Here is a 113,876-nt window from a genome sequence, read left to right on the forward strand (position 1 = left end):
TTTTGTTGCTACTGTCCAACTGAACTATCAGTTAATTTAGAGTAGTTACAAATATTAAGGCTGTGTTGAACCAATCACACTGATCATGAGCAGACTGAATCATTATACTATTATGTTGCAGCAGGCATCAATTGTTATGCATCTCTGTGGCCTTTTGGGATTGACAGATATTTGTAATGCGATGCAGATCTGAGAGAGATCAATGTGGATGAGGAGAAGTGGTCACTTTCAATGATGCTACTCTGCTGTCTTTAATAGGGTATAAATCTAATTCAGCAAACCAAATGCAGGCAATGAGTTATTGAATAGGTTAACGCTCACTTTCCCCATGACGGGTACAAATCACACAGCTGGTAATTACAGTATGATGGGCTGCTGTAGCACATGTACACACACTGTACATTCGGAAAACAGCACACCAAATCCAAAGCAGCCTCTCCGTGTTCCATGTTTCCGCCCCGCCTGCTGCTGATGTTTTGATGAATGGCCTGACTAACAGTAGATGACAGGATGGAGACCTGCTGCATCTCTTCATCAGGGGTGACTCTGATGTTTGAAGTGTCTTTGCCATTGTTTACTGTCTGCTGTTTGTTTGCTGTTTCCCGGGAAGCCTGAGGGACGGGCGTCCTGGGCGGAGGAGGGCTGATGGGAGTCAAAAATCAAACTCATTATCTTGCTGCTAGTCCTCTCTTTCTCTCTCTTGCACTAACTGCCGTCACAAAACACACAGTGACAGTTAACGTTTAGCTCTTCACGCTCTCAGGGAACACATTCATTCCTGCAAATATCTATGTTGTCCTTCTCCTCTTTCAGCTATAATAAGAAACTTATCATATATTAAAGGGATACTCCAATAATTTACTACAGCACTTCTCTATGGTTGGAAGACTTGCAAGATTAAAATGGTTAAAATTAGTGCAGCACAGGCCAAGACATCTTGACTTATGTCACTTTTACACCTGCAGCTTGGTTCAGTTTGGTTGTTAAGAAATTGAAAAAAAATCTATCTGTTTAGATCTGTTTATCTGAAGTTTATTGATGTCAAATATGTTTAACAACTCCATGGTTTGAAATAATGGGGCAGTATGAGCAATCCAGCTAGAGTTAGTGACCATTGTAACAATTTTTTTGCAATAAAAAGATGGAATAGAGACTGATTTTATATCTGCTTGCCCATACTATATTGCCATAAGAAATTAAAGCATAAATAGAATAATATAGATCCAGAGAGTTTTTTCTGGACAAAATATGTCTTACTCTCTGTAAAATACCAACAATTTTTGCAGCTTTATTGAACACATAAGAGATGGGGTTTTTTCCAATTAAGCTGATCATCGATGATTACACATAAGAACTTAACATGGGAAACATATTCAAGTGCATTATTAGCTATGAGAATGGGGCAAAGATGATCTGATAGTATTCTATTTTTAGCTTGAAGATCATATACTCTTTTTCAACATTAAGGGAAAGTTTATTGCCTTTGAACAAGGATATTCATCCTATCTAGAACAATATTTATATGTGTTATCAACCTACATTCATCTTTATCTTTAAAAAAAATATTGGTACCGTCAGCATATAAAATGATGCCAAATCATTAATGTATATATGAAATAAAAGAGGACCCAGTATGGAACCATGTGGAACACCACTCTGTATGTGGCTATATGATGAGTTAGTTCCTTTCCAAATGACACATTATTTCCTGTTAAGCAGGTGGCATTTAAACCAATTAAGCTCTGCACCAATAACACCATGATTTTGTAGCTTATTTAATAATATATTATGATCTACAGTGTCAAAAGCTTTTGACAAATCAATAAATCAATAAATAGCTGTTCTCTCAGCTAATTGGGCCAAGGCCATAGAAGTAGAATGCTTTTCACAAAATCCAGATTGATAGTCATGCAGTAATTTATTATCCTTTTATGTATGTGACTAATCTATTGTACGTAATTTTTTCAAGTATTTTGGAGAAACGTGGTAATAAAGAAATTGGTCTATCATTTGAAAATAATAATGGATTGTCAGCTTTAAATAATGGTAAAACCTTGGCCCATTTCTGTAGGTGTGGTACAACACCTGTTCGAAGGGAATAATTGAAGATGTGACACAGTGGTTGTTGAATAGCAGGGAGGCACTGTTTCAGTAACTTCATTATAAGATCATCATGACCAGCACCTGTTAGCTACAAACATGATACAATATTACTAGTTAGTTTTCATATCATTTTTAAATGCAGTGTAGAATATGTAGAAAATATTGTCTTTTTTTTATTTTCTCAGCTATGATTAAGTTTATTTCTGTATTTGGAATAATTATTACAATTTAAGGGAGAAGGATTGGTTAGATAGTCTTTATATAGTTTGTGTTTCCTAGATATACATTTTTTCAACTCTTTAGTCAACCAAGATTTAAAAACTTTAGGTTTGATGGCTTGATTTTCACATGGAGAGGATTCATTGAAAGAGCCAAAGAATTCATCACTAGAAATATTACACACCTTAGATGCATCATTTGTTGTCACCATTTTGTCCCATTTAACACCAGAGAGTTTACCAACAAAACTTTTGTAGATGTCCTTTTCACATTGGACATCTTGAAATTTCTTGAGAAAGCATTTGCAACAATTTGCTTAATCTCAATAGAATGGTAAGCAACAAAAATAGGAAGGTGGTCTGATATATCAGTAGAGTATACCAGACACTCCACGTTTCCAGTTATTAATAATATTGTCTATCAGTGACTTACTGGATGAAGTGATTCTGTGGTGTGTGATATAATTTAGACTTTTATTTAGATTTAGACTTTTTACGTGACTTCATGAGTCTGTTATGAATTGAATAGAAGGTTCCACCTTTCAGACTTTATAATAGCACCAATCTGGTGTCACTCCTCTTTTACGCCTCTTTCTTCTCAATAATCACCTGACAAACGTCTGATCTATAAGGCTCTACTTGTGCTCTGAACCTCACATCTCAAGTCTTTTAAATCCTATCATTTTACACAGAGCTGGTATGGTTTTAATAAAGCCTCTAAATTACTGATCTTGGTGAGTGTGCTTTCTGTTTGTGCCTTAAAATGAAGCATACTGCTGTAAAAAAAAAGAAGAAATTCTTTTTCCCATTTTCCCAAGGGTAGCATTTCTTTAGTCTTCTGCTTCTTTTATTGTAAACAGTATATTGCTGACTGCCTGCTGGAATGTGTAAGTAAGTAATTGTGTTTTTAAGTCTCTCCTGAAAAACAGATTTTGATCTCACTGAGACAAACAGATTAAATAAGGGATAAATGAAAAAAGAAAGATACAAGTATTACATATAGATTGTGGGAGATTGCAACAAGGTGGGGAAGTTGTTATTACTCCTTAGCTGTCTGCAAAACAAAGTTAAATCCTCTCTCTGAGTATCCTCCCATCCCACAGCTTCTGGTCACTTTTTGTCCGTCTTTGTCCGTCTCCTCTGCCCCTGTATGACTGCATTACGCCAAGGGACAACCAGAGGGGATGCTGGCAGTGACCGCATGCCTTAAATATCTACACGTGATATGAGAGTCAGCTCTAATGAAACATCAGACAGATGTCTTCATAAACTCTCTCTCATCGCAGTCTGCCTCACTGTTAGAGATGGGGGTGACTTTGAGCCATGTCGGATGTTCCTGGTGTGTGTTTGTGTGTGCGTGTATGTGTGTGTCTTTAGACTGATGATGATCAGAGTGACAGCTAGTTGTCTATCCCATGCTGAGCAGTGTGAAGGGTGACAGCTCCTTAATATCCTTGTTCATTAGAGAACTCACTGGGAGGGTGTGTCCATGCATGTGTGTGTGTGTGAAACTGTATACAGTAAAAGAGAGGAAGCCAAGTCTCCCAACACATGTTGTCAACACACACACACACACACATATCGAACAGTCTTGGTCCATAAAGCCTATGATTATTTATTGAACTGTTGTTTCATTTCATCAGATGTGCAATGTGTTATTTTTTATGCTGATGCTTAAGTTTCCTCAATGGTCTCTACTGAATTAATTTACTTGCCAGAAATCATTTTGTAAAAGTAAAAAAAGCAATAAAAAAACATTTACTCCTGGTATTAACATCTGGTCGACTACAATATCACAGTTTGGTCATATTCTTAAAGTCCCTCTCCATTCATGAATATGTTTTACTTCATCTACTTCACTTGAATGTTTGAGCTTCTCTGCACGGAATGATGTATGTGCAGAGTTTGACACTAGAAATCTGTTTTCACATTCATCTGCTGAAGGAGGAAAGTTTCTACATGCTCACCTTAAATCTGAGTTTAAGGCACTGTACCTAGGACCATGATTTGTGACATCACAACTAGATTGGGGCCATATGTCATCCAGTATACAATCTACACAAGTGTGATGTGGAAACTTGAAACCTCTATTGCACACATACTTAGAGTGGTCTTTGCAGTCCAGCAGTTAAACTTTTGAAATGAAAAATATTATCATATTCATGGATTTTTAATGAGGGAAAAGGAGCAGATGTCATTTTAAGAATTTCTGACCAGGTAATTTAACTTTTTTTTTTTTTAAATTAAAAACCATATTAGACACAAATGATATTATTTAAAAGATCACCTAGCTCTATTTGTTGACAGCCAGCTCTGTCTTCTCAATATGCTTAATGAGATTTGATCATAATGTGAGCAGACTTGAGATAACATGATTAATATCAGGTGTAAATGCAAAGATCAGATGTCCTGATCCAGATAATGTATCCAGATACATAGAATGTAAATACCAGGCATAAATGGTGTGAGGACAGATTAACTCACTGGGAGGCCTGGACAAGATTGAATTGACCCCTGGTTCCTACCGCTCTCTTTGCACTGCATATGTATCCTATTGCCTTTAAGTCTCCACATAGCAGCTTTCTTAAATAGCCCCAGAAACCAAACAGTGGAGCACCATGAAGGCGTAATATCAACTGAAATAATAAATGTAGCGAAACTAGTTTTTGACACAAGGCCCCTTGACAAGATTAGGCCTAAAGATTGTCCCACATTGGGTCAAGGTCAGTATGACACCCTGGTAGACAGCAGAGGCTTTGAGAATGAGAGATCATGAAAGCTAGCAGGGTGGTGTTCCACTTTCCATCTGCCCCTGTGGGGAAATATTACTGATTTGTACCACGTTATTATAGCTCTACAATCCTTAGAAATGCATTCCTCAAAGTCAGGCCCCTGGGCTGGTTCTGCTCCCCAGGATGCTAATGTCACTAGGCGTGTAAACTAACATGAAAACCGCCTGTTAGCTACATCATATCCTGCTGTTACTTGGCATTTTAGGGGCAAGCACAGGCCTTGGGTGTTTGTTACACCCTGTTCTTTTCTTCGAATCACTTTGTGGATCACTGTGCTGCTGCTAATTCGTATTTAGCAACTCAAACCACTTTAGCTCATTTCACAGCTTATAGTAAGCAAACAGTCACTTTGTATGAAGGGTGTAATAACCAGCAGGTGGGCGTGAATATCAAAGCAGTGTGCTGTTGAAGGAACACTTTGGAAAGGGAAAGAGATAAAACTTTGTGCCGCAGCCATAAGCGGGAGACCACGGGGGAATTAGCAGCTATGAATTAGCACATGTTGATTAACGTGGTGCTGCAGCTAACGGCAGTGCTGGGGGAATTACAATTGCTTGCTGCTTGTTTCCACCACTAACATGTTATTGAGTCTCGAAGCTGTGTGTGCTGCGGTCTCGCTGTGCTCTCGGGGGTTAGAGTATCCAGCTGGCAGGGACGCCGGCTCCCCTCATTCATACTTAATGTGCCATGATAGAGCCATCAGGATTTTGTGCTGATCTGGAGTTTGCCCTTGCATATGTCAGAGGAGACCTTGGCACGTGGTCTTGTCCTTGTGGATGCATGCACACACATACACACATACACACACACACATACAAAAGTTAGGAGGATCACAGTGTGACACTCTGGAGAGGCGGCAAACACGAGGCGTTAATGTGTCTCATTTAGAAGCTAAAGCATCTGCTGAATAATTTAGAGGTGCTATCTAACACATGTGCACTCATCGCAGTCACACTGTAAAACTGTCATGTTTCATAATTGATTGCCCCATAATGCCTTTTTCATCAGGGACTGCCCACCCAGCAAACCTTGTTCGGACAGTGACATCATGTCCCCAGCCAACAGTGGTTCAGTTTGGACACCAAAAACAGCAACATGCACATGAAGCTTAAATTCAAAACTCAAGTCAAATCGCTTTTGAGAGGACATGTTCACATTTTTGGAATATAGATATGCATGTGTAAGTGTCAATTTCTTCTTCTAATGAATATTAGGTCTGGTTCAATTTTGGTTTAAAAACTGTTGTGAGCAGACGGTCACAGGATGTGTTCCTTTCCACGTTCAATAAAGGTCCACCTGGGCCTGATTTCACTTTCATTAAGTTGGACGAATAGGATGTATGAAGCTGCAGAATACACACTGTGTATTTAAACTTTAGCCTCCATCATGTATGTAAATGGGGTGGACAAAATATTAGGACCACCATTCAATGTAATGCACTCCAGTACACCACCACCACCCACAACGACCTCAATAATAAACATAAAGTAGAATTACCACCTTTCTGTCAAAGTCAACAAAAACTGAAAACGTATAAGCTTCGTAAAAGTGGAATTTATAGCAGAGCTGTTGTATTGGATTGCATTAGATTGCACAGGTAGACCTAATGAAGTGGCCGGTGAGTGTATTTCGATGTTGCTGGGACATGCATGAAGAACGTTCAGCTGGTGGCCAGGTAACGTCCCGGATGTCGACACAACCTTCATTTTGTAACTATTTTTGAACCATAACGGGACATCTTGATGGGACGTTCAGCCAACGGTCATTCAAAGTCTCAATGTTTGCTGTCTACTGTTTCACAGCCGCTCCGCTTATTTTCCATACGACTATTTAAAATGTTACATAAACTATAAAAGAGAGCTCCCCCATGGCTACCCTCTTTTCTTCTTCAAGAGAGACAGAGAGCTCTTGCATCTGTATCCACCGTCTCCTTGTCATAGGAAATCCACCTGATACGTTTCCTGTATTTCTTCCTCTACTCACTTTTGCTTTCAACACCTATTTTTCTGACTGTAACGGACACTTGGTGCTCAAACCTCCCCCCTCACACACTCCTGCGCCGTCTATCTGTTTTGTTCTCCCTTTCTTTTCATCTGTCTGTCTCCTCAACACTCCTCGCTATATTTCTGTGCAGCTACTACACCGGGGCTTTTTGGCAGCTCCTCCATAGCCTGGTGTGTGAAGCTCTCTCTGCCTGTAACTGACACTTCAATGGGAATCTGGGTGCAGAGAGGAGATGGTGGGTGTAAAGGGGAGACGGTAGCCTAGCTGTGACTCACTCATGTACTATTCTACTATTGATTAGCCTCATGCTAGTCACACACTGGCTGGCGATCAGCTGGTTTACAGTGTAGGCAGATGTGCAGCTTATAAAGGGAAGCACTGTTCTGAGGCGGGAATATTACCCGCTTATAGATTTTAATTTTGAATTCATTTAGGATGTCTTTCTTTAGCAGTCACAGAGGGCCTCTTTGTGCGCGTGGGAGGCTGAACGTGTGTGTTTTCTGTACCTGTGCATGTCGAACAGAGCCTCATGTGTTCTTTGTGGTCCACTCTGCCTCTGTACACCACAGCCCGGCGCTGTCAAATAATCACACCTAAGGGTCTTTTTGTCCCTTTGTAGAGAAATGAGTTATTTACTCATAGGAAATGAATTTTCCAACCCCGCTGGCCACGAGAGCGCTGAGGTGGGGAGGAGGGTGGGGTTGCAAAACAGCATCTTTCCCTTTCTTTTCATCAGATGGACACACACACACATACACACACACACACACACACACACACACACACACTTTTCTCTAATTAAATGTCAAAAGGCAGGGTATGAAAATCAATGCAGCATTGTGTCAGAGAGAATGCAAGCCAGCTAATTCAAAAAGGCAAAGGAGTGCCGAGAGGCTGATTATTTGACAAGCCCACTGCTAATGAAATCCACTCTCAAATCCCCCCCCCCCCCTCCATCCGCAGCAACAGTCATATGGGATGGGGCTGATAATGCTACAGGAGCTCACAGCTTGATATAAGGTTATGAATATGATATTAGCCCCTATACACTTTCCACTTTTCTGTCTTTCACTTCACACATACTGTAGCTTCTCTCTGTCTGTCTCTCCCTGTGGAGTATTCCCAGCCCTGCTGTGGACTCGGGCACAGCTGGTAAAATAACGCCTACAGTAGCTGCCCGGGAGGATTGGTGTCACGGGCAGGTGGAGAGGGAGAACAGGAATAATACTCGCTCTCTGATTCTTTCCTTCCCTCTGTGGTTCTATCTCTCCTATTGCCATCAGCATTCTCTGTCTCTCTGGGTTTGTCTTGATCTCTCATGGCTAGTACACTAGCACTTTCTCCCTTCTGCACGCATTCATGTACTCTCCCTCTATCCATCCCTCCCTTCATCTCTCAGTCTCTCTCTGGCAAGTATTCCTGTATGAAAAGCACATACTGTGTGACTGACTACTGGCCCCTGACTGACGATAGAGGCGCCCTACTCAAACCAGGCTTGTAGCTCTGGGCACAGAGATTGATCATGGGAAACTGACTGACAGGCAACCACAAAAGCAAACCTATTTCTTGCAAACATGTACACACACACACACACACACACACGCACGCACGCACACACACACAAAAACACTTGACTTGTCTGTATCAGACACAACTTTTGCAAAACAAGACAAAACTTTTGGAAGAAGAAGCAAAGAGTGCAAGAGAAGAGCAAAAGTGTATGGTAGAGGTAGTGCAGGTAATCTCCTGGGGGCCCAACTTTACTGCAAACTGCTCAAATGTAAAATACACCATCTGGGCTGCTCCACACCCCCCATAAATAAAAGTATTTTTAAACTCTGCTGAGGGGAACCAGAGGAGGTTGAGGAGGAATACAGGACTTAACCCATAATACAAACTCACTCTAATGTATACATATAAATGAGCTTTTGACGCAGAGTACCACACAAAAATCTTTACATCCAAAGCATCGATTCTCTCCAAATGGCAGCTCAGACCCTCTTCCACCTGCACACACTCGGACATGACACTGGACAGACGACAGGCTGCGTCAGCGAGCTGCTGCTGCCACGTCAGTCTTTTGGCATTGCCGTCTCTTTCTCCCACAGGCCCAGGGTCCAGATGATCGCACCAATCTGTCCTCTAATGCCTGTTTCATTCCATTTTCATCAAAAAATCAGCCAGCCTGATGGCACTGTACGAATGTGGGAAAAGAAAACTCCAACTAAATTACATTAAAAACAATTTCTGAGGAAAAAAAAAAGATTTAAATCTAAATTGTTTTCTTTGTGTTTCTTGCTCCTGCTGTTTGGGCTTAATCACAGTTGCCATGAGATCTGAAAGCTTTAGCGCGTGAGCCCTCGCTATCAACCACGAGGCCATCGCTCCATTCATCTGCGCCTCGCTAAGCCATTGGCGAGCTCTCAAAGAAGAACTCAAAAGAGGCTCTTTGAAAAGGAGAAGAAGGTGACAAGGTGGCAGGGGTAAGAGCACCAGCGCTAGTGTGTTGATTCAAACACTCAGTGGTGCAGGCACTTATGTAAGAGAACTTTGAAAGCACACTGTGGAAATGGTTTCTCATGTCAGTTCCTTTAATTCAGCTTGTCAGGTGACAATTAAAATGTGACAAGGAACAAGCTAGATTATGTGGGCAGTACTGACACAGAAACAACAGCAAAGCTATGGGGACCTCTTCCTTTTGTCCTTCCAACAATTCTTTGTTCCAAAAATACACAAAGTTTGGCTAATTATGCTTATAAATTAGTTCTGCCTTTATCTCAAAGCTCATACTGTATTTACAGGCAGATCTACATATATTTGCACATCAAGAATACCTGTATGCATGCAGCTAAAAAACTAACAATAAACATACTGCACACAAGTATAAAATAGTGGATTTGTTTGTTCACAAGAGTAATTGAAGGATAATGTATATGTGTGTGTATAATGTCCTCTGGTTCATCCTCGCTGTGAAAGGGATCAGTGATCTTATCTCTCTTTTTTCTTGTTGTTTTTTTCCCTCTCTCTCATCTTTCTGGTTGTAAAATAAGCAAATGTTGTCAGTGTGGTCACAAAATAGGTTTTTAGCATTGTTACATGAAATTGCAACATGCTGTTTTAAGGTATTTCCCTCACAAAACCCCTATATCTGACACAAGGAAGAACATGCAGTAACTGTTTGAAGAGAAAAGAAAAAACTGCTTTTATAAAAACTTAGAAGCAACAAACAAGATTACAAACAGCTTATAATTACAAACGGCTAATTGTGTGCACACAATTGACTAGACTGAGACTAATGAACAGATAATTACATGCATGCACACCATTCTGTATCCCCCTGCGAGTCTTACATGCATACTGGAGTGTGCGCACTCACACACACACACACACACACACACACACTTCCCATCCTCCCTGTGTCCTGTTAAAGAGCCTATTCAGGGGAAACAGTGATGATTCAGCTCTCCAATCAGGAGGCTGCCCCAGATAGCCAGCAGGTCTAGAGGACACACATTTGAATAAAATCAGGGCAGCAGTGTTGCATTTAGAGGACTGAAAACAGACCACAACATATTCTTGCCGTTTCTGTGAACATGGGCCCTGCACACTATCTGCTTATCCTCCAATACAGGAGTTATTTCATGCATATGGCAAAAACTGCTGTCTGGAAACAATAACATCACCGCCCTGAAGACTGATTTTTTTAATATAATGCAGAATGATACATCTACCAAACAATCCTTAAAGCATAAACAAGTATTTTTAATGTGTGAAATTACTCTGTGTGTGAGTCGCAAAAAAGTGCAGAAAACAAGCCCATCTTATGAAACCACATCAATTTGTGTTCTGGCTTTTTCTGCATTTGTCTGACTGATTGGACGTCTTCTCGGGAATATTCACAAGTCTGTTTCTTGTTTGATGGTAATTTGGCGTGAGAGAGGAGAAGATCGGTGGCTTTTACAAACTTTGGCTTTTACAGCTGAGGCCTATAACTCCTCTCTATGGATGCTAGATGGCTTAGCACTTGACAGATAATATCCTGCACTCACTGAGAATTTATCACCTGGCAGCTCATTGCCAAAACATCCCTAGGTTTTTTTGGAGGTTTTTTTTTGGTTTACAGTACAGTAAAAATAACCTCTGTGCTCTTGAAAGACTCAGCTTTCTGCACTCATTATTATATGCATCTCTAAAACCTTTCCACTGCTTGCGTCAATGTTCAATTTGTTGATTGATTCATTGATTTTCTCTATTTACTGTAAGGGACCATGGAAAATTGCCTGTGAGGATTTATGGACTCATTTAGATGAATGTGTTAGAGAGTCGATTTACATTTTAAATGGAAACATTACCTTTCCTTTCCCAGGATCAACCGACTGTTTATGAGTCACTGTAAATGCAGACACAGTGAAGACGTCACCATAGTGTACATTTTATGGTGCTGTAGTTTGCTCCCACTCACTCCTGCCAGTGCACCTCTGTGCCTCCACATCGATTTGGCCTGGATTTCTTGGTGCAGGTGTCTCACTAAGACTTAAAATGGATCAAAAAACTTGGGTCAAGTTGAATTGTGAATCCAAAAATAACACCTATACTGCTGATCTTTACCTGTTCCCACTATTTAGCTTTTATAAGCAGATATAAACTTTTAATGAATGTTTTATAACACACTCTAATGTTGTCATAAACAGCTATAAGTATTTGTCACAAGCTGAAGCATCCACTGAATGGATTTCCTGCTTTTCTCTGTATTATTATCATTGTAAACTAAATATCTTTGAGTTTTGGACTGTTGGTCAGAGAAAACAAGACATCTGAAGACATCATCTTGGGCTGTGGAATACTATAACATTCATTTTTTTCACTAATTTCTGACATTTTTTGGACATAAAACGATTAATTGAGAAAATAATCTGCAGATTAATTGATCATTAAAATAATCATGAGTTGCAGCCATGGAGTATCTATCATTAAATATGATTACAACTATGTTATTCTGTGTTATCAATCATTCATTAATTGTTTATTTATCAGTTTTGGAGGTCTCATAAGGAGTTACAAATGCTGACAAAGACATTAACAAACACTTGAAAATGTACAAAACTAAATCATTTAAGATTACAATCACCCTTGAGTGTGTTACAGAACCATATGAAACATTTATTGGTGTTTACATACTGCTTATAAATTTTAAATACTAAAATAAACAACCAGTGATGAGCACAAAGGTGTGGAAAATCTTTAAAAAAAAAAAATTGAGGACAGCCTTGCATACTTTATAAATCTGTATTCTTGTCAAGTGCTTCCTCATATTATAGAGCTGATAAAATCAAAAGAAAGCAATATGAGTCCCAGCTTCCATCAAAGACATGCCAATGCCTGTCAGATGAAATGCTGCGTGCTTAAAAGTTTCTGAACATTGCTTTTATAATACAGCCTTTTTACAGTATGAGTCTATAATTCTTCATGTTTGTAAGAGAATGACAAAAGCACACACGACAGAGAGATTGTGCACGTTAATTGTGTTTGCCAGTAAACTGTGTAAGGGTACATGTGTGAGTGTGTGTGTGTGTTTGTAGTGTTCAAGAGAGAGGAGCACAGTGATCCATCATCAGAGGAAAGGTTGAGGAGTGGGAGGATGCCGAGCGAACCAGATGTGCATTTTGATGGCAGGAGTGTGTCAGGAGTGAATTGTGGCTCTCTATCGCAGTGAGTGGTCAAAGTGTGAGTGTGTGTGTGTGTGTGTGTGTGTGTGTGTGTGTGTGTTTATGCGCATTGGGCTCCAAAAGCAAGTTATATAGATCCACACATGTTGGACATCAGCACGCACACACGCACACAGGCACAGCACGCATCAGTGGTGTTTCCATGGATCTACAGTATGTGAGAGTACCACTGTCGCTTCTCAGCAGTCCAGTCGTGTTTCTAGTAGCCAGTGGCAGTTTATTACAGTCACAATTTGGACTCTGGGGATAAAAATGTCTGGTACTGACCAGTAGACAGACAAATCAGCAGCAAATTCTCATACAATATTTATATTTTTTAACCATTGTTACATTGTTAACATATAACTGAGGTAAACATTGAGCGTGAAATGACAGATTAAGGTTGAGGTCCTGTCTCTCTCTCTCTCTCTGTCTGTGTGTGTTTGTGTGTGTGTGCAGCAGTTTATAGTACCTGCCTGAAATGAGATTCAAAGGTCAGCTTGGCTCACATCAAACACACACACACACACACACACACACACACACACACACACACACACACACACACACACACTGCTCTATGAGACAGACAATAGGTCAATTTAGCCCCGCTACTCTTAACCTATCCACATGACAACAATCTGAAGCCATTGTCATTCTTTGTATATGTGTCATATGTCAACACATACCTGCTGAAATCAGCTTGTTTAAGTGGATTGTTTAAACGACGGATCGTAACCCTGCATATGTTTGTTTCAATAGATGACAGCACAGAAATGCCTCTAGTATCCTGCAAACACTGTCAGCCTTTCCACAAACACAACAGCCTACGCAACGTCTCACAACAATACCGGTTCAAATCTACATCCTTGCACAACACAGCTCCGTGTAAACCAGCAGTGTTTCACCCACATGCCGCTGCAATCCCTCCATGGCTCGTTTAATTAGGCAATCAAATATCACTCAGCGAGGGATGCAGCGAGCTCCTGCGCTAAAATTCACGGAGACATCCCTCTAATCGCACATAAACACAAACTTACCCGCTGAGACTCGAGGGACACCGAGACAGCCGAGGACGAGCAGGAAAAATCTCTCCATCTTTCTATCGCTCGGACGACGTGCGGCGGTCCCATTTACTCTGGCCGAGGGTACTGCGTTAACCGCCGAACTGGTGTGCTGTGTTGTGCTGCCGCTGATGCTGCTGCTGCTCGGCATTCACGTCAGTTCATGCGTATCGTCTCGACTGGAAAAGGGACACCGACGGTCTGTCAGCGGCGGTCCGGCAGCCTTTCAGCACCTCGGACAGCGCTTCTTCAGCAACACCTCCGCTCATTCAACAGCCTCGACTGTCACCGAGACACCGGCAGCCTGCAGCCAGCGACCGGCACCCAGCCTGAGAGCATCATTATCGACTGGTGTCGAGCCTGGCGGTGTTGATATGCGTCGTCGGTTCTCCAACTATGCTCCAAAAACCCTCCCCGATTTGCTGCTGCTGCTGCTGCTGCTGGTGGTGATGCTGGAGGTGGTGCTCAGCACCGCTCGGCTGCTGCAGACAGACTGAAACGTGCTGGCTTTGTATATGAGCGCATGGACTGTCCCTGCCTGCCTGCCTGAGGGTTTTACAGTACGAGAGGGAGGCTGCAGGACAGTCAAAACAACGTGGCTAATATGTTCATAAAAACATAAGTTACTAAACCATTGAATATAAAATAAAACTTTCAGGACTTTCTACCATTATAGGCCTCAAACCCTGATCCTATTGTTTTCTGTTGTTCAGCAGTTATGGCCTACTTTTAGACAATCTTACAATACACGCGCCTAAGCCACCAGTCATCAAAGCTGTAATAATTTAGGATGTAGACTTCTTCCGGGCCTCCAGGAGGACAGCACTGTTGATCAAGCGCAAACTTGTCACCAAAGCCCTTCCCTATGATCCAGGATGACTACTGCTCTCCTCCTTCCTCCTGCTCTAGCCCACTTGGTGAGCCAGTACTCTGAATTACTGCTGCCCACTCGTCGATTAAATATGCATACAGTGGCCCACGCAAACAGTCGCCAGTGCAAAGATAAGGTCTCTGTGGTGCTGCTTTCAACTGTTTCATCCACTTCAAAAATAAACACGTGCCTCTTGACTTTACCACTGAGTTGACTCCCTCCTCCCCTCCACCGCGCATTTTTATGACCAACTCACATTGTTTCAGAAGCGCCCAGAGCGCATGATGAAGCGGGTAGAGAAGTGGATAAGTCTGCATATACAGTACCTGCACTTCAGATGGTTTCCCTGCAGCGCGCAGTGGACGCATTCCGATGTGTAAGTGTGTGTGTGTGTGTGTGTGTGTATGTGTGTGGGGGAGTGTCAGTCCCGAGTCAGGAGACTGGCGCCGTCCCCTAGCTGTGTTCCCAAGAAGTGTTTTCTTCACCCCGCTGTGCACCTCGATTCATAGCCTGCTGCCTCTGACGTGCTTGAGAGGAACACTGTTGGTGGTGTGAGGTTATTGTGCTGTTTTTTCTTTTTTTGCATGCTTCACTCTCCTGTAGGCTACTGCTCTCTCCCTCGATCTGTGTGTTTGTGTGTGTGTGTGTGTGTGAGAGAGAGAGAGAGAGAGAGAGAAAGAGAGAGAGAGAGAGAGAGAGAGAGAAGGAGTAGGAGAGTTTGTAAGGATACAGGAAGAGATGCACTAGCCGATACCAAACTCCTCCTGTGCACCTGGGCAGCAGTGGTGGAGGAAGTAATCATATCCTTTATTTAAGTAAAAGTAGCAACACCACACTGTAAAAACACTAAGTACAATAGGTGCAGGTGCAATAAAAAGCACAATATTTGCCTCTGAAATGTAGTGGAGTAGAAATATAACGTGGCATGAAAGGGAAATACTTAAATAAAGCACATGTACCTCAAATTTGTACTTAAGTACAGCAGTACATGGTTACATTCCACCACTGACGAGCAGCATTTTTATATTTATCTGTGTCACACTCGGTGTCTTTTATAGTGACACAATTTGCCGTATTTTTAGTGTTATACAGCAGCCTAACATACTATAATTGCAGAGACTTAAAAAAAAACAAACATATGTGACACTTTGTTAACATATTGCACATAAATCACCCTCTCCAGGAACATTTTTCAAACATTTTAATGGGAGGAGTAAAACACTCTAACGTGAGACGTTATTCAAGCAGCTCCCAGCAGATTTAAGTGAATAGAACAACATTTCAATCTAACAGTGATCTTCATCAGGTATTGTCAAGTAAACACCACACAGCAGAAGAAGCAATATATAGAGACACAAACACACTTGTCACTTAGGTGGTTGTGATCTGCATGATTAAAGAGTCAATCTGCTCCAAGAGTGGACCAGCCAGAGTGGGGCTGGATGATGCTGATGCTCCCTAAATAAGAGAAAAAGCACATGACATATATTTGAAGAACACGTCTATATCAGAAAGATTCAATAAAAGGTAATGCACGAGTCAGTTAAATTATCCATTAAGAAAACAGTTATCATAAAAAAGAGTAAATAGAAAAAAATGAAGGATAGAAAAAGAAAGACATGTTACTGCACATGCCCAAATACTTGCAAGTATGAAAAACATGAGATATTAATACCTAAAACAAGGAAATAAAAAATGTTAAAAAAGAAAGAAAAAAAGGATGCACATACATATATTCCTTCCTAGGAGACACAAGTCAAAAATAATTATCTTAAAACATGAGAGTAAGAATCATTTGAAAATTTGCTTGTTTCAACTATAAACACAAAAGTTTTAAGATCAAAATCTCAATTTCAACCTGTAGATGATAGGGTGTTAAATCTCTAGATACAGACTATGAAAACACTCCTCTCTTGGCTATGCTGTTGAAAGTCACTGCTTGTGCACCGATCAGAAATGCATGTGATCTACAGCGATATGATTTCCTGACTGATAATCAGAGAAAAGGGCTGCAGAATAGAAGAGCAAACACAGCTACGGAAAATTTACTTCATTCATTTCAAGCCCCTGCAGCACAAAGACAGCCCACTGAATTGTCAACAGTTTCCACACCAGGGGGAACTCTTAGAGATCTCTCAAAGTCCTGGGCCCATAGACTGTTAATGGTCTTTAAATTCAGCACTCAGCAAACACATAAAGGACTCAACCCAAGCGAGTAATTTGTTTCTGGAAATTGGCCTCACTGATACCTTACAGTCTACATTAAACGCAGTTCAAGCAGAAAATCAGCAATAAATCTGACGTCTTTATGGACATTCTAGTTCATCTATGTTCCTGTGAGCTTCAACCCAGTGGAGGGAGATGTTGTTTATCTCAGTGTGTGTGTGTGTGTGTGTTTGTGTGCATGTGCATCCATGCACGTGGTAGTGTTTGTGTTTGGCAAGCGAAAAAAGGATTTGTATGGTCCCTGTAATCATTTTTTAAAAGGGGGAGCCGGGAGCCATGAAGTGGAACATGAGTCTAAAGTTATAGAGGTTATGCTCTGCTTATCCAGCTCTTTGAAGTGTCCCTTCTGCTAACACTGACTTTAGGAAGCTCTGACTGTGAGGTTCATTGCTGGCAAAAGGCCTGGGTCACACCTGATAGGTTAGTGACACGCTGAGTAACACTGAAAGCAAACGCATAGGGTGTGAACTGATTTGGTAACACAGTACTTTTCCACATTGATAACGTAATTGGTTGTCATTAGGGGTTTGGATCAAGCAGTATACAAACAGTATAATCTCCTACATTATCAACGTGCACAACTCAGTTTAGAGTAACAGCTGTTGACATTTCAGTGCCAGTGTCTGTTCTGCTATATTGTTAGCAACACACCAGTGACGCTGCTCGATAGGGAATGCATAAGACACCTGGTGTTCCATAGTTTCCTCTTCTTTTCACTCCTCTGCCATCAGGGCTGAAGCCAGGATTTTGAGATGCTGGTGTCATGAGTCCCAGTCCCACCCAATGCATCCCTTCAGGCCTGCTCACACCAGCATTTAAAACAGCAACATTTTATTGCTAAAGTTGCTAAAATCCACAACATGATTTGATTTGCTCACAGGGACGAAGTCAATTTTCAGGTGGAGTTCAATATTGGTGAACTTTGATTTGCAAATTCGTGCCATTGACCGGTAGCAAGCTGTCTCCACAGTGCTGACCTTTGAGGAAACTATTGTAGATTCTTAGCCGAGTTCACTTTAACCCCCTCTGCCAGAGTATAAACAGGTCCACAAAAAATAGTTTAGTTTAGAGACAGTTATGAGACAAAAATACAAATACATTTTTTTTAATAACTAACTATACTATCAGTTAAAAAGCTCATTAGCTTGGACAGCTTTATCTTTTATTGGCAGCTTCAATAAAACTCCTCATTAAATGAATGTACAACTCCGAGAACAGAATGCCAAGGGACAGAAAACAGCCCAGCACAGACAAAAAAGTAAGAAGCTCAAGGAGCTAAAACTGTGACTGATAGTGCTAGCACCTGGCAGGCTAGTGTATTAGTTGTAGTAATTCACCAACTTGCCCTGCGAGTTTTCACTTCAGCAGAAAAATGTGAGCAGACAACAAAGAGAGTCTCTTTTTCTTATTAATATTTAGATTTTTATTTTGTTATTGAGTTCATTGATGATATTGTCTGTAATTTTGATTCCCCACTTGAAAGTATAAATGATGCCTTCTCCAATCTACCAGGAATAAACAGGCAGAGAAAACTGAATTCCTTATATATTTGGGGATCAAAAGTTAGTCCAATTTAAACATCTTTGGCTGCATGTGTACATTTTTAATTGTACAGCACAATGTAAACTCCCCCCATGTTGCTAAAACAATCAAACCCCCTCTCCCCCATACAGAAATACAGAAATACATAACCTCATTGTATGGTAGACAGGCTACAGCCCTGTCTGCAACACAGAAAGTGAAGCATTTTCCATTTTCATTTTGTTTGGGATAAAAATAAACTACAGTTTATAGTTCAGCCCACATAGCTGAGCAGACGCAGATAAAAATGACAACTTTAAAAATTCAAACCTCATGACCAGAAAATCCAGAGAAAAGACATCATAGCTGAGAAGTCACTTTTTGATTGACAGCTGAACTTTGAGAAATGCAGTCCAGAGTGTGATGATAAATACTGAAAAAGCATTTATGGATTGGATCTAAAATTGTATATCCTGAAGTGTTCCCATTCTGCTTGGGAATGCTGTCAGGATAGTCCAGAAGGAGTTGGAGGATGTGGCTGGGAAGAAAAACAGCTGGGCTATTTTGTTTAGTCTGCTGCCTAGACAACCTGCACCTGGATTAGTAGCAGAAAAATATGGTTGGATGGATGGATCTAAAATTATGAGATGGTTTCTCAAAGGTCAGCAAATTGCCTCAATCCTGAATCTCTATTATGGTCTGTGCATCCATTTTTAGTTGATATAAAATACAAAATCCTGTGTATATTGCAGCCTGGGGGCATTAGTCCATGGTTGACTGAGACAATTCAGACATTTTGTTATGCATTCAATTTAAAATTACTGAGGCATGAAGCTGCAGCTATTATCAGTTTTAGTCACAAAGTAAAAAATGCATCTGACCAAGCACCATGGCCATGAAGGATTATAGAAAAGTCAAGACCCCAAAACAGTTTCTAAAATCCACAACCTGATTTAGCAATTTTTAAACAGTTTGAAACAGCGACTGGCACACCCTGGCATGAATATTTTACACGCACCAATATTTCCTGATGCGACACTGGAGCTTACCGGGACTTTTCTGCCTTCAAAATGAGTTTGGATTATGAGCTCCGGCAGGTCGCACAGAGGTGAGGACCACGACCAAGAGGGGATTTTTTAGAGATTGGTGTGGGGTGAAAGCGGGGATGGAGGGAGTATGAAGCGAGGGACAGCGGTCTTTGTTCCTGTTTCAGCCTGATAGGATTGGGACTGTGGCCCAGGGAGAGCAGAGCTGTGACAGCAGGGGAAGGTGTGATTAAACCTGGAAGAGAACAGAAAAGAAGTATGCACATGGAATATGTTCAAAAAACTTCTCTACTTTTTCTCCCCTTCTTTAGTCTTAATTTTAGAGTCAAATTTTTGATTGGCACCCACTTTTGACACTTTAGGAGGAGTGAATGTGTTGGTTCAGCTCACATGTGGAGCAACTGTAGCTCTTGGATGATTGAGTTCCTGCTCATAATCCCATTACAGCTCTGTGGATTGAGAGTTTATTTGTAGCTTTGTGCGAAGACACGCTCCCGTCTGAAATTGGGGAAAATCTGAACTGGCAGCAGCTCACTGACTCAAAGCTTCTTATGGCAGAACACAGAAGATGAAGATTTTTAACTGACCGAAAATTAAACTAAATTAATTTTAACGGTAACAGAAAGCAGTCGGCATGTACCACATGTTGAACCGGTGTGCAAGTAGTAGGAGCAATACTCTGCATTTAAAGTGGCTATAATCAATATTACAATATAACAAAATTTTATAATAACAATCTATCAAATGACAGTATGTAAATGTGAGAAGTGTGGCTCATAGTGATGAACCCACAGAGAATTATCAGCGACTCTGCAGCTCTCCTCGGCTTTATGGAGCTTTATAGCGAGTTTCAGGTCATTGTTTAGCTGTCTGGCCCGAACTTTACTGTTTTGATTCACTCTCACTGCTCCCATAGTGTCATTTTTGGCCTTTTGGCCACAAGAGACAGCTGTTTTCAGCAACAACAAAAAAAGCTCTGAAAACCCACTGCACACTACTTGCTCAGCACCAAATGGCAAACAGAAAAAGTTAGTGACTAGCTGGTGAACTTTATGGAGCATTTAGCACCTAAAGTGCCAAATATTTTCCTCAGGAGTCAGTAGAGAGCAAAAACAGAGCTAAAAGAGAGTGAATATTGGACTTACATTCATCAGGTGGACAGAAACATGACTTCAAATTGAATGATAATGTTGCTCCGTAACAAGTTCACCATATGAACTTAAAAGGTGATCATATGTCTATGTATTGTGTTCACAACTTGGTTCTGCTGCCCCAGGTGGCCAAAAAAATAATTTATTGCAGGTTTAAAGAGTTTGTAAGGGGTAGCCTTTCCAAAAACCAAAAACGCAAGAATGAAAATGTGTGCTAACTGTAACGTTATCTGCTCTAACATAAGCTGCAAACGTTAGCAAGCTTGGCTAACTAGCTTACTACCTAGTAACATGGCGTTACAAAAGTGGAGGAGCATATCATTAGCTAGCTTATTACATAGGTTTACAGACCAGTTCAGACAAATCTACTGTGTGGGATGCAGTTTAGGGTAATGTTTACAGCTTTGTGCTCTGTATTTGATGTGGGTAAGTTTACATTCCAGCAAACGCAGTCAACATTATCTGAGCGTTATGTTTGCTAATCAGTTAGTCCTCATCATAGAAAACGTTTCTCTTGTATAAAGATATAAAGAGGTATAAGGACATTTTAATTATATTTTTATTCATGATACTGTAGGCAGAATAGCTATTCTACAATACTGCTCTTTTATTTCCATGATGTCATCTACAGGGGTTATTAACTGGTGAAGAATAGATGCTGACTTTTAGACTTGAGCTTTAACCTCAGTCTTTTAGCATGTCATGTATGTAGCCATCAGGTGTATATAATATCCTTTTACACAGCTATTGCTTTAAAACAAGTGAGCTGGAAACATTAAAAACTAAGCTGCAGACAGAGTTTTTGTCTCTAACTCACAGAGATAATTAGCTAGCTAGCTACAGCTGATAACATCTACAAGGAACAGGCGTCATTTCTAGCCAACAAAATTGACGGTTGTCAGCTAGAAATGAGAAGCCAGCTTTTGTTTAATTCTGTGTGAAATAAAGAAGCCATTGTTTAAAAAATACTATAAGTACTACAAGTGGTAAATCTTCCACCGTTATTATTGTAAAATGCATATGTGCCATGCAAGAACAGAGAGCTTGATGTAGCAACAGTGACGGGGCAAGTGATTAAGTTAATGTAATTAGAGCCTGACCCATACCCATTTTTGAAGCCATTACTGATAATTGAAAATAATAAAAAATAAAAATCTATTAATTTATTAAATATAAGCATAAAACATAGACACAGATTTATTGAAATGTTGTTGTTACTTTAACAAATGACTAGACTGCATATCTGCCAACATATAGGCTGATACCAATATACTGTATCTGTGATCTCAGCAAATCATATTTGCCCTCCAATGTAAAAATTGTAAATTGTGACTGCTGAAAGTGTACATGCACTTCTTTCCACAGTTTATTTAGTGTATATGTGTGCAACTGTGTGTTTGTGTGCAGCCTTCCTGCACCAGCTGCTGTGTGAATGGCTGGATGAGGGTGAAGCCAGAGGAATGTAAATCAGCGATGGCAGCAGGCAGACCTGACTCCCCTCTCAGGCAAGGAGACCATAACCAGCTCATTCTAGGACAGATAAAAAAGAAGTCAGGTCAGGAAAACAATTACAGTCATCTGCTTCCTCCCTCCTTCCCTCTATCCCTGCTGCCATCTCTGCCTCCACCCTCCCTCTGTCTCATCCTCTATATCCCCCGTAGTCTGATGATTTAGGCTCATTAATGACATTCAGTCTCTTCCCACTCTGTCTTTGACCACAACAGACTTTTGTTTGGTTTTAGTTTTCTTTCAGGTTTGATTTCCTCCTTTCATTCTTTCTTTCAACGTTGTTTCGTCTATTCATTTCCACAGCATCTTCACTTTTCGTTTTGTAATCTTTTTAAAATGGCTTTCTGATACTATCTTGCTGTCTTTAAGCGTTTGCCTATATGAGGCAGTGAGATTTAGAGCAGGTCTCCAGGTCAGGGCTATTCAGCCTGTTCATGCGGGCAATCAGGCCGTCCACCCAAATAATGACTGCCATGAATCAACCCATGAATGAGACAGCCATTGGATTCAGCACCATGGTCAGCACTTCTGCCTTTAACTTACCCTACCAGCATGAGCGTTTCTGCTAAGAGGACAATAAAACTATAGTGGAAGCCGTTTGTGTTGAAACGAGCGTCACAGGCGCCTGCTTTTAGGTTAGCCCGAACTGAATGATTAGATTTGGTGGAATAGTTACAGTGGAGGGCGAACATTTCTTCACTTGGTGAAGCCACATTTTGCATTGCATTGCAAAATTACAGCACTGTTTTTTTTTTTTATGAGAGGCTGCTGCAGTAGCCTTGAGATGGACTCCACCTGGAAAGAGGAAACAAGGGAGGCCAGAAACAACCCGGTGGAGAACTGTGACCTCGGAACTGAAAACGGCTAATCTAACTTGGGGCGAGGCACATGTTGCATAGGATAGAACCAGATGGAAGCAGATAGTCGCAGCCTGATGTTCCAAAGGGAACGAAGGGGATTAAGTAAGTAAATAAGTTGCAGGTCTCATTGGAATAAAGCTTACTGACGCCTGCTGCAGCACCTATTAATCAAGACTGTAATCTTTACTTCAATTGGGAAAAGTTAATGTTTACTATGTGAAGAGAAGGCCTGTTGTGTAGTAGAAAGGAAAAAAGCAAGCCATTCCTCTTTCTGTTTTCTGTGAAATTGTAGAAGTAGTCTGAACTTTTCATTGATTTTATTGCACCATAAGCTCAGATGAGTTAAAGTGGTCTTCATATGCAGAGAAGGTTTTTATTCACCTTTCATTTTAAGATCATTTTTTTGATTTTTACAGCTCTAAGAAGTAGTACTTTGCAGTGCACTCAAATTAAAGTGATAGATGTTCCCTTAAATGATCATTAGAAGAGCAGAAAAAAATAGATGAGCTTAGGTAATTCTCTGTGGGAGTGTGCGTACTGAACTCCCTGATTCATAACCCAATACATAAAACCTCTCACTTTCTGGGATACTCATTCAGGCCAAACGATGTTCTGCTTTTGCTCTGAGATGTTGAAGATCTAACATCCAAACAAAAATTGACATTTGCAGATTCCCCCCACCAGTGTTCATCAAAGCAGCATTGAAATCCACCACTTCTAAAAGCTGAAAGTGTGCACAGATCATCTGAGATGAAACAGCAGAGATTGATTGAGAGAAATCCCCTAAGCTGCTTCTGCATCTGGTTTCTGCCACTCTGACTCTTGATCTGCAATGTCATTGAAGTTCCAGTGCTCCAAGAAAGCACTCAGGAAAACTACTGCGGCGGCTGGAAAAAAAAAGAAAAAAAAGAAGCTGACATCACCTTCCGTTTGGTTTGATGAATATTCATAAAGGCGGAGGAGTGGTGAAGGTGGTGGTTGTGACTGCGTTGTCGGACATGGCATGAGGAACTGGGCGGACAGAACTGTCCTTTATCAAGAGGTGCTATTTGTGGATATATGTGTGTGCATGTGACAGTGTGTGTGTTCGTGTCTGTGTACACAATAAAGAGGAAGACATGATGAAGGTGCACATTTGACAAACGTCTCACTGGTTTGTGATAGGAAAGAGATTAGCTACACACACACACACACACACAGTAAAATGTTTTTTTCCAGCCAATTTGAACACAAGTCCTTTAAGTCGTCAGTATGCTTCAACCAAAGTGCTTGTCTGACAGCTTCAGCGACGCCCTCCCCTCCACGCCTTTCTGATGTCAGAATTGGGCAGGCTCCAAATATTATCCAAAAATGTGTACTGTTATCCCCACATTTGATCGATCACCCTCTGCCTTCGAGTGTGGCCATTTGGAACAGCTATAAACGCTTTTGTCCTCTGATGCGATCAGACAACATGTCATAAGAACTAGGTGCTTTTGAGCATAACTCGGCCTTAACTTTCTAAAACAGACAATCCAATATGTACACCCTCTTCACGCAGCAGCCAGGTGTGCAGAGGTATGAAAGTGATCAGGACTTGAACTTCTTTCTTTTTTTTTTTCATTTTTCACACAACTACTTCTGTAACTGTTCATGTGAACAACCAACTGAACCGAGAAAAGACTGAAAGTATGCACTCTGTTTGAATGATTAATGACACAAAGTTTCCACCTAACTTCCACAATATGACGTGCAAAGGATAGATTCACGGGATTCAGATGTTTTATTTGTCACATACTCATACAGTATGTGCAGTGAGATGGAGGGTGGCACACTTTTGAGGCTGTGCTAAAAAGGGCAGAGAATAAGAAATAGAATGATAATAGAAAAGGACAAGTCTGGTTTATTATAACTTGGGTCTCATTTCAGATCTGGGAACAAGAAAGTCTACAAGGCCAAAAACAGAAGTGGTGAGATGATCCGACAGGTTGTAAACTCATCTTAAGTTATTCAAACTTATTTCGAAGAGAAAATGAAGCCAAAACTTGAAATCATTACCCAGACTGTCATTAGATTTTTGTTTTGCTGTATTGTATTGTAACAGTCACAGACTGCCTGGTTGAGCATATTTATTCCCACACAGAGTTTTCTTTCCTTTTCTTATTTCTTTGATTATTACTGACATCTTGGGTGTGTTCACTTTCAGTTTTACCTCAAAAGTGGTTTGATAATCTGGCTAAACTGCTTCACATAAGCAATTAACAATCACTGCTTACATGCACATTGCAAATAGTAGTAGCATCACGTTTCACAAATAACTGATTATGATGTTATTATTACTGATTGGTGATGAAAAAGAAGAAGAACATTTTTCCTTTAAAGCTCCTGACAGCTCTGCCAAGCACACACATTAGAAGCTGAGGATTAGCAGAGAGGAATGGGGGGGCCCACACAGGAGGAATAAACACAAATTATAGCAACAGGAGAATAGAAATGCACTCTTCATGCTGCACCGTAAGCAGTCACACTGAGCTTGTGTGGGCGGACTGACTGGCTTGAGGAACACAATTACTGACACACTACAGCACTCATTGGCTTCCTGAAACAGTGGATTGGCTGCTCTATTCTGTAATGCCGCTCGTCGTCCTGCTGAGCTGATGGTCCCCCCCCCCAAAAAAACCTGCCCTTTGTGTGTGTGTCTTGCTCTCTGTGCCCTATTGTTGTAAGACGCTGTAAGGATGCTGCTACAGCTGTGCTCTGCTTTGCCCTTTCCACTCTGTCAGCCTTTTCACTTCATCTCATCCTCTTTTCCATCTCGGACATTAATACACAGAGCGGTAGCATTGTTTAGCCTCTCCACACACACACACATGCACACACACACACGCACAATAAACAAATGTCTTGCACTGACGTCATCCCGCTTCCCAGTTCTGCCTCTGTTAGTGTATTGCCTGTCTTCCTGCTCAAATGGATGTGGTGTCAGATGCATGCACGCACACACACACAAACACACACACACACACTACTAGATATTTAACACACTGGGATGTAAAACATGGATTTAACATCACTCAGCAGGCTTAAAGTCATCATGTGCTCAGTTTTCAGTGGCAGTTATTATATTTTAATACTCATTTCCTTGCAACTTGCCATGTGAATTTCACATTTAAGAGATTAAAGATGCTGAAATGTAATATCCTTTGCACGACACACACGCACAGCGCAAATAAGAATTCACTCCACACAGAAACCAAGCTGGAGCAGCAGCCTCTAACTATCTGCTTGCCATTTCTCCTCTGCTCTCTCTCTCGCTGCGTTGTGGCCGTGGCAGGTCAGTAAATTGAGTGCATCTACGCTGAGCAGGATCCCCACACATCCACCTCGCTCCGGTAGCAGCCTCCCCGTCATCCTTTTCACCTGTCACTCAGTGCCTCTCTCAATTAAATGGACCACTAAGCACCACTGTCAATATCCAAGGAGAGATTTCCTTCAAGGCGAGGAGGCTGTGGATTCACAGGGCCCAGCGACAGGGACAGCGACAGAGAGACACGTGTTTGTGTGCGTCTTGCTGCTTGGATCATATGGTTTTGTGTTTGTCTACAACTGTTATCGCACAGGAAACCTGACTTACAAGCTTTAGTGACACTGATCTTTTCACGGTTGTCTAACCATGGAAAATTCCGATCCTGTGTGGGCTCACCCTGTTTAGGCAGACACGAAAGACATCAGATTTGTGCCAATGAATTTAACGTCAGGACTTTGAGCCTGTGTGAAATCGACCAAACAGGCACACTGTTCGAATCTGAAATGAAACTCGTGTCAGATGACATGTCTTGGATGGCTTCTTCACAGTGATTGAACATGATTTGTCTCTTGATATTACTGCCTTCGTCTTTCATCCTCTTCCATTCCTCTCCTCACTTTTTTCTCTTGCTTGCTGTTGCTTCCAGTTGCGTAAACCTGGTGTGCGTCACATACACGGGTTTGTGTTTGTGTGTGTGTGTGTGTGAGAGAGAGAGACATTTGGGTATTCAAGGAAGCCAGCCCACTGGGGAACTGCAGTGGGCAAAGCACCAATGCTCACTTCAAAGTGCGATTTGAACGCTGGCCTCTAATCGAAAGGCTCTCTCCCTGCGAACGCCCCCTCAGTCCGGCCTCTGATGTAACAGGTCACTTTCACACACACCTGGAGTCTTTACACACTGTTGTTCATCCTTCATTGAACTTGGTCACAATCATACAGTACTAGTGGTAGTAGTCTGAGCTATTCGTATGAGAGTGTTTTGGCAACAAAGGCTGATTTTGTGGAGAATTTTAAAGGAAAATATCTCTGAGAATATTTTGACAAGCAGTTTTTTGAAACGACGTCCTGCTGCAGTGCTGGAAACATGTTGAAATAGAGTGGGAAGATGGGAAATTGAAATGACAACTATTGCTGTTTTTTTAGACTGCATGCAGGGATGGACCAAAAAACAGGAACACCTGTATGATATAGTGCAATCCAATTTAATAGCTCTGCAATAAATAATGCCTTTGTGATGCTTGTAATGTTTCCAATATTTGATGAGACTGATTAAATACCATATTGGCCCAAATATAAGATGATCCTGATTATAAAACAATCTCACTTCTTTCCAGGAAAAAAGCTCCGTCTTATATTCAGACCAATACGGTAATAACTCTGGAGATATTCTATGTTTGGTTTTCTCAACAAATCCCATGAAAAGACCAAAATCAACAAGTATCTTGCTAACAAGTATTGTCTGTATAGCTAGAGCCTGATATAGCTTATTCCTCTGTGTCCTGGCCAAGCACCAACTACCACGACTTAAGACTGAGGCCAGTGCAAGAAGTGCAAAGCCACCGACAGCCACTAGATGCTGGCTCCAATAGACTCCTATTCAAAAAGCGCCAACTTCTCTCTAGAAACACTAAGTCAATCATTTTATTCTAAGAGCCATCACAGTCTCAGTCACAAAATTTTGGCCCTCTAATAAGTGTGCTGGTGGTCATTTTTGGAATTATTGCTCCATTAATAAGATCTGAAGACTTATAGTAGCTTTGATGTCTACTGTGTGGGCACTGATTGACAGCTGTGATTGACAGTTCGCTCACCTGTTGTCGGAGTATTGTCGCAATATTTCGGTAATTTTAATGTTACTTGATTATTATACCTGCCGTATTGGCACAATTTAACGAAAGTAGCTAACGTTAGCCCAAGTGTTCCCTGCTAGGTCTTCCAAGTAAGCTAACGTTCACTTTGGTCTGAGGAGGGCGTGTTTCCAGAGGGTGAAATGCAACAATCTGCACTCCTTATTTGGAAGGTTCTGGCTCCAAATGGAAAAGTTGGCACTGACCATAAGCTGCAAACCAATGAGGGATGTCATACCTCGCTACATCCATCTTTATATACAGTCCATGATCCTGGCTACTAAAACAACAGAATATCACCATGTTCTTTAATGCCACAGACTGTCTTGTTGCATTGTAAAGCGTTTCTGTCACTCATTTTGTCTGTTTCTGTAGGTATGCTTCTGATATCAGCTTCAAATATTTGTTATGACACCATTATCACCATATAATTGGTTTTGGGTTACCACTGAGCAAAGCCACCTCCCACATTAAATGCTTGCTGAGAAACAGTGCGATCATCATTAAGACTGCCAACTGATTTTGGTACATTGATGATGAACCATTAGATGAAGAGACACTTTTAGATATGAATTGTTTCCTTGCCAGTGAAAAATGATCTGACCATAATTTCTGTCTCAAAGCTCTTAGGTCAGCAAAAAGATGTCGTCATTCATCATAATGACTAATGGTCTTCCTCGTATTAATGTTAATTAACAGGAAATACTTGCAGGGTTAATCATTCATGTACAATCACAGAATTAATTGTCATTGTGTAAAATCTTTCATTCTGTTTTTGCATGTCTTGTTCTCTTCACTACCCTGCTCTCCCACTTTCTCTCTATGATTATTTTCTGCATTTACAACATAATCTCCGTAAAATAGACTCTATTCTTATTTCTTGATAAACACCTGCTCTTTATGTAAGAAAAAAAAAAAAAAAAACCTATGTAATTATGTTGTGCTAGTTCACCATGAGGCCAAATATGTAAACACTTTCTCCTGCTGCACTATAAACCCAAATCATCCTCCCTTTGTATCTCTCTTTCCTTCTGTCCATCTCTTTCTATCCTTTTCTTTCTCCCTCATTGTCTTTGTGTCTCCCAGGTTATTCCTATTAGACATTATTCAGCATGGGGCTGACAAAGACCTGCCTGCAGCGCGCTGATACAGCCACAGAGCATGGCTCCAGCCTCTCCTCTCTGATGTTATGCCATGCACACACACACATACACACTCCACACAATAAACTCTTTCTATTTGGAGTTGTGTGATGTGTGTATAGAAACTGAGAGAGGCAGAAAGAATTGAAGCATTAACAGCTAAATAATTTTTTTTTTTTTTTTTTTTGCTTGGCCAGAGAACAAAGAAGGGAAGGAGTATCAGTGGACAATGCAGCAAACGCACACGTTTTGATTTGCCAAAAAGAGGATAGCAGTGCATTCAGAAACAGACGAATGGGCCACAGACAGTGATGGATGCACACAGACGGTGGGCGACAGTGAAAAATGAGAGGATGGGAATTGTTCTTGAGGTGACACATACTGATGATAGCGGCCACGGAGCGAGGGATGAAAGACAAGAGGAATAGAAAGGGATGTATAAGATGAGGCTGAGCAGCTGGGTCAGTAGAAGTGAGTTTCATACTGTGCAGCCTATTCATGTGTGTGTGAGACATACATGTGAACACATGACCGTCATGCAGCTTGATCAGTGTGCACTGAAAGCAGCGACACATGCAATGGGGTGGCTACACAATTAGCAACGTGTTTTTGAGGAAAGGATAAAAAAAGGAGAGGAGAGTAGGAGGAGGAGGATGTTTTGTCGGGAACAAATGAAAAACTACAAATGGCAAGAATGAGAAATTACAAGGGCATTGAGTTGTTTTTTGATGAATGCAACGTTGAGCAATCAGATCCAGTTTTATCAAAGTGTTAAAACAAGCTTAAATGGATATTTAAGTCAGCTCAGTTTACTCAGGGAAGTGTGAGAAAAATGATGCAGCTCCCAGCTGCAGTCATTTCATATCAGATGAAAAATGTCACAACATATGCCAGATGTGCATCAATGAGTTCGGGGAGCACCTTGATGCATAAGGTGTTATTGTCAGTGTTTTCTGGGAGTAAAAGGGACAAAGTTTTACTGTTTGTGTTGCCTGTACACAACCAAACCAAACCATTGGGCATATTACATTTTTGACCTGATGATGGCACTATGAAAGTTGAGAGATCACCAAAGCGATTACAATTATCATCCTGAGATGATAATCCTGTGTGGGACATCAATGAGTGTGCTAAATTCCATGGCAATCCATCCAATAGCTGTTGACATGTTATTCAAAGCCACAAATGTCAATCTCATGGTGGTGCTAGAAGAAAAGTCAGGGAATCACAAAAGTCATTATGAGTCATCCTCTGGGAACCGTGAACGTCTGTCGCACATTTTGTGCCAATCCACTTAACAGATGTTGAGATATCTGAAAAATATGGATGATAGAGGACATTAAAGGGGAAAAAATGTATTTCCACAGTAAAATTAAGACTAGACTCCCAAGTGAGGCATGTATAAATATTTGAGTATGTACAAAATATGAAGAGATGTATGTACGAATGTATGTGCAATGATGCATATGTATTTGTGTGATCATATGTGGATATATCATAAATGTGTTTCTTTTTCACCTTGTAAACATTTCCATTTGTCAAACTAAAAATGGAGTAAAAACATGAAACAGATGGTGAAAAAGGGGATGCAGAGTGAGACACCAGCTTTAGCACCACCTCCAACCTGCAAAACACACGATTATTCACAGGCCGAGCTGTGTGTATGTGTGACGCATGGTGTGATATTTGGGTCCAGCAGCAGCTGTTATGTACCCGTCTGCTCCACACAGAGAAACATCACATGTAGCTCAACCTCACCGAGGAGAGAGAACTCAAGAAAAAAAAAAAAGCTCCGATCCTCAGACATTTAAATTATACCTTGCACTTCACCCCAAAACATATTTCACTGATTGGAGTTTCTCTTTGGCAACAGGCCTTTAATCTAATGACCTACAGCACCAATATACTTAAACCCATTGGTGCCATAAACATACATCTCAGCACGCTCTCTCCATTAGGTGAAGAAATGCCCTTCGGAAATATGTAAATATATACGAAAAGTGCTGAAGCAATTAGGAAAGTGAAGTCTCTCAGTCTGATCTGATTGATCAGAGCAGAGATGAAGCACTTCTTATTTAATGTGTCCAAGCTCAATAAAGTACTCATTAGCAAGTGATGGATAACGAGCTGTTCTTAACCATCAGAAGTACATCTCCTTCTAATATGAGTTATAAACAACGTACAGTAGGAATATGTCATGGATCAGGCAAGCGATCAATCCTTCATTCATTTGAACCCACTCAGGAGGACTAAAAAGGTACGTTGCTAAAATAGTGTGATGGGCTGTCAACCTGTCAACGCCACTGTTAAAATATACTGTACTGCACTCTGACTAGAGTGTGAATGATGAGGAAATCAATCACAAAGTGGAATTTGGCAGTAGGATGAGGTTAGCCCCATGTGACCTCCTTTTCCTGGCTCTTAAGTTGAAAGAGAGCACTGCTGGCCAGTGAGAGCACCACTACTGTAATTGAACCAAGTGGAGGCCACATCCAAGAAGCCCTCATTACTTCGCTGAGACTGGAAAAGAGATCATAACCAGGAAATTATCTCCTGCGTGGCATCAGAGCGCTGCTTTGCCACTTTTGTTACGCTGGGTTCGTGCGTCTTTGTTGTCTTTAAAACACAGGGGCGTACCAGAAAGCCGAACTTCAATAGGACGGCGGTGTCATGTAGCTGAGTTTAATGAGGGCGTCTGTCAGAACAAAGGGCTTTTCTTTTGATGTCTGGTGGTCCTCTCTTCTGACAGCTTTATCAAAGCTGCATTAGTTTGTAGTGACTTGACGTTTGGTTTTCCTATTTGATCTAAAGTGATTCATCTTTGCATGAAATCCGTCCGTCAAGAAAAAAATCAAAAGCTCAACTTTAATCTTGATATTGTTCAACGGTGTGCTGCATCAGGAGAAACAAAAGTTCTCTCTTAATCTTGACAAAAAGAGAAACAAGTCCCCCACCCTAAAAAAACAACATCTGCACTAACAAAGTGGAGCTTTGGGTTCGCTTGTGATCGGTCACCTCACATCCCCCGGCTTGGCTGTCCACTGCTCAGCCGCACTGCCATCTGCTTCTATTGTCCTAATGAAGCACATCCTTCTCTGAGATCCTCGGAGATGCCACCTTCACACTGGTATAATCAGCCTCCGAAAGCATCGGCCCCTCTGGCGGCATCCGGTTCGGGCCAGGCCCTTTCTCAGCCCAGAACGGTCATTTCATCAACATCCGGTGCCTAATGAACTAGAGGATGGAGGGCAGCGAGATGAGAGGAAGGAGGGGGAACAAGGGAAAACTATGAGTGTAGGCCCTTTGTACTAATAAAAGAGACTCTCTGCCTTAGGAAAGTAGCACTTTTGTTCCATATTGGGCACACTCAGAGGACGGGACTTAGCGGTCGAGGCGATCTGACCACTTTAACATTCAGCTCTGTGATAAATGGTGAAGCAGTGAATTATTTCTCCCTTTTGGGAGGTCTATCTTCTCATATGCCAGCACTGTATTAAGCTCTCATTTTAACTGATTGGTTCCTTTGTGCTTTGAGGCCTGTGTGCCGCACTGCAATCTCTCATTCTATGCAAAATGTATATTTCTTTGCAGAGGCAGCTCTTTCTCCGCTCTCTGCATCAACTGAGAAAGTCACATTCCTTCAATATCGGGAGAGAGACTGTGAACTCCTGAATTACAGAGGAGTTATCTACATGCAGTATGGTTGATTATTTTTATTCCACAAAGAAATGTCCACACACAGTCATAAAATTAATAGAACCAACTGATGAGTTACTCAGAAAAAGCGATTAGCTGAGATGTGTCTCCATTTAAATGAGGGGGAAAGTTACTGAGAAGTGGCCTTGAAGAATATTACTTACAGCACAGTTTCAATGTTATAATCGAGCATATTAATCATTTATATAACCCCCGTCCACCACACACTCTGCTCCACCTCATGCCAGATTGTGGCTCTAAATATAGCCCCTCCTGTTCTGTCTCTCTCTCCTACACACACACACACACACACACACACTAACAGTGTCAGAATTGTTAGACTTTCCCTGTAGCCATGTGTTGTCTTTCTAACTCACTTTTGTATGGACAGATGCCAGAGGGTAGCTAGTCAGTTTGGAGCGAGAACACTAGCCATCTCCTCCTATGATCGTGCGTGCATGTGTGTGTTTCTGATCATCTGCAGGGCGCAGAACTTTATGCCAGGTTATGAGGCTCCATTTCAAACAATCTTGATTTATGTGGTTATTCTCGTAAAGTAAGCCCAAGCGACGATGGTGGTGCATTTCCATTTAGAGGAGTTTTATTGAGGCTGGAAAAATGATAAAACGAATGATTTATGAGTGAGAACGACATGCCAGGCTAAATCTAATCCCGCAGCGGGAGAGGGAACCCACCGATTGCATTCTGAAGGAGGTAAGAAGGCAGTTTGGCAAATTGCAGATAGTACAAGGAGATGAGAACAGTACGTGATGTAAAGAGATAAAGGTTTTGTATGCTGAATATTAACACTTTAACATGACGGTGTGATGCACCGTGGTGTCATGGTGAAATTTTACTTCGCTGCATTCCTGGCCGAACCTCTACAAAATTTGACAGTTGTGCCAAACTACCCAACAATCAATAAATTTGCTTATTCTTAATATTGGCTACAATTGTAACAGTGTTGCCATCAGAGCCATCAGAAGAGGTTAAAATGGAGCATATCCCAAAAAGTGCTTTTTTGGAATTGCCCTCCTAGTGTAGCATCTGCCAGTGTCTTCTGGCTACTCGGCTCTCATTAGCAGGCAGACTGGTGCAGGACTTTCTCCATCTGGTAGCCCGAAGCAGCATACAATATACCGCACTTAGCACCAGACAAAGCTTATACTAAATACCACCACGGTGCAGAACATGCCTGACGTGCATACAGCTCACAAAGCCTGCAGTTCCATATGTGTAGCTCTGCGTGTAGATGACAGAGATTCTTTTCAATATGTCAAGTACTAACATAGGAGACCTTAACATCTAATCAATGTAAGTGCCATGTTTAAGTCCAGTTCCTTTTTCAGCTTTCAGAGGGGCCACATGGTTTTGCACACACTTAATCTGGTTAGTGCAACACTTTGAAATATGTGCTTATATTCTCTCTGCTAAGCATTCACATGTCTGCACAGTAAATATGAATCTACAGCCAGCGGCTGGTTAGCTTAAGTTACCATAAAGACTGAAAAGGTGTTGGAAAGACAGATTTCTTTACCTTTTGATGGAGCCAGGCTGGCTGTTACCCCTGTTTATATCCTTTACGCTAAGCTGAGCTAATTGTCTGCTGGCTGCAGCTTTATATTCATCTCACACAGTGGTATCAATCTTCTTATCTAACGCTCAGCAGGAAAGCTGATAAGCATATTTTCCAAAATGTCAAACTAGTCCTTGAAGAAGAGTATCATTTCTGGTTTTCCAAAATCACCTCAGATGATAAAGTTTGAAAAATTTGAATTGTTCTGTACATGTTATTTTAAAAAAAGCTTAAGTAGGAGCATCTGTGAAATACATAAATTGGAAAGTGACGTGTCAGCACAACAATAGCAGCTTTAAGTGAGCCAGGGTTGCCTGTCAAAAAAAAAAAACGTTACATCTGCATAAGACTCTCACTTGGCACAAAGACTGCAACTCCCATAAATTAATAACAACCACAATCTTACTTTTTAATGTATGATGCTTCTCTTTACTCATAAAACAGCTGCTTTTTAACATTGTCTTTGTCAAAACAGTGCAAACACAAAGTGAGCACCATCTATTTTTTTTTGTGGTTGCTACTCATTCTTGTGAGTTGCTGACATTAGAGAATCCATAATGCATGCATTTTTAGTGTGATTTCTCCCAGTGAGAGGTGAGCCACTAACCCCGGCACAGTTAATGACATACGCTACAGGACAAAAACTTGCTTCTGTAAGTGTTTTTCTGTCACAAATGAGCTATTTTTGAGTGTGGGAAATATGTCGTACTGTACTGTCGCTAGGGAGGCATGCTCAAAAGAATGAGCCACGGCCCTTAGCTTGTACAGAGCAGAGTCACTTTTCGGCAATCTTTTCAGTAGTACTGACAGTTCATAACAGACAAACTAGCAATTCTTTGAAGAACGTGGTTTTCTCTGAAAAGCTCTTCAAACCAAGCAGAGTCTATCACTCTCGTCACTCTTATGTCAATCATCATGCAAGTGTATCGTATATTAACATTTCTGTAATGTTAGATGAGAGATTTGACAACAGTATGGCACATCCGTGAGCTGTGGTATTTTCAGGAAGACACACTGATCCGTGTGAATAAGAGAGGATACTTTTCTCTTTAAACCCAGCGTTCAGGTGATAAAATCTCATCATCTAATGTGTCCGATAAAGATCAATAAAAAAACTTTTATCAGCTCAATTTCCCTGAAGCTAGAAACTGTTCACTTTAAAACATTTTGTGCAAAGATATTTATATAACAGACATGACATGGATTCACCCAAAGCAACTGTAAGACAAGGAACATAGAGGAACACTGAACATGTGACAGTGTGGACAATTCCCTATGCAATTCAGGCGGCACAATGGCAGGATTAACGCTTTTCCCTTCACTGGAGGGATTACATGAAGGGGGCGGCGCAGACTATATCTGTCTGCGGTGCAGATGAGACTTTCTCACACACTTAAAATGATTTATGGGATGGAAAAGGCTGGAATACAGAGAGAGGGAGAGAAGAGTCAAAGGAGAAGGCAGGTGGGAGTGTGTGTTGGGAATGAGAAGAAAATTAGAAATGAGGTTGGCTCGTGTGACAGGTGTGTGTCTGTGGAGAAAGAATTAGGTCCATAAGGTACAATATGGATGAATGTGTAGAGTTCAGGTGTAATTACATACCAAAAGGTAAGTTCCCTCCTATACTGAAAGCTGCACTAATTAACATTTTTATGTTAGTGTGGATCAAATGACTACTTGTACGTGAAAAGGGATGCATGAAGGGATGAAACCATGGGAAATGATCACCCAGCTCTGCAATTCCCCTCAGTTTTACCAAGCTTTTTAGTGCCTTTCAGCTCATTGCTTTGGTTTTTACCGCCTTCAACTTTACTGTTCACTTTTACAGCTCTCATCAATGTTGGCAGCTGTTTTCAGCTCACTATACACTACTGGCCCAGCACCAAACTGCAGGCAGACAAAGTTAGCAGCTAGCTGGTGAAAATAGTGGCACATTTAGTGACTAAAAAGGCACATATTTCTCTCAGGAATTGCTGGAGACTAAAACAAGGGGAAGAAGAGAATATTGGGCTTAAAAAGAGACATAACTCAAAACAAATGTTTTTGTTGCTCCGTACCGTCTGGCAACAATTTAATATTACATTAGCCATATCAACTTTATAAGGTGATAATATGTCAGTGTTGTGTTTACAGCTTGTTTCTTATATTTTTGTGGACGCACACACATGCATGTTCATTTCCCGCCGTGGGATCTCCCATCAACAGTGAAATTTTTACAACATTTTCCGCTGTACAGGCAGCCAGACACTGCTAAGAACTTTATACTACCTAACGAAATTTATAGATGCAATTTTAGTTGGGGAAAAGATTAAACTTGAGCATAAAGAAAGATTCACAGAGTAATTCTGTCTGGAATAACCCTCCAGTGCCATTTCCTGGAGTGAGCAGTCTTTGTTAGGTGGCAGTTATTTTTCTAGACATAGACAGAGACACTTAAAGGTGATTGGAAAAGCAAAATACAAGACAGAATCATAAATAATAAACTGCCCTAAATCTAAATCCATACTCTTATTTGAATTCCCTAGAGAGTTATATGAAAATCTCTCTACGCCAGCCCACATGCATCCCCAGCTGAAGAGTGGCAGGTGTCAGTGAGGCATTTGTCATTGATGGACGAGCCTCCTCCTCACCACATCCAAAGGCCACCAGCCCAGATGGAGACCTGATGGGTGGTTCCTTATTGATCAGCTCCACACACAGCGGGTTGATGGAGAGGAAAAATGATTTAACCTGTGAATTTCGAGTGACTTTTTTATAAATCAAATGGCACACACTTGCACACACAGGGTTAACTATTATGTACATTATGTGAATAAATATCATCTGCTATGCTGGTCTGATTTATGTGTAAATTATAACTTTGCACTCACAGGCCTGCACTTAACCCTGGCGCTCCTCTGTCTACTCACACTAGCCAGCTGTAATGCCCGCAGCGTTAAGCTGGCAAAGCCTAATGTCATATTAGCAATTAGAGAAGAGCATATTTAATGATTTTATCAGGCTTGCAGCTTACAGCTTTTTTTAATGGCAGTCCAGAGGAAGCTTGTGGTGTGGTGAAACAATGCCAATAGGCCACTGCCGGAAGGAAAATGCCGCCGTTGATGGAATTCATATACAGAGGTGGCGCCATGTTTCAAAGGAAATTCAATTGCATTTGTTCACAGCCACAATCGATGAACAAACAGAAGTGGTGGCACTTTATAAATTGGATTATTTTCAGTCCAAATGGGATTTTTATTTCCAAATAAAGGGATGCGATGACAAAGCACATTAAATTCTTCTTGCATTTTCAGAAGATAATGGCTTTAAATCTTCACTTAGTCTCTCTACTTCTGAAACAAAGACAGATGTATGACATTGCTTTTATTCAAACTAAATGATGGACCTGGAATATTGTTATTAACTGGAACTGAAATAACTGGAACACACTGGAAAATAATTGAAATATATCTGCTGCAGCTCACAGAATGTTTTCCCTATCTTAAAGAAATAGTTCAACATTTTAGAAAACACAAAGTGTAAAAACTATTAGTCCAGTTCAAAGTAGTCAAGTCCATCAAACTAACAATATATAACGTGTTGTGTGCTGGTAGGGGGATTTGTTTTATTACCAAGTGTGAGAATACGTATTATTTTTTCTTGTCAGCACACTGTTGAGCGATATGCTTGTCCTGACTGTTCCAGATTGCATTCACATGAATATAAACATCTAAAACCTATTCGTACATTAGTATCTGATCACAACACTGCTATGAAAAGGTGAAAAGTTGTTTAATATGTTTTAGATGTGAGCTGTACTGTATGCACCTCACAGGATTCTTAACATGGTAACTGTGATCATTGGTTCAATTTTATGAACCAATGAACCCGTGGACGAATGTGATGAAATGAACCATGTCTGTTGTTGATAAATAATGGTAGGTGTACTCTGTATTACAACCAAGTGATGGAGTGTGCCTTTCACCATGTTACTTCAGTAAATTATGGCTGTGTCAGAGTAAGTATCTGTTTGTGTGTGTGTGATGGACTGAAAAATGTATGTGTGCCTGCCTGGCCTACATGTGTCCGCACATGTGTTGGAAAGTTTCATTTCATGATGCGCACAAAGAGAGAACCAAGTGCACTCTTTGGATGGTGCAGCATAATGGAAAAACATTTTAACAAAAAGGCCAGACAGTGCACACATAAGTGACAGCTCTGCATTCATGTCTGGTGTGTTGTAGTGTTAATGGCACCATGCTTGTAATTTCGTTCTGCTTTGCATCACTGATGTTTTTGCTGAATGACAATAAAAAGGAATCTTGAATCTTGAATCTTGTATCTTGTATTTGAGATTGATTTTGTTTTACTTTGTACAAGTAAAGAAATAAAGGGATGTAGTACATCTAGATTTGCACTGACGACAAATTTGGAGCTTTGGCGGCCAAGCACTGCATGAAGCAAAATTCTGACAGTGTCAGAAATTAAAGACCAAATTCGCACAATGTGAGTGCTGCAATGACCCACATCTATAAATACACTAATCAGAAATATAACATGAAATGACACAGTCTACAGTAGCCAGCATGACATTTTGTATGTGTAGTTATAGAACAGAATAACGTTTAGGAGGAAAACACACTTGTTGGCATACAAAATCCAAAACAATGGAGGTGAAACATAAAAGACATTTGTGTGACTTTGCAGCATTTTCGATACATCAGAGCAGTGCAGATGGTGGTGCTTTCATACACTTTTTTCTATTTATATTGTAATGCTACAATTCACCATGCATACAGCACACAATCTGACACAGATTGTGACCAAGATTTTACTACAGGTGTATTGCAATAAATGTTGTCACACATCTAAAGGTGCCTTTAAGACATTTTCTAGCATGGAAACTTTAATGTTGCTGAGTTCAGATGTTCATGTGTTTTGCTTGTTTTGTTGTTTTTTTTGTGTATGTGTGTGTGTTTATATTCCCATTCAGACAAATTCAGTATGTTCAGTATATTCACACACCACATGCTGCTGGAGGACAATGTCAACTTAAAAACATTGACACCAATGAAGAAGAGGGCTGTCACTTCTCACACAAGCTCAAAGGATATATTTTGAAATGTATTTTGCAGTTGAATGGCTGTTTATCCACACAACATGATGGGTGGTAGGGATTATTGGTAAGAATGTATTATCCCATTCATAGATTTGTGCTAAGGGTGAGCATTGGGCTGAATATACTGTAAATCTTCTAAAAAATAGGGAAGACATCAGAATCTAAGTAGTTGGTGCAAAAGGGATTGAGATGGTTTCCCAATCATTGTGTTATGATGAGAAGACAAATTTTAACATTGTACCAGTTGCAGCCACATAGTAATGTTCATGCATGTTAATAAATTACTGTACAGGAAGCCCCAATGCCCTAATGGTCTGTGGTGTGTGCTGTGGGATCCCAGCTATAGGGGCCATTGTTGCATGTCATTCCTCTTCGCTCTCACCCTACTGTATGTTTCCTCGCTACTGTCATCTATCAAACAAACAAAACCCAAGCAAACCAGTAAATCATTACAATATTCACTTTTTTATAGTCTTAAAATTTAATCACAGCTAAACATCTAAAAAGAAATCAAACCAAATAAACCTGATCAGACAATAACCCAGTGGGGAACATCTTCAAAATAAAGACATTCATATTCACATCTGGAAACCTTAATGATACAGAATTTAATTTCTAAAGCAGTCTGTTTAACAAATGTCCTGCCCTGCTGGAAAAAAATCAAGTATATGGGAATTACATCGTTTGGGAACCATTTAGCCTAGCAAGGCTAAAACATGCTTTTTTATCCACATCTTGCAATTGGACCAAATAAGCAGTCTGTTTTACACATTTCATTTCCTGCTGGATAAAAATACAGCAATCAAATATGAAATTGTTTAGGTGCATGTATGTACCTGGAGGTTCTTGCTCAGCTGTTACCATGTATGAACTGACAAGGGGTTGGTGCTGCAGCTGCTTCACAAGCTACACTTTGAAACACTCCTTGCATTTCTAAAATCTAAAAAATGTGCTGGTCGCTTAAACCCGTTGGCCCAGAAGTAAACAACTTTGACATTGGTAATGTTGTCCCTAAACCTAAACCATCACACATTTCATTCTGGCTTTGAAAGGAAATAAGGGTCAATTCAGAAAACCTTCCAGAGGTTCACCTGCACCAGCTCCATGTTGGTAGAAAAGCCAAATGTATGTACCTGATCCGATAAAGCTGGCTTTTGTCCCAGACCTTCTGTCAGCTACTGTAGTCATTTCTTCATCATTGGCCGTAAGTCAGCACCCATTACCTCTCTGAGCTGCCCTTCCATTTTCTCCTGCCACCTTTTCACCCCACCTCTAATCACTGCCAACATCAGCACAGGAATGCTAATTGTACCCTGAGATGGAAAGACTCCAAGCTGACTGCTCCCCAAAATAATAACCTCCTCCCACGTTCTCTGGGAGCAACAATAGAGTATAGCCACCGGCATTATTTTCAATATACACTTATTACACCAGCAGTAATAAAGGGACTTTAGCTGGAATATCAAGGTAATGTTGAGGAGGAGATGGTGAGTTCTGGTCATTATCCCTCAGGACAAAACTATCAGCCACTCTTTAATTGTACACCAACACAGGGACACCATATATAGAGCTGTATATCATCATTGTGGCCATTTATCCAGATGAATATTACTGTTTTATAGTGTTGCAGCCTCAGACAAAGATTCCTTGCTGCTGGAATTGAAATCCATTGATCTGAGCGAAGGAACTGCAAGTAAAAGTAAAAAAACAGAAAAAGAAAGAATAAATTATTTTTTCCGCTGGCACATTATTGATCAGGAATGTTCTGAGCTTTTCCGCTCCACAGATGAAGAGAGCGAGTAAGAGAGAGCAAGAAACAATTTTAAAAATAGACTCCGGCGTGAAAGAGTTTAAATAAGATTCGTTGGAATGAGAAAATAAATCCTCTCTGTGTTTCATTTAATTTCTCTCTCTCGCCACAGTTATTAATGTCTGAGCCTTAATTACTTTGTTGACTGTGGCGAGTCAACGCTTTTATCCTGAGAAGGACTCATTTTTTTGTTGAACATGGAGAAGCTCTTTACACGAGCTCGTTCTTGAGAGTCGCTCTGGAACATAATTAATGGACGGGACAGAAACCATGAATAGCAATGCGGCAAATATGTCATTTTTTGAACGCCATCCACTCTGCTCCCTCCTTTCTTTAGGGAGTACTTGTGGTGTTTGACGGTCGAGGTAATCCATTTGCGGGGAGGCTGTTTAAAAAATGGATGTGTGTTTAATCATGAAGCCTGTGTTAAAGTGAGAGAGGCTTGGGTGCTCCGTATCATCGTTCATCTTAATCTTATATCAGCGTTGGGGTCCTTCTGACCCTGATGATATGTTGCCAGAGGCAGGACAGCTCCACAGTAGATGTTCAGACACCAGCCTGATTAAAAACATATACGACTGCCCTTAGCCTGCTGTAAATTTCCCTCATTGCCTTTTATCATTCAGCGCTACAGGATGATGGCAATATCTTGGATTGCCTTTTTGGACGCAAGGAGCGTTGTCAGCACTCAGAGGACAGAGCATATCCCCTGGTCACGTTCATTTTCTCGAAGGATGTGTGTATGTGTATGCACTTTCCTGTTTATTCATCTGTGACAGAGTCATGTTAGATAAATTCCCGGCCATTTGAACAGAATGGATGGCCATCATTAACGAGGCAGGGTCTAAATCATTCAGCCTGATAACGGTACAGGCTGTGACGGCTTTGCCTATTGCATTACCACACAGCAGCGAACCCTATAATCATCACAATTCCTCAATCGATGAGGCGTCCATTCAGTGGTCCAATTGACAAATCGACTCCTTAGCCTCCATCTCACCCGTCCCTCCCTCTCTCTGTCACTGGCTCGAGATGAAAGTAGAAAAGACTCAGGATCTCTTTATACCACATTGTGTGTAATCCCCCCATTTCCATAGCTTTGGGGTATTCAGCCTCTGGATGGAAAATGCTCTTGGAGGGCGTTCGGCACAATAATTCCATTAAGTGTTCAGCTCCGCAGCAGCATAGAGGCCGACATTTGCTTCCTCAGCCTCTATTCATTGCGCCTCCCTCTGAGAAGACGCTTATTTCTGCCTCTGTACACATGCACATCAGGGATGGCTCATAACCATGTTTCCATGAAAGTGGAGCTGACGCTGTTGATATTTAAGGAGATGCATCTGTGGTTCCGCTTCATCGGTTCAGAGGAAAACAGCTAGGTGAAGTGCTAAAATAATGCCTTGAAATTCTCTTGCTACATCCTCTTGACTTCTCTTACTAATATTTATATATTGAGGATCAAATATTAGCCAATTTCAGTCAATTATTCCTCCGTTGGTTTCCAAATTAGACCACTTAGAGGTCAAACACTGCACTTATCCACATGGACTTAGTGACCTACAGGAACATCAGTCCCTGAAGAAGTGCTTACACTGCTTTGATTGACAAGGAACAACTCCCCATAGGTGTATTGAAAACCAATTGTCTTTTCGTCTATATTGTGTTCTGTCAGTTCAGTGCTTCAGAGGGTGATTATTAAGACCTTAAAGGGGGAACGATTCCTTGTCAGTGAGTTGAAACCTTGCTTCACTTCAGTTGATGGATATACAGTACTGTATGTAGACCTGTGCTAGAGAGTGGAAAGTAAGGATAAAATTATAAAGTAAAATTCAGAAAAGATGGTTTACAGCACTGTACTTGCTCGAGGATAAAAAAAGGATTCAGTTGTATCTAGCTAATAAGGTTCCATCACCTTGTGTTTTTATAAAAGGCAGATTTTTTTTTTTCTACTTTGTTGGTGATATGGTAGTTCAGATTCTGAGCCAAAATTCAATCATTTAAAATGTGTACACTTAAATGCATGGAGATTTTTGTCTTATATACCTTAGGTCTTTGGAGACCTGTTATATAAGTAACTCATATTGAGCTATGAATGAAAATAATCTTGCTTTTTCAGAGCATACAGTAATATTAACACTAATATCCCCCACACCCCCCAAAACATGTTTTTTATTGATATCTTTCAATGGAGCATATTATATTTTATGTTTATGTATATATTGAACTGTTACACAGAGGCTACTGTAACTGGACTGTAACTTACCAAACACCATTATTCAGTGCAGTTATCACAAATCACAGTCCCTCTCTTGACGCCATTGCAACATGGCTGTGGGCACTGCACAGCGGTCCATTGTTGTATTATGAAGATCTCTTACGGTTCTGTACACAGTCTGACTCTGTGTCCCTTGCTGCCATTCTCTACCGGTCCTCCAGAGGCCCTCAGGCTTTTCTCCCTTTTTGTTTGGACTGGACTGAGTGGGAGATAGCTGTTTTGAGTTGCATCTTTAAAGACTTGATAGACATAATATAATTTAAGTTGCCTTTATTAGTTAGACTGTATTATTGTTTCTGGGTTCTTGGTTTTCTGTTTGCCCTGTGTTTTTCCTCCCATGTTCATGTACTCCTCCTCAGCCTGCTGTTCCCTTCACACCTGCCCTGCATTCAGTCCCGTTAACCCTGCTCTGCTCACTGTGTCTTCCCCAGCCAATCAGCTCCCAGCCTGCTCTTGTGTCTTGCCAGCTGTTCCTTGTTGTTTCATTAGTTCAGTTTGAATTTAAGTCCTGGTTTTCAGTTCAGTTTTGTTGGATCCTCTGTTCAGTCTGCTCTGTTTGTGTTTTATTCTGTTTCGCTCTGATCTGCCAGCTTTGTTTTGCAGCACGATCCTTGAATAAAGAAGTTTTTCTTCAGCCTTGCTTTGCCTACGGCCTCCTGTATGTGGGGCTGCCTGCTCAGCTCCACCTTAACAATGTCAGATTGATGACTTGGCAGAAAAATATAATCCTTATCATGAGCCTATCATCAAAAAAGCATAACCTAAAGAAACTTTGTCATAGTTTTGTCTGCAGGAATTCATAGTATGATTGATACCAAAGAGGAAAACATGACTTTACCTGCTACCTGTATACTGTACCTGTGGGAAAACAAAACAACAATAATTACAGTTTAAAAAGAATAATAATATAAATTTGCACAACTCCTAAAAGATTAAAAAATGGTTTTAATGTATGTATCTTTGTTTTGGGTTTTTTTGTATTCATAGCCTTCGTAAACTATTCAGTTCATGTATCACTAAAGCATCCCAATATACAAATACTTACCATTTTATGGGTCTTAATGGCTTCTAAAACTGATGGTAGTCACATACAAAATAATTCAGTAACTGCAGTGAGGAACTACCATTGGTTTATATTTGTTGTCTGTGATAAATACATGTGGTGGTGTGTGGGTGTCATCTTGTGCGTGGTGATGAACAATTTTTGAAGTGAGCAGGTCATAGTGGCCTCCACAGGGCTGCCACTACAGATGGCTCATTAGACTAGTGTTTGATACAAGCCCCCCCCCCCCACTCCACTTTGCCTCCATCTCCCATCCCTCCATCCCGCTGTCATCCTTCTTTCATCAGTCTAACACTCTACCAGCTGCTCACATCTAACAACCACAAGAGTTCAGACACCAGAAAGAAAGTGAGAGCTGTGCAACATATTGCACTGTGAAAACTGCAAATAAATAGTTTAAAGTGGAGATTTACACATCACTAAATTGAAATGGGTTGCTTTGCACAAACTAAAGCCCCTTTCACACATGCAGTCTATCCCTGAAATTTTCAGGAACATTTCCTGCATGGGGTCATGTGTGAATTGGAGCAGAGATTGATATTCAGGGAAATCTGTATTGCCAATTTCCCAAATCAAGACCTAGTGACGTTTCAGGGAAAATGCTAGTAGTAGTAGCGGCTGTGAATGCAACAACATTGCAGGGACAAGCATGTAAAGGGTTACAAATATCTGACGAAAGACGCTTTCATGTGGAGCAAGCAAACCAATCACAAGACTGAGCTCATGACGTATTTGAATCCGTGACTTGTTTACAGTTGCCTTGCCAATGCCTTCATGGGTGACTTGTCTCGCAAACTTGTTGAATATTAAATACAGCTCCTTGCCTGCCGTGTTCCTGAAAATAATACATACATGTACACATACATCCGACCTTGCCCCATCTTCTTCTTCTGTTGAGTTTTATGGCGGTTGGCATCTACAAGCATTGCATGACCGCCGTCTGCTGGAGTGTCCCTTGCATTGCCATGGCATGTGTGAAAAGGTGCAAGACGGAAATGTTCCTTAATGTAGCTGCATGTGTGAATAGTGAAAATCATGAAAGGTTATCCCAGTAATTTACTGGGAACTGTGTGTGAAAGAGGCTTAACTAAATTTCTACACTCCTGCCAAGTGTAAAAGTTGCATAAATAACTGAATTAACTGACAAAGCTAACTTTTAGTTTGCTAATATATGTCCTGTTTAGATTGAAGAGGTTAAAACCTGATTTGTTCGGAGAAGTATGTGACATCACCTTTTTCCCTCCCTCCCTCCTCACACCAGTGAGGGTCAGAAAGATAAAGCAGCATAAACAGAAATCATAAAAAGTGGTGAAACTTTGGCTAAATGTTCATGTACTGCAGATACCCCATCGCCCAGAGTTAGAAGCTAACTTGAGAAAATAGGTTTTAAGGGCTTTTACTATACCACTTGGCACCCTAAAATTGTTTTAGGGTGCCAAATGTTGTTATTGCTTGTAATGCCACAGTGGCTCCCTCTTTACATGGTTGTTTCATTTGAATAGACAGCGCTACAGAGGTTTTCTAGCAAACAATTTATATATTACTAAAGGTTTTACGAGATAAGACATTACTTAATGGTGCAACCTGTTTTAGTAAATCACTCGTTTGAGACTAGCTAGTTATTACTGAGGACTTTACACACAAACTTTGCAATGGATTTACAATTAATGGGTGCAACCCAATACGAAAGTGAGAAGAGAGCTTGATGATGACGATGGAGAGGTTGTTCTTTTAAGTACACATGCAACAAATTTTATTGATTTATGATGTGTTTGTATATAGTGCCCTGCATTTTATGACAACAAGAGTGTTTTTCTCATTTTCTCAAGCAATTACTGAAATGGATACATTTACGTGCGTGTGCAGGGGTGACCCATATTCTGTTCTACAACATAAAACACACTTTATTGCATATGCAGGCTACACAGCCCTTATATTAAAAAGTGTTGGTCTATGCATGGAAAGGATTTATTTAACCAGCACTAAATGCAATGCCACACATTTCATCAAACTAGCAGCCATGCATTGTTCTTCATTGTGGCAATGGAACGGGTGTGTTTTACGACACTTTCATCATCACAGTGTGTGTATCTCTGAAGTTTATTAGACATTGTTTATGGCTCTGGAGGAAGAGCCTCCATGCCTGCTGCTCATGTGAGTTATTGATGTGTGTGGAGTGTCTGTGTGTAATTGTGCTGCGAGGTGTCCTGTCTATAATCAGGTCATTACATGAAGCCCTGTGTTGACAGACAGAGTCCTTGCTTGTGAATGTGTCACTGATTAAATGGGTCTGATTGAAATGCGTCCCAAGCGATGGGCTTGACCCATAAAGAGCCACCAGGGCCACACTGCCTCATTGCTTCTGTAACAACCGCTATATTTTAAGATGTTTCCTTGCACACAGACGTGCACACATGTGCAGCACATCAGCTGAACAAAGCTTGTATTGTGCATGGATACAGTATGAGCACTTGAGGCAAAAAATGTCAACATGACCTACATGTGGGATTAGTTTTCATGCTTGAGTGAGATGCAACTTTGCAGCCATAATATTACATCATGACTGTGTTTTTTTAGTTTTGGGTGTTTTTGTGATTTTTGGAGAATTTTTTTTCAAATTTTCAGCATTTCCACTTAGGTTTTTTATGTGCAAATTGAAAATGCACATAAACACAGTGTGAGAGCAGTGGGTATGGGTCCCCATATGAAAATATGTACTACTCCTGCAGGTAAATAACAACAGAACCATTAACTAAAAGCATGTTATTTGTGGTAGGTAATGGATCATCAATCTCCCTGTCTTCATCTTTCTCCATCAGTTTCTGTCTTAGTCCTTCTCTCTGATTTTCTCATTTCTTCATTTAATCTGTTCCTCTCTTTCTCTCATTTCTTCCTCTTTTTCCTCTGAGAGTTTGTCATCCTGTTTCTCCTCTCAGTTTCTCTTCTCACTCTTCTCTCCTTTTCCATCTCTCTCCAGTTTAACACTGCAGTGGCGCACCTGCAGCTTTTGGATCCTAATTAAAGGATTTGACTGATTTTCTATATTTATTTTCTTATTGTCAACAAATCTAACAGATGCAGAGCCAAACCAACAATGACTTACAAGTCCTACTTACAAGCAGTGTGCATATATCTGAAGTCTGATATATCGTATTCCTCTGTGCTGTAGACGAACATTGTTGGCCAATAACTATTAAAAACATGTTAATAAGCCACACTGTTGCACTACATGACATGTTCCTTCACCACCAAGAGTTTGGGTACAGTAGTTTGTTTAGAAACGGCTACAAAGACTAATAACAGTGATCATGTTTTCAGTCGTCGGACAGTAGTTCCTTGTACGGCAGACGCCATTGTGCATGCGCGGAAAAGCGTTTCTGTTTACAGAGCTTCACTTGCTTTTTGTGCGACATAACACAACCTCTTGACTTTATACTAAGGTTCTTTACAATGCACAACGCAGTATAAATGACCTCAAGATACAGCAGCAGCTCAGTCGCTCTGCTCTGTTGTGTTCTGTCTAACGTGCTATCACTGAATATACAATGGCATTCCAACAGTTTCCGGAGGCCTAAATGATTGTGGATTTTCTCCCTATTTTTGCCTTTTTCCTGCCTATATCAGTGCTTTCCTCAGGCAGCTAAGGGATGTCGACAGGACTGAAAATATTGACTACTTTGCATACAGTTTTGGAACTGGAAAACTGTAAATATGCCCTGGCTGTGTTCATTTGGAAATGCTGGGCTCTAGAGGAAAACTGTGTCTGAGAAAAACAGGAGAGAGGGCAAATGAGTGAAGATCAAAGGTATTTATAAACCAGGAAAATTGTAGGAAATTTCCATCAATATTTAAGGATGGCTTATTGGCTGTCTGACAGATGGGGGAGAGAATGACAAGAGTGAGACAGAATAGTAAAGAGTTTCTCTAAATGTGGTTTCATCCTTTTTATAATACGCTGAATATTTTATCACAACTGTAGCAATTAAGCAGCTATAATTTTCATCCTATGTGAAGTATGGGGTCATCTTCTCTTCTCTACTCTTTTCTCTTCTCTTCTCTTCTCTTGCTTTTCCTTCTTTCCAGAAAACATCAAAGAAGCAAACAGGGTATTTAGAGATTAGTCTTTCCTCCTACTTCTTGGAAAGTGTTACCAAACACTTCATTCACCTTGAACTCGTGGCGCACTTACAGATAGCAGGCACAGGGACTGGGACTTGACTCAAGCAACTTTTCCACGTGGCTGTCAAGAGGTAATTACATTAAATTTTCATTCATGAAGTGTTATGCAGCAGTAAAACATGACCCCTAGCTGTGCACAGATGGAAAGGGAGAAGTCATGCATGTCTAAAACCGAGCTACAAAAACAGCCCTGGGGACTGACGTGTTGCCAGACAGAGGGCAAAATTTCCCAGCAAAATTTCCTTGTGAATGCCTCCAACTAGGTTACATCATTCCTGCATGCAATGCCCTGCAGAGAATATTAGCCACATAAAACAGAGCTCTTTATCAACCACAGTTTTACAGGCGGTGATGTTTGCTCTGTATGTAAATGCCTCCGCTCCTTTTTGACTGCTATTGATTGTATCCCCGTAGGGACATCTCATTCCTATCAATCAATTATTATTGGTCAGTTAGGTTTCATGTCCCCAATATCTCTGTTTATATTTCTTTTACATTAAAAGAGCCTAAAATAGCCAGGAGAAGGATAATAAAGCCCCACTCACAGTAGAAACTAGTGAGCACCTACTGAAGCATAAACAGTCTCCTTCGTTCCCTCTCACAGAAAGTCCTGGAAATTGACTGGCGGTTCAGTGTGTGAAAGTGCAGAGGTGGCTGCAAGAGAACAACACATTGATTCCATCTACAAGGTGCTGTTGTTTGGGTGCAGGTAATGTGTCTGAGTGCAGGGAGAGAGACTCTGGAGATGGCTCACAACTGCTTGGTTACGTTGTCTAATGAAAGCTTCATTTTCTCTGCTTTTGGATCGGGCTCACCTCATCCATCACTAGAAGCCCATCAGTGAGAGACAATGGGAAAGTGGGGAGCCTCTGGGACTCCCTCCATCCCCATCTCTGAAAATGAGAAAAGTAATAACAGAACATGGCTGGGCATTATCACAGAAGACATCGTAGTGTTTACTGCTTTTAGTTGGCTGACAAAACCACCCCCTTTCCCACAGTTGGATTAAGATGTGTGTAGGTTTGAAAGATCAGATGTGGCTTAATGAGGTGGGTCAAACCTCAGGATCCAAACATCACACTGTAACTGCTTCTACCGTGACACATTCCTGCAAATTCTTATATTATCTTTCAGTATCCAATCAGACATTTCTACGTATTGTGGACACCTGTATTTGCATTTTAATGTTTATGTATGAGTTGCATGCTACTATGAATGGCTGCTTGGTGTTTTCCACTCTGCCTGTGTGTCCTTTAAGTGCCACAGAGACAGAGTGAGGTATAGATGGAAGAAGAAGAACCTTCAGATCCCTGAGGGAATATGGCGGCGGCTCCACTGCTACACTAATGAACCCTGACTTAGCTGACCTCTCTGGACTCCAGAGAGTGTTAGCAGCCACACACACTGCAGCCAATTAGACCCGACCCAGAGCCAAGACACACAAGATTACAAGGAAGCAGTGACAGAGTCACTGATGAGTGTATGCTATGAGGAGGGATGGTATTGTTGTGAGGATGGATAAGGTTAGATGGTGAGATGAAGGCTTTGAATGAAAATGGACATTGGCCAGTTAACAGCCAACATGATGGAGGTGAGGATGGCAAAGTCATCAGTGTTAAAGCTGCACTAATCAATACTTTTATATCAACAGTTGATCAAACGACTATGTGTAATGTGAAAGGGGTCTCTTGTAGTGACAAACCGACGGAGAATCATTATGCAACTCTCATCTCTATAGAACGTTTTAGCATCTTTCAGCTAACTGTTTTGGTTTTATGGCAGAAATTATATTATTTTGTTTCAAGAAATCGTCACTTGGAACATGGAAAAAAGACACCTATCTAAACCGGCTGCCTTACATGACCTACTCACAACGTCATGTTAGGATTGAATTGTGTTAGTTTCTCACGGTGTTAATGACTTTTAGACAGGTATTTCAATCCTGAAATGAACTGCAAAGCATAAAATTCTCTTTTGTTGTCGTCATTTTTGGCATTAAAACGTTGGAGATGATAAGATGTGTATCCTCTTCACTACATGTATTTTCCCCTGTTGCTTTTTCTCCTGTGAGTTGTTGAATCTCTTTCTGTTGCAGTATAGATGTTGAGCTCTCCTTCACCTCCTCCACAACGCTCCCTGGGGACCCCATCACGCCCACTGTCTCCCATGGATACCTCAATTCTCCCTCTCATTACTGTGGAGACCCAGCACGCCGTTTGCTCCCAGCAGGCATTGGTCGATAGCACAATTCAACCAAGCCCCCAGGAAGTGCGCTGGGCTTTGAAGCCAATTAAGCATAGTGGCCAAACTGTTTAATTACATCTTCTGGGTCTGTCACGTGATGCTATTCGGCCGAAAAAGACTTTTTCCCATGGACTTACATTGTGAAAAAGGACGTTTGTAAATCAGCAGACACTTTTTTTGATTGTCACAACCCCCACGAACTTTATTCCCATTCAAGTTAGTGGAGGGCTAAACCGAAAGTTAGCTGGCTCGGCCAACAGAAGTCTTTGGTGCGCATGTTGTATGGGCCCAATGATCAGGAAGTGTGAGCAACATCTGCGTAATTTCTTTACTGCAGGAAGTGGCTTTTTTGACTTCATGCACCACTGAGCAACTTTCATAGGAATGAATGGGGCCCCAACTCCAATGCTGTATCCTGTTCTCTTTATACATCCATGGATTCAACCAATAACACCTGCCCTAGTAGAGTCATTTAGCCAGTTCACATTCCTTTGAACGCCTCATGAGTTCCTGCACTGTTAAAGAGTTAAATGGCTCCTAGGTTTGTTTCCAGTAATGATGCACTTCACTTGGAAAAACATGTTAGAAACTTATACATGATCAATAAATTAACAGAGTTTCTGACCTTCTAATGAGCATCACATTTGAAATTTCCTCTAGCTAGTAGCTGTAAAGAGTTTTCATTACTTGATGATAGATTTTGCTTTGAAATTTGTTTCTATTATCTGCAAAATATCCCTATAATTAAAAAAAAAAAAATAACTCTGGCTCTTTTCACGGTAACCTTTCTCCATTTTCATCTTAACTGTTTTGTGTTATTCCTGAAAAAAAAACACTAAAGAAATAAAAATAAAAGGGAACATTTTCCCTTGTAACAGGTTCAGTTTTCTCCTCTGAGGCTTGGTTGGGATTTGTTATCTCCTTTGCAGAAACAAATCTTCAAGGTTGCTCTGTTATCCTAGCAGGAAAAAGGGCCTGCAGACCTGATTTATTCAATTAACCCAATCTCTGGCGTGACATTCTGTTGTTTATACGCTTGTGATTTCTCCGTAGAGTTTCCCACCTCTTCCCATTCCTCTACTCCTCTGCCTATAACTTCATAAGTCTGCCCACAGTAATACCATTGTGGACCTCACATTAAATAGCAATGTGTGTAATGTATATTATAGGGGTGGGTTTTCATGCCAGAAACACATCCAAGCAGTTTGGACTGCCTCCCATCTGAACCTACCAGCTCACTGCCTCCAACTTCCAAGAATCCATCAGGACTCTCAAATAGCAGATTTAACATCTTCTATTGAATTTGCAAAGACCAACAAGTATTCCTGTGCAACAAATCCTAGTATTTCTTAGTAATCCTCAGTAATCCCCTATCACAGACTGTTTCAACTTGATGACTCTCAACATATCATATGCACTGCACATCCTGACAAAGATTCAAACGACCTCCTCCTGGGAGACATTACCACTAAGGTCAAGAGCTCCTCCCCTGATGACTATTACTTTTCTTAACCTAACCTTTACAATGCTGTTTTAGCTCACTTATAGGGTAGGAACACTCCTCTGGGAGATCTGGTCTTGCCTTTGGCAAATTAGGATTTTGTATGACGTCTCATGGAGCCAAACAGGTTACAGTTTATCATACTGTGAGTGCTTGTCAAGTTACAATCACTTCTTGAGGAGGCTTTGGTAGTTAAGTGTCTGCGGTGTCATGCTGCAGATGTTCTATTATTTGGCGGCTTAAGCTACTGAGCATCATAGACATGCCTTATGAATGAGGCTGACATTTTTTGTGTTTAGTGAAATGTTTCATCAACAATTGGATGGATTGCCATGGAATTCGGTACAGATATTTATGGTCCCCAGAGAATGAATCCTACTGACTTTGGTTTCTCCCTTGACTTTTCATGTAGCACCACCAGCAGGTCAAAGTAAAACATCTCAACGTCAGCTGGATGGACGCATACTTGCAAAACTAAAGACGTTCCCACCAACCTCAGCTGTACTTTGTGTTTATAGTGCTAATTAGAAAATTTTAGCATGCAAACACACTAAACTAAAATGGTCATTGTCATGTAAGAAGTGTTGCACCATAATTTGTTCACCTCCCTTTATTTTTTATTCTATGCTATTTTACTTTATGTGTATTTTATTTCACTATGTACTGTATATATAGTATATTATGATAATTTGTACTTTTCACTCTATTTTTATTTTATCCTGTTTTTACTTAGTATATAGCCTATGCATATTTCATGTTAATATGTATTGCTAAGATATGAATATATTATTAAATATATTTTACTATATATAGAAATAACCTTTTTGCTTACAAAAAATAATAATTTTCTTCTTTGCAATAAAGTTCTTATCTTATTAAACAAAAAATTACATTTTTCATCTGATAATCAAATTGCCCAAACAATAATTATATATAGAGGATGTTCTCAGTGGTTGTAAATGTGCCAGTACCAAACATACCCAATCATGGTCTCAGTCACGGTCTCTCTCTCTCTCTCTCTCTCTCTCTCTCTCTCTCTCTCTCTCACTCACTGTCTGTGCGACCCAATGAGCCAATGCTCCCTAGAGGAAGCAGTATCATCCATGTGCAGAATCTGTCTGTTTGTTTGATTTTGTCCCCCAAGCGTGTTTTATATGCACTCAGATTATTCATATAGCTTACAGCTATCTGATACCAACATGTTTAGATCATACATTACAGTGCACCCAGGGGCCTTACTGTTGCTTTGATATGTGCAGCAGTAGCTGAATTGTATTCAAAGCCTGGGGCTCATTCACTGCTATCTGCTCACATGCCTGTTTATCATAGAAAGAAAATATTCTTAGGTGATATACTGTAAGACATAAGGCAGTTTATTCTATCCTTTAATTGTTAGTTTAAATGTTCATGATTTACATTTAAAGGTTTTTTTAGTCACATATGGAACATGACAGAGATTTGCTGAGCCAAAAAATAGTAGATGAAAGCAATACGCAGTGTTTCTTTTTCTGTCTGGCTGGTGTAAGGCCACTGGAAGCTGCACATGGCCACCCTAACTCAAGCTGACACCCAACATTACAGCTGCTCTAGCTCCACTCCCTCCTCTGGTTAATCCACAAACCCTCTCTGGATTTCCTCAACTCCTCCCCAGTGTTTTTCTCCCTGTTAATTATCAATATGTCTGTAGAATGGTGGATCACATTCCCTCCAAAATGTGCTCAGTTGTCTTTCAGTTACTGCGCAGGGCAGGTGCACTGGGGGAGTAAAAGCCCTCTGCTCAACGGGCTTGTAAAAATAGAAGCTACAGTGAACTGGGCTCGTTACGGTGGAGTAAGATTGAGGGGGATTTTTATGAGATGTGTGGCCTGGTGGAAAGCCGGGAAACGTACGTGACAACGCCAAGAGCCAAGAAGCATCACAGACACTGAAAGTACCCACCAGGGGGGCCAAATCCCTTTTTTCAACCTTAAAGACATTTCTGTGCAGGACTTCAGGCCCATAGGAACTAGAGATACCCAATAAAGTTCAACAGAGCCTTGACTAAAAGCTACAAAGGCTGAAAATCCTCGGTCTAAAACTAAAGCTGCCAAACACAACTACCATTGTGTCTATACCAAAACCTGTGCCCACTGATCCTATCTGGCAAATCAAATTATAGACATTTTTCACATTTTGACATGTCACTGTAGGAAAAGCACAGGTGTAAAATTCTTGATGGATGAATTCCATTTAGCTGTTTCAGTTTTAGGGTCCAGGTATTGTGCATGATGGGTCACTGTCACACTGTCATGTCTTACTGGGACACTTAATGGAACGTAGCCATCGCTAATGTTAACACCTGTGCTTTTTGAGTCAAAATGCTGGGTGTAGTTACAGTAGACTATGTAACTTTTCCTGACACTGAAATGACGACATTTTTAAATTTCTGCTTGTGTCAATCAACATGTTAATTAGTGAGCTTTAAACATCCTGGTAGGTGGATCTTTGAATGTTAGAAAGAGTCAGGCTAGTTGTTTCTCCCTGTGTTTCCAGCCTATGTGCTAAGCTAGGCTAAAATTGTCCCAACCAAACGGCAACTACCTCAGCTTGAGGCTGAGGCCGATGGGAAAGTACCATAAAGTTCAAAGCCACCCACGGCTGCCAGATGCTGGCTCCAACTGACTCCCATTCAAAAAGCGTCAACTTCTCTCTAGAAATACTAAGTCAATAATGTTTTTCAAAGAGTCATTATAGTCTCAATTGGTAATCTTTGTCCCTCTAATAAGTGTGCTGATGGTCATTTCTAGGAGTTATTGCTCCATTAATAAGATGTGAGGGCTCATAGTAGCTTTGATGTCTGCCGTGTGCCATGCGTTGATTGACAGCTGTGATTGACAGTTGGCTCACCTGCTGCTCTCCCCAGCTCCAGGTCTCAAACTGTCTGACTTTAAGAGCTTTTGTTTGAAGAATAATTTCTCCAGACACGCAACTCTACTGTGTCTGTGGTTAAATTAGAGTTGAGTTGCAAGACCCTCACATGATGCTGTCATGCAATATTTCAGTAAGTTCCTTAATATACCTGCCTTGTTGCACAATTTAGCTAAAGTAGCTAATGCGTGCTCCGGTCGATGTTCTCAGCTAGTGTTCATTTCGCTCCGAGGTAGCATTTATGTATTTCCAGAGCTCCCCACACTCCGTAAATGGAAAAGATGGTGCCAACCATAAGCTGCAATTCTTGGCTTCAAACCAGCGCCAACGCAAACCAATGAGTGACGTTAAATCTTTACAGTCTATGGTCCCAACTCCAGCTGCATACTCAATATACAGACGTGAGAATGATATTGATCTTCTCATCTACCTCTCAACAAGAAAATGGGCATATTTTAAAAAATGTTGAACTGTTTATTTAAAACAGTCTTATTTGTAAGATTTTTAGAAGCCCAAAGGGATAAAATTATCCAGTAATTTACATGGAAATGGCAAATATGAGAGGAATGGCTGAAAAAATAAATATTATTTTGTGTAACATGTTTTTTTCAGCTTTTCTGTCTGTAAATTATTGACCCAGACAATCTCATTGCGAAACACTCTTCACTATATTCTTCTTTTTGATTACTTAAAACATTTTTCCTTGTATACTTGTTTGTGATATTTGCACATAACTGGCTTCCACATACTGTACTGTGGCATGGCTCTAGTGGCATACTAGGCTCTCTTCTTATGGGCATGCTGACAACTCCATCTCCACTTGTCTTCACCTCCCTTAGACACACTGCAGGTAAAACAGCCTCTGGGGATGCCCTGCGGCTTTCTTGCACTGCTGGGTTTTTTAAGGAGATTTAAAAACCCCCACAGAGAGATACTTGATATCAACATACTATCTCTTCCTCTCTCTGTCTCTCTCCGTCTCTCTACCAATTAATACACTGAGCAACTAGAATAATGAAAGCAGCAATCAAACCCTGTGTATGTTGATTGCTGAGGATGTTTGAATGTATCAAAACACATTTATATTTCACTACAAAGGATGTGACACAGCATGTAACAGGGTAGATGCTGATGTGTGATTTTGTTCCTGAGAACATGCCAGTTCTGCTTACTGTACCTGCTGCTGTTCACATGGTGGAGTCGGACTGGAAAGGAGATCCACAGCTCCCCCTGTGGGCCACCAGGAACACCACAAGATAGATAATTCAGCTGTCATGGTGTGTTGGGGTGTGTTTTACTGCACCCCAGTAGCCTGTCTGTATGTTAACTAGACATGCACACATAAACACAGCAGCAAAAACACACAGACACACAAGATGCGATTACTCTTGTGAAGTCTAATAAACTCTCAGCCCTCATCCTACCTCTCTGGACTCTCTCTCTCTTCAGCTCTCTCTTTCCCCTGAGGTCAATGAAACGCCACGTAATGTTTGTTCGCCCGTAAACACACCGTAAAATAGATGGTCCTGAAGTGGGGAAAGGTTCTGCAAAGTCACAGTGACATTGCTGAGGGAGGAACGAGAGTGCTGATGGAGGCACGAGATTGTACACAGATGAATATTCCACTGCTGAGAAATACCATTAATCAGGAGCTTACCTTTTCTGTCAAGCTGTGTGGTTAGCCTGCCCCAGACAGACGGTGGTTAAGGTCAGGGTGTGATGCCTGATACTAAAAGTGAAAAAGTTTTACCTTCCCTGTCCTTATCTAAACCTTTTCCTCTTTTTTATTCTCTGCCATATGCAGAGTATCACGCATGCTCTTTATTAATGAGGACAGGTGTAATTTGAAAAACTAATGTTGCATCTGTATGTGTTTGAGCATGTTAATACCTTTTTTATGGAGTTACATTTGGAGACTCTCTCGTGCCCATGAGGTATATGGGATTAGTATGTTCCTCGACACCCTTACGTGTGATCATGACATCCTTGTTAGCTCCAAGCTTTTGTAATTTAGCATGAAAGGCGGTAAAAGGAAGGACAAAGTTAACACAACCGTGAGCCCCTCAAGCTCTTCCTCTCTACCTCTTCATCTCTTTTATTAAAAGAATAAACTGGCAGCAGAATTAAATTACTTCTCAAAGAGTGAGGGGAATAGGAGAAGGTGGGGGGGGGAAGGAAGATCCTGCCCCAGGATATCGCCGCTTTCTCCTTCCGTAAAGTTGAGGAGTTTTGGAGCGGAAGATTTAGAGAGAAATGGGAGGTGATAATATGACAATTTATCTGCCAAATATGAATGAGATTCCATAATCCGCTCTCACCAGCCGCTTGAGGAAGAATGGGATGATTTTTCTTGGGGATGTGATATTGCCTTCCAGTCTCACGGCAGTTCAGGAAATACTCACAAACTTTAATCTATAGATTTGTGTACATGGACGCAAATTTTCCATTTTTTCGTGACACTAAGCACGACTTTCAAACTAATGTATTTCAATCATGATATCTTTCATGCCTGTCAGTCGGGACTCAGGAGCACAGATGCTTTATTGTCTTTTTCTCATTTGTTATTTGTTTTTTTTAACTATAACCGCTACATTACTCATTTAATCACAAGATTTTATTCTTGTTTTTATTTCTTTATTTTAATTTTATCAGTCCATATCAGCCCAGTGGGCGGACAGGAAGACCTGCCCGGAAGTATCTTCCTCACTGACAATGTGTTAAGGTTTTCTTTTAATGAAGTCTTTAACATTAACAACACAAGAACACAAAAGAATCCTTGATAACTCAACAATAAAATAGGTTCATGTAAATCATCATCAGTTTTAATTATGTCTCCTTCGATTATGAGAATTTGTTTTTGTTAGAAATCAAAGACTGACAAAACAGAGTTAATCTATCATATCTTGTCTCTGTCTCCTTCTTTCTGTCCAGGGCCAAATGACCCTGAAGCATGCCCAGGCTGAGCTGAAGACCAAGTAGGCAGAGGTGAAAAAGATGGACAGTGACTATAAGAAGTATCAGGATTCCCTGCAGGCTGTGAGAAGCAACAGGGAGAAACTACAGGCTGAGCTAGCCAAACTCTATCAATAATACATGCAGTCAAATAGGTTAGAAAGGTTTCTTGGTTGGGCATCGTGTCATTTTTGGCGTGCAGTGAAGAGAATATGGTCCTAATTTGACATGCAGTATGGAAAAAGCACCTACATCAGCTGGTTGTCAGCCTATCATTACTTTTGAACTCATCACACACTATCCAAGAGAGAAAAAGTGTCCTCTGCTCATCCAAGTTTTGGTCGAATAATAGATCAAAGTTTTCATGAAATTGGCTAAAAATGCTGTTGAAAATGCTAGCCAAGTAACATACCTGAGTGGAGTGTGGTTACCTAGCAACAACAAACTGGTTTTCTGGCTTCACAAATCAAGAGAGTTTGCGCACTTTGGGTTTCTTAACATGCAAAGTGTGATCTAAATGTGATCCTACTTTAACAACTCTGTACACTACACAGGATTTTTCATACATGGGCTAAAATGTACAGCATTTTTGACAATGATCTCATCTAGTTTGTTTTTCCTCTTTAGACGCTGTCATCAGCACATACAAAACAACACACCCGAAAGTAATGGAAACCATGACAAAGTACCTGAAGTATACACCAGAGAGAATTGGGGGTGGTGATAACTGTAAGAAATGAAAACTCTCCCTTAAAGATCAATGCCACTTAGTTTATAAAGGGTTTGAAGACCCATAGTTAGTGTTGTTGTTAAATTTTTGTTTTAATGACATTCAGGAGAAAGAAGTCAGGATTTAGGTGTTGTAGTTATGTAGATGTGTTTTCCAACACTCCATTTTTGCATAAAATGGTGGCTTTAATAAATAATAAAAGTTGCCTGGAGTGGAACTTGTTTTTGTTTGTTTTGTTACAGTTTCATGTTTTACTGTTGTCGTATGAGCAGTTCCTCCCTCTCTGAATAAAAAAATATCTATTTATATTCTAAAAAAGTGGTTTGTGTTTTTGTTTTTATACAATGTTTTTTCCCCCATACAATGTGGAACATCCTCACTCCTGAATTGCAACAGCTGCTTTCTCTCATGTTTATTCAGAAAGGTGCCATAATCTCTTTTTCCAGGGAGTCTCATTTAATCACATTCAAGCTTTACTGAGTTATTTAGAGGTGTTTATTTTTGTGTATATGGATAGTAATATTGAAAGTTAGGCACAGCAAGTTGCATACATGTAATCAAAACTTGAACAGAGTACTGAAAACATGAAATATGTAAATCACTGATTCAGTCAGTATTGTCATATGTTGATCCAATTGCAAACTAGATTATGATATGATTTCATTCACAATTGTGTACAGTTGCAGTTCCAGTATGAATATAAACTTGTAGCATCACTAATACTATTATTATAGTAATTAAGTGTATCTGTGAATCGGAATGGATGTATTAGCCTCGGCTTGACACACACTGCCCAGCGGGCCACTACAGCTTTATGTTCTGAGCAAGTTAGCTGTTGGATGCTAATCACCGTAACACAACGTTGCCAAGCAAAGGAATTCCTGCAGTTTGACAATTTCTTTTTCACATGCGTATCGTTACCTTCATGGCATGTCTATCAAGTACATTTACACAACGTTACAGCAGCAACACACATATACCAGCGAGGATCACAGAGCAGAACGGGCCTCTGTGTAACAACAAAGCTAGCTGAGCTAGTATTGCAGTTTCACCAAAAGCAACATGAAAAAACAGTTACCACCATCCAACCTACTACTGTCATTATTTAGTTGGCTTCAAATGAGGCTTATCGTCCATACAGTTTCTCTTGACTGTCCCTCAATATTACAACATTAGTCCAACATCGCTCCAGTCTGTGGTATAATTGATGCTACAATAGACGCTAGCAACATTCTAATGCCAAGTTCAACAGGCTAACCTAAATAAACAGTAAAACATTTTAAAACATGGCAAAACTTACAGCTTCCACGTCTGAATTTGGGTCACAGACAGCCAGTATCAATCCATCTTTGTGAATCCTGCTTTATACTGGCCCTCGTTCAGAAAACAGTCCGAAGTAAAATGGTTCATGAACACATTCAACAGTTTTCCAGTTGCTGTAGCGACATTTCCATCAAAAACAAAGAATCCATTGAGTCTGAACTTCCTCAGATGATTGAAGAACGTCTCTGTGTTACCAAAGCTAGCATTAATGAGGAAACAACAATGGTGGACAGCGAGGTGGATTAGGTTTTCAGTGGGTGTGGACCATCAGCCTGCTGAAGGGCTGGAAGAGGTCCTATGTTCAACAGATCCTTTTATGATGTCATAAAGGGAGCCAAATTAAAACAGTGTTTTTGCACACACGTTTACTGAAAGATGGAGCAAGAAGAGAGAGGATGGTCTTTGCTCATAATCTACGGGTCTATAGACACACCAGGGACACATATTTATGTTAAAAAGACATGAAAAAGTGCATTTTGCATAATATGTGACCTTTAAGGCTGCGTGATTTTTTTTCCTGTCAGGCAATATTTGAATGGAAGGAAAATTAAAGGTGGGGGAATTAGCTGAAGTTGAGTAAATGATCTTCATGTCCTTTTTGAAGGACTTTTTGAGATGGATTGATTGAGATGGAAACATTTTTTTCTCGTTTGCTGTTTTCACATGTCTTTTCTGTCTCCTGCATAAATAAAAGTGACTGAAAGTTACAATTACATAACAGTCATACTGTGAGGAGGGACAAACAACCCCGAGGGAAGTCAGGTTGTTTACGCATAACTTTCTGGTGACATTCTTTAATCAGAAATGCAGGAGATTAGCACCTGAAAGGCCTGCTGCGTGCTTGTTAGTGCAAAAACAGAAGTTCCGTCTTTCCAGGTTTATCAGTATTTCTCTAACATATGCATAAAGGAGGCATTCTAGCAGGTTGTATGCCAGTGAAGTCCACAGCTCCTCCCTGCAAGCAGCATGGTTTATAGTGCTGCTGATTTGTAATTTCCTTGTGCTCACAGGTCTCCTGGGGGAGGAGGTTTTTCTGCTTGCCCTCGCTCTCTGCATTAACTCTCATAAATGATAGAGGAGGCACGTGTCGGCCTTGGTTTGGGCCATTTCTTGAAACACACTGATGCTATCAAATATGAAATGCACACATCTCCTGTGTAGATATGAGAGGAAGTGGGTAACATATAGATAGAGATGACGTAATTCTCAAATGAGTGAATTCTCATAGAGAGAAAGAGTATCTTACATCCTATAAATGGCCAGGTGATATCTTAGTTGTATTAAAGCATAAAAAACATTTTCAACTACTTTATATGAAAGCAATCTTTCTCACAGAGAGACAATCCAAGAGACCTGTGTTTCAATCTTAATAATATTAAACCTTCTGGAATAATTTAGTGTCAGAAAAATATTTAAATTGCTGCTTTCTTTCATTACTCCTGTATCTCCTCTTTAGAGCCAGACCCAGCCAGGATTTTGAGTTCAGGCCCTCTGGGATGACGTCAAATCCCAGCAGGAGGTGAAGGTGGTGGGGCGGCCTCTTCAAAGGCAGGCTTGTCAGACATCCTCAGCCACAGCGCTCTTATGTAACTGTGTGCCTGCCTCTCAACTTGACAACCAAATGTGCCTCATCAGCTGTCTTCGCTGCATTATTCATGGAAAGAGTGGAAATGAGTGACTCGAATACACTTCATCTATCTTAAATGAGTGTCTTAGCCTTTGGTAGAGCACGCAGAGGTCTGAGCTGGGAGCTGTGTGTGGTCAAATCGAGAGATTGGAAAGTGCACACAGTTTACTGCAACTGATAATAAATGGAATAAGAGAAGTTTAAATGAATGTCTGATATTATTATGCAACAGAAAATGTGTGCACCATGACGCATCTTTATTGAATAAGCTTGTCAATAACATAATCCTGAGAGTAAAATAAATGTCAAATAAATCACATTTTCAGCTTCAGCCTCTCACAATCCTTGATGTTAATGTTCCACAGTTGGTTAAAGAACATTTAAGACTTACAGTACAGGACTTAAGGGCTGGTGTGTCCTTGTCTGTGGTTTGTACTGGCAAGCAAATGGTGACATGTCTTAGTACAGCCACTAGAGGGCGTATTAATTCCTAAAAACTGACTCTTGCAAAGCCCTCTGTGGAGTTTATGATTATGATAGCCTCTAAAATGCATGCATCAAACAGACGCAAGTCATCATACAATGCAAAGAAATTTCTTTTTGTTGACTGAAAGTCTAAAATTGATTAAAAGTTAATGAATTTTCCTTGTTTTTTAAACATTTTTCATCAAGGTTATTTTTTTGGAAGGTAGATAATCTGTAAATCCTTTTAAGACAGACCACAGGCTGAAACCCAGCAGAACACACAGTGAGATTTACCTGCAGCAAGTGTCTTCACTTCCTAGAAGACTTTCAGTACCAGGTGTTGCCACAGCATGTGCAATAGAGTACCAACTTTCGCACAGATGCCAGCATTGATCTGAGGGGTTTTGATCTATTTTAAGTTTTGAGGGGATGATATTTACCCTATGTGGAATTTTTTGACTGAACCATACCAAAGTAGATAATATCCCTCTCTTACTTGACACAGTATGTGCGCTGCAGATGTAGTGTAGGAGATCAACAGCATACACAGTATGAAACAGTTCCTGCATCACAAGTGAGGATCCTTATTTCCAGTAGCTGAATTCAATCTGAAAGTATGAATTATATATTTTTTATAAAGGGGACTTATAAGCACCCAAAGACAACACTGTCCTGCAGGGTTTATGCTTCTATGATGATATGATTTCCCTTTTTTTAAGAATCTGTAGGAGAAGAGGAATCTGTGGTTTGTAGGAGAGGCACTGGATAATATTGCATTAGGCAGTTATTTACACTATCCAGGCTCTTCCAGCTTTACATCTAGACTGTTTCCAACAGAGAGTTCCTCTTGGCTGTTTTTATTTTATGTCATCAAGACTGTGGAAAGAAATTAAATATTACTTGGGGAAGGATATTAAGCTTCAGTATTTCAGCTGTAGAGTCTCACATCAGCATGTTAGATGATCAACTAGCAAGCTCTTTAGCCAAGGTAATGTTCATGCATCATGTAACCAGTCGCTGAGAAAGTGATCTAATGTCTGTTTGTTTTGATCCTAACCCTCTCTCCCCATGCTCCCTGTATGTGACCTTTCCCCCGGCCCCTCCCAAAGCCACGTACATTTTCTTTGGGGACAAAGGCAAAGTCCCCGAATCCCGCTGACTCTGTGGCAGCGGTCCAGTCCCAGGGCCGCGCCACACTGAGCCTCCTCAGGGGCCCGCGTCCTGAAGGCTGCAGCATCAAAGAGTTCCCGGGTCAGGGGGCCGAGTAGAACCTGGTTTAACCCTCCCGTGCCCTTTGCATCACAATGTCCGGGTACGTTCCCACTCTTTAACCCTCACTTTCCCCATGATATGCGTATATCAATGATGGTCCCCCTCCCTAACAACCTAATGTGTCCCTCCCACTGCTGCCTGACATACAGATCACACTCTCAGCCGCATGACTCTCATTATCTGACCTTGATAAAGGGGTTGAGAATTATGGGATTAAGAAGCCAGAAATGAGAATTTACGACAGTTTGATTTTGGAGTTAATAATAAATCTTATTATTGCCGTCCTTAAAATATAAATATACTTGGATTATCACTAGATAATAGTGATGTCAGAAATCAACCCACGTTTCTGTGAGGCACAATAGATAATCACACAGTGAAATAATCCATCCTAATCTTCCGGTAGCAACCAGCTGATTCGTATGTTCTCTTTTTCATTATTCTGAAAAATTTGATGTTGCACATAAACTGTATTTTTAAATATGTAAATCTTTCAATGAGAAATGCACTGAATACTGATTATGGTTCTTAAATTGCACCTTTTAAGGTCATTTATTTCCATATTACACAAATGTACAATGCAGATCCATCTAGTAAAATGACATAAGGAGATTATGACCTATAATTAAGTTATTTTCTTACGCATCACTCATGCTAGATGACATTTTAGATTGGAGGAAAGAGATGGCCCAAACTTTCTGAGGGGAGCTTATGGTCCCACCAACCATACTCTATCCATAAAGATGTCAAAGGCATCACAAATCCCTTTATCTCACTGCCATTTCCACTGAGACTGTGATTATCCATGCCGCGCGAGACACATTATGCAACAGAGTATTAGACTTGCCATTCAAAGTTAATGGGATTATATTTCAGTCTGTGCTGCTCTGACATGTCTATAAACAGGGTTTTGCTGAGGGAAAAAAAAAACTTTATTTGCAATCTAGATTTTGCAAGACACAATGGCACTACATTCAGGAAGTGTGGTTAATCTTTTAAGACACATTTTCAATTGTTCAGTCTAGCCCACGGTTATTCAAATAGCTCTGCAGAGGTTCAGTATAGTGGGAAAGGCATGTGTCTTGCATCATAAATAAACTGAAATACAATAGTTTTCACTGAAACTCTTCACACAAGCCAGAAAGTGAAACACTGAAGTCATCCCTTCTGGCTAGTTTAACATAACAAAATTCAATGTATTATCATGAGTTTACTTTTCAGGGGCTGAGCAGAAGGCAATTGTTTCAGAGGGATGATAGACTTGGTTAACTCGAATGGGAGGAGGAGAGACGGAGGGCAAAGGGCACAATCTTACATGAGTTTCCTCTTTCTCTGATGCCCAATAAAGTTGTGAAAGGACTGAAAGTGAATGGCAGGGATGGGGTCACTGAAAGACACAATAGTAACTGAGGAGAGAGGAAATCTAATCAGCTTGGAGATGCTAATTTTATGGAGCACCAATTAAGGAGATTTTTTTATGACACTTTTTTGAGAAAACAAAACAGCATAGCTGTCCCCTCTTGGTTGGGGGCCCCTGGTCGAGTGGCCCTCTGTACTAGTGAAATACCCCCCTCTGCCTCAGCCTGAGCAGCATTGAGCCCAGGTCCTAATGGGATGGCACCTCCTTTCTGCCTGCCCTCGCCCACATTGGGGAAATGAGGCAGTGTCTGTTTGTTGTTCTGGAAGGCTGTGTGTCCCGTTTATCACTGTCAGAGCACAGAAACACACAGAAAGAGGTGGACTGAGGGGGGGGCTGTGCTGTCCAATCTGTCCTGCTTTGGGCTTTACGACCATGGGCCCCACGTGGCGAGTACCCCACCCTGGACCCATACATCTCCATCTCTGCCTTTCGGGCACCGACGGCCTTTGTATCGGCTCACTCCGGCTGCCAAGATATGTGTCTGCGCTGCTAACGGGGGCCCGGGTAGAGCTCCTAACTAGACAATGACAAGAGATCCAAGACGGCCAATGTTTAACCAGTGAGCGGCCCACTCACACCCCTGCCTGGCCCCATAGCCCCCTGTGCCTTTGTGGGCTCAGGGTTAATCTTTTAAAGGCCGGAGCTGGGGCGCACCCCCTCCTGCCCACTGTCCCCCAAATATACTACCACACAGTCACTAGAGCTGTACTTTTATGGGACCTTTTGTTTAAGTGCTGCGTACTCTGCCTTTAAGTCTACAGTGCTTCATTACTCTCTGATCCTTAAATCTTTTTTAGGAATTAACACTATGAATAATAGATCACTTGGAAGACAAAGCAGTGTGAAAACTTTAGAGGATGCTTTGTACTCTTCAGTGCTAGTGTTTGGTAAACGTAAATAAAATCATTAATTAATGGTGGAAAGATGTGCTGTATAATAGATTATGAAACTTAACACGGTTTTGGTTGTAAAAGGACAGGATGTTTGCTCACAACCCACAACAGGTGCAACAGGTGGATAGTCAGCTGACACCCTGCAGTGGCCTTTTCATATTCTTTTACATTTATGTCTATTTTCCATTTCTTCTCCTTTCCAGCTCTGCCCTAGTTTACATCTTCATGCACATGGGAGAAATGAGGCCCTTGGTCTTCTCGTTCTTTGCTGCTTTTCTGTATTGAGTATTTATGGGGGCTCGTAAACATGTATTGATATTTAATGCTGCACTCAGCAGGGCAGGGTATGCTGGGCAGAACTTAGAGGCCCGTGCATCTCCGAGACAGGAAAAGTGAGACAAAGAATGATATCAATAACAAAGGTGCTATAAACCCACACTCAGCCCTCATGCCACTGAGAGGCCACACAGCTATATGACAGTGGCCTGGTGTGGCATCTGAGAAACAGGCTGGTTGCTGTTTGCTTTGAGGAGAGACAAGCTGAAGAAATCTTACTCAGACAGCATTTTTTTCTTTCACAGTACATATGAAGAAAAATCTTCACTCGCTATCTTTTGTATATAGATTTGACATTTTTTTTGTCCATGTGCTATAATGATGAGGGCTGATCACTGCTGGCATTTTACTTTCAGGGTTTTATGATTGAGATCATCTGTTGGATCTTGTCAGTAGTCAGATTGTTAAACCTACTCGTTTAGCTGATGAACTGAAGTAAAAATACTCATTTGTTTAGTGGTTATTAAGATTATAATCTGATAAACTAATCACAGTTCCAGTCCTTAGTTCTGATTGGTTGAGCCATCTATGAAACTAATATAGAATACAAATAAATTCACACATGTGCATAACATTTCATATTAATGTGCATCATCACAGTTTTATTACCAACCTCATAAAAATGAAATTAAGTAGTAAGGGATGTTAGCAATAATGAAATTCAATTCAAAATACTTTATTCGTCCCTCAAGGGGCGATTTGAGGCATCCAAGTTTGCAAACAGAAGTACACATAGACAATTCATTTACACACATTTTAAAAAGATGTAAAAATACAAATATGACAATGTTAGAAAGAGATGAAATACACAAGGATTGATGGCATGTATTACTAAACTGTGAAACTCTAAAGCTGTTCTGAAAGGAATTGTAAACTGTTCTGCAGAGCATCAGAAAACAAATAAATTACAACAAATATCACAACCAAACAACAATATATTTATGTTTTTACACAGATATTTTAAAAAAGAGAGATCAATTTGGCCTTTTGTACCAACACTGGCAGGCTGTCAGTATTCAGTTGTTTTATGAATACTGTAAAACATTTATTGGTTATCATGAGTTCTAAATTGAATGCATTAAGCACATTGTTAATTAAGGGCTACATTAGTGGAAAGGTAATGAATAAGGTGAATAAAGAATAATTAATTCATGTTGTTAATTGAATCATCAGTTGTTATAATTAAGCATTTATTGTATATCTTCTTTGTGGTGTCAGTCTTGTTTTAAGCTTCTCGTGACTGTGCTTCACCTGGTTTCTCATTGAACAGTGACTGATGGGCTGATTTAAAATAGCTGTTCAACAAAACCCCTCATGTCATATGTATTAAAGAGAAGGCTGAAGCCTGACAATGCAATCACATGACGTGAGTAACGATGAAGATATCCCAACCAGAATTGGAAAACGTCTCTATTCAATGACAGCAGCGGGACACAGATCTTCTATGATGGCAGCAGGTCAAGAGTGCTTTCCCTCTTCGTCCCTCCACTAGTTACACAACAGGAGGTCTATAAACCACAGGGTCATGGCCTGTTTTTCTGTCAGCAAAGCAAAGAAGAACAACACAGCCACTATGCGTGTGAGAGTTACTCTGTGTGTTTTTCCTTCATCTGTCACTCCTACAGGGACACAGTTACAGATCAGACCCTGCAGTAGAAGCGGTCCGTGTTTCAGCCATGTTGGACACTGGATGATAATGTGCCACAGGAACAGTTCCCCTCATCAGTATTCAGATCCAGCCATATGTGAATTAAGGTTTAATGTGCACCCGTAATTGCCCACCTGAGCCCCTTGTCGGTGACTCATGAAGTGAATGTGTGTGTGTGTGTGTGTGTGTGTGTGTGTGTGTGTGTGTGTGTGGGTGGGTGTCATGGGGGGGCAGGGGGTTGAAGACAGCAAAAGAGCAAGACAGATAAAGAGAAATTATGAGATGGAAGTGACAGACTGAAGGAATACAGCAGAATTTTAAGTTCAAATTCTGTTTTTACACTTAAAACATCAGTTACAAGAAGACACAAAACACATAAATAAATATTAAAGTAAAAATATTACAAAATATTACAGGAAAACAGCTCCATTCAGTTTTTTTAAAGTCCAGATAAGGCGTGTGCCTATTGACCTAAATTGCAGTTATTCATTTCACTACATCAAGCTAAAAGCCAAAGAAGTTAATTGTGTGTCACTAACTAGTCTGACGCCTTCAAAAGACCAATACTTAAAAAACAGACACGCTTGATTCAATGGGTCTGCAGAGGCCATATAGAAACCAAACATGTGGGTGCACACACACTCACACTGACCATTGATCAGCTCGTCAATCACGGGCCAATGAGGATAGCCAGTGGCCACCAACACTCAGGTTATTGTGCACTGTGACCCCGGGGTCAGTGGTAAGTAGCTGAGGACTGAGCCCCACACAAAAGGACAGCATCATGTACTTTCCACATACAGTTGCGTTGCCGCCGGCACCCTTATGAATAGACACATGGCAGGCCTATCCACAGATGGGACGGGGACAAGGAAGAGGGGGGAGTATGTGTGTGTGTGTGTGTGTGTGCATGTGTTGCCGTGGTGAGGGAGCACAAGCGGAGGTAACAGACTGAAACAATGGTACTGATGAAAGGCAGTAGTCGTGCCTGGGCTTCGGGGAGGGAGATTATTGGGCGAGCAGGTCCTCTGTTTTATCAGACTGGATAACGTGGAGACAAGGGGGATGGAGGAGACAGAGGGGGGCACAGAGCGGCAGAAGTCTGCAGATCGGGGACACAAAGCCAGCCTCATGCACCAGTGAGTGGCCAACTGTTCAAAAGTGTGACCAGCACAATGCCGAACAGATACACTTTGTGTGTGTGTGTTGTGTGTAAGTGTGTGCATCTGTATAGGCTTGTGGGCATGTGTATGTGATCCCCTTGATTGATTAAGATTAGGAAGTAACAATTTTGAAGCAATTTTTTCTCATCAGGAACAACTATTTGTATCTCTTGTGCATCTTATGCACATGCAGTTGTCCTTTTTTGTAATTAACTCTGTTTAATTGTATTGGTAAGACTGAATCAGTGATCTTCAAAATCTTTAAGGGTCAGTCCACCTTAAATACAAAAAATTACAAATATGCTTATTTACCTGCAGCTGATCTATGTAGCAATGCAGATAACTTTGGTTGTATTTTTCCAGGTTTTGAGATATTTGTCTCTGCCTCCACCCCAGTACAGTGGAGGTGAATGGAATTTGGTTTGTGATTCTCACTGCCATAAAAAATATATTAAAGTTCAGCAGCAATGTATGTTTCTAGAAAAAGTGTTCCCACTACTCTGGATAATTCACAGACCTATCTTTATACAGTTAGTCCCTCTGAAATCTGCTCTTAGATTTAACACAGGACACTATTTTTGGAAAAAAAAATGCTGTGAGCACCACAAATTCAGTTTCATGTACTCTCATTTTATTGTGGTGGAAGCAGAAATCTCAGAGACAGATATCTAAAAACTTACAAATAGAACTTTTGCATAATTTGGGCAAACTGATCCTTTGAAGATGCAGATACTTGGACAGTGAAGGTAGCAGCCTTTGAAGTCGTCATACTTAAAGTATAGACTATTTCTGTTTTTGAATCAGGTGCTCAAGTAGTTGACACTCATGCATTTTTTAGCCAACAGCCCCCCCCCCCAAACTATGCACTCATGTCTTACTTTATGCACCTGCAAACTCTGGCACTGTGTCAGGTGGAATTTCAGCTTTGTAGCACATTCATGGAGGCTTCTCCTTGATCTATTGTGGCTTGGATTATACCTCATTTATTTGTCACTTTTGGACAAAAGCATCTGCCAAATGAATAAAAATAAATGCAATTCTTTGTATTATAAATAAAACTACGAGTATGTGCCTGTATGATGCATCTTGGAGCCTTCAGAAGTGAATCTTTCTCACTTTGTGGTGACAGTCTCAGGGAGGCAGCCATAATTTGGGTCCCAGCAACCTGAAGGCCAACATCTGGACCTGGGCCCTACGCCTCCTGATGACTGTCTGCTGGGCAACTGGTTCTGCTCTTTCCCCTTTCACTCTCTCCCCCTCTGGCCTGTCTTTCCTCCCTCGGTGTCCCCCCGAGGTAATTGTGGGGTAATTTATGAAGTTCTAGCAGCATGGAGCAGGCCAGTGTATGGGACAGCCTGCTGACCTAGCCCCATTCAGCTCCAGAGGAGAGGGCCTGGATTCCTTTTATCCTACCCATAATCAGCATCTCTCTGTGGGCCTGGGTCTCCCTCCTGATTCCCCTCGCCCTGCAGCCCTCCACAGCATGCAATCCTCCATAGCTGCTTAAAGATGAAGGGGAAAGTTATTGGACTCTTTAGTGACTCATAAACATCCTAGGGGATTTTCATAGCGCCTTTGTGTCTTTTTGTTGTGGCCAAGATAATGCAATTGTTTCAGGCAGTGTAAATGAATAAATCACCAAGCAGTTTGTCCCAGCGGTGAGAGATAACAAAGGGCAGCACTCCCCGTTCTCAGAAACACTTGTCAGCCCCGTTCAGACACTATGTGAAACAATTTTATATCTCTCTTCCCAGACGTTGGTACTCGAGGGAGATCTCGTGTAGATCTGTAGATGAAGCAAACCAAACCATGTTCACAGATCTGCTCCCCATGATCACTTTTCCTGCTATGATCTCGATCTCAGAGCCCTGATATCCAAGCGACATTGAGAATAATGGTGGTTAACAAAGGCTGCTGAGCATCCTCTATGGGCTCTGCTCTCGACTACATGCCCAGATTAAAGCCCAGTGTGTGTGTGTGTGTGTGTGTACAGAAGATCTAGCCACTGATCCTGTTAAACAATGACCAACAGAGAGTGAAGGAGGCCTTACGGTACACAGCACAGGTTTGCTCTTCAGCTTAGCGCTTTATTGAGCCATGATAGGCCCTAATCTAGCCTGATCCTCTGTCGCTACAAGCATATGCCTGTGATAATGCCCTCATTTTCTGGTCACCTGAGCACTTTCATTGGAGTGCACCCCGTGAGGCTGCAGAAAGGGGGTCTCTAAACCCTAAAGAAGGTCTGTTGCAGAGCTCTTGAATTGGATGAAAGGTCCTGAAAGGTGGCATCCAGAGAAGAAAGTCAAACACTCCAATGCAGGGTTAAAAATTGAAGGATTATGTGGAAACATGGAGGGTGGCTACGCTTTCATTTGTAAAATGCAAAGCTCAGAGATCCTTGTGTCTCTCTGTGTGGCCCGTTGCCTCTGTAAACACATGAATAAGAATAAGAATGAGCAGGAGAATGGGATTTATCTGGCTCATGCATATATCAATAGAGTAAGAGAAGGACTGATTACACCTCTTTTCTTCAGCTAGAGCCCCTGACAATGATCTATATATGTGTTCGTAGTGATTGTACTTTTACTAATATACAACTACAGCTCATGGCTGTTTTCTTATTGATGTGCTGTATTTCCATTCATTTTATGAGTGACAATCTCACTAATCTAACTTCATGTACAGTTAATGAGTAGCCTTGGCATATTTTTCAAGTTATAGATAATTTATTAAGACAATTAAAGAAACGTTATTGATCGTTTTCTTCTCTTTGGACTGTGTAAAGCACAATGAAAGCTGTGGCATGGAACCAGCCATCAAAAGGGCTGAAAGACTGAAAAAAGAATGAAATCCGGACCATTGTGTCCAACATGGTTAATTAGGACCTGACCCAATTAGCAGAGGAGAGTCCAGCAGCCATGTTGGCTCTGAGCCTAACGACGGGAAAATCCATATGCTCCAAATAAATGGCCCATGTTGGCTCTCAAAGTTCCCCAATTATAATATCACTGAATGTTGGCTGAGCCAAAGCACCCTGCGGGGCCCCCTGATGGAGCTGTGGTGGGGGGTCCTGAGGGCCCTGCTTGATTCCCACTCCTAACTTTCTATGTGTCCGTGTTTGAGAAGCACACACAGTATAAATCAAACACTACATCACTGTCCGTGCAAGTCTATCAAACCACCAAAAAATACAAACACAAACATATAAATTGCAAGTCAGTGGTTTCTAGAACAATCATGAAGCTGCACAAAGACGCCTACGGCAGGAGGAGAGCCTCTGCTGGTGTTGGGTAAATATAAACCAGGGTGTCCTACTGTGTACCAAGAGGAGAAAAGCAAATAGTTTCTCAGATGAGCTGACAGATCAGGAAAAACAACACTTTCAAGCCATGAAGCCTCTGAAATGTTTCTTCCATTTGAACTGAATAAAATCTTGTATAATCACAGTGCATTTATTGCGCTCCAGGCAAGAATCAGGAATCAATGCTGCATCCAAGGTTCACAAAACTAATGTTTTTGCAAATCTCTTTTGCTACCCCAGATGGTGTAACACATGAGAATTATCATATGTTTAAACTACTGGCCCTCTAGCACTGCCTCATTGGAGGCTTTGCTTGGCAAGAGGAGACAGGAAATTCCTGAGCTGAACAGTGAAATCCAGCCTCAAAGAGAGACATGTTGAGAAGAGAGTGAACTCGGCTTGATCCGGCCACAAGATTAGATCAACAGATACATGCTTGACATCAAACTTGTTGGAATTTCATGGAAACTTCTCTATCTGAGATGAGGAAGAAACAATACTGTACAGTCATTTTTGCCTTGTGTTCCTGACAACTCCATGTCATATTAAGAAAATGAAAATGTGGGGAAAACTAAAAGTCAAGCAGATATGCAAAAACTGACATTCTGTGAATCTGAGAAAGTGCTAGTAGCTTTATGGTTGAATTAGGGGAAGACAATGCCATGCCCACTCTTTAGTATCTTTTTAACTACCTCCTCCCCACTGAAGGACCCCCTTCCAGTGATAGTGATGTGATTTCACAGACTGTTTGGGGAGCCAAGTCAAATTTATCTGACCCCTTTTGTCCTGAGCTCCTGGTGAATTGTACCTAGTCTGCCATTAACGCTGCTCTTTACATGTTTAAGCACCTCATATGGTGCTTCATACCTTTCTAAGTGTCTCATGGATACCATATGTAAATAAGGCCTTCAAGGCATCATATATCTGGTGTTATGGACCGGGGCAATAAGTCTGTTTCACTAAAGGGCCAAACTCTCGCTTTTACTTCACTTTCAGTGTTGATATATGGTGAATAAGGCGCTATATTAGTATGACTTCAAAGATCAAACATGTGAAATCTCCAAAATTTTCATATGAGATTGAGTACATTAACCTTGTCTTCTTAACCTTAATCTAATCTATTTGCTGAATTTGAACTTTTAACCCAATTTTATCATCATACAACAAAACATACACCACTTTGTCTGTCTTTAATGAAGGTTTTAACAGTCCTAGTTAACTTCTGGGTGTGCAGCTTAACACAACATGTGAACAAACCCCTGTTTTGGTTAATGTGTAGGGGGTTCATCAGGGGTGGGGGAGTTAAATGTGGGTGTGGGAAGGTGAGGTGGGGGCTGCAGGAAGGCTGTGTGAGGGGGGGGGGGGGGTGAAAGTGTGTCCCTTCTGCAATTGGCTGTGGCTCTAAGTGTCTCATTATGCGACTTATTGTTCCTTTGTTGTGTTGGCGGTATAAATACACCCCAGTGGGCCCAGAGGGTGACAGTTTAGACAGACTCACTCCTGTGGACAGACTGATCATCAGATTGAACACAAACTCTGAGAAGTGAGAGACTGTGGTGACTCTACAGGGAACTGAAGCAGCTTAAGAAACATCGAATTAGGAAGCATCTGTAGAATTCAAGCTCTTAGCTCAAGTTCTCAGCATTTAGAGTCATATTTTTGGACAGTTTTTTGACTTTTCCGGCACTTTCCTCTGCTTCAACCAAGATGGATTCTGACGCTGGCTCCACCTGCAGCCGCTCGTCATCCCCAGACCTGGTGGTGGATGACTCTCCTGTGAGCTTCTTCTCCAACAAGATGTTCCAGACATACTGCCAAGAAAACAGAGCAGGCAGCGAGGCCGGCAAGGGCAGGACAGAGCACTGCAGTGGGGGCGGTAAGAACAAGAACAGGTCTGATCTCAGCAAGGAGGAGGTGCAAGACCTGAGACTGAAAGTCAACAGCCGGGAGAGGAAGAGGATGCATGACCTGAACCAGGCTATGGATGGCCTGCGAGAAGTCATGCCCTATGCTCATGGGCCCTCAGTCCGCAAGCTGTCAAAGATCTCCACCTTGCTGCTAGCCCGCAACTACATTCTCATGCTGTCCAGCTCTTTGGAGGAGATGAAGAAGTTGGTGGGGGATGTATATGGAGGCAGTGCTGCTGTCCAGAGCCGCACTGCAGCCCACCCCACGATTACCCCTGCAGCACCAACTGCCCACCTCCCGCTGCATCCTCTGACCCAGTCCCTGCACTCTCTGGTGGGCGGCACGCCATCCACGCTGCATCACACACCTTCTACAGCGACCCCTGCCCCGCACTCACCACCATCAGCTAGCTACCTGGGTTTCCATGCTCCGGTCCAGGGCCTTCTGAAGGACCCCCTCCACCTAACCAGCTCTTACAGGCACTTCCCTGGCATGCCTTGTCCCTGCTCACTCTGCCAGCCTCTGCCCACCACTACCTCCACACTGCACAGCCTGTCTATGAACAAGTGAGCCGGACTCTCTTAAAAAATGACCTCTGCTGTTCAGATGAATGCAACGAAACAAGCAGCTCAAAGAAAATTGTTAAACAAACTGCTAAAATGATGGCTGGTGCCTGAACTTGTATATACTGTACATATCTTCTGCCATGCAAACTGCTGCTATTTTTTATCAATTGTGTCTTCTGCATTGTTTATACAGAAATATTCTAAATGCACAATGGATTTTATCAGAGTAGCAAAGACTGTAATTTATCTGATATCTGTGATGACGAAACATTGTCAAAAATGGATCTGGTGTGTCCTAATGTGCAGGATTTCTATTTTCCTAAATTAAAATTTTGTTATAATAATAATTCTTGTTTGCTCTCTTCTTTTCATATATGTGACCCTTCAATTATTATTATACGTCATTATTTTCCTAAATGGTTGTGATTTGTAGTCAACAAGTCATATCTCTGGAAAACAAACCATGTCTGTCGGGTACTATTTGTTTTTACAAAGCAGCTACTTTTCTGGAAGGGTTGGAAGTATACACTTATAAATGCACAGCAGCTATATCAGAATCATACAGCAACAACTTCTATGACTAAACAGAAGGGTTTTATGGTGCTATAGGAAAGACAGGGGAGTACTGCAAAAATGAATATTTAGGAAAGGGCGTCATTGACTGCTAACCAGCTTTGGAGAGACCAACCTCTAAAGAGCTAAAGAGGGACAGAAGGGCCAGACAATACGCCAGCACAGAAGCTGAATGTGGTGTTCTTGAGCCAGGGGACCATCCATCTTCACCTCAACAGGGTGCATGAGATGAAAGGACGACACAGGCGCCAGGAAGGCGCGTCACTTTTGTCTGACGCAGGCGAGGGACATAGCTATGTCCTTAGCTCTAGGCCAACGATTTGTCACTGTCTCATAAGAACATGGATATAGGCACACAAAGGGCAAATTTAAAGTAGGGGTCAGTCTAAAAAAAAGTCGCTTTAAAATTGTACTGGATACTCCTAATAAATATTCCCACACATTAAAAACTGAAGTGTAAACTGATAAAAATGATTAATCAACTGAACTGCAAACGTAACTATTATACACACTGATTGCCATGAACATGATTTAGTCAAACAATACAACAATGGCTGGCCTTCACTTAGCAACAAATCAAGCGTGTAAAATACATGCTTATCCTCCCACGGCTGACAGATGAGTTGGAGATCAGGGGAAAAATGAAGAGATGTAACTCATTCTCACCCACCTCCCTCCTCCTCCTCCTCTGAGAGCCCTGAAAAGGTCTGAACAATAGCCATGCGTGGGACACAAAGGCCGGGGGAGTGCAAGCTCTCGTGCCTGAGACACAGGCCCCCTCCATTCAATCTACATTTCATCATGGTAACAAGCGCTGTCGGGCCAAAAGGCCTGACACCCTCGCTCACCACAAAGGCGGTTAGCTCTAATATATGAGGCTATTGACACTGTAAAGAGCCCCTGTCAGTACTGGGGGATTGTCAGCTGTGGGATGTCTCAGTGGGGGGAGGCAGCTGCCAGCCAAACCAAGCGGTGGAGCTTCTGTCGTGGGGACCAGCACTGCAGCGTCACCTGGTCCCTGGTCCCCTGACACAGAGACCCTGGGTCCTCCCACATGGCCCCCCTTTATTTGGGCACAGGTGGGAATGGGAAGCAGAACACATTGTGGAGATTAGTGGGGATCGGCCTCCCTTTGCTCTAGGTAGATAATTAGAGACACTGACTTGTGCAAAGCTGGTGTTTCCTGATCGGCACCAGATGGTGTTAACCCACGGTGTGGCATCAGCAGGCTGGAGTGAATGTGTGTGTGGGTGTGATGTGTGTGGTGTGTAATGGATATGCTTCTTAAATCATACAATATGGGCAGGTCCTCTGTGTGCCATTATGGTCAGCCGCTGCTGTCATCATGGTGCTCTTTAGCGTATGCTAACCAGCAGTGGCAGCACCACTTTCAGTCATAATGTTGTGCACAATTAACTCTGAAAATTAAACACAGTGATACAGAAAATGGTTATTTTAGTATTCCATACTAACCATAATGCATGGGAAGGATTTCAATAGTTTCGAATATAAAGTGACAGTCTATAGCCTAAATATACCAATGCTGGACTATAATTATTCACAAACATCTGCACCTGAGACTGAAAAAACCCAAGATCAGAGAGGAAATATTACAAATTATTGCTCATCAGCTGAGGTGATATCATGCACAAATTGCAAAAATCAAAGACACTAAAGTCTTAAACAACACAAAAGATGCAGTGTCAATATTACACAGCCCCCTTTTGTGCATTAAACCTGTGTCATACAAACACTATCACACTATGGCCATGTAGACAGATGGATAAGTTAACTGGTTCAGATACTGATCAATAGAGGGGTACTCGTCCAACCAGGCTCAGCACAACCTGCATTGACAGAGTTAATTGGGGGACTGAAAGACCCAATTAAGGGAATTGAGGGGCTGGACAGGGGAGACATATTGCAGGACATACGCATACATTGTGCAGCGTCTGGATGAAGGGGAACTTCAATTAAGAGAGAACACACTTCCAGAGGCTTGTTGCCTGTTCTTTTTCATTTTGTGCTCAGTAAACCCTACAGCCCCCTTTTCACCCAGAATACTGATGAGGAGAAAGCACAGCTGCTGGGGGTCAACACACATATGCATTTGGGCGTGCACATACGCTCGCACACAAGTCCACAGATGTACTGAGAAGATGAGATTGATGAGGGGATTCAGGTTGGAATTGCTAAACACTGATTAGTCAACATAATGCCCCAAGAAGGAAATGTTTGCTCTTGATACATTTGTTTTCATGTTCAGCTTATTGGTTAAATTAGTTTTAATTAAAAGAAAAAAACTTGCATATGCTCAAATCATTATCATTATTCTCCATCATGGAAGAACTGTACTACAGTTTGTTTGTTTTTTCATTGTTTTCATGCAGTTCTGACAAACTCTGTTCTAAAACTGCAACTTCAAATGCATTCACTTAACTTCTTCTAATTATTTCTGGTTAATTTCAAGCAGCTCTCTTTACTTATTTGTTTGCAAAACACCTCATCTCATATCCAGGTCACACTATGAGGTCACAGAAGACTGCTGAAGTGGATTTATCACAGAAAGCTTTTTAATCCAAGGACCAGGAAGAATTTACAGTGCAGTGATGTAAATGCAAGATATGGAGATGTAGCCTAAAATATTTGTTATTATTACAATATCATTATTTTGTTTGTTATATTTAGCTTTGTTCATTTCAACTAAATGATGCATGTGGGAACTTGATTGGTTGAACTTGATGATTTGATGTTTTATCCAGTGATTTCTTTGTAGACACCAGCATGGGATTTTTACTAATTGTATGATTTTTGTATGAATTTTTTTTTTTTATCAAAAAACATACAGAAAAAAAACTGTAAGTCTTCTATCCTCCCGGTAGCATATAGCCCACAATAGTCTCCAAACTACGGTAACATTTACCACGTCTTTACCATTACCGTCTAATTTGGTCATTTGCAGCCACCGTAGATAGCGCAAAAAATGCAGTGAAAAACATGTGCTGTTTATTAAATGTAAAATATGAGCATTGTAAACAATAGTTTCCCTCTGTGTGTATGAATGTGAATATCTATTAAGAAAAAGGGAAACGTAATTGCATCACGTGTGTATCTTTTCAAAGCCATGCAACCGGGGTTAGAGTTCAGTAAATACTGATGATGTCATCGTCTGAAGATGGCTGAAGGGTGAGAGTCAACCATTAGTTGTAGTTTTTTAATTTAATGTAGCAAACAGCACTGTCTTAGTATAATTGTGATGTTCCTTATAGTGTTGCGTCTCTTATTGTGTTCAGTGTAATTACTCTGTTAAAACGCTGCGTTGCTTAGCCTGCGGAATCAGTTCAGGAAGTGCATTTGTTTACCAAACACAGCCTAGCTAGCGTTAGCATAGCCTGGCTAGCTTTGGATTTATAGCAGCCTAAACAACAAAATAACAACAAACGGGCTGCATGTATGCTTTATTATAACGTCTGGTATTGACTTTACCAGTTGCAGTCGCGTCAAATTAGCCGTCTTTGCAGCGATAGGTGACGTTAGCAAAGTCGTTCAGCTTGCTAGGCTTTATTTGTGTAAGTTAGCTTTCTAGGTACCTTTACTAGTCAGCAGATGACAGTCAATAAGTTGTAGTCTGAAGATATTTGCGACACTGGATGAACGCACAACGAGAAAAATGTGTTGTTATGTGTGTGTAAATTTGTCCGCTCTGCATTTTGTTAATGAAAAGCAGCTAATGTCCAGATGTGCGTGTGTTCACAGAGAAGGCTGGTGGGGAGGCTGGCTTCAGCAGAGTTTCCAGGCCGTCAAAGACAAGGTAATCCTTTAATAATTAAAAATATGCACAGCAGAGAAAATAGCTCCCATAAATGTGTCTGTATAGCAGCTCATCAGCAGTTGAGATGTTATTTTTTGCAAAGGTTGCAGAGTATTTAATCAGCTGTTTTTCCTTCATTGTTTACATTTCACCAAACTCAGTGAGTGCATAAAAAGAAAGTATTGATTTTAGACATTATACACACAACTGTCATAGAGGGTCAGCTGTTATTGAGTATGTGAAAACAAACCTAAGCAGCATGATTACTGAAAAATTGAAATTTGGTAACGAAACTGTTTATGGTCAAATATGTTGTCACTGTCGGTGTCAGCATGCATCGATAACATTAAGCTCTTTCACTAAACTGGTTGCACAGCATTGTTAAGGTAAAATGCAAATCTAAAACTCAAACTGTTCCAAGCAATCTGTTTGAATAAGCAGGCAAAATCAAGGAAGCCACAGTTCTGAGACATCAGATCTCATAAATTTGAGCTTTAATGTTTTGCAATTTTTTTTTTTTAGAATAAATCAGATGAGAGATCCATTTATCTACACTGCCTCAAGGTTGTTTAACACTATTACTAAGACACCAGATGTTAATTAGACATATCTTTTTTTAATAAAGTGTTGCTGGAGAACTTAATGTATATTTCATGTGGTTGATATGCTGTTTTCATACACACTTTTATGAAGACTTCCTAGTGGAGATGATAAAGTTGAATCTGGATTTTGATTTTGACTATTGGACTCTTTTCTTCGCAGTCATCTGAGGCCTTAGAATTCCTAAAGCGAGATCTGACTGAATTCTCCACTGTGGTGCAGCATGACACCGCCTGCTCAATTGTGGCCACAGCCACTGCTGTCAAAAATAAACTTGCGGTAAGTTGCAGCCAGAGTTATTGTTTTTTTTAATCTAAATGTCTCCCCATAGTCTAAGATTAATGGGTTCAAACGCAGGTCATGTGTGTATCTCTTGTATAATATGGTTATTTGTCACTAAATACCAAATTCAGCCTGTATATTTGACTGTTTTTCAGGTTGAAGGCTCCTCAGAGACCACAGAAAAGGTGAAGAAGAGCCTCTCTAGTTTCTTAGGGGTAATAACGGATACTCTTGCTCCACCCCCTGATAAAACCATTGACTGTGATGTAATCACGTTGGTGGCAACACCTGCAGGAACTACAGAGGTCTACGACAGTTCTAAGGTGGGCGTTTAGTTTTACTTGTAGCTGCCGTCAGCAGAAGTCTGGACTTTAGAGTGACACATTTATATGAGCAGTTTACAGAACCATGAAATGATGAGTTTCTAAATGTTAAAACAACAGAGTTGAACGTTTTCCCTGTACTCTTGAGCAGGGATTTGAAGATATAACAATGTTGTGATTCAGTACAGATTTAGTTTTGTTATGTTTTATTATAAGTGGCTGCAGGACTTTAAAAGTGAGCACATGATTTGCATGTGGGAGCAAAAAAACCACATCTAAGCATTTGTTTTCCTTTCAGGCTCGTCTCTACAGTCTGCAGGCTGACCCTGCAACATACTGCAATGAGCCTGATGGTAAGATACTGTAAGATATAATACACAGTGAAGTAGTTGCACCAGAATGTTAGACTGATCATTGTTATTAGACATATTGTGTTTGAAGTAAGATGTTCTGCCTCTACCGCTTTTTGTTTTGTTTTGAATATTACTGAATAATAGAATTAGTAGTCAGCATATTTGCTGGATTTGTGCAATGACTCACTATTTAATTGAGCACAAGTACCACACAGATGTTGAACTAAAATAACTTAATTGTAAGTTGTGTGCAGAGATAGGTTGGGTAATGCATCCTTACTAAATATCTGTCATGCCTCCCTAGTGTATTTTAATCAGACATTATTTTTGTGTAGGTCCCCCAGAGCAGTTTGACAACTGGCTGTCTGGCTTCAGTTTGGAAGATAAGAAAGGAGAAATCTCAGAGCTGTTGGTCAGCAGTCCTTCTATACGAGCCCTCTACACCAAAATGGTATGTATTGTTGCAATTTGTCAACACTTGCTGTTACGGAGCACAGCCTCCAGTATTGTTTTGAACAAACAGACCAGATAAGGACAGTCTTCTTCTCTTTTTAAATGCACAGGTGCCAGCAGCTGTAGCCCATTCAGAATTCTGGCAGCGGTATTTCTACAAAGTCTTCCAGTTGGACCAGGTAAACTTGTCATTTTGTTCAGTTTATTGTAAACTCAAGAGTATCCTCATGATGTCACATAACCTTTCATGCCAGCTCAATTCATTGTCTTGGCTGCCACCTGCTGGCCAATTTTTTCTGCCTTTTTAAAATGAGGCAAAAAATGTAAACATGTGCCAGGTCCTACGCCGATGCCAGTGGCTTTATCTGCCTGTAGAAAGCACCGGCTATGAATTGGACAGTCTTGTAAGTCTAATTGAAAACAGTGATAGTGATGTGGTCTTAAAAGTTCACAGACTGGCTTGCATGGTTGTCTAACAAAGAATACAAATATTTTTTCTTATAAGGTTTTTTGAGCAGATCGCCTTATCTGCTACACAAATGCTACCCATAGATAATCTTTTTTTATAGACCACAATACCAGAAAAGTAGGAACACCAGTACAAGCTAATGCAATCCAGCCTCGCAATAAATCTATTCTTAGCGAAGGTGACTGTTTCTGCTTTTTGACACCATGTCAGAAGTGTTGAGTCGACTTTATAGGACATAGCTTGTGGTGCTGTTGTATTGGATTGTATTATCTAAAAGACGTTTCTTATATTTTGTCCCCTGAGGGTGAAATATCAGTATGTGTATTAACATTAAAAATGTGACCAAATAGTGATTGTTGGTGATTCAAATGTAAATCTCGAAAAAAAATCAGATGGGGATGTTTTGAAACTTAAATGTAAAATTTCAACAGGGCATTCACAAGGACAACTAGATGTTTTCAACATCTGCTTCCACTTTAAGCAACTACTGACACACAACACGTATGGATTACCCAGTATTGTAACATATATTCATTCTTTTTACAGCTTTTCTAAAAAATCTGTTTGATTCTGTTCTCTAGGAAGAGGCAAGGAGAGTAGCTCTGAAGCAGAGAGCAGAACAGAGTACTCACACAGAGACCCTGGGCTGGGAGGAGGAAGAAGAGGAGGAGGGTAAGCTAGCAACCGTTGTGAATTGTGAATAATCAGCTTTATTTCAAACCTTCCTTTCTCACTTACACTGCCTCTCTGGTATTCTCACTGTTACTGTCAGATGACTTCCTCGGCACCCCGTCATCATCTCAACTCAACTTCACACCCCCGTTGGACAAGAGCTCAACCCAACTGCCCACAACCTCGACAGCTCCCACAGGAACGACTCTGCTGAGCCCCGCTCTGTCTCCCAGTGACGAGCGTGACGCCACCCTCTCTGTCAGCAGCGACAGCGTCAGCCTGCCAACGCAGGTGGAAGTGCAGCCAGAGCCTGTTGTCACGGAGCTGGCCAAGAAACTGACAGAAGCTAGCGTGGAAGATGTTGGAGACAAGACACAAGAAGAGCAGAAGCCGGGCAAGAGCGACTCACCTCCCGAGGCTCAGGTGGAAGCTATTACCCAGCCAGAGGTCACTGTAGATGGGGCGTCAGTGCGCACTTCTGCCCCCGTCTCTAAACCAGAGGCCGTAAAGGAGGAAGGGCCCCAGGACCTGAGAGTTTTCGAGCTTAACTCTGACAGCGGAAAGTCTACGCCCTCTAACAACGGCAAGAAAGGTACAGTGACCTGAGGATGTTTTTCAGTTGGCAGTGAGATTCTTATTGTTCCAGTTTGGCACAATAAGAGTCTCTAAACAGGATTAAGTTTAGTGACGTGGTTATGAGTTTTCCACTAAATAGGCTTAAAAGGATCAACAGACTCAAGGTGACAGAAAGTTCCAAATTTGTCATTTGTCTTTTCCCGTCTAGGATCCAGTACTGACGTGAGTGAGGACTGGGAGAAAGACTTTGACCTGGATATGACAGAAGAAGAAGTCCAAATGGCACTCTCCAAAATTGAAGCTTCTGGGGAGGTTAGTTTGGCTTTTTTTTTTTTTTCTTTTTGGTTAAATGTGAAATTAATATATGTGAAAAGTGGAGATCTTTTACTAACCCTTGTGTCCTTTCATATCAGCTGGATGAAGACTGGGAGAACTGGGACTGAGAGCCACCGCAACACGAACTCTGTCCCGCCATTAAAGCTAGTTCTCGGCAGATGAACCATGCTTAACGTGTTTTAACTCTTTGTCCACACTGTCACCATGTCATGATTGTCAGTAGGGGATTTTTCCGACGGGTTCGGACCACATTGGTAAACCTGTTGAAAAGAGCAACAAGAAGACCAAGGCAATAAGAATTAGACTGCTCCGTCAGCTTAGTGCAGATAGCGAGGGTAATGACTCAGGTCTTGGCTATTTCTTGGAGTAACTTCTGACTTAGAGAGCATATGACACTAGTAATAGAGAGAGGTTTGTAATCATTCTGACCTAAAGCTTAAGGACACAGTGACAAGTCAGAATGTGAAAGGTCTCACCACAGCAGGGGAAGAGCTGTTTCCGCTTTTTTCTTTATGCCATTAAATACATCATGTACATTGTTGCGAGTGTATTTCAAGTCGGGCAAAGACTTAAACCGTAGGCTGAAAAATAGCCTTAAACTGTAATGCTGCTTGTCACTTTTCCAAGATGAAATACTTTTGCGAGTGATTTTTGAATGATGACGATTGATCGATTCAATTCTACCCGTGCCCAGCTTTCTTTCTCATCTTTATTATGCAAGTGAATCTTCAAAATGGAAACAAATATTTTGGCCTTCGTTCACAGAGCGTTTTTCATTTTGGATTCACTCCCAACTCTATATACATGGCCTTGTAAAGCACACAGTAGTGTGATAATGTTATCCAAACGTTTTTATTACAAGTCGGATTCCCCCCCCCCCTTTGTTCCTCATATCGTGATTAATTTGAATATATGAGCTTGTCGCAGGCTACGTGTTATTTTCTGCTTATTTCACTCCTATGAGTTGTTTATCTGTTTGTCTTACTTTGGTAGAGGGAATTTGTTTATTAGTCATTAAGAGAGAAGTCCTATTTGACTTAATAAAGAGAATTCAAACTGCTTCCGGTGTCATGATACCGGGTTCTTTGGCTTGAAATTGAGCGTAGCATCTCTTGTTATTTACTTGTATAGGAGAAAATTACAAATCTGAAGTTTTAAGTTTCTCTGTCGGCCCATGTTTGGAACAAAATAGCTCAGCAGGCAGTGTGCCAAGTAGACCAATGAGCAATGCGAGCACGCTCTATGCTTTTGATTTCCTTTTCCATCATCTGTAATGTAACATGAGAAAAAATAAGCCTAGAGATGTAATATTTATACTAAAATAAATGCTTAATTATTGTATTATGTGCTTTGGATTGCATGTCTGTGCAATAATATTATGCAAAACATTGTGCAGATGTTTACCGTTGAGTTGTATGTTTTTCGGTAAAAGACATTGGCTGTTCTTCAGGTTTTTGTGTTTCTGACAATGTGTTGCATGTCTATAATTCTCGGCTGTGTATTCCCTTCAGATTCACACTTGGAGCTAATCGAAGCTGTTCTACACTCATCTGTTTTCAAAACTGTCAAGTTCTTTTTTAAGTCAAGTCTTTCACTATATTTTTCAAATGATCATTGTCATTAAAGCTTTCATGGCTAATGGGCTTAGTGTCTTGCATCTTAAAATAATCCAGCTGGGCCATTTTGCTGTTGAAGGAGAAAGAAACGGACAAGTCTGTTTAAACCAGACTAGGCTAGAAAAGCATTATAATTAGTGGCATGTTCAGTAGCTTCAATTACAGTGATGCAGAGGAAATCACCACTCATACCAAAACCCTTTCCTCATAACACCACCTAATGTTTGCTTAGCAACCAGGTTGTTAAGCTACTGCACAGGAATACCAGGCCTATTACAAGAAAATCGCATTTCACAATAAAAAGTACACTCCAAGGAATTAGCTACGGATTTTTAAAACAAAGATTTCTGAAGTAGACTGCTGAAAGAATACACATTTATTTTCTGCTGGGATATGGCATTACCTGAAATGAGTTTTATTATTATCTGTGCCCCCGTACAGAACTATGGTGCTGTGTGAACCCACAGGCTGGGGAAACAATGTGGGTGTAAGCTTTGTTTGTTTGACTCTTAAATGTGAAGCTCAGTACATATTGAATACCCTTTACATATTGTGGTTCATTCTTTCCGCACATTGAGGAATGGGTATTATGTGTACAATGCATGGATAACAACAATTTGACAATTAAAAAATATGTAACCCTTAAACATACTGTTTTTTTTACTCTTTTGTAGCTGTAAGGTTACAAAAATCCTTTTATTCCACACTGTCTGATACTATTTTAGTATTCTGTATCAACTTTTCCAGCTTGTAAATAAAGCTGACACTAAGTGAAATATTCAAACCCAAGACATGTTTTTAAAGCTGCACCATAACATTAGATATATATTTTTCTGTTTTTTTGCATCATTTTTACACATCTGGTAGCTTTGGAAACTTTGGGATCTCTATGAGTCTGAACACACAGCATGTGTTTGTAACGGCTGTGAGGTCAGTGAGGTTTAAACAAATTTCAAATGTGTATGTAAATAAGGAAACGGTAAAGTGTCTGTGTGCTTGTAATAAACTGTAAAAATACCTGCAGGACACAGAATGAGTCACCTGATGGCGCTGTTGCTCCAGTTTGGCGGTCCCAGTCAGAAACCGCCACTCTTTTTCTTTCAGCTGCAGCATCCATCTCACAGACATGGATTGGCCACATGTTCTCTCACATGCCGTTTCTTCATCATCAGCCACATTAATGATTTATTTCCTGCAAATTTCATTTCATTTACACACACAATCTCTTAATTTGCCCACAGTAGATGCCTCAGAAGAAGCAGCATTCAGTCATTGAAATGTATCTTTGTGGTCTTTGTGGTGGCATCAGCTGGGGTAATGTAGGTCAGCGTGGAGGGACACATGTACAGCGTGTTGGCTTTGCAATATGGACACTGCCTGTAAAGATGGCTACTATCTGTCTGTCTCTCTCTCCCTCATTTGGTACCCAGACAATAGCAAGTGTGTGGTGGGTGTGGCTGTAGGCTTGAATGATGAGGGGATGAATGACCATTCGTCCGTTCCACCAATGTCAAGACAAACACAGCGTCAGTATGGTGGAAAAATCATGTTTGACGCTGTTCTCCCTTTGAAATTTCCATCATTTTAGGGATGAATGAACAAAACCTTGAACCTTGATCTCTTGCGAGTACGTTGATGGATATAATCAGAATGGATTAGGCATTCAGAGTGCAAATTAAATTCAACATATTCCCCCGGCACACTGTCTAAACACTAGGAGCCATGAAGACTTTGAGATGTGTTTTTTTGTGGCTGCAATGACGCTGCAATTCGCAGCTGGCTCCTGAAGATGAAATCATCTTTAAAAAAAGACCTTGTTTACCTGCTTTGTCGAACCACACTGCTCTTTCATTCCTAAACCAGTGCCCTCACACCCGCGTGGTAATGGCTTGTACATATGCTGCCCTAACCGGACCCCAAATAACACAGACACCATATACATTACATTCTTTCTTACTCTGTTCCCACTCGGAGGCCTTAGTCAGCAGAAAGGCTGTAAAGGAATTTCCTGTTGAAGCCCACTGCTCCCTTGGCCTGACTCTGTGTGCGTGTGTGTGTGTGTGTGCGTGCGTGTGTGTGCTTTACATTACCTGCTCTCACCAATGTCATGTACAGATCATTTCACCGTGCACAGACAGCGAGGAGGGGGTAGCAGTGGACGACAATCAGACGGTGGAGAGAAATACTTCTCTCCTGAGGATCATCACAGCGTCCCCCCTTCCCCTCGTATTCCATCCTTGACCGAACACATCCTGCTTCTCTTTCTGCCTCTTTGACTTTCTCTCCCCGACCTATCACCGTCCACACGTATATACTGTCGCAAACCGAATCACACACACACACACACTCTCTCAAAAACACACGCCAATGCATACATGCATAGAGAGTCAGGATCAGGATGAGGTCATTGTCTTGAGAATGAGTATTATTCTCGGCACCCTAAAGGGAGAAACCCTGTAACCCCTCTGCCTTTCAATAAGCACAAAAGACTCCCTTTGAGGGAGGAGACAGACTCCTATGGAATGTGTTACCAGGGTTTCTAGAACGACTGGCCTCCGAATTCACACCCATTTCATGTGTGTGTGTGTTTGTACGTCCCTCCATCTCCGTGCTTTCATGCAATTATTATCACTCAGCTTCAACATTAGTGTCTTTTATTGTAGATAAGATAGAGAATGCAGTTAGTTATGCTCTCTGTCTGATAGGAACTGACATCTTTGTGCGAACTACATGTCCAATATAATTTTCTCCCTGCCACAAAGAGAGCAGCCACCAGTCCAAGCGTTGATCCATCGCTGAGCCTTGTGGGGGGGGAAAGAGAGGAGAGAGAGAGAAAAAAAAAAACTTCTAAAGGACTCTTGAGATGCCTCTGGATTTTTCCATGACAAACCATCGCCTTTCCCAATGTTGAGCGGTGGGAACTGGCCACTTTGTTTGTACGAAGCAGTGTCTGGGAGGAATGCGGGGTTTAGCCGGGGAGGGGACGGAGGAGGTGGGGGGAAGAGAGTATGATAACTCCCACTCCATTCAGATTTATGGTCAAGACAGAGGGGCTCCTCTGGATGCATGTCAGGGGACTAGTGGAACACCGCCCCTCTACTCCGGGCCTGCCAAAGCAAATGTTTAGTTGCACAACCCCTCACTATTCTTTACATCCCTATCTGTTTTTCTCTTCTGTCTCTCTCTCTCTCGCTCCCTCTCTGTGCCATCATATTGGAAAGTGAGCAGCTTCAACACAGCACACTGTGTGTTCATATTTCAGTCTGCACTTTGGGTGAACAGCAGCTACGGTGGTATGTGGTTTTCTCTTTAAAGCCAGGCACACATCTACTGAGTTTTAAACTCGATTATAAGCCAGTGTTGGCCATGATTATGGATTTTCAAATATTCTGAAGAGTCTGCAGAGGTAAGCACACATCATTTTAGGTTTGAAAAATCTTGCCTTTTAAAGGAACACTCCAGCTGTTCATTATTTCACTTCACAGTCTTTTGTTAGACCCCTTGTGCCTAGTATGCCAACATCATTCAAACTCCACACCCCCACTTGAGAACACAGACTTTCTGATATACAGTATATACATACAAATGAATCTTTGGAAGAAGTTTAACAAGGAAGATCCTCTCTCTAATGTTCTTCCTTTTTCATTCATTTGTGAATTTTTACTATGTTCGTCCTTTTCTAATCTTCTGTCAATGTCCCTACATTCATAATTCTGACATCACCATACCTGACCAATGATCTTTCTGCCCACGAGCCAATCACCACCATAATAACCTCCAGGATGTCCAGGAAGATTCACCTGAGAGTCTTTCTCTCTTTGCTGACCTAACAAATATATATACTGTACACACTTCTAATTGATTTGTCCTTTTTTAACTGCTTTCCACGGGCTGAATATTATCCCCGCTATGACAAGTAAACTAATATCCGTGTGCAAAATTGGTGGAGTTCCCCTTTAATTAAGTATTTGGCCAGGTCGATTCATCGTAATTACATTAATCTAATCAGATTTTACACCTGGAATGTGAACAAATCTGAATATGTTCGTGTAGTGTGAGCTGGTTAACGCTTGAGTGCCTCGTGATGTGTCCTTCTCAGTCCTGTTTAAATGTTTTCAAGTTTCTTTCTCACTTTATTAGCTGACTTTGCGGACAACAGTCGTTTCTGTGATGTGTGACTCACAAGCGGGTAGCGCCTTCAAAACACTAAAAGTCTTCAGAATTCTTCAATCTGCTCCCAAATGAACCCAACAGACACAACTGCACATAAAGCCCTCAGCCTCCGTCTCAGCTGTGTTCATTTTATCCTCTTTTCCAATTCTTTTAGAAGCAACACAAACCACTCTGAATGTCCTGTTCCCTTCCGTCCCTTCTCCCCTCCACCTCCTCCTCTTTTCATTACTGTCCCATTCATTCATTCATTCATTTATTCTCCGTCTTCTTCCCTGCTCCGGGACACCAGCAGACCCATTCATCTCTCCCTCTCTCTCTCTCTCTCTCTCTCTCTCTCTCACTCCCTGGTCTAATCAGAGGACCACACACTCCCTCATCTCATCTGATGTCTGGTAATTGAAGGTGAGATTGTTTTGGTGGCAGAGGAGAGGCGAGGCCGAGCCGGGTTTGACTGTCTGCAGCCATGCAAATTAGACTGTCAAAATTTCATGGTAGTCTCCATTATTCTATGAATAAAAGCCGACACTAGCTAGCCTGTTACATAAATCTGCCTTGTAAATGGCAGCGACTAAGAGGGAAACCACTGCAGAATGCTCCCCTTGAGATGAAGCAAAGGGTCTGGTGAGGACTGCTGTTGAACTAAGTTTAGTTTTAAAATGGACTGGTCTCTGAATCTAGTCTCAGTGATGTAAGTTTTCAGACTATTTTCCAACCATTTTTATTTATACTACTCTCCTTTATTGGTTTCATAAAGTGATTCTCCACTTTTTGTACTTTTTAGCCCTGCTAGCAACATGGCCTTAGGGATTACAATGTTGGTTGATCAGTTTGTCACTTTGATTCAAAATGATTTACATCTCAACTACTATTGGATGGACTACCATGCAATTTTATACAGAAATTCATGGTCCCCAGAGGATGAATCTTGGTGATCCTCTAACTGTTCCTCCAGCACGAGTGCCACACCAGCAGGATTTTACTTATTACCTGACATTCATGGTTCCTAGACGATGAATCCTAATAACTTTGGTGATCCTCTTAGTTTTGCTCTAGTGCCATCATGAGGTTCACATTTGCAGTTTTGAGTGAAATGTCTTGACAGCTATTGGATGGATTACCATGAAATTTGGTACACACAGTCAAGGATGAATTGTTCTCACTTTGGTGACACCCCCCTCCCCCTCCCCCCATTGCCAGCTGTGGGCTTGACTAAGTTTAGAAACTGTTTCCCAGCAGGTTACCTGCTGTCCCACAGTGAGGACAACAGCTATAAATATATAAAACACAACAGGCAGATAATAAAAGTTAACAAGTTAGACAAAGAGTGTTTTTCATATATACGGGCTGAAACATACATGTTTTTAAGAGTGAACTATCAATAAAATAATACATCATTTAGCAAAAAATAACAAGAGTAAGCACATTTTACATGTATACAGACAGGCTACACAGAATTTAAAGGGAACAATAAGATTTATTATTGAAACATTAGTGGTTAGAATTTTGAAATTTTCAATTTTAACCAAATAGCAAAACAAGCATGCTAACAAAGATGGTGAAGATTGTCAATATTACCTGCTTTACCTCAGCATGTTAACATTCTCATTGTGAGCATGTTAGCATGCCAATGTAAGCATTTAGCAACATTTAGGCTAGCATGGCCGTAGACTGTTAGTCTAGTTGTTGAATTAACTAAATGTATCTAAAGTTCTCCAAATAAAACCCCAAAAAATATCTTCTGCATCTGCTATAGGCAAATATCCGCACCCAAACTCCTTCCTCATAACAAAGGCTTCTTAGTTGGCACAAAAGGATGGCAAGAGGCCACCAGGACTTCATCTCCTCTTCTGTCTGGAGAGGAAATTGTATCTTTTCTCAGGCAAACATGCAAAACAGCAGTGTGAATGTGCGTAAAAGAGAATCTGTGAGGTGTGTGTGTGTTTGTGTACAAAGTAAAAAGGGAACAAGACAGGCCTGTTGCATCAGATCCTAGGCAAATCCTTAACCCAGCCTGCAATTATGTCCAATGTCAGCCCCTTTTGTTGAAAGTCATTTCTAGCTCTAGTCTAAGCCTGGAATAAAAAGGTGAAGGGACTGTCTGCTTACATGCTGCTGATGCTGCCTCTGGCCAGCCAAACCTGCTGATCCTGGCGCAGCGGCTGGCGGCCCCTGGAGAACTCTCCTCCTCTACCGTCCCAATCCAGGGGATCCGATTGACACTGTGAGAGTGCCATCTGCGCCTCGACAAGATTACACAGTGCACTAGGCCAAGAAATCCTCCAGCACAGCAGATTAAATATGAAATATAGGACAGGAATAGTTGTGCCGCTGCATGTCTAGATTTAGTTCTGCCATGCAGCCCCTCCATATTTGTGCCACTGAAAGCTTTTTTTTCCCCAGGTGTGTGTCTGGATTTTGAATTTTCTTTATTTGTTTATGTCAGGCTTGTGTGTGTGTGTGTGTTTGTACTCTACTGCAACGTACCCGATCCTCCTCTTGTCTCTCCTCTTTAAATTTTAATGAATGTAGTCTTATTCCCACCTTTGCGCTGCTTATTTACTAAACTCCTTTGTGGTTGATTTACTCCAAAAACAGGAAACTGTGAAGGAAATGGAGGAAAAGACAGCAAATCAACAGAAAACTGAGAGCGAGTGAAGACAACCACTTAGTCTGAAAATGGTTACTATGGAAACTGTGCCTTTCTTTCCTCTCTTCTGGTCCATTTGGAGTCACACATTTTTGTGTAACAGTGGTTACAAATTAGCACTACCCACCCCCCTGTATACTTCAATACAGCCCTAGAGCATTTACTTTGCAATGTGTTTTTTTTTTGAAAGAATCGTCACTGGGAATCCGGCCAATGTTGCCTTAATGTTGCTGTTTGCAGGACTCTCCAGAAGAGATTAGGTTTTTGGATGAGTCTGAAAATGAATAGTGTGGCACCAATCAAAGCCCATTTGAAGTATGCCTAGAGTTGCCAAAAATCAAACATTTGAATGGGATTCCATGACCCATTTTTGTGTTTCGTGTCGCTGTTGTATGAATGAGAGTCCTCGTCAGCCTCTGAATGTGTCTGGAGAAGAATTGGGAGGGGAGGGAGTGTCATCTCTTGGCTGCCTCAGAAAGAATTTTCTTCACTTAGCTTGAAACAATCCAGATCCACACAACCATAACCCTTCACAGTCAGGGTTCTGCAGCTCTACACATGGCTGCGGTCGAAGTGGCGTGTGTGTGTGTGTGTGTGCGTGTGTGTGTGTGTGTGTGTGTGCGTGCTTTTTGTCTAATGCCTGAATGAGTGTGTCTCATCTGCTCAGATTTTCGGTGCCAATCTGTTGCATCACAAAACAAAACAATCGTTTCATCATGCAAAGTTTTAGTCTTTGACTAGTTTTGTACATCCTATTGTCTCTCTGTCACATTCTTCCCTTTCAGAATCACATTTCTCTCCATCTTTCAGCCTCTCCCCTTCTCTGTTTTCTCCACACACACACCCCCCACCTCTCCCTCCTCACTACCTCTGGCTCATTAGGCCTGGATGCCAAGCTGTTTTCACTGAGTGCCCATTTGTGGATTACTCACCAAGAAATCATGTGGCACAATTGAATTACTAGTGGTTACAGAGGCTTCACTTACTGCTGAGGCATCTGGAAAATGCTCCTTTTAACCAGCCAATCCCAGCCAAAACGTCCATGATTCCAGCACACAAAGAGACCCTTCTCCGTTGCCCTTGTTGCCCCTGAGGCACTACTGCAAACGCTGGCTTTTTGTATGTCCCTGGTGATGTTCTTCCCAGACAGGAGAATCTACAACATGCACAAGAGAGTTCAACAGAGAACCCAGAAATATGTTATGGCTCCTATTATTTGTTTTTTATGATAATCCATTTTCAGTTTTATACATTCAGTGATGAATCTCAGGTGGGTTTTAAGTGTTTTTCTCCCTCCCTCTGTTTTCTCTGTCTTTTCCTCTCTTTTCTTTACAGTATGGGATATAGTGATTGCTGACTGGCTTCCATCCATGGCTGAGCAGATGTCCAACATAAAGATTTCAAATGCAGCTTTGTGTAGTGTGACTTACAACTCATGTCTGCATCGACTGAGGACCTCACAAGACAAGTCAACCCTGAGTATATTATCATTTGGAAGATTTGCACGGTTCATCCTCAAATTTTATTATTAGTTACTCAGGAAATACTACTGTAAATAAGCAGAGGCTGAAACCAGGCTGGGGATTGTTATCTTACTCTGAATGATTCCCATTGATTCCTTATTCAATGTTCACAAACTATCCACTTTTTGAAAATCATCTTGACTGTAATCAAAGTGTCAATGAACACTAATCATTTTATTTTACACTGTGAGCCATAGGGACAAGTTATACAATATGGATAAAATCTATCATTATATAAGTAATTTTATACTGCAGTGTGATCATGAGATAGTGTGTTTTTCTGAAATGTATTTGATAACTATTGTATGGGAATGTTTTTGGCCACACAAGTATTGCCATTGAGTGCTGCTCATTGATTACAATATTGCTTTCAATGAGCTAATACAGCACAGATTTAAAGTGGCAGCTACCTCATAGGAAAGGTACAACAAAATCTTTGTAGGTTTGACAAATTTATATCATCTCACAATATATATTCTCATCACCCAACCCTTGTCAGTCAGTTACAAAATGGTATACAAGTGTGTAAAAAAATAAGTCTAAAGCCATGCTTGTGGCTCTGTGAAGCTGTATTTAGGCACAACAGTGCTTTGAGCTAAATGCACTTACACTTACATTCTCACAATGACAATGCGGATGTTTAGCAGGTATATTTTTGACCTTGGTCATTGTCTTAGTTTAGTGTGTTCGCATGCTAAGATTTGCTAATTAGCATTAAACACAGAAGAGCTGAGGGTGGAGAGAATGTCATTAATTGTATCCTGAGGTGGACGTGAATGTCTGAGCCGAATTTCATGACAATCAATCCGTTAATGGTTGAGAAATTAATAAATGGACTGCATTTATATGGCGCCATTCTAGTCTTCCGACCACTCAAAGTGCTTTACACTGCATATCAACATTCACCCATTCACACACACATTCATACACTGATGCCAACCTGCTCATCAGGAGATCTAATCTAATACTCATTAACACACACACTCACACATACTGGTGGCACAGCCTTTGGGAGCAATTTGGGGCTCAGTTTCTTGCCCAAGGACACTTTGACATGTAGACTGGAGGGGATCGCACCAATCGATCTTCTGATTAGTGGATGACACGCTCTACCTCCTGAGCCACAGCCGCCCTTGTACAAAATGATGTGCCAATCCATCCTGTGGACGTTGAGTTACTTAACTAGATAAGTAAAAAGTTTGACCTGCTGGTGGCACTAGATGAAAAGTCAGAGGGTCGCCAATGTCATTAGGATTAATCCTCTAATCACCATCTGTACATCTGTACTACAATTCATCCAATAGTTACAGAGATATTTCAATAAAGACCAAAAAGTCAATCTCAGGGCATCAACAAAGTCACTTCATCCTCTGGGGAACATGAACGTCTGTATAAAATTTCAAAGCCAAATATCCAGTGATGGTTGAGATATTTCATCCCTTGACATGCTGCTAATGTGGTTAAAAACTGGCAGAGAGAGAGAGAGAGAGAGAGAGAGAGAGAGAGAGAGAGAGAGAGAGAGAGGCCTTAGCAGGGTCCTCAGACTTTTTATTACCTGGTCATTTCCCTTTTCAAAATGACACATTTATATTCATAGTGCTGCTACTAAAATAAATACCAAGTCCTTTAAAGGTTAATGAAATAGCTCTGGCGCTCTCTCCCACTACCATCACCAGTACCCGGCCTACCACTGGCTGCCATGGCAACGCACCCACCGTTGATTTATGCTGCAGATAATTAGGAGCAAAGATGACAGAGCCCACAGGTGTGAACACAAACACACAAACATGTACACACACACACTCACACACACACACACACACACACACACAGTCTCAAACACAGAATGTTACAAAAACTCATTATCAAGTGGTTTTGCTTCCTAGATTTAATATCCCCTCCAATTTGGCAAGTCCAATCATCGTCTTTCATTCTCATTCAGGCTGGCACCTTAGCTGGCTACACTTTCACTCTCTCGTTAACACACACACAAGTCTGTTGCCTGCCAAGCATGAAGCCCCGCCTCCGTTAGTCTGCAGAAACAAGCAGCATTCCCTTTGTTGTGGAGAGAGGCGGAGCCATTACACAGAGGTTCTTCTTCCTCTCCATCACCCAGCTGTCTGCAGCCCACTGCGGCTTGCTAATCCTGATCGGAGGCTCCCTTCACCTCGGGGTCCCATTGAGAGTGTGAAACTAATCCAGCCAAATGGCTTTCATCAGGTGAAATGAAAAGGTAATGATACCTCTGGCACATTGGGCCCCTAAATGTCTCCTTCACTCTTTTTCTTCTTTTCTCCTCCTTTCCTCCTGCCATGTTTGGAGGGGTTTCAGGTTCCTGCTGAACATGGGTGGGGTCTCTGTTTGATAAGTGCTTCACACAACAATACTGGCATGCTTTCAGTGTGCATGTGAGAATGTGCACGCACTCACACAGATGCGTTTTTGACTAGGGAGAGCTGAGACGCATCATCCTTCCACCTGACAACCCATATCCACTCTCCTCACTTCCCAAAGGCCTTACTGCGGGGTCACTTAATAGACTGAAATTCCACATGCCAACAGACACATGCAGACACACACACACACACACACGCACACACACACACTCGCAAAGTGACATTCCCAGATGGATGGTGGGGGCCACTGCAAGGCCGAAGGCTCCTCTTTCATCAGACCAGTTTATCTTAAAAGTGCACACTCCCCTAGCACACACTGTGACACACACACACACACACATACACACTCCAGTGGCACTTCTCCCGCCCCTTTACCACCCACTCCATGCTGCTAAAACGTGCAAAACCCAAAGTCTGCAACCCGGACTGTAAAAATGATGGATGACGGTGTGAAATGCGACCTTTCTTTTTGCATTTTCCTGTCACTCCTGTCGTCCTCCCCCTTGCAGCCCTCCTGCATGTCTGATTTGATTTCTCTTGGTGGAAAATGTTTCACCAAGAAACGAAAAAAGGTGGACTGGGGAAAAGTGAATATATGTTATGAGTATATTCTAGCATGCATGTATTGTTAAAATGTTCATATATTTGTGGAGTGGAGACAACAGGGAAATTAAATTAAAAGGAAGGGTCCTCTAAGCAAAACCACATTATATTCCAGATGGACTATGCACTCATAAGTTAGGTGTTGCTCCCTTGCTGCATTAGAGGGTTGGGTGAGGGGGGGATTGAACACACCCCTGAGTTCCAGATGTGCACGAACTGCGATATTTTTTGCGTTGTACTTTACAGACGAAGCTGGAACCTCTCCATGCTCTCTTTCAAGTGTTGAGATTTCATAGAGGCAGATAAAGTCGGGGAGAAATACGAAGAGTGATGGGAGCCAGGGTCGTGTGAACTCTCCTCCTCACAAAACCCTCACATACCACACCATCACACACACACACACACACACACACACACACACACACACACACGACAGACACATTATCTCTCCTCCCACATGGGCACTCACACACACAAACACATGTTCATTCACACCAGCGCAGACCAAGTCATCAGTCACTCATTCTGGTATTCGATTTTCAACTCCTTTCTTCTTCAGCCTGCTTCTTGGCTTCATGAGTCTTTCATTGGTGAGTTTAATAAGTGATAAGCAAGTGAGGTGTCATCTTATTCACACCGATCGAACACATGGCTCAATACTGACGGCAGTTGAGAAGTGCTTTTGGTTCCAAGAAAACGACAATCTCAGTGACAAAAGCTCCCTTTTATGTTCTGATAGAGTAGAAAATGTTACAATAGAAAATGTAACATTTTTACCATTAACAAGACAAGTAGACCTAAAGGGAGATATGTTAAAGGGCCTGTTTGTTTGATTGACAGGTGTCTCTCAGTGTCCTCAAATCTGCATTCTCTGATTCTAATAACTTACAAATATGGCAGCAAGCAGTAAATCCAAATCCAAGCTTTGTTGTCAATCCTGAACTTTTCACTGGTGTTTTTTGGTTGGTTTTGTAAAAATTCTTGTACACACTGAACCATCTAAATGATAAATAGCTAAATTTCATCTTCATCCTCTTCCCATTTGCAAACAACAACACTGTGCATCACAGTCATCTAGAGTGGTACAGAAACATACAGCTTGGTTAAGTTTCTGAGTCTCAGCTGGGTAAACCTCCATTCTGTCTGTTCTTGATAACCTATACTGTGTTTTTATAAAGCTGAAATCACAATTTCTTTTTTTCTCATTTACACATTTTTCTGATTCTGTTGTCAGACTGTCTACTGTGTATTGCATGATCAGCTCTGTTGACATTTATTGTAAAATAAGTGATAACAGAGAGGGTTAGAGGCGACAGAAAGTCTGCCGCACAGCCCCCGACCATGTCCAGGTAGGACTGCATCATTGTTTTCCAGAAGCTGTGTTTTCTTTGTCCACAGCAATGCGAGATAATGTGGATGAAGGTCCAAAACAAAGCGAAAAAAAGAGATTGTCTTCCCAATAAAGACAACAAATAGAAATGGTATTTGTTTACATTCATGAGACAAAGCCTTCTTCTTCTTTGCTTCGAGCAAAGGAGGTAGTCGGGTGACGTTATAGAACCACAAAGTCTGCAGACGGAGACGGAGGAGAGTCTGGGTGAATGAATAGTAACAAAACATCAAACGTTAACCCGGAAGACTGCTGTACATTTCCCATTTCCTACTGACAGTCAACTTTGGTTTCCTTTAACCGTGACTGTGGTCGTTCCCTAACCGTAACCACATTGTTATTATTGTAACCACGACAGCGAAGGTCTCCTAACCTTAACGTATTAAGTATTTTAACCCAAACCACAATCTTCCCCTAAACTTAACTGTGTTTTTTTTTTGTTCCTAAACCTAACCAGGCCTGAACCATAAATCAGAAAACAGTTTTATTTCCTAAATGGCAATCGTCCTGTCAATAGGGTGATAGGGAGAACGTTTGTGTCGTTCTGGAAGACGTGTGCGAGGCAATTTTTTACTTTAATTTGGAGGACTTGTTGAGAATGGGTTTTCAAATGTCCCCGGCTTATTGTGAATGTAGTTTTAATGAGCTGTTATCAGAGGGCCCAGAATTCCCCCAGTCCTATTCAATGACCTGTCACTCAAAGCCGCCGCCTACACCTGCTAGTTCCCTCATGTACAGCCTTTGCCAGATCAAACTACGTCCTTCCTCCTTTCCTTCCACAGCTTCATGTTCACCCAACAGTCACAATTCACAAGTCAAAATACGCAACTCAAAACACCAAAGCAACTTTCATGTCACATTCCACGTTTTACATTTCCAAGTATAAAAAAATGAAAGTGCTCTTTTGTGAAACCCTCTGTGTCTTGAAGGCCTTTAACTGACAGGGGCCTCATGTCCCTGACCACTCCACACTCCAGAGTAAAGAGGGAATGCTGTAGCTCCAAAGCAGAATATCACAATAAACTTCCCCGCCCCGAACTGTGGTTCCCGGCCAAGCCTCAGATATTTCACTTTTGTTGACAAGACACTTTTCATTCCAGCACGCCCCCCCCCCCCCCGCCCCCCTTTACTGCACCCCTCTCTTTCTCTATCTCCTCACTTACAAACTATCCGTCCCCATGTGTACAGTACTGCATGCATAATGAAGACTTGGATTATGAATCCTCACAGATGTTTTGCTGGATGTCCACACTTCAGAGAATTGTGGTTGCTTATAAGGTCCACTCCTTAATATGCTCAGCACACATATGGAAGAGTTTACATTCAGTTAAAAAAAAAAAAAAAAAATGTTTTGGGGTCTGAATCACTCGAGGCCACAGGATCGAATGCGGGCCGGTGGAAAAAGCAGAATTTTTTTCACACTCGCACCAAAAATGATGGAATGATGTGCTCGTAAAAGAGTTCCCCTCTGACCGCTATCCCTCTACTTGCATGTGTTCTGCATTACAACCCCCCTTAATTTCCGTCTTCCCCTGTTTTCACTTGCGCTGCTCGCCACTTGGTATGTGCTCATCCATGACCATCTTGAAGACAAACTTGAGAAATTTATCTGCATTTGCCTTTTCCATCACTTTTTTCTTCCCTCCTCCTCATCCTTTGTCTCCATCAGTCACCTCTCACACAATTGGCAGAAATGGATGATGAAAAGAGGAATTCTGTGTCTTATCTCCACCTGGGTCCTGCTCTCTGTCACTGAATGAAAAGAACTGTCCTCATTGTGTTTTATGTGGTGTGGGGAGCAACCCTGGACTTATCTCTCCTATCTGGAATCCCCCACAGCAGGAGTAAAATCCTCGAGGAGTCCAGGCTTGCAATTACATCATCCTGTTATGTTGTCGTTACATTAGCAAGCTGTCCACATGTTTCTAGTTGAACTTGTACTTTTTCGCTCACAGAGCACATTCAGCCTGTATCATCTCAGCCTTGAACGAGCATGGCATTCTTCACCACGAATCTCCATGATCTCATTACAGAGCTGAGGTGGCTGGAATGGTGCGACTGATTAGCTCCGATGACCTTAAGTTTGTTTTCCAGCATCGGAGAGCAGCACTGGAGATGTCCTCTAGTCATATTCAAGGCTCTGAAGCACCCTGTATACACAATTTATCTAACACAATTGTTCCCGGGGCTGTTGTTCGGATAGTTTAATGAAACATAAAGAAAAATAATGTGTCAGGCAGACTCGAGCCAAATGGTCTCATACTGTTAGTGTATTCTCAAAAGACTCACCACACCCGGTCTTGTCTTGGCTTGGGCCAATGTACACAGCTGGGATGAGCGGGTGGGACTGTCCATGGAGAGTCCAGAAGGTGACTTGGATGGCTTTATCAAGTGTGAGTAATGAGTCCTCTCCTGATGTGCACAGGAAGACTCCCTTGCAGCAGATCAACCCTGCCTTCAATCCCTCCATCGCTCTCTCTAACTCCCTCAGTCCCTGATCTCTAAACACTGGCCCCTGAACAACTGTTCCCCAAAACCTAATAAAACCTCTGGGCCAAATATCATCCCTATGAGTCTATCTATCTATCTATCTATCTATCTTATCTATCTATCTATCCATCTATCTATCTATATATCTATATATCTATCTATCTGATTCTTCTCCTCCCATCCACAGCTGCCTCGGCTCTCTTTAGGGAGGAGGGGAGTAATTACACGATGCAGTGAAAAAGAAATAACACTTGGTTATAGCTGTCCACCGGGTTGGATTACGCTGATTGGCTGGTGGGCGCGCTCCAGGCCAACTCTTTGAGAATTTGTTATTAAATTTCTGGCTGGCTCTGTCTGCCAGAGGAGAAGAAATACCATCTGCACCTTCTGCAGAGTTCCCTCTGTGTTCTGGCGTTGATGTAGGGCACAAGATGCAAATCATTGTCTAAGCGGGAAATGATGGACTCACATGAGCCGTGTTATGTTTTTAAAGCCCCAAACAGCTGCAAGGTAGACGTTCAGTGTTGCCATTTTTACTGCAATCAAATTACACAATCTGGAGCAGTTTGGCCCTGATTGGATTGTAAAACATTGGCCTCCTTTGATGTAAGCATCAATGGGGCCATGACAGATGTACAATTCTGAGATAGTATCCCTAAGAATTACTTCCATATTTGGATCATTTGGCACCTCACCGTTTAAATTCAATGCCAAAATTCAGTGTCATTACAGGAAGTAGTGTGCCCATTATGTAATGTGGTAAAAAGTTTTGACTTTACAACCCTATTGCCACTGTTTGAAGATTCTCAAAACCTTGAATTACGCTCAATGCCAACATTTTTTAAATTCTTGTTTTCTACAATATCTGCGCATAATAACATTGGTATGGTTAAAGTTAAAGAAACATGAAGGTTATGACAAATAAACAATGGTTAAGGTTAAGGTTAGGCAACTATAGGCGTTTTTAGACCTGCGTTATTTAATCCAAATGAATTTGGGCAGGTCTGAACACGGCAATTGTACTCGGGTGTGGACCAAAACAACCATAGCGAAACCCTTTAGAGGATGTTGTCTCAGTCTGTTCCCAAATGAAGCCTGCAGAAGTTTGTTTGCAGTGGGAACATGATCCAACTTCAGTCCGACCCAACTACAAGGCGTACAAGTTTGATCTAATCGGCTCCTGAGGCATGTGTGCTTTGCATGCTGGTATGCAGATGAGCAAACTCATCAGTTGTTAGAGACTAGCTGGAGAGTGAATCAAGGTCCGAGCTGGACTAATGTTAAATGTTGCATTTTTCAATAGTTGGCAGATAGGACCTTCTTCCTGTATTTAACTTCTTGCTCCTGGCGCAGTCACATCTAACCACTGACCTTTCAGTGTGTGAAAAGAAAACGTACAAAGTTTACCTACTCATCCACTGATTTGGAGAGCAAACAAACTATGGATTTAAAATGCCCTAAAACACGGTTTAGGTTTGGGAAAGGTCTTGTTTCCGATTATTAAAGAAGTGAATGTTAATTGCAGGTCTGTGACAGGATGTGCACTCCAATCACCTGCATAAAAGTCTGACATGGTACACACCTATCCACCACCTTGACCTCCACACCCTTATTTTCCAACTTATTACATAAAGGAGACACAACTTCCTGTGCTGGCAATCAAAGTTGCCACTGGACATAAATCATGAGGTGCAGAATCGTCCAATATGGACTTAATTCCAAGGACACTGAGCTAGACTTTCAGGTAGGAGACCAAAGTGAGAAGAGGAGAAGTGTTTTAATTACCTAACTGTAACCATACCTTAACTGTAGTTTATTTGCCTCAATCATAATCTGTCCCTAACCTTAACTGTTCTATAATTGCCATGCGCAGATACAGAAAGCAATAATTCTGATATGTTGGCACTGGATGTGTCCTGTGGTTTTGCAGAATTGTCCAGTATTGATGTTGTTGTTTGCTGATAGGGCTGGCTGAGATGCTGACCTGATGCGAGTTCTCCTCTAAGACCTTTAAAGATCATAAAAACATAAAAGTTACATCATCAGAAGTTTGTTAAGTATGCCGCACTTTCACTGGTAAATATTAGCTAAAGCACATATGTACTAAACATGTTGTTATATGCATCTAAAGAAGACTGACACCAGACAGAGAGGAGCCTGCGACATCATAACTGAGTAATTATAATTTAACCTCTAAGGCATTCAGAAGAATGATTGATGGGTCTACAGTCAGGCTGCTTATTGGTTCCTCCTGTTCATACTCCTTTGTTTACAGACACCTCTGGTTACACTCCCAGTGTTTACACTGCCTGAGGAGTAAGTTGTTCAGATGGTGTGTGTCATGTAACCTCTTGGGTGAACTAACAGGTTTTTGTTTTGTCTCTTCCTGGACCTGTAACCAAATACTGTCAGATATGCTATTTGTTTTGTATGTTAATGGTTTCAGATACTTTCTTTCAGCAACACCAGTTCAAATTCAATGGCTGGCTCATCAATCAGCTTGAAATGACAAACACAGAACCTCATTAGTTTGCAGTTTGGCTGTAATTGTATTTTATGCAGGATGGCATGCTTACAATACTGTATGTGATTCCAACCAATTTCCACACTTTAGAATTGCTGAAATCTACAGTATGCGTAAGCAGTGTTTTTTGATGTCATGTCAAGAGAACCATCAGTGCATTTGAATGCATATGTACTGTCTTTTCACAGCATGTACTGTACTTTTAATTGTGTGTGCAAAGCAGAGACAGCTGTCTACGCCTGGGAAACTGCAAGAAAACGACACATTTTTCACCAGCTTTAGAGTGATAGAGGCCGGGCGGTTTAATCCTTCAGTGCGCAGAATTAATTTGGTGTTCCTTGACTCCCTGGCTCAGAGCGTAGGGCCATATGGCATGGCTGGCCACTGCGGGCCCTGGAAGACACAGCTCCAAGCCAGAGGTGAAGCAGAGTTGAGAACATGGGGACTATACTGTCACGTCTGGATCTGGATCAGATCAGTTTAGTGGCCTTGCAACAATGTGAATGATTCGGAAATATTAGCCTGAGAAACGGGAGTGACACTTTTCATGTCTCTGAGGAACGTCCCAGCCACTTCTCCTGCCACACTGTGACAGTTTTGATTGACACTTATCAATGCTGCCACTTCCTTTATGTCTAACTTACTGTAGTTGTCACTCCTATCATATCACAAAACTCACTTGCTATCCAGAGATTTGAGGCTCCTTGATGTGCTATCAATGGCTGCAGTTGTCTGCATGGTCGCCCTGCTATGACAAGTCCTGCCTCAGTTTAACACACTGTGACTCACACGTAGTGAATAGACATTTGACACCTGACCCCAAATGGCTGGAGGGAAATGGTAGTGACATCTCTTCTGCTCCACTCTGGACAATATACTGCACTGTACGCCTCATACAGGCATTCAGCACCAGCCTGCAGAAAACTCAGCTGTCAAAGCATTTAGACTATTAAACATAACTCAGGGTTTTTGTTTTCTATCAACCCACTCTTTTTTTTTTTTTTTTTACTACAAAGACTCACCGAGTGATTGTTGATTTTATTTCATTGCTCTCTAATCGATCAGAGCTGACTGAAGAATCCTCTTGCCAGCGTGAGTATCATAAATATAGACATGTTTCATTCAGGGGTAACAAGTTTAGGTGCTACAGAGACACGTCAGAGCATCACTACAACATGACCCTCCCACCATCCTCCTGCAGTTGCTCCTAGCAACAGAATTTTCCTGAATGTCAGGAGAGTGAGCGATGTCGCCGGGTGTCTGATTATGACGCAGCGAACGGCTCCCGTGGCTAGAGACAATGCAATTATCTCCTGCGTCATCTCACCCGGCGAGAAAGCGTAAGGACGGGAACTGAAGTGTGTTGGTTGTATGTTACGTGTCATGCATCAGTCGGTTTGATAATCCCGCTTCTGCCAGCTCTTTTTTTGAACATGCTGTCAGGTTTGCACATGAATGAAAAGTTGAAATTCGATACCCTCTGTCATTGCATTTATCTCTGGCTTCCTTTGCCTCGTATATCTCTCTTGGGTTGTTTAATACTTTGGTGCATTTTCTTCTGCAGCATGGATCAATAAAGTCCTTTTTGTTCTTCTGTACAACATAATTCATCTCATTAAGACATCTTTTGTTGCAAATGGCATCTCCTTCTTCTATCTGAACCTCATTTTCTCAATTTCACTCTCTTTATCCCATTTTCCTTTGCAGGCAATCTAGAGCGTTCCTCTGGGATGCTGGCTTTAGTGTAATTCAGGAGTAGATTAAGAAAAGATATGGTATCTAAAGGCAGCAGGCCTGAGAGAGACAGCACTTGAGAGACAAAGAGAGGAAGAGAATGAGATGAGAAAGAAAGACAAAGAAAGAAACAGAGACAGGCAGAGATTGATGACTGCAGAACTCCCGGTGTAGTAGGAGAAAGTGGATCAGATAAAGAAGAAAGAGGGACAAAAAGAGAAAGAGACAGACACAGACATCGATAGATGCAGACAGACATTCTTTGTTATTGGCCCACAGGGACAAAGTTAGACCAGAGCCACTCAATTCCTCTTAGTCTTAAAGACTCTCTGTTAATCGGACAACATCATACAGTTTCTCCTCTGGGGCCTTCCAGATGTTTGACCCAAGGCATGCACATCACAAGCTCCACATTGTCACACAGGATGTAAGGATTATCACCATAAAAAGGACCAAACATCACATGATGATAACAGATATCACAGATAAGATAAACATCCACCAGCTGCTTTGTAAAACTACATGTCCTGAATTAAACTGTGAGCCTATTTAGCTTAATTTAAGAAGAGTAACTGAGATGGTGGCAGTGTGGCAGGGATCAAGCCGCCATGTTATAAGGCAACACATAGGATGTCATGGTATGTGCAGCATAAAGATATATATATAATTGATATATATATATATATATATATATATATATATATCAATTTTTGTCATGTTTGGAGAGACAATCGACCAATCACAGCTTTGAATGCGGGATTAAAAAGGGGAAAATCTCCTGCATTTGCTAGAGCCATATAAAATTACTAAGTAGCGATAAATAAAACTAGATAAATAAAAAGTAGCAGAAGAAAAATTGCCGCACAAATGGCAACAAGCATAGATGAGATTGACACTGCTGTAAATGTTCTTAAAGCTGATTTACAGATATAAAAAGTTCTAAATTTGCATTTTGCTTCAAACGTTGCTGACAGTGCTGGATAGTTGCTACACATATTACACTTTAACTTTGCTACATTTAAGCAGAAATACTGTTTTACTTTTTACTGCACTTCATTAGTATGACAAACAGTTACTTTTCATATTAAGACATCACATAAAACACAAGAATATAAACATATCAAATCGTTGTTCCCAATTGTTTTGGCTTGTGACCCAGTTGTTCCCCTTTAAACTTCTCAGATGGATAAATAACTGTTTGAGGCCCAAAGCTGTCATATTATCTATTATTTCAAACAAAAAGCAAGTATTAGCTATAAGTCTTTAAGAAATGAAGACAAATCTGTGAAGAGTGTAGAAGAAGTTTTTGTTGCTGTTGTTGTTCTTTTCTCTCTTGCTCTCTCTCTCTCTCTCCATTAATCATCGCATGACCCCTCAGATTTATCTTGGGACTCTTTGGAGGGGCCCGACCCCTAGATTGTAAACACTGGACTAAACTAGCCAAGTGTATATATACAGCAGTTCAGACTCACTCTACCTCGAACAGCTACAACAGTATGCTGCTTACACATTGATGCATCACTAGTAACAATCTAATAAAAGTAATCTGTAATAATTTTTCAGTCACAGGGGAAATTCTGCTGAAGTACTTTCATACTTTAAGTACATTTAACTAATTTTACATTGTTGTACTGGTACTTTGACTTCAGTAAAGAAGCAGAGTACTCCTTCCACCACTGGTTACTGATTGATTAAGGCAAAACAAAACAAAATAACCCCCCTAAGACAGAAATCAGCAGACCTGAACATGATGTCAGACTGAATAATGAAGTGAAACAAAATGGAAATTCAATGTGATTTTCAGGTTGCAGTTATGAATGGAATTACGATTAAATCAGCGATGTGCACTTATTGGGTGCGTTCAGGTGCATTCTTTTTAACAGCAGGCTCCTACTCCTCCACCTGCAGCCTCACTAAACAACAACGATACCTCAACCTACTCAGCTTGGAGCGGCTCACTCCGATTCTCCCCCCGCTGGCCCGTGAAGCATGGCATCCTACTGAGTGCGCCCGTCACTGTGTCATAGCTCTGTGTGTCTCTGACAGCTGGGACAGAGGAACAGTTGGAGAAGGGGTCTTCTGGCCACGTCCCAGCGCATTGCAGCACAGCTTGGCTCCGAGATCATCGTCATCATCCTGAGGCAAAGACAAGGAGCCGTCAGACTGATGAACTGTGCAGCACCAGTAACACCAGTGGTCTTTCTGCTGCGGTCATGATGACATCAAACATGAGGCGTGCAGTGGTGCTGTGCTGTAACTGGAGCTGAGCTGAGGTGAGGCACATACAGAGAGACTAACCTTTTGCAACACATTATGGTTGCTGTGCCACATTCAGTCAGTGTCTGAAGCGGATCAATAGTGCATGCTGGGTAAGACAAAATGTGAATTTTTCATTTATATTAGAACTAAAAAGATGCGCTTTCACTGTGAGCCTGCCAATCTTAATATGAAGACCAGTAATGTGATATGGCTACGTCTCGCCTCTCGCTATGCACCATGCTGGCCAGACATCACCAAAACATGATAACACAGCCTGCCCCAACAGGCGGCACCCTCTCCCCTCCATTCTCTCTTTCTCTCCCTCCCTGTTTTTCATGGAGGGGGGCCCCGCAGCCCAGTAACAGGTTTGATTGGAAAGCATCTAGCCCCCAGCAACCAATCCCCCACCAGTATTGCACACACAAACACACACAGGGTTTCCGTGGCAACTGTAGTGCAGGGGGTAGACAGAATGATTTGGTCTACGGAGCGAGCCAGACTATGGTGATGAGGGGGACGAGGCCTCCACCAGAGAGTGAGGAGGCGGGAGGGGGGGGGGGGGGGGACGCACCACTGGTCCATGGTGGAGAGAAAACAGATAGAAAAAGAAAGAGGAGACAAGTTAGGTTCAATAAGGAATCGTTTGTGAACTGTTTTACAGGGAGAATGCATTCACAACACCTACTGAATTCAATTTGTTAGACTCATAAGGTCCAGAATGTGCATTCAAATCTAGAAAATACATAGTGATTAAAAGTCAAGTGTAGATACAACTTGCAAAGCAAATGTGCCCGCAAAGTTTGCAATTGATTTGGTAACGACATCAAGGCTGTTAGCTTTTGTCTCATCTCTGTGCAGTTTGTTTACAACATTACTCTTCCTCCTGATTTTGAACGGGCGATTTAAAAAAAAAACAGGGCTGTAATGGCCGACTAGCTGGCTGTCTGAGTTGTTCTACTTGGAGCCGGATGTCACACAGCTTCCAAAAACTGGGCTTTTTGGAGATTAACTGACTCTGAACCAGTTTTCTCTGGTTACTGGAATGGGATTAACCACTGTGTGTGTGTGTGTGTGTGTGTGTGTGTGTGTGTGTGTGTGTGTGTGCATGTATGCGTGTGTGTGTGTGTATGTCTTATGTGTGTATGTTTATGCATCCATGCACATATGTACATGTGCGAAAAAGTAGGAGAGAGAGTTAAAGAGAGAGAGAGAGAGAGAAAGTAAGAGAGAGAAATGGTGTGTCTGTTTGTGCTTTACCAGCATCCTTTGTTGTCTGGCCTGATAACTGTGGCTTAGCCCAGAATCGTCTGTTTAATCTTGCCGCCATTTTGTTGTCTGGTGTCTATGGCTCTTCTCTCTCTCTCTCTCTCTCTCATGGCAGTCATAGAGGCAGGCTTAACTTCCCAGAATGGTCACTATGGCAACACAGACAGAGGTTTATCAGTGGCCATGGCGACGGCTGATGCACCGAGATGTGCCTTGCCATGGTTTTGGGATGCAGAAGAATTGGGGGGGGAGTGAGTGGGGATGGCAGCCACACCTTGATGAGGAAGATGGTGCAAGTTGAAAATTTAAAAACCCCTTTTTTCCCTCCATCATTTAGAGCCAACTAACCAGCACTGGTCTGCGTCTGCTTGTGGTTTATTAAAAACCAGCAGTGGGGACATGCATGCATGAGTGGATACATGAATCTGCCTGGGTTTTTTTTTTTTTTTTTGGCTGTATGTCAGAAAAGCTTATTTCTGTGTGTGAGCGAGATAGCTTGACTGTGCACCAATCAGCGCTGTCTGGTCTTAAGAGACTCAAATCTTGCCTCTCTAGTGAGGTGAGAATTCTCAAATCAATTTCTCTGCCATTTTCCCTCCACCTTGAATGGATTGGGTTTTTTTTTTTTTTTCCTCCCTCTCCTCCTCTGCAGCCGAATTGTAATTTAAAAAGCGTTTGGTGTAAATACTGCTATTGTTGGAGGTGTAATCAAACATTCATGAGGGAGAGGGATCTAGGGAGAAGCAGAGAATCTAGGTCACGGATGCGCTGGCAAGTCTCTGAGACGGCTGCTTCGCTGAGTACGCCGCTCTCTCTCTCTCTCTTTCTCTCTCTCTCTAAACCTCTTTCACTCTGTATTCTCCTCTTTGTCTTCTCTGCTATCTCTCCGTTTCCTCTTTCCTCCACTCCCTCAACCCTCCTTCCCTCCCCTCTTCTCTTTCTCTCATCTCATTCTCGTCGTCTCCCCATTCTCCCTCGTCTCCTCTTCACCCCCCTCCTCTCCTCTCATTTGTATTCCACTTCTCCCTTTCTCCTCTCATCTTCTGCCCTCTCATCTCTCCATGGCTCCTCTTCCTCCTGCCTGCCTTCTCCATACTCTTCTGTTCCTTATCTTTCTCTCATTTCTACAAGTATATTTTTCCAGGCAACTCCAGTAAAATAACACAATTTTGACCACTTTTTTTTTTCTTTTTTTAAACATTACGTTCATCAGTCTTTGAGAAAAAAAAATTCAAAACACGTCTGCATCCTTGAATAACCACAATGTAACGCCTGCAGACAGCTTAGACAGTAGCTCATAGTAATGGCCCTCTTGACCATCATCAGTCAAGGAGAAGGTCATGTTGTCAGTGCTTTTACAACCATCTCCAAGCCTACTGTGGCACACTGAGCAACACATTAACAGAGGCTGACCTTGTGAGTGTGTCCACGGAGCCTGCAAGGACGAGACAGACGCCACTAGAGAAACATAAGGAAGAGGGAGATGCTCCGAGCGCAGGAAGTCGGCCTCAAGGTTCTGTTTTAGGAGTAAACAAAAAACTTAATTCAAAATCACATCAGCATTTGTAAACACAAATATCCAGCCCTGGAAACTCATTTTATTCAGCTGTGCTGCATGTTGTACATCATATAAAATTTGTCTTGGGTGTTGAAATATTGTATTATACTAAAATTTACTTAATATTTCTCTTTTTAATGAGCATCACCAGCTTGCCTTGACAGAGGGAAGTTCGTAACTAAGTCGAGAGGCTGAAGTAGATTTATTTATATCAGAATATGGATTTTGATTTTTCAATATGACTGATGAAAGATGTGTAAGGCAGCAGTTTGACATATTTGGGAAATACATTTATTTGCTTTCTTGCCAAGAGTTAGATGAGATCATTACCATGCTCATATCTGTCTGGTAAATATGAAGCTAAAGCTAGCAGCCACGTAGCATAAAGACTGGAAACGGGGGGAAACAGCTAGCCTGGCTCTGTCCAAAAAAAAAGAGTCCTCATGGTGAGGTTAACAGGCAACCAGCGGAGACTTCAGGGAGTCACTGCTCACAGCCAAGAAGTAGTCCAGCACATACCCCCCCTGTAAATCTACAAATTGACATTTTTACACAACCATTTTTGCAAAGATTTACAACAAAACATAACAGGCAAGATATAACATGTTTATTTGTGAGGTTCAGGGGCGCTACTAGGTGTATTTCTGTACCTTCAGACAGAGAACAGGCTAACTATTTCCCCTGTTTCCAGTCTTTATGCTAAGCTATGCTAACCGGTGGCTGGCTGTAGAGTGACATTGATCTATTAGCTTGTAGAACAGTGGCTAGACAGGAAGTGGACTTCGGTTCTCCATGGGGCAAGAAACATGAGCGGTCAGACAGTTTGTAAGAAAAACACACAAAGTCAACTGTGACAGATGTCCACCATGGAGGTTTTGGGTAATAATCGTACCATCGTTTTCTCCTCCATATCCTTTAACCTCTTCAAGGATAAGAAAAGTGGTGCATTTGGAAGTGGTGGTGGTTTATCTCTTTCCCTGTCTCTCTTTTGTTTTGTCTGTGTGTGTGTGTGTGTGTGTGTGTGTGTGTGTGAGAGAGAGAGAGAGAGAGAGAGAGAGAGAGAGATAGGGAAAGAGTGTGCATGGTGGCCTCTAGCCAGTGCATATATACCGTATTAGTGGACAGTTCTGTGTGTGTTTGTTTGTGTGCATTTTTTCCCCCTAACTGCCTCTGTGTGTCTGCATGTTTTCCTCTGAGCACATGTTGATTTTAATACTGGTCTCGCCATGTTCCAGCTGATCAAGAACCTAAATCCCTGGATCTGTCCATCATCCACCCCCTCAGCCCCTCCTCTCCCTCCCTCCCCCCCCCTAAAGTATTAGAGGGTCCGAATCCACTGGCCACTACAGACCCAACAGACCCACTGGCATTGAACTCTCTCCAGCTAATCCATTTGTATGTTTTCAATTATATATCGGGGGCTGCGGAGCAAGTGGACAGTAAGCTCTCGGCCTCTGCCTGGAAAACGTCCCCTCATGACCTAAATATCAAGCTAAAGAAGAGGGATGGGAGGGTGGATGTATACGGGGGGTTAAAACAAAACAAAAAAAAAATAGGTCACATAATTCCCAGTTCCACGCCACAGGATTGGATTGCGCCGAGGAGAAATAATCACGGTCATGTTTGGATCTGACAGGCAGATTGCCGGACTGCCATTCCTCTCGGTCATCTTGGACGAGCCAACTGGCTGAAAGGATGACTCAGTTTTCTGTGGCGAGTGTCAGAAACTCCATATTGGTTCAAACGTAACCTCAGACGGCAAAAAACCAGAGGGATGTAGCCAACGTTCTTCAACTTTGAGCTTCTTGGGAGTTTTGTGTTGGCTGCTAAATGAGTCTGGACATAAAAATAAATCACATGTATTGAAAAAAATCCATAAGATATTACATGGTTGAGATGTCAGGGGTAGAAATCGACTGAGCCACATTAAAGAATATGACCTGTAGCTGCCACATCAGATTTTATCTCAGTTATTTTCAAATCCCTCAACTCCATTATTATTTTCTCATTTTAATCTCACTCCTCCTTTCCCTCCATCTTTTAGTCTGCCTTTCTGTCTGGCTTCCTCTCCTCTTTTCCTCTTCTTTTCTGTCTCTGTTCATTATTCACCACTACTGGGGGAACCGCTTTTAGGCTCAGCAGACCTTAAGCCAAACCGTCCTCTCATCCCACCCCTCCCTCCCTCCGTCTCGATCCTTTTCTCCCCTTGATCTCTCCGTCCTCTTGCTTCCCACAACCTGATGAAGAGTAGCCATGACAGGCTCATCAATAACCCAAGATGGCTTAAACACACCTGCAGCTCCAGACCATAGCTTTTTATATTTAATAATTAGATGCTGATGTCTTTTTTTTTTTTTTGCTCCTTGACATCCCTTCTTCCACAATATTCCAGTATTCCTAAAGCTTTCTCCTCCATTCTTCTACTTGTTCTACTTTCTCCCTCTTGGATGCCAGATTTGTATCTGTTCCCATCCACAGCCGTCTCCAGTGCTGTTCCTTTTTCCTTCGTCATCTCTTCCTCCTCCTCAGCCTGCTGGTAACACAGGAAAAATTGACCACCTTCCCTCTTTACTCCCTACCTCCTCCTCTCCTCTGCTTCCTCCTACCATCTTTCCTTCCATCAACCAGTCCTGAGGGCTGGACTTTAATAAATGTCACATCACATCAAGCGCAGCATCATCTGCGGAACAGACAGACGCAAAAGGAAAGAGAGAGCAGAGGGGGCAGACAGAGTGCCCTCTGCCTCTCCTAGCCTCATCTCCCCCCGCCTAACCTCGATATGAAGCAACATCAGAGGGGTGGAAAGCGGAGGAGAGCAGGATGACAGTGCAATTAAGTTCCCTTCCCCATTGGCTTTCCCCATGTGTACCTCGCTCTGTCTGTAATATTTCTGTGCGGCGCCGATGACCTTTTAACCTCTGTGTCTAGTTCAGAAGTACTCTGTTCATGTGTAAAACACAAACAAACATATGTTTGTTTGCGCTGCCTCACAGTGCTTCCTCCTCTGCTTCCTCCCCTCTGAAGAGGCGAGTGATGATGCAAAGCAAAGGACTGCGGAGGAGGTGAGACCTTGAATGAAACCATGAAGTCACAGAGTGAGATGTTTTTTGTTTTTTTTCCTGTGGATGTAACTGTCAAAGGGTGACAATTGAGGGAGGAAGAGAAAGTGTTTAATAATGTAAACTACAAAGATAATATATGCAGGTCTTTAGGGAGCGCATGTTTATGTACATTAAGTTCACACATGAATGATTCAAATGCATCAGCATAATAAGTGTGTTTTCATGTTTGCATACCTTTCAACTCTGGAATGTATGTTTGACTGCTGGCATGTAAGTGCATGTTGCAGCATTTACGTCGCCACAGTCAACCTCTACTTCCTGTGTTTCATCCAACCAACCCAAAAACAGAGACAAGTTTACCCCCACATGCATCAGTGCCTCCGTATCGAGAGCGCTCCATTGAGCAAGGGAAAGTTTTTCATGTTTGGCATTATTTCAAAGTGCTCCTTTAAAAATGACTCATGCATCAGTAATTGGCAGTCCTCTGAGTGCCGTGCTACGGCGGGAGCTAGTTTGACCGTCCGTGCCCCATATAATGTAGTGTCTGCCGTCAGGGAATCAAAGCTAGCTGCAGTTCAGGCTTTTAAAAAACAATGCCCTGATCCAAAATAGAGTGTAGTCTGCTGCCTCGCTGATGTGTCTGGCTGAAGAGCTTCATGTTCAGAGTGGGAGAGTATTTGTCCTGCAGTCAAACTATTCTAGGCCAACTCTGCTCTCAACCCCACATGACATCACAAAAGTTTTACAACAAAGTCCACTCTGTATTAAAGGTAACAGGTATCACTTTCCTAATAAAACATACATTATAAATAAGCTATGGCTTCAATAATAATTAATAAATCATTTATAATGCTTTATAGATCAGTAATAAGCCATTGATTAGTACTGA

General features: G+C 41.4%; 2 protein-coding genes and 3 long non-coding RNA genes across 7 annotated transcripts; 3 read left to right on the plus strand and 2 right to left on the minus strand.

The window, feature by feature from the left end:
• Positions 1 to 15,943: 15,943 nt before the first annotated feature.
• On the minus strand, positions 15,944 to 57,441 carry LOC121880801. Its single transcript, XR_006091645.1, has 6 exons — positions 57,352 to 57,441; positions 57,119 to 57,238; positions 56,872 to 56,924; positions 20,696 to 22,231; positions 19,554 to 19,785; positions 15,944 to 16,215 (listed from the first exon to the last, which is right to left on the minus strand). It is a non-coding gene; the product is annotated as an uncharacterized LOC121880801 (long non-coding RNA).
• LOC121880800 lies at positions 19,731 to 24,873 on the plus strand. The gene is made up of 3 exons (XR_006091644.1): positions 19,731 to 19,806; positions 22,109 to 23,172; positions 23,741 to 24,873. It is a non-coding gene; the product is annotated as an uncharacterized LOC121880800 (long non-coding RNA).
• A 16,961-nt stretch (positions 57,442 to 74,402) lies between the features above and the next one.
• Positions 74,403 to 75,429, plus strand: olig4 (oligodendrocyte transcription factor 4). The gene has a single exon (XM_042389140.1). The coding sequence runs from the start codon at positions 74,532 to 74,534 to the stop codon at positions 75,300 to 75,302; it is 771 nt and encodes a 256-aa protein (XP_042245074.1). The 5' UTR covers positions 74,403 to 74,531; the 3' UTR covers positions 75,303 to 75,429.
• A 3,412-nt stretch (positions 75,430 to 78,841) lies between these two features.
• On the plus strand, positions 78,842 to 85,385 carry bsdc1 (BSD domain containing 1). Its single transcript, XM_042389304.1, has 11 exons — positions 78,842 to 79,057; positions 79,628 to 79,682; positions 80,445 to 80,561; positions 80,720 to 80,887; positions 81,186 to 81,240; positions 81,576 to 81,691; positions 81,804 to 81,872; positions 82,744 to 82,834; positions 82,935 to 83,426; positions 83,619 to 83,722; positions 83,824 to 85,385. Exons 1-11 carry the CDS (start codon positions 79,047 to 79,049, stop codon positions 83,851 to 83,853), a joined length of 1,308 nt encoding a protein of 435 aa, XP_042245238.1. The 5' UTR covers positions 78,842 to 79,046; the 3' UTR covers positions 83,854 to 85,385.
• A 5,575-nt stretch (positions 85,386 to 90,960) lies between these two features.
• On the minus strand, positions 90,961 to 100,689 carry LOC121880747. Of its 3 annotated transcripts, none has more exons than XR_006091635.1 (5): positions 100,384 to 100,689; positions 93,169 to 93,338; positions 92,020 to 92,134; positions 91,642 to 91,769; positions 90,961 to 91,386 (listed from the first exon to the last, which is right to left on the minus strand). It is a non-coding gene; the product is annotated as an uncharacterized LOC121880747 (long non-coding RNA). The 3 variants fall into 3 exon arrangements; XR_006091636.1 differs by lacking the exon at positions 100,384 to 100,689 and adding an exon at positions 95,421 to 95,681; XR_006091637.1 differs by lacking the exon at positions 100,384 to 100,689 and adding an exon at positions 93,434 to 93,604.
• Between the last annotated feature and the right edge of the window lie 13,187 nt (positions 100,690 to 113,876).

Source organism: Thunnus maccoyii, chromosome 16 (genome assembly GCF_910596095.1).
Source record: "Thunnus maccoyii chromosome 16, fThuMac1.1, whole genome shotgun sequence".
Taxonomy (NCBI): domain Eukaryota; kingdom Metazoa; phylum Chordata; class Actinopteri; order Scombriformes; family Scombridae; genus Thunnus; species Thunnus maccoyii.

Bases quoted from the DNA above. Each gene is read 5' to 3' on its own strand.
- bsdc1 (XM_042389304.1), top strand. The intron at 83,427-83,618 runs GTACAGTGACCT...TTTCCCGTCTAG, and splicing joins CTCTAACAACGGCAAGAAAG to GATCCAGTACTGACGTGAGT. The intron at 83,723-83,823 runs GTTAGTTTGGCT...CTTTCATATCAG, and splicing joins AAATTGAAGCTTCTGGGGAG to CTGGATGAAGACTGGGAGAA.
- olig4 (XM_042389140.1), top strand. From the start codon at position 74,532: ATGGATTCTGACGCTGGCTCCACCTGCAGCCGCTCGTCATCCCCAGAC.